Source organism: Oncorhynchus masou, chromosome 24 (genome assembly GCF_036934945.1).
Source record: "Oncorhynchus masou masou isolate Uvic2021 chromosome 24, UVic_Omas_1.1, whole genome shotgun sequence".
NCBI lineage: Eukaryota > Metazoa > Chordata > Actinopteri > Salmoniformes > Salmonidae > Oncorhynchus > Oncorhynchus masou.
The window spans coordinates 48,177,759-48,321,937 of record NC_088235.1 but is presented as its reverse complement, the minus strand read 5'-3'; the positions used below and the strand labels follow the sequence as shown (position 1 = coordinate 48,321,937).

The 144,179-nt window shown below is 41.4% G+C and overlaps 2 protein-coding genes, 1 long non-coding RNA gene and 1 pseudogene across 4 annotated transcripts; 2 read left to right on the top strand and 2 right to left on the bottom strand.

Annotated features, from left to right (window-relative positions):
- Positions 1 to 15,587: 15,587 nt before the first annotated feature.
- On the top strand, positions 15,588 to 19,379 carry LOC135512281 (cyclin-dependent kinase 1-like). Of its 2 annotated transcripts, XM_064934128.1 has the most exons (8): positions 15,596 to 15,712; positions 16,188 to 16,230; positions 17,055 to 17,211; positions 17,415 to 17,538; positions 17,740 to 17,910; positions 18,044 to 18,207; positions 18,660 to 18,801; positions 19,048 to 19,379. In XM_064934128.1, exons 1-8 carry the CDS (start codon positions 15,701 to 15,703, stop codon positions 19,159 to 19,161), a joined length of 927 nt encoding a protein of 308 aa, XP_064790200.1. In that variant the 5' UTR covers positions 15,596 to 15,700; the 3' UTR covers positions 19,162 to 19,379. The 2 variants fall into 2 exon arrangements, with proteins under 2 accessions (XP_064790201.1, XP_064790200.1); XM_064934129.1 differs by lacking the exons at positions 18,044 to 18,207; positions 18,660 to 18,801; positions 19,048 to 19,379 and having other exon boundaries at positions 15,588 to 15,712; positions 17,415 to 17,561; positions 17,740 to 17,827.
- Positions 19,380 to 20,486: 1,107 nt separating this feature from the next.
- On the bottom strand, positions 20,487 to 23,928 carry LOC135511618 (uncharacterized). Its single transcript, XR_010451279.1, has 3 exons — positions 23,198 to 23,928; positions 22,946 to 23,101; positions 20,487 to 21,013 (listed from the first exon to the last, which is right to left on the bottom strand). It is a non-coding gene; the product is annotated as an uncharacterized LOC135511618 (long non-coding RNA).
- Positions 23,929 to 26,686: 2,758 nt separating this feature from the next.
- Positions 26,687 to 34,104, bottom strand: LOC135511390 (transmembrane protein 26-like; annotated as a pseudogene).
- Positions 34,105 to 56,813: 22,709 nt separating this feature from the next.
- LOC135512280 (AT-rich interactive domain-containing protein 5B-like) lies at positions 56,814 to 136,413 on the top strand. Its single transcript, XM_064934127.1, has 10 exons — positions 56,814 to 56,868; positions 57,143 to 57,397; positions 65,801 to 66,035; positions 85,387 to 85,617; positions 110,731 to 110,861; positions 111,319 to 111,559; positions 120,841 to 120,893; positions 122,398 to 122,495; positions 130,981 to 131,194; positions 131,328 to 136,413. Exons 1-10 carry the CDS (start codon positions 56,848 to 56,850, stop codon positions 133,248 to 133,250), a joined length of 3,402 nt encoding a protein of 1,133 aa, XP_064790199.1. The 5' UTR covers positions 56,814 to 56,847; the 3' UTR covers positions 133,251 to 136,413.
- The last annotated feature ends 7,766 nt before the right edge of the window (positions 136,414 to 144,179 follow it).

The following is a 144,179-nucleotide window of genomic DNA, read 5'->3' as shown; positions in this document are numbered from 1 at the left end:
CTTTTTCAATGGATAAGCAACCAAATGTGACAATGCTAACCTTCTCTGGCTGAGTGCGAGCTCAGGTAAAGGTCATGAATTTTGTTTTTTGGACATTCTAGACGAGTTTGAGAGCCTAAAAGGAGGCCTGCAGTGACTGAAAAGCAGTCTGGAGCTCGTCAACAGCCTGAACCAGAGAAGGAACACATGAATATATTACTGTATCATCTGCATATAGATGCAACTTTGCTGGTTCATCCCATTTCCCAGATCATTAATAAAAATTTAGAACAATACAGGAGCTAAAATGGAACCCTGGGGCACACCTCTATTTATCTCAAGAAAGCTAGACTTGTGATTGTCAACTGCCACTGCCATGGCTGCCATTGTGATGCTGTGCCCCGCTCAGTATGTTCTTTTCAATTAAGACGTTTTTAACTGTGGATTCATAGATTTTGCCAGGATAGGGAGTTTTAAGATAGGATATGACAATAGTTATTAGCATCTGAGGGATCTCCACCCTTTAGTAGTGGGAGGATATAAGCTAATTTCCAAATGCTGGGTATGGAATTGGTCAAGAGACTCAAGTTGAAAATGTGAGCCACATGTTCAGTAATAATATCAGCTGCTATCTTTAAGAGGTAGGGATCCAGGTTGTCTGGACCTGCAGACTTTTTAGTGTGTATTGCCTTTAGTGCTTTATAGACCTCAGTATAAGAAACAGGCTCAATGTTAAAATGGTTCACATGAGGGCCTATATCATAATTTACTGTAACAGAGTTTACATTAAAGGTGGACCCCATCCTTATCAAAAACTGAACCAGCAGATATGAAGTACATGTTAAAGGCCCCTACAATATCAGCTTTATCCTTCACTTCATTAGAATCCATCATTAAATGGTCAGGAAGGCCAGAGGATACATTAGAACCTGACACTGATTAGCCCTTCAGAACTCGGTGGGTTGTTTAGGTTCTCTTGTGACTGTATTTAGATAGAAATCTGATTTGGACTTCCTGATCAAACCTGTACATTTGTTTCTTAGTGCTATGAAGGAGAAGCATTTGTAGGTCTAGCTTGAGCCCAATTAATTCTGCCAATAAGCCCACAAAGTGAGGAATTTTTGTATGGTCAATGAGAAAGTAAAACAAGAATTGTTAATTTCCTACATGAGGCTAATTCTGATTGAAAAGTTTTGTCATATTTAGGCACTGATATTAGTGGACACACGTGGCATATCTGTAACGGTTTTCTGTAGGCGAAGGAGAGTCGGACCAAAATGCAGCGTGTAGATTGCGATCCATGTTTAATGAAAACGTAAAACACGAATCAATACAAATACTACAAAACAAAAAGAACGCAACGCCCTCGAGCGCCCTCGAGCGCCAGGGGGAGTGAAGAGCGGGAACAGACGTGACAGTACCCCCCCCCCTCCCCACACACACACACACTCTCTTGGGGCACCGCCGGTGGGGCGTGGAAGCCCAACGACCCAGCAAGAGTGTGAGAGCCTGGCAAGTCGGCTGAGGCATGGGAGCCTGACGATCCGGCTGAGGCAAGACGCCTGTCGATCCCGCTGCAGAGAGGGAGCCCCAAGGTCCAGTGGAATGTGACGTGGGACGGGAAGCCGCCCAGCCAACCGAGGCAAGGAAACCTCTCGAGCCAGCCAGGGCGTGAGAGCCCGACGGGCTAGCTTAGGCACTCCCGGTTCCATCGGCTGCGGGATCCATCCCGACATCACCAAAAAAACAAAGACAAACAAAAAAACTCCTGGACCGGCTGGGCGAACAATAACTGACGATCCGGCTGAGGCCCGATGTGGGATGGGCACAATTCGAGCCAACCGGGGCAAGGAAACCTCTCGAGCCAGCTAGGGCTTGGAAGCCCGACGGTTCCATCGATGGCAACCCAGAGCCGATGCCACCATACCAACCGGAACGCCATTACTCCCCGATGCTTCGTATGTATGGAGGCTGCATTCTGTCGAATTAGTTGACGCTGGAGAGACGAAGCAGGTACGGGGAGTAAAACATTCAATGAATAATGGACATGGACCGAGACAGGAACAGCATCAGCAAACTAATACTAGAGACAAAAACAATACAATGCAGCCGTGGGGAACAGAGCTGGCGTGATAATAAACAGGGGGAGGGAAGAGCGGGAGCAGACGATACATATACAGTTGAAGTCGGAAGTTTACATACACTTAGGTTGGAGTCATTAAAACTCATTTTTCAACCACTCCACAAATTTCTTGTTAACAAGCTGTAGTTTTGGCAAGTCGGTTAGGACATCTACTTTGTGCATGACACAAGTCATTTTTCCAATAATTGTTTACAGACAGATTATTTCACTTATAATTCACTGTATCACAAGTCCAGTGGGTCAGAAGTTCACATACACTAAGTTGACTGTGCATTTAAACACCTTGGAAAATACCAGAAAATGATGTCATGGCTTTAGAAGCATCTTCACAAGGTCCTTTGCTGTTGTGCTGGGATTGATTTGCACTTTTTGCACCAAATGACATTCATCTCTAGGAAACAGAACTATTAACTATTAACTATTTATCTGTACTTAGAATTGTATTCAGTTTTTTTTACTCATTTAAAAAAATCTTTACTGGAAAATGCCACGGGCACAATCTGATGTGTGGAGACATTTCACTGCAGCTAATGTAGAAGGAAAAGCGGTGTACATTTGCAAATACTGTGCCAAATCATATCTGAAGAATGCAACAAAGATTCAGAATCATTTGGCCAAGTGCATAAAGTTCCCTCAGCGCTCACAACAACCAACCTCTGACAAAAGTCCCTCTACTTCTATTCGAGGTGAAAATGATGAATCAGACCCCTTATCGATAAGCAACAGCTCATGGTCCTCCTGGAATCAGACGTTTTTTTTTAATCAATGGAGGAACGTAGTCAGAGAAATGCTGATGAATGTCTTGCCCGAGCTGTGTATGCAACTGGTTCACCTCTGATGCTCACGGGCAATGTGTATTGGAAGAGATTTCTGAATGTTCTTCGCTCAGCATATACACCCCTCCAACCAGACATGCTTTATCTACTAATTTGTTTGATGCAGAGTTCAACAGAGTTCAAGTGAAGGTCAAGCAAATCATAGAGAAAGCAGACTGTATTACAATCATCTCTGATGGGAGGTCGAATGTTTCTGGGAAAGGAATAATTATCCACCCCTCATCTCCACCCCTCAACCAGTATTCTACAAGAGCACAGACACAAGAAACAACAGACACATCGGTCTCTAAACTGCAGATGAACTGAAGGCAGTCATCAATGACCTTGGACCCCAGAAGGTATTTGCACTGGTGACAGGCATTTCTGCGAACATGAAGACTGCTTGGTCTAAAGTGGAGGAGTCCTACCCTCACATCACACCCATTGGGTGTTCTGCTCATACATTGAATCTGCTCCTCAAGGACATCATGGAACTGAAAACAATGGATACACTCTACAAGAGAGCCAAGGAAATGGTTAGGTATGTGAAGGGTCATTACATTTACATTTAAGTCATTTAGCAGACGCTCTTATCCAGAGCGACTTACAAATTGGATGAAGTTGGATTCGTAACTAAATTGTCATGAAGTTATAGCAGCACCAAGCAAAGTGAGAAGAATAAGAGCACCACATTGAAGCTGCCCAGCAACACCTGTTGGGGTGGTTTTGTCATCATGTTTGAAGGAGTCTCGCCAAGAAATGGTCATATCACACTCTGCCAATATGGACAGCCCCATCAAGAGGATCCTCCTGGATGATGTATTTTGGGAGAGAGTGGTAAGCAGCCTGAAAGTCCTGAAACCTATAGCAGTAACCGTTGCACGGATTGAGGGAGACAATGACATCTTGTCTGATGTTCAGACTCTGCTTTCAGATGTAAGAGAAGAAATCTGTACTGCACTGCCCACATCCTGTTGCTCCAAGCAGAGGAAACTGCAGTTTTGAAATACATCAAAAAGTGTGAAGACTTCTGCCTGAAGCCCATACATGCTGCAGCGTACATGTTGGACCCCAAGTATGCTGGCAAGAGCAATCCTGTAGAGATAAACAAGGCCTACGGTGTCATCACTACCATGTCTCGCCAGCTTAGCCTGGATGAATGCAAGGTTCTTGGCAGTCTGGTGAAGTACACTTCCAAGCAAGGGCTTTGGGATGGAGATGCAATATGGCAGTCATTTTTGAGTCTTTTTAAACCTGACAACAAGCCATCCTCAACAAGGTTGGAAAATGAAGATGAGGCTTCAGAGTCTGAGGTTCAAGGGGTGGACATTGAGGAGGTCCAGGGAGAAGACATGGAAGCCTGAGAGGAAGATGACTGAAGCTTTAGTTTCTAGACTATCCTTTTACAGATGTTGAAAACGTTTTTGGGAGATGCGATAGATCATTGGAGATATCACGATTCAAGGTAAGACCCAGATGTAGACTGTGTCAAAGTAACAATTTTATTACAACAACAAGGGCAAAGGTAGAGGATGGCAGGCAGGCTCAGGTTCATGTCAGGCAGAGGGGTCAAAGCCAGGGAAAACTAGAAAACAGGAACTAAGACAAGCCAGGAGCAAGGGGGAAACCACTGGTAGGTTCTATGAACAAAACGAACTGGCAACAGACAAACAGAGAATACAGGTGTAAATACACCGGGGATAACGGGGAAGATGGGCGACACCTGGAGGGGGGTGGAGACAAGCACATAGACAGGTGAAACAGATCAGGGTGTGACAAGGGAGCATTCAATATTCCCTATATTTTGTTGTTTAGTGAAATCATTCAATGTGAAGAGTCAACTAATTTAATTAAAGTTCAATTCGTAACTAAATTGTATTTTTTTATTTATATTGGAAGGATTTAATCATTTGCAATTGTGTCTACTTATGATAAGGTAAAGGTTTATGTTTCTGTCTCCATATGATATGGTTGATATATCCAATGCAAAAAAATACATTTAAACGGTATTAATATTAATTTGCAAATATTTCCATTAATTCCCAAATATTCCCGTTAATTCCCATATATTCCCGTTAATTCCCACCTTTGAATATTCCCCAAAATGTGCATCCCTACTTGTCAGGAGGATGAAAATAACACATGAAGTTCTAGTAAAGAGTTTTGGGTTGTTGTTTTTAATAGGACAACTAGGACAGTAGGGTTGTAATAATTCCTTGTAATAGCCTTGGACATGTCGTGAGGTGGGTTAAACCCTCCCTCTCCCATTACAATAGGTAGACCTACAAAACTGATAGACTGTTAGGCTATTATAAATGTATGTTAAATTACACAATTTAATAAAAGGTGTGGGAACAAATGACATGCTATATTTTTTTATTTTATAGGACATTCATATCTAATGTATTCAGCTATGGTTTAGCCAAAACAATATGATACATGTCAGACACGTAACGAGACTAAGCTGATGAAACAATGGGAGCATCTTGCGTTGGAAAGCTGTACTGGAAAGCTGCTTTTCCATTTTGTCGTTTTACTTTGAAACCCACTGGAGCAATGAGCATATGGATGAGTACATTATGTAAAAAAAATATGAACATCGGCTTCCCAGTATCTTCATGTTTGACTGTGAACTTTCCTCACCATGCACCCAGCCAGCAGATTAATCACCATTATTAATATGGCTATGTGGAGTGTTTTAATCATTAGCTAATGTTTTTTCCTTGATAATTTTGCATAATGGGTGACGAGAAAGCACTTCACCATGCATGATTAATGCAACCTCAAAAGCAGCAATAATGTATGCTCTATTGAGCTCCTTTTTTCATCTTCCTTAGTAATTAACTCTAAGCCATTTTCCTAAATTCTCTAATGCATAGCATCATTTATTTGCAGATCGGTTGTTATTGCCATGTAATCATTCACATTTTTGTGTAGTTGTTTAGAAGACAAATAATTATTCACAAGGCCGACCTGGGCAAAAAAAAAGCTAGTTTAGCTTTGAAAAACATATTGTATCACAGCACCTCTCATATTTCTAAAGATCTAATTTAAATGTATTGTATCTTCACTGACATTTTCAACCTCTACCTGTCCGAGTCTGTAATACCAACATGTTTTAACTAAATAAATAAATAACAAACATGGATTATATTCAATGTCATCAGTTCACTGGAGAACAGAATATAATTTGAAAGTAAAACACAAATTGCGCTTTATTGTTCTGATCTGCAATTGTTGTTTACAGTTCTGAAATTAGTTTAGTGATGGTTGATGTCTTTTGAATTCGAGTTCATTGGACTGGTTGATCCTCTTGTGTTCCTCTGTTTTGCCATTTGGAGGAGACTCCTAGGTTTAACTAGAGTGGTGGTCTGTGCTGGTGGTGTTAATGGCAGTGCCACACACATCCATGGTGTTTGGGAAGAGACTTATACCTTGACTCAGTTCTGCTCAGTCTCAGAGCCATAGAGCAAAAGCCACATTCACATACACATTTATACACACGACACGTGAGTGTAGTTGCTTGTGTACAGAGATGGGACCAAGTCACAATTTTCAAGTCTCAAGTCTTAACTTTCGAGTCTCCTATCAAGTCCCAAGAAATAACAGGCAAGTCTCAAGTAAAGTCCACCGCTCAGGTTGAGTCAAGTCACAAGTCCCTAATTTGGTGTTTTGTGTCCTCAAGTTAATGGTTATGTGTTTTATGTCAATTTTGATCCACTTTTTAAATTATTTTCTTACACTACTAGTACTCTACATAATAAACTTGAGTCAAAGATCATGTTAGAAATGTTGTTTTTTTTAAATCCTATTACTGACAGAAAGGCCATACAAATGGTTCCAATGACAAGACTTTTAGGCTCTTAGGTTTTCAACACAGCTTACACCTACTGTAGACACAAAATGTAAACCAGGAAAATCCTAAAAGTTGTTTTATTTTTTCATAACTATACAAGAAAAAACAAGTGCAAAGCAGCCATTCAGAGCAGCCATTGTACGTCCTCAAGACGTCACTGCTCCATTATCATTGTTTATTTCCTCTCTCTCTTACAATGCATTGCATTAGCAAAAGATCAAGTTGGCAAAGGGTCTATCATTCATTTGGGTGCTATGGGACCGCAGTATGATTCTCCCTTGGCTGAACACACGATCCACAGGAGCACTTAATGCAGACACTGCCAAGAACCTCATTGCCTCTCAGGAACAGTGAAGGAATAGTGTTTCTGTTCATAGTCCAGAACAACTTCTGAGATGCTGGAGTGCCACACACTTCTCTCTTTTGTCTTTTGTGATATGCTACAAACCAGTGGTGGTCAATGCCGTTTATGATGAGGGAGGACTTTTTTTTCTTCTCGTGAACATGGTCTTATTTCTATTACAGCATGTTGGGTGACTGTCATTCATATTCCATTCACCCAGTTCAATGTAACATCAATTGGTTTAGGCTACTACATGATTCAACATTTTTCCCTATACCCATCATGAAGTTGCTACAACCTAGCCTATGAATGAATGTTTACACCTTAGGGACACACAGGTCGAGGGGAAATTTAGATGACAGTCAGTGACACATGGACAGACAGTGACACATGCAATACTGCCTTGGACACTCTTGCCTGCATATAGCTTATCTAGGGTGTAATTGTTAGTCCAACAATTCCAACAAGTGTTTCTTTTGGACAAAATCTGGTATTATTTTATCCCCGTTTTGTTTGCTTCAGTTTAAACAGACCACCATAGTGCCTGTGCCCAATAACACCAAGGTAACCTAAATGACTACCGACCCGTAGCACTCACATCTGTAGCAATGAAGTGCTTTGAAAGGCTGGTCATGGCTCACATCAATACCATTATCCCAGAAACCCTAGACCCACTCCAATTTGCATACCGCCCCAACAGATCCACAGATGATGCAATCTCTATTGCACTCCACACTACCCTTTCCCACCTGGACCAAGGGAACACCTTTTTTGAGAATGCTATTCATTGACTACAGCTGAGCATTCAACTCCATAGGGCCCTCAAAGCTCATCAATAAGCTTAGGACCCTGGGACTAACACCTCCCTCTGCAACTGGATCCTGGACCTCCTGACTGGCCGCTACCAGGTGGTAAGGGTAGGTAACAACACTTCCGCCACGCTGATCCTCAACACAGGGGTCTCTCAGGGGTGCGGGCTCAGCCCCCTCCTGTACACCCTTTTCACTCATGACTGCACGGCCAGGCACAATTCCAACACCAGGTGGCACAGATTCTCCTGAAGTCACTGCGCAAGCTCTTCGAATGCATACTGAATCCTCTGGCAGTCAACTTCGTTCAAACCCCTGCAGCAGCTTGCATGATGGACCCAAGTGTGTCTCTGGAACTTTAATCAACAGAGATGGGCTCCACTGATAAGGGAAGCAGAGTATTGTGTACTTCAGCAAAGCAGAGACAGCGGTGGAGCAGCAGGACACCAGTAAGATGCCAGCACGATGAATTCAGCAAGCATGTCGACCACAGTGCTTCAGAAATGTAGTTTCCTCAGATTGAAGATTGTGTCAGAGGTCATTGTCCAGCTGGAGGGTAAACCTAGCAGGGCATTAAGTGCCCTGTGTGAGCTGCGGAATTACCTAGGAAAGGTAAAGAGGGGGTATGTTTACAGAGTCACCTCTCCAGTCCTGACAGGCAAGGATAGCTGTTTATTCAAAGCTGTGCCCTGTGTCACTGACTCTCGTTTCTACTCCTGCATCCCAAGCGTTTGTGGAGAGAATATTCTCTGTCTATGGCCAACTGTCATCAGGCTTGAGAAACCAAATGACTATCTCTCCAGAACGCAGTCACCAGAAAACCTTGTTTGGTTGAACAGAAACACACACACTCGCATATGCACGCACACACGCACAAGCTGGCTGGCTGGATTTGTGAAAAAGTATTGTATTGCTTATGTTTTTGCTGTTGTTGCAGCTGTTTTTATTAACCCTATTTGAAGGGGTTAGTCAGTGATACAGGTTTAATATTACAAAAACATCGCATGTCAATTGTGCCATGACTCCTTTTATTGTTTTTTCCTCTTTCTGTCAGATGAAGGTAAAGGTACTTGATTCTTCTTACAACTACTACTAAAGTTTTAAAAAAGCATTGGATTGGTTTAAACATGGTGAAGATGTTCCTTCCACCATATTTATTGCACCAGTTTAGGCACTTATCCTTTAAATCCAAGTCACATTAGAATTTATTTACCTAACCAAACCAATGTCCTGGCCATGGAGTTGTAAGGACTCCTCTAGTGGCCAAAAGTCTGTGTTAGTATGTGCAGCACCTTTGAGGACTTTCGCCATTTTGAATTTGTCAACTGGGCGGGACTTCCAACTTCCTTGGCTAATCCTTCCTGATTACCCGGTTGGCATGACCTGATGACCCGGTTGGAGTCGTGACAAGCCGGGTCATCTGGCAAGAAGTGTCATCCCCCCAAAAAACTATAGGCCAACAACACATAAATGGCTCCTAGCCTCCCAACCTAGGCTACTTTCCATCCCTAACACTAAAACCAAAACTAAATAATATTACAACAAATGTTTTTTCAAACTGAAACTAAATAAAAACTAGTAAATCATGTCTGTAAAAGAAGTAATACTAAACTGAATGTCAAATAGAAATTAAAACACAAAATCATAAATCACAAAACTATAATAACCATGCAGGCCACATTTTCTCTCTCCATTTGTTGACTACTAAACTTCCTTTTTTGATTAAATTAACCTTGACCATGCATGGTGTTCGACACATACAAGTTTGACGTCTCAAAAAGGGTGTATAGTCTAAAAAGGCTCTCTCAAACCCACATAACTCAAGGGGAAATGAATTCAGATTGCAGTGGCTACCTAGTCAAAAGTTATTATAGCCAACTCAGCCAGGGATTGAAATTTGCAAATGTTAAAAAACACATGCAAAATAAACGTATTCCCAAGTAGCTCTTTGGTTGGGTCTTTTGCTCATTTATAAGCAGCAAATATAAAAATATATATAATCTGCTTGTATGGAATTTATTTTTCCAACTCCTCGAGTACCCCCAAATGCCCCAGACAAACAAACCTCATTCAACTCATTGAGGGCTTGATAATTAGTTGTCAAGCTGAATCTGGTGTGCTTGTCAGGGGCTACGTATTTTGTTGTTGTTGTTGTTTGGGGTACTCAATTACTGGAGTTGGGAAACACTGGACTAGAGCATAAAGTCCTTACCGTGATCTCTGTCTGTGCATCCCTAGTAGGCCTACATTTGGGTAACCTGTGTGCCCTATACACATGACCAGTGACCCATGACCCAAAATGCCCTCCACTGTAAAAATTACATGAAATATACCAAGGCAGACAAACTATATAGAAAACATAACAAAACAACCATATATAACAAGTTGGCAAAAATGGATATTACAGGGATATTGTATTTGTAAGGCCAGGGATGATTAGAAATTAGAAATTATGATTTTTTTTTAAATGCTATAATTAATCAATATGCTGAAATTGAAACCGAACGAAATACATGTCCTCAACAATGGAAGGCAGTACGGAGGAGGCAAGATCAGTTGGGACCATTCTAGCCAATGAGAGGCCAGATACGCGTTTGAACCTTTACTCCACACACAGAGACTCATACAAAGCTCTCCCCCGTCCTCCATTTGGCAAATCTGACCATAATTCTATCCTCCTGATTCCTGCTTACAAATAAAAACTAAAGCAGGAAGTACCAGTGACTCGCTCAATACGGAAGTGGTCAGATGATGCGGATGCTACACTACAGAACTGTTTTGCTAGCACAGACTGGAATATGTTCTGGGATTCATTCAATGGCATTGAAGAATACACCACCTCAGTCATCGGCTTCATCAATAAGTGCATCTGTGACGTCGTCCCCACAGTGACTGTACGTACAGTGCCTTGCAAAAGTATTCGGCCCCCTTGAACTTTGCGACCTTTTGCCACATTTCAGGCTTCAAACATAAAGATATAAAACTGTATTTTTTTGTGAAGAATCAACAACAAGTGGGACACAATCATGAAGTGGAACGACATTTATTGGATATTTCAAACTTTTTTAACAAATCAAAAACTGACAAATTGGGCGTGCAAAATTAATCAGCCCCTTTACTTTCAGTGCAGCAAACTCTCTCCAGAAGTTCAGTGAGGATCTCTGAATGATCCAATGTTGACCTAAATGACTAAGGATGATAAATACAATCCACCTGTGTGTAATCAAGTCTTCGTATAAATGCACCTGCACTGTGATAGTCTCAGAGGTCCGTTAAAAGCGCAGAGAGCATCATGAAGAACAAGGAACACACCAGGCAGGTCCGAGATACTGTTGTGAAGAAGTTTAAAGCCGGATTTGGAAAGATTTCCCAAGCTTTAAACATCCCAAGGAGCACTGTGCAAGCGATAATATTGAAATGGAAGGAGTATCAGACCACTGCAAATCTACCAAGACCTGGCCGTCCCGCTAAACTTTCAGCTCATAAAAGGAGAAGACTGATCAGAGATGCAGCCAAGAGGCCCATGATCCCTCTGGATGAACTGCAGAGATCTACAGCTGAGGAAGGAGACTCTGTCCATAGGACAACAATCAGTCGTATATTGCACAAATCTGGCCTTTATGGAAGAGTGGCAAGAAGAAAGCCATTTCTTAAAGATATCCATAAAAAGTGTTGTTTAAAGTTTGCCACAAGCCACCTGGGAGACACACCAAACATGTGGAAGAAGGTGCTCTGGTCAGATGAAACCAAAATTGAACTTTTTGGCAACAATGCAAAACGTTATGTTTGGCGTAAATCAAATCAAATCAAATTTATTTCTATATCCCTTCGTACATCAGCTGATATCTCGAAGTGCTGTACAGAAACCCAGCCTAAAACCCCGAACAGCAAGCAATGCAGGTGTAGAAGCACGGTGGTTAGGAAAAACTCCCTAGAAAGGCCAAAACCTAGTAAGAAACCTAGAGAGGAACCAGGCTATGTGGGGTGGCCAGTCCTCTTCTGGCTGTGCCGGGTAGAGATTATAACAGAACATGGCCAAGATGTTCAAATGTTCATAAATGACCAGCATGGTCGAATAATAATAAGGCAGAACAGTTGAAACTGGAGCAGCTGCACGGCCAGCTGGACTGGGGACAGCAAGGAGTCATCATGTCAGGTAGTCCTGGGGCATGGTCCTAGGGCTCAGGTCCTCTGAGAGAGAGAAGGAGAGAATTAGAGAACGCACACTTAGATTCACACAGAACAGCGAATTGGACAGGAGAAGTACTCCAGATATAACAAACTGACCCCAGCCCCCGACACATAAACTAATGCAGCATAAATACTGGAGGCTGAGACAGGAGGGGTCAGGAGACAGTGTGGCCCCATCCGAGGACACCCCCGGACAGGGCCAAACAGGAAGGATATAACCCCACCCACTTTGCCAAAGCACAGCCCCCACACCACTAGAGGGATATCTTCAACCACCAACTTACCATCCTGAGACAAAGCTGTAAAAGCAACACAGCTCATCACCCTGAACACATCATACCCACTGTCAAACATGGTGGTGGCAGCATCATGGTTTGGGCCTGCTTTTCTTCAGCAGGGACAGGGAAGATGGTTAAAATTGATGGGAAGATGGATGGAGCCAAATACAGGACCATTCTGGAAGAAAACCTGATGGAGTCTGCAAAAGACCTGAGACTGGGACAGAGATTTGTCTTCCAACAAGACAATGATCCAAAACATAAAGCAAAATCTACAATGGAATGGTTCAAAAATAAACATATCCAGGTGTTATAATGGCCAAGTCAAAGTCCAGACCTGAATCCAATCGAGAATCTGTGGAAAGAACTGAAAACTGCTGTTCACAAATGCTCTCCATCCAACCTCACTGAGCTCGAGCTGTTTTACAAGGAGGAATGGGAAAAATGTCAGTCTCTCGATGTGCAAAACTGATAGAGACATATCCCAAGCGACTTACAGCTGTAATCGCAGCAAAAGGTGGCGCTACAAAGTATTAACTTAAGGGGGCTGAATAATTTTGCACACCCAATTTTTCAGTTTTTGATTTGTTAAAAAAGTTTGAAATATCCAATAAATGTCGTTCCACTTCATGATTGTGTCCCACTTGTTGTTGATTCTTCACATAAAAAATCCAGTTTTATATCTTTATGTTTGAATCCTGAAATGTGGCAAAAGTTCGCAAAGTTCAAGGGGGCCGAATACTTTCGCAAGGCACTGTACATATCCCAACCAGAAGCCATGGATTACAGGCAACATCTGCATCGAGCTAAAGGCTAGAGCTGCCACTTTCAAGGAGCGGGAGACTAATCCGGACACTTATAAGAAATCCCGCTATGCCCTCAGACGAACAATCAAACAAGCAAGGCGTCAATACAATTACGATTGAATCCTACTACACCGGCTCTGACACTCGTCAGATGTGGCAGGGTTTGAAAACTATTACGGACTACAAAGGGAAGCCCAGATGCGAGCTGCCCAGTGACGTGAGCCTACCAGATGAGCTAAATGCCTTTTATGCTCGTTTCGAGGCAAACAACACTGAAGCATGCACGAGAGCACCAACGGTTCTGGATGACTGTGTGATAACGCTCTCGGTAGCCGATGCGAACAAAACACTTAAACAGGTCAACATTCACAAAACCGCTGGGCCAGGCGGATTGCCAGGACGTGTACTCAAAGCATGCGTGGACCAACTGTCAAGCGTCTTCACTGACAATTTCAATCCCTGACTGAGTCTGTAATACCTACATGTTTCAAGCAGACCAGCATAATCCCTGTGCCCAAGGAAGCAAAGTTAACCTTCCTAAATGATTACCGCCCTGTGACACTCCTGCCGGTAGACATGAAGTGCTTTGAATGGCTGGTCATGGCTCACATCAACAGCATCCTCCCGGATACCCTCGACCCACTCCAATTCGCATACCGCCCCAACAGATCCACAGATGATGTAATCTCAATCGCAATCCACACTGGCCTTTCTCACCTGGACAAAAGGAACACCTATGTGAGAATGCTGTTCATTGACTACAGCTCAGCGTTCAACACCATAGTGCCCACGGAGCTCATCACTAAGCTAAGGACTCTGGGACTAAACACCTCCCTCTGCAACTGGATCCCGGACTTCCTGACGGGCCGCCCCCAGGTGGTAAGAGTAGGCAACAACACATCTGCCACGCTGGTCCTTAACACTGGGGCCCCTCAGGGGTGTGTACTTAGTCCCCTCCTGTATTCCCTGTTCACCCATGACTGCATGGTCAAACATGACTCCAACACCATCATTAATTTTGCAGTCGACAGAACAGTGGTAGGCCTGATCACTGACAACGACGAGACGGCCTATAGGGAGGAGGTCAGAGAACTGGCAATGTGGTGCCAGTACAACAACCTCTCCCTCATTATGATCAAGACAAAGGAGCTAATCGTGGACTACATGAAAAGGCGGACCGAACAGGCCACCATTAACATTGACGGAGCTGTAGTGGAGCGGTTTGAGAGTTTCAAGTTCCTTGGTGTCCACATCACCAACGAACTATCATGGTCCAAACATACCAAGACTGTTGTGAAGAGGGTACGACAAAACCTTTTCAACCTCAGGAGACTGAAAAGATTTGACATGGGTCCCCAGATCCTCAAAAGGTTCTACAGCTGCACCATAGAGAGCATCCTGACCGGTTGCATCACCGCCTGGTATGGCAACTGCTCGGCATCTGACCGTAAGGTGCTACAGAGGGTAGTACGAACGGCCCAGTACATGACTGGGGTCAAGCTTCTTGCCATCCAGGACCTATATAATAGGCAGTGTCAGAGGAATACTCATAAAATTGTCAGAGACTATTTTTGTACACTGCTGCTACTCGCTGTTTGTTTGTTACCTATGCATAGCCACTACATGTACAGATTACGTCAACTAGCCTGTACCCCTGCACACTGACTCGGTACCGGTGCCCCTGTATATAGCCTAGTTATTCTCATTGTAACTTTTTATTATTACTTTTTATTTTAGCCTACTTGGTAAATATTTTCTTCTTCTTGAACTGCACTGTTGGTTAAGGGCTTGTAAGTAAGCATTTCACGGTAAAGTCTACACTTGTTGTATTCAGTGCATGTGGCAAATAAAGTTTGATTTGATTGAACAACAGGCACACCGGTTCTTGCTATATGGAATCCTTGGGACGTCCCAACTCTGACGTTATCAAGGGGCCAGGGGTTTATTGTTAAAGTAATGGTAGGTATTAAGGTTCGTGTTTAGGGTAGGGACGCCCCAATGATATCGTATAGCAATAACCCAGGCACAACTCGAATATAAATAGTTTTTTTCTCAAAGTTGCTGCGATGTCAGTAAAATCGTAACAACTTATATTCGATCAAATAAGACTCATGTAGCACATAAGACATTGCATTTTTGTTGACCAAATTCGACCTCCTAATTGACCTCCATACAAAAACTCTGCTTGGTGGGGGGGGGGGGGGGGGAAAGCCACCTTGCTGCAGGAGACATATTTAAGTTTCCATCTCGCTTCGCCCCTTCCTCTCTGTTTAAACTTTAAAACCATCATATCCTGCTTCGAATTGGCCTCCTCCCGATTGGCGCTTTTGAAAGACACCCAGCGACGTGATTGCTTGGTTTTGAAAGCTAGCATGCCCGCGGCCAATTCGAAAAGAGTGTACCCAGCAGTAGTACTCTAGCTAGCTGACTGTAATAGAGCCACACTAATTTTCCATTCAACAGTCGCGTTACACAACGACATGGCACAACCGGTATAAAAGTTTTACATTTTTAGCAACATGTATTCTTTGTTTGATCGATTGTATTGTAGCAGTTGTCATGAAATTGAAAATGTAACTAGCTAGCATCGAGGGAAACATTCGCTAGCTAGCTATCACATGCACAGCTTTTGAAAACGGGGATATTGGAAATTATTACTAACAAGGCGTCACATTAAATATCACAGTAATGTTATACTGTTTTGTTATCGAGTAATGATACTAATATAATGTTTATTGTTGGCTGGCTACCGAAGTTAGGTAGGTAACGTTAGTTGACTATTTTTCTTAACGCGGATGTCATGCTTTTTTTTCTCTAGCACTTGTTAGATTGCGGGAGGTTTCTTAACTAACTCTAGCTACTGTAATTACCTCCAACAAACACAAACTAAGTTGGCTATTTTGACCTATCGTTCATTTTAAGTTGCATGAATGGCTTTCGTCGTAACTTAGACTGTTTTTTTTTCAGGGAACAATGGATGATTACGTGAAAATAGAGAAAATCGGAGAAGGTATGTTATTTCCTCAACTTTGATTTGTCCCCCCCAAACTCTCTATCTAGACTAATATGTATATAATTTTGAACCTGCTATATCTAGCTTGCTAGATTTGTGTGCATGTCATTAGATTTTCTTCTTTGTATTTTCTTCCAACCAGTTAATCAAATCTAATTTAACTTGTCACATACTTCGTAAACTAACGTTGAAATGCTTATTTATTGGCCCCTCCCAACAATGCAGAGATGAAAAAAATTAAATATAGAACGATAATAACGGATAACGATAACTTGGCTATACACGGGGTACCAATACCAAGTCGATGTGCAGGGATACAAGGTAATTGAGGTAGATATGTACACATAGGTAGGGGTTAGTGATTAGGCAACAGGATAGCAAACAGCTGCATATGTGATGAGTCAAGAGTCAGTAAAAAGGGGGGGCAATGCAGATAGTCTAGAGATTTCTGTTCACTATTTTGCAATCTTATTGCTTGGGGGTAGACACTTGTGGTGCAGCGGTCTAAGGCACTGCATCTTAGTGCAAGCGGTGTCACTACACTCCCTGGTTTGAATCCAGGCTGTATCACATCCGGCCGTGATTGGGAGTCCCATAGGGCGGCGCACAATTGGCCCAGCATCGTCCGGGGTTGGCTGTCATTGTTAATACGAATTTGTTCTTAACTGACTTGCCGAGTTAAATAAAGGTATAAAAAAAAAGTTACACTTCAGGGTCCTGTTGATTCAAGACTTGGTGTAGCGTTACCATTTGCCGCTATACATTATTCATCACGGTGGCTACACAACATAGTAAAGCATGATTGTTGCTGTGATTTCCAGGTACCTATGGGGTTGTGTACAAAGGCAGACACAAGTCGACAGGCCAGGTAGTGGCCATGAAGAAGATCCGACTGGAGAGTGAGGAGGAGGGAGTGCCCAGCACAGCTGTCAGAGAGATCTCTCTGCTCAAAGAGCTAGCGCACCCTAATGTTGTACGGTATGTAGTGTGTTTGTGTCTGTGGGGTTCCTAAAGAGTTTACAGTAGCCAGGCAGCACGAAAGTTGATGTGATGTCTTAACAGTTCAAAGCTCAGACACAGCATCATTCTAAATAGGCTCTGAGCAAGTCTTGCAATTGCCATATCTTATTAGCTGTCTAGTGTCTACATAAACAAATAACATGTATTTTGTCTCCAAACAGCCTTCTAGATGTGCTGATGCAGGAGTCCAGACTGTACCTCATCTTTGAGTTCCTTTCCATGGACCTGAAGAAATACCTAGACTCTATCCCCTCGGGCCAGTACATGGACCCCATGCTTGTGAAGGTATCGACCCCATGCTTGTGAAGGTATCGACCCCACTGAGGGCGGGGCAGTCATGATGCACATAGCTTTGTTTGTATTTTTTTCACTTTCTGCTCTTAGTATACCAACTTAGTGTTTTTAGTCCAAGTTGTATTGGACTGTAAACAGTGTTTCTTGCCAGTAGGTGAATTTTAACCCTCTGCTACCATCTCCCCCATCCAGAGCTATCTGTACCAGATCTTGGAGGGCATCCTGTTCTGCCACTGTAGAAGGGTCCTCCACAGAGACCTGAAGCCCCAGAACCTGCTGATTGACAACAAGGGAGTGATCAAGCTGGCAGACTTTGGGTTGGCCAGGGCCTTCGGGGTGCCAGTCCGGGTATATACCCACGAGGTAAGCCAGAACACCACATAGTTAATTTCCAAAGAGCATTAGCAGATACACACCTTATGATAGCATTACTTTACATGTGTGTGTGTGTACACATACATTTTAATGGCATCATTAACTGTGTCTTTGTGTCCAGGTTGTGACACTGTGGTACAGGGCCCCTGAGGTTCTGCTGGGTGCCGCACGGTACTCCACCCCTGTGGATGTCTGGAGTATCGGGACCATCTTTGCGGAGTTGGCCACAAAGAAACCACTTTTCCATGGAGACTCAGAGATTGACCAGCTCTTCAGGATCTTCAGGTATACACTGAGTGTACAAAACATTTAGAACACCTTTCTAATGTTGAGTTACACCAGGTGACATAAATAAGGGATCATAGCTTTCACCTGGATTCACCTGGTCAGTATGTCATGGAAAGAGCAGGTGTTCCTAATGTTCTGTACACTCAGCATATTTGCACGTGAATATACACATCTGTAATATAACAAATCCTACTGCTACCAACATCTCGGTTGGTTAATCAATAAATTTGATTGTTAGTGTTTTTGTTGTAGACAATGTAGCTATTTGATGCTCGATTAGGACATTTGATTGAGCTGTGGTGGGCAATGAGCCATCCAGAATTGACAGGCAGACAAATTGAGTGATTAACAGTCAACACAGATAATTGCTCCATGTTGGGAATACTGTATGACATTTTATTGTCTCCTTGAATTAAGTATTTATCAAGCATGGTTTCTTTCTTTTCCAGGGCCCTTGGTACTCCCAACAATGACATCTGGCCAGAGGTAGAATCTCTGCCTGACTACAAGAACACATTCCCCAAGTGGAAGTCAGGGAATCTGTCCTCCATGGTGAAAAACCTAGATAAGAATGGCATTGATCTGCTCGCTGTAAGACAATTTCCCTGTTCTCCTAATAATTATTCAGATTGATAATGAAACATTGTTACTGTAGAAGCCCGGTGCACACCTGTCTTTTTCAAGGGGCTGGTTGTGTTTTGGATAGTATTAGTGTTATTGAAGTGACCTATTGTTCTGTCAGCACGGCAGTAGTCTTTAGGATACAAATGAAAGTGACCATGTACCACCTTCTGTAGAATGTGTCGCTTCATAATTTCCTATTGTCCTCATTTGTAGAAAACGCTGATCTATGACCCACCCAAGAGGATCTCTGCTAGACAGGCTATGAGCCATCCATACTTTGACGACCTGGACAAAACCACTCTACCTGCCAGCACGGTCACGATGTAAATGTCACATGGCTCTACTCAAAGGACCTGAAAAAGAGTACAATTATGGATGTGTATTGAATTTGTTAATTTGATTTTTTTTGTTTCTTTGTTCTTTCTTTGTTTGTCCTTTTTCTATCTAATATGAATAACTATTCTGTAAATAACTTTTATGTAAAAAAAAAAGTTTGATCTAAAGTGACAGTATATTTTCAATAAATTGCACTTTTGCAGAACTGATACTTGTAAATTGTTTGTTTTTTTATCAGGCAATAATAACTTAATCTGTCACTGTTTCTGCATTCATGCCTTCAGTTTGATGCTTTCAAGTGTATATTTCAGTTTTTAGCAAGTCATACCTTATCAGGGTTTAACACAACGATCAACTATATTCAGCTGCGGGACAGTTTCTTTTTTCTGGTTGGGGATAGCTGGGAGCTGGAACATAATTACAAATAATTGGTAGACTGCAAGGCTAATTTCAGTGACAATTTCGCTGTTTAAACAGGTATTGTTTAGCTAATAAAATTAAAACATTTCTTCAAACTACTTTTGGGTACCTTGTTAACATTACAACATGAAATCCATGTCTTAAACGTTGCCAGGTTTCAGAAATGGCAAAGAACCTGTAATGTGCTTGACGCATTAAAGTTACTTACCTTACAGATCGAAGTTAGCTAATTTCCACTCCATTCCTTGGCAAATCTGTTTGATTCATACACTGGCTTGTCTGCCTGTCATGTTTTTATTTGAACCTTATCTACACTGAAATAATATAATTTTAGTAGTCTGCTATGATTTCTTTCTATCTCATAGCTCATTAGTACACCTTGTGGTTGTATCTATATCGTAAATTCTAGGATACAATGAATAATGTGGAACAAATACCATCAAAGGATAACTTATAATGAACACATTGTGAAACCGCTGTGAAAACCAACCTAGCAATAATTAAAGATTTTAACACAAACTTGACATTTTTTTGGTACAGTTGTGTCATTTTCAGATTATTTTTTTTGTACACTCACATGGGAATAATGGACTAAAATACTGAATTCTGGTGTGTGGAATATTGAGGTGCTTGCTGTGTGGGTGGGAGGTTCTGCCTGTTCTCAACAGGCAGCCAGTCTCGGAAGGGGAACTTGAAGTAGGATCCTGCAAAGTCCAGGCACTGCTGCTTTCTTTCATCTGAGTGTTTGCAATGCTAGTGTTCTTAGTTAATCTGTGTATCTCACATTATGTGCCCAATATGATAGAGCAAGAAAGCTTTCTTAGCAGATAATGACAACATGACAATAACAGTAGCTGCAGGTGAGGTAATGAAAAGTTGGAGTGTTGGTATTTATATTTTCACCTTTATTTAACCAGGTAGGCTAGTTGAGAACAAGTTCTCATTTGCAACTGCGACCTGGCCAAGATAAAGCATAGCAGTGTGAACAGACAACACAGAGTTACACATGGAGTAAACAATTAACAAGTCAATAACACAGTAGAAAAAAAGGGGAGTCTATATACATTGTGTGCAAAAGGCATGAGGAGGTAGGCGAATAATTACAATTTTGCAGATTAACACTGGAATGATAAATGATCAGATGGTTGTGTACAGGTAGAGATATTGGTGTGCAAAAGAGCAGAAAAGTAAATAAATAAAAACAGTATGGGGATGAGGTAGGTGAAAATGGGTGGGCTATTTACCAATAGACTATGTACAGCTGCAACAATCGGTTAGCTGCTCAGATAGCAGATGTTTGAAGTTGGTGAAGGAGATAAAAGTCTCCAACTTCAGGGATTTTTGTAATTCGTTCCAGTCACATGGAGGTAATGGAGGACATCAGGTGGATCCACGTCTGGGTGTTGGGCAGAACCCCTAGGCCCTGGAGAACAGTAGCAGAGTTAAAGGGAACAGGGTAGGAGACGTAAACAAGCAAACACACAGGTTATACTTTACTGTGTGACAATTTGATGGATTAGTGCAGAGTTCTAAATGGGAGATATGTACTTTAACACTTTTGGAAGGTATAGCCTAACGCAAGCTGGTCCGACTCAGAGCACAGAGAATCAGACCGATCCAAACTCAATGGTTCTGGTGGATGGGATTATTCCTGGGGGGCTTGGACAGTCAATGGTCCTAAAGTCATGTGGAGAGGTAAATTGAAGAGATACATTTTCATGCTTTCTCAAATGTCAACCAAAGCTTAACATACTCTGTCAATTGGGCTTTGCATCAGTGCTTTCAGTGGTCGACCATTCGACTGCTTCAACTGGAAAAGATTGTTGGCCTCTGTCACATCTTCTCCTGCTCCTCCCCCGGCATACGACGTCGCCAGAATACTAACCACCGGTCCTGGGATTCATCATTATGCACACCTGGTATTCAATATTACGTACTCCTGTTAATCATTATGATTCACACCTGGACTCCGTTACCTTCATGATTTCCTCCCCTTTAAATGTCACTCCCCTATGTTTTTTCACCAGTTGGTATTGTTTTTGTTTTTGAATTGACTTGTTGCTGATTTTGTTGTTTTATTAACTGCTGCACCTGCTTCCCGACTCACAGCTCTGTTATTACAGAATACCAACTCAAACTATGGAAGCAGCAGAAAAGTCGGAACTCTCTTAGACGGTCAACGAACAAGGGTACCTTCTACATCAACACCATGACCAGCTGGCTGAACTGGGGACGGCCATGGAAGAGGTTCTCTGTAGTTTGCAGTGTCAAGCAGCCCAGTATCGGAGGATACTCTAGAGCCAGTCTACCCAACGAGCCAGCGCAATGGCCGATTCAGCGATGCCCATCCCTCCCAGATAAATACAACATTACACCATTCAAATGCGGTGGCTTCCTCCTTCAGTGCTCCCTCTATTTTTCACACCAGAAGGGAGCCCCCAACATGAGAGGTCTAAGATTGCCTCGGTTATTTCTCTAATGATCAGGGCGGGCATTGGACTGGGCTACGGCCATCTGGGAGAAAGGACAGGAGGAGCTAGAGTCTTATGCCTCCTTGCTATAACACCCAGATCCAACGCTTCCTTTTGTGGTTGAGGTAGACTCATCTGAGCTGGGCGTGGGGGCAGTTTTAAAACAAAGACAGGGTAACCCATTGTAATTGTATCCTTGTCCTTTTTCTCCATGAAATCCATGAAATTGCGACATTGGTGATCGGGAGTTCCTGGTGGTGAAATTGGCATTGGCGGAATGGAGACACTGGCTGGAAGGCGCCAAGGAACCATTCGTTATCCTCACCGACCATCGGAATCTAGAGTACATAAGGACAGCGAGGAGACTGAATCTGCGATAAGCCAGGTGGGCATTTTTCTTCGCCAGGTTCGACTTCATGCTGACCTATCGCCCAGATTCTGAGAACATCAAGGTTGATGCTCTGTCCCATATCTACGATTCGGGAGAGGTTCCTGTCCAGAGGGAACCCATAATCCCATCTGAGTTGTGGGTCCAGTGGTTTGGGATGATTGGCTGCTGACCTGGGAACACAGCTGTCGTCACTGGACATCCAGGTATTCCTCGCACCATCTACTCCATCGCTGAGAAGTACTGGTGGCCCACCTTGGTGCAGAATGTCACTCGGTATGTCAACTCCTGTTACAGATGTGCTCAAACCATAAGGCATGTGGCCTTATGGAATTGTCATTACTGGTTTTGTTTTATTAAACGTTTCACCTGACTCACAGCGCCATTATTACAACATCCACTGAGGGACGACAAAGAGAAATATCAGTGTTAGGGAAACTAAAACTAGCTTCAGGTTATATTGTATGCAAATAGTTATTTGAGATTTGTTATTCACCTTAACAGATGGTGAACCCAGATAGGAGCGACAGCAACGAGGTGTCCCAGGTCTCGCCTTCCAAACTAAGTAATTATCCCGGATGTCGTGGCACTTGGTCCCCTTCTTGATTCTGCTCTGGTAGCTCTCCTACGCCTTGTCAACGTTCAGTCTCCCCTTGATAAGAGGAATAAACACTATTATATTACAAATTAATTTCTTACATTTCTTGGCGGGCCAGGAAAGAAATTAACAGCGGACAATCATTTTTACCTATTCAAAAACCTCCATCGTTCTCAGTACCTTCCTGAAGGTGGTCCTCGAAGGTGTTCTGATCTGGTTAGACAACTTCCACCACATCGGGTGGGGTTTCAGTAGTCTGAAAGTACGTTATACAAAAATATGAAACAGTAAGTCATGTAATTCACATTATAGCAGTGCTATAGCCTAAGTTCCTTCTCTTTCCTTTCAGGACCACATTGTTAATGTCAGTACTCCCTGGACATGATTCTCAGTTATCTGAACAGTGAATGTGAACATCTTCTTCCATTAATCTTGAAACTCCCCATCCCGGATCCGGGATCGTGACTAAAGCCTCAGGCTCATTAGCATAACGCAACGTTAACGATTTTTGAAAATCGCAAATAAAATGAAAATAATGTGCCTACTCTCAAGCTTAGCATTTTCTTAACAACACTGTCATCTCAGATTTTCAAAATATGCTTTTGAACCATAGCAATTCACTAATTTGTGTAAGAGTATGCTAAGCTAGCTTAGCATTTTGAGTAGCATTTAGCACGCAACATTTTCACAAAAACCAGATAACCAAATAAATAAAATCATTTACCTTTGAAGAGCTTCGGATGTTTTCAATGAGGAGACTCTCAGTTAGCAAATGTGCAGTTTTTCCTGAAAGCGTCTTTGTGTAGGAGAAATCGCTCCGTTTTGTACATCACATTTGGCTACCGAAACGAACCGAAAATTCAGTCACCTACAACGTCAAACCTTTTCCGAATTAACTCCATAATATCGACCGAAACATGGCAAACGTTGTTTGGAATCAATCCTCAAGGTGTTTTTTCACATATCTCTTCATTGATATATCGTTCGTGGAAGCCTGCTTTCTTCTCTGAATTCCATGGAAAAATACTTGCAGCTGAGTTTTGCGCACCAATTTCGGCGCAGGACACCTGGCGGACACCTGGTAAATGTGGTCTCTTATGGTCAATCTTCCAATGATATGCCTACAAATACGTCACAATGCTGCAGACACCTTGGGGAAAACGACAGAAAGGGCAGACTCACTCCTCTCGCATTCACAGCCATATAAGGAGACAATGGAAAACGGAGCCTCAAAAATCCTGCTCATTTCCTGGATGCCGTCTCATCTTGGTTTTGCCTGTAGCTCACGTTCTAGGGCACGCACAGAGAATATCTTTGCAGTTCTGGACACGTCAGAGTGTTTTCTTTCCAAAGCTACCAATTATATGCATAGTCGAGCATCTTTTTGTGACAAAAAATATTGCGCTTAAAACGGGCACGTCTTTTTATCCAAAAATGATATAGCGCCCCCAGAGTTTCAACACTCCCCTTAACCTGACCACCCGCCTCAACCTTGTTCTGAACTGACATTTTGTAGTGGTAGCTATCAGCCTTGAGCCAGCACCTAAGAGTTCTTATTACATTCATGGTCTGTTGATTTCTCTACCACCCTACCCCTATTCTTCAATTATTGTGGAAACTTACAATTGCATCTTGTAAGTGCATTTTTGTACTATCTTTGAAATGCAAGAGAAAGGCATGATGTATTATTCCAGCCCAGGCGCAATTTAGATTTTGGCCACTAGATGGCAGCGGTGTATGTGCAAAGTTTTAGGCTGATCCAATGAACCATTGCATTTGTTAAATTTTGGCTCTAGATTGCCCAAATGTGCTTAATTGGTTTATTAGTAACTTTTCAAGTTCACAACTGTGCACTCTCAAACGATAGCAAGGTATTATTTCACTGTCATCGCTACTGTAAATTGGACAGTGCAGTTAGATTAACAAGAATTTAAGCTTTTTGCCAATATCAGATGTCTGTCCTGGGAAATGTTGTTATAACCTCATGCTAATCGTGTTAACTCAACCGTCCCGCGGTGGACCCAACAATCCTGTAGAGATTAAAGGGATCATTTGGAATTTTGGTAATGAAGCCCTTTATCTACCCAGAGTCAGATGACCTCATGGATACCATTTTTATGTGTCTGCATTTAGCTTGAAGGAAGTTGCTGCCAAGCATTAGCACAATTGCTAACTAGCTCAAGGGAAATTGCCAAAATTCCAAACTATCCCTTTTAAGATGCAATCTAGCTTTTACATTATTTCAGTCAGTAGTGAGTGTTGTTCACGAGCCAAAAGTGATCCCTGTTTTTTGTTAACATCCAATAGTATATTACCATCTCATCCATTTATGTGATATGTTACGATTTTTGCAATTTGTAGGATACGCATTTTTCAATTTACATATGTTATGAATCCAATTCGTAAAATGTTATGAATATGGATCCCTGAGTGCATCTTTAAGTGTTGCATCTTCCTATTATCTTTGAGATCCTAGTAGTTTGTGTAGGAAGTGGTGATAAGCACACAAATCAGCTCCGCTGTTTGTTTTGCAACTTGGCTACGGTAGCGCTGGTTTGTCTCGTTAGCCAAATTCTAAACATATCCCTTATTGGGTGTGTCTTTTCTGGCCACAGTCATGCTACAAAGAGAACTTGATAAAGTAGGTGGGGCTGTGGTGGAGGCTTTCTGCAGTTAAATGTCTACAACAGAAATCTTAAGGTTTACCTTCATAGATGTGACATCCATAATGCTGTCTATGATTATGGCTGTCCCACTCATATACCCTCAAACCCACCATGAAAGTCTTGGCATCTGCATGTAAAAATCATCAAATCTGTAATTCACCCTAAAGAATATGAGCCTCGACATTCGAACAGATCTCCATAGCTGGTGTCGAGGAGAGTTAAGTTCACTGCATATATGAAAAATAAAATTAAATGTAGACCCATCAGCCAGATTGAGGAAACTGTAAGATGCTACAGGTCCACCCCGCTAGGATTATATACACCAGCTGAGGGCTGTTCTCCCTGGGAGGAATACAGAACACACAGCTCAACTAGTCAATGGGCCGATTCTACGCCAGCGGGAGTGGTAAATGTTTTTGGTATCTCATTGTTCTGGTAATTCTCACATAGCAACAATTGGGAGACAGGATGTTTAAATGGGTTTTACATTAGAATCACAAACAATGTATTATGAAAGTGGCCATTTAAGGCCCTTTTTAGACCTATATAGTGCATTTGGAAAGTTTTCAGACTGGTTGACTTTTTCCAAATTTTGTTACATTACAGCCTTATTCTAAAATGTATCAAATTCCCTCATCAATCTACACACAATACCCCATAATGACAAATCAAAAACAGATTTTTAGAGATGGTTGCAAATGTATTAAAAAGTAAAAATGAAATAACATTTACATAAGTATTCAGAATCTTTACTTATTACTTTGTTGAAGCACCTTTGGCAGCGATTACAGCCTTGAGCCTTCTTGGCTAAGATGCTACAAGCTTAGCACACCTGTATTTGGGGAGTATCTCCCATTCTTTTCTGCAGATCCTCTCAAGCTGTCAGGTTGCATGGAGAGCGTCGCTGCAAGCTATTTTCAGATCTCTCCTGGAAAGGCTCTCATTGGGAGAAGGAGACCAAGGCGCAGAGGGGTAGTAAGACATTGTATTTTTATTGATGACACCAAGCAAAATAACAAAGACAAAAAAACGAAAGCACACAGTTCTGTCAGACAGAAACAAGATCCCACAAAAACACAAAAGTAAAATGACAACTTATATATGAGAGACAACGATAGACACCTGCTTCTGATTGGGAAACACACACGGCCAAAAACAAAGAAACCGAAAACATAGACTTTCCCACCTGAGTCACACCTTGACCTAACCAAACATAGAGAATAATATGGATCTCCAAGGTCAGGGCGTGACATCTCCAGAGATGTTCGATTCGGTTCAAGTCCGGGCTCTGGCTGGGACACTCAAGGACATTCAGAGACTTGTACCGAAGCCACTCCTGCGTTGTCTTGGCTGTGTGCTTCGGGTCATTGTCCTGTTGGAAGGTGAACCTTCACCCCAGTCTGAGGTCCTAAGCGTACTGGAGTAGGTTTTCATCAAGGATCTCTCTGTATATTGCTCCGTTCATCTTTTCCTAAATCCTGACTAGTCTCCCAGTCCCTGCTGCCAAACAACATCCCCAAAGCATGATGCTGACACCACCTTGCTTCACCATAGGGATGGTGCCAGGTTTCGTCCAGACGTGACGCATGGCCTTCAGGCCAAAGATTGTCTGGTCTGATGAAACAAAGATTGAAATCTTTTTTTCTCATGGTCTGAGAGTCCTGTGGGTGCCTTTTGGCAAACTCCAAGCAGGCTGTCATGTGCCTTTTACTGAGGAGTGGCTTCCATCTGGTCATTCTACCATAAAGGCCTGTTTGGTGCTGCAGAGATGGTTCTCCTTCTGAAAGGTTCTCCCCTTTCCACAGAGGAACACTGGAGCTCTGTCAGTGACCATCAGGTTTTTGGTCACCTCCCTGACCAATGCCCTTCTTCCCCAATTGCTGAGTTTGGCCAGGCAGTCAGCTCTAGGAAGAGTTGGTGGTTCCAAACTTCTTCCATTTAAGATTGATGGGAGGACACTGTGACACAGTCCTGTCTTGACGCTCTACAAACAATTCTTTTGACCTCATGGCTTGGTTTTTGCTCTGACATGCACTGTAAACTGTGGGACCTTATATAGACAGTTGTGTGCCTTTCCACATCATGTCCTTTCAATTGAATTTACCACAATTAAAGAAACATCAAGTTGTAAATTAGAAACATCTCAAGGGTGATCAATGGAAACAGGATGCACCTGAGCTCAATTTTGAGTCTCATAGCAAAGCATCTGAATACTTACGTAAATAAGGGATTTCTGTGTTTGATTTTTAATAAATTAGCAAAAATGTTTTGCTATGTCACTATGGGGTATTTATTTAGATTGATGAGGTAAAAAATGTATCTAATCCATTTTAGAATAAGGCTGTAACGTAACGTGGAAAACAAGAAGGGTCTGAATACTTTCCGAATTCACTGTACATGCCTCCTGTATGATCTGTGAACTGTACATAATACAGACAATATATTCATGTCATTATACTTCTTGTAGTATGCTCAAAAAACAATTGTGTGCACTAACAGTCGAAAACTTGATATCAGATATCGTTTCACTGGTGAACTCCAAGATGTCAGCTGCAGTGCCAACGAAGATTAGCAGGAGCTGTGTCCCACAATACCCCGCTCCCCAGTGGGATGAGCCACTTCCCTATGATGAGAGGGATAAGCAGGACCTGATGGAGGGCCAGGATCCAGTTGATGAGGCAAACCGTGGACGAGTTGGTAAAGAGCCTTGAATGTCAAGAGAGTGAACAGAGGGTCAAACCACAGATAATAAGCACTCAAAAATGTGCTAGAGTAAAAGGCTCAGGGTAGGGATAGGACAAGGAAAGAGTCCCCTAATGACCCCTGAGAGCTCCGTCACTGTGATTGAAATAACCTTATACACTGAGTATACAAAACATTAAGAACATCTGCTCTTTCCATGTGTTCGAATACCCATACTAACATACTGTATACTACATACTTAATGAGTATATACTACATACTATACGCTATTAGATTATTTTAGTATACTTTAAACGAATGGTATCCTTTCAGTTGAGCGTACTAGCGCTTCGCCTGTCTAACAGAAGTTGATGCTGTTGCTATGCAACCTCTTGCTAGCTTGTAAGCATAACAAATTACTAGCTAGACATTTTACGACTTTGGGTGTGTTCTAAAAATCAATCTGGAGAGCCAGAGTGCAATCTGATCGTTCGGAAATTCAGAGTGTTGTCAGTTTGTAAATTCTGAGCATTTCGCTCTTGGAGCATTCAGAGTGCACACTGGATGCTCTGGCCAAGAAGTAGGGTTGACCCGAGCATTCTGGCCTCACAACAATGGTCACGCACCCAAGCTAACTGGCTAATGTTGGCTAGCTTGCTAGCTGCTTCCAGACACAAATGAGAGACCATCTCACTCTGACCATTTTACTCGCCCTAGCAGAGCTGGTTAGGCAGTTTTCATGTTATCAGAGCATTGGTGACTGTAACTGTATTGCTGGCAACAATTTAATTACACTTTTTTGCCAACATTTGCTGACACCGGCCATATTCAACAGGTGTTGAGCGTTCGTAAATTCATCAGTTATTCTGCGTGTGAGACTTCGGAGTAGATAGACAGGGCGAATTTTCGAAAACACCCGAATGTCCATTGAGAATGCACAACGTCTATACCACTTAGCTAAGCTAAGAATGACAGGAATAAGCAAGTCAATAAACGTTGGGTAGTTAGTTAGATAGCATATAGTTAATATACTGGCAAGTTTGATGTATTAGTAGCCAATGAATGTTAGGTAGCTAGCTAACATACCAGTGCATACTACAGTAATGATATGCTATGTGGTTTGTAAGGTTAGCGTAGCTAACAAATTGTCAGCCAACATAATATGTAAGGTAACTTATTTGAAAAGTCATTACCTTATTACATTGCTCAACATTTTCTTAGCATTTGTCATAATTAGAAAGCAATGAATTTGTATCCACTCTTGTTGGACTTCGGCTGCATATTTTCTGCCATTTTCTTCAAATCTGAAAACGATGTGAAGCTATCCCCATTATCTGAAGAATTGCATTATGGACCCTAGTGTCCACTGCTTGTATACTTCGTATTTTGGCGAATGTAGTACGACATACAGGAACTGCTGGCATATTAACTACATCCATACTATGACCAATAAGAATACTATATACTCAATTTACGTCACAAATAGTATGGTTAGTGCGGTTAGTATGAGTTTTCGAACACAGCTATAGTTTTCACCTGGTCAGTCTATGATCCCTTATTGATGTCACTTGTTAAATTCACTTGAATCAGTGTAGATGAAGAGGAGGAGACAGGTTAAAGAAGGAATTTTAAGCCTTGAGACAATTGAAACATGGATTATGTATATGTCTCATTCAGAGGGTGAATGGGCAAGACAAATATTTAAGTGCCTTTGAATGGTGTATGGTAGTTGGTGCCAGGCACACCAGTTTGTGTCAAGAACTGCAGATCTGCTGGGTTTTTCACGCTCAACAGTTTCCCGTGTGTATCAAGAATGTTCCAACACCCAAAGGACATATAGCCAGCTTGACACAACTGTGAGAAGCATTGGAGTCAACATGGGCCAGCATCCCTGTGGAACACTTTCGACGCCTTGTAGAGTCCATGCCCCGACGAATTGAGACTGTTCTGGGGGCAAAAGGGGATGTTGTTAATGTTTGGTATACTAAGTGTATGTTAATAATGGAAAGTACTTCGATGTGACCCTGTTGTTGACTGTGAATTTGTGAATACATCAACATCTGTGTAGATAGGCCATGTGAATTTACCTTGTCTCCTGAATGTTAATTTATGGATTAAGGGTCAAGGGTCCGAGCTACAGTAGATTTAAGAAAAGTTAAAGGTAGAATAGTCTAGAAACTAAAACTAGTTCCAGTTTAGATAAGTTTGAACAGTTAAATTCCCCAGTTTTGTTCAGAGAAATCATGCTTCTCACGTTTTCCCATTAGTTAATTTTCTTACACTGAAATTAGATAAGTGAAGTTCTAAGTAAATGTTTCATAACTTTCATGCATGCACTGAACATGGAGCTGTACGACTTCTCTCCATCTCTGTTTTCTGTACCTGAGGGCCACTAGATTTGTTTTCTTGATGATGTAGTTCCAAAATCCAGATGGAAGGAATGATAATGATCAGGAAATGCAAGATGGCTGGCGAGAACCTCGGGTTGAAATAGAAAATGTACTTTCTTTATTATATATATATATATATATATATTTGTAAATCTTAAGCCCACAGAATAGCAATCAAACACAAAGGCAAGAGCAGTGGTAAAAAATACAGAATAAATATGTAATTACAAAAATAAAAGAGGATTTTCTGCCCAAAGAACGGCCAGAAAACACTGATTTAAATGGAACCAACACATATGGGGCGGCAGGGTAGCCTAGTGGTTAGAGTGTCGGACTAGTAACTGGAAGGTTACCCCCGAGCTGACAAGGTACAAATCTGTTGTTCTGCCCCTGAACAGGCAGTTAACCCACTGTTCCTAGGCCGTCATTGAAAATAAGAATTTGTTCTTAACTGACTTGCCTAGTAAAATAAAGGTGGAAAAAAATGTATATATATATATCAGGATGAATCCAATTCCAACCACTTTTTTATCTTTATGATTTTTTCAGAATGTTTGACAAAACAATCACATATTATTTTGGAAGCACTTGTCATTCTTCATTCTATGGGTACTGCCCTATCCCACCCTAGCTTTTTAATAAATAATACAAAAATAAAGAAAACAGTGGATTTTTGTCCATCCTCCTCTGATTCCGAAAATACAGTATTATTTGCATAGTCACAGCATGCTTTGTGTAAGAGCTATTGAAGATTTAAAGCCTGAGTAGACTTTTTCCACCAGAGTTTTGGGGGCTAAAGAGTTGTGAATTTTTGTCCATCCTCCCCTGATTCAGAATATATAATTGTCATAGTCATAGCAAGCTTTGTGTAAGAGCTATTGGAGATTAAAGCCGGAATAAATGTTTTTCTTGAAAATGAAAACAAAAAAAATGAAGAAAAAGTTGTGGATTTTGGTTCATCCTCCCCTGATTCAGAATATATAATTTGCATAGTCATGGCATGCCTTGTGTAAGAGCTATTGAAGATTTAAAGACCTAATACTTGTTTTTCTCCCCAAAAAATATTTTAAAAGCTTTGGATTTTAGTCCATCCTCCCGATTCACAATATATAATTTTCATGGCATGCTTTGTGTAAGAGCTATTTAAACAATTCTTTCGACTTTAAATCTTATCTTCAAAATGTCAACAAAAAATTAGCAGTGGATTTTTGTCCATCCTCTCCTGATTCAGAATGTCTCATTTTCATAATCATGACACACTTTGTGTGAGAGCTATTAAAGATTTAAAGCCTTAATATTTTGTTTATTTGTTTACTGTTACAGGTTTTGTTTTTTTCATTTATGTTTTGAGGTTGGACTTTTAGCACTTTAGCACATACAGTTGGACGCACCGATTTAGAGTTACCTTGTTAGTCAGCATGCATTACACCTGTGCTGGTTGCCATCTCATTATTGGGAAGGTGTTTCACCTGTGCTGGCCCAGGTGTTATTTAAGAGTGGCTGGTCCAGTACTCCAAGTGTCTTGGGAGATGTGGAATGTCAACACCTGTAGTTGGCGTGACCTACTTGAGTTCTAGAAAAAAATATTCCTTTGTCTGATCTTCCCTGTTGTTGTTTTACACACATTTTTGGTTCACTTTCTGTCTTTAGGTTTGGTGTGGGTTTTAATTTAGTTTGTGTCTTCTAGGACAAAATTGAGTGGGTGCTCTTGGGTGTCTTTTAGGTTCCAGTTGTTGTTGCTAGTCAACTTTCAGTGGACACCCCCATGAGTATCTGTCAGGACCCCTCCTAAACTCCCATCTGTTTAATTTTGGTTGTTGTATCAGTGATTATTGGTTAGTTCTCCCTTCTGTTTGATCAACATCATTGGTTTTCTTGTTGGGGAATGTAACAAAATGGGGGGGCTTATGTGGCACATTGTTTCCCATGAGTATGGTAGTCACGCTACTCACCTACCTATATCTGAGTGTTCAAATTACACTTTTGTAGTAGAGTTTCTGTCACTGACATCCACCTTGAGGGGTTATATGATTGGTGGAGTCATTTTGAAAGTTACATAAACACACAGGCTAATAAAATACAAATAAAGTCATGGACTTTAAGTTGGAAGCATTTGTGGAAAACCATACATGGGAGATGCTAGATGAATGCACATAGGTGACTCTGCTCATCGCAAAGCATTATGACATCAAAGTGGCATCTGGCGATCCAAAAGTAGTAGCCAGAGTTGAAAAAAGTTGGAGCAACAAAAATTAGAGCTTGAACAACAGAAATTAGAGTTGCAGCATAGGGAAGACAAGATAAATGTGCAGCCCAAAAAGAATGAGAATGTGCAGCCAGACTAAAACAAGAAGAACGCGTCCATGCCATTCGATTAATAGAAATTGATCTGCAAGCGCTCCGAATCCTGTCAGGCTATCCTGATCGGAACAGCCGGCTTGTACACCCTTTTAACAACAACGAGGAGGATGTATATTTCACTCTGTTTGAGTGGATTGCCACATCCCTAAAATGGCAGTGAGATATTTGGTCACTGCTCCTCATGTGTTCTTATGGGAAAAGCTCAAAGTGTACACCACTTTATTGCTTGACCAGAGTTCAGACTAGGACACTGTTAAAGCTGCTGTCTTTCAGGTTTACAAGTTGGTCGAAGAGACCAACAGTTCCGTAAATGATGAAAGAAAGAATCACAAAACCCCACCTGTTTCGTTTTGGTTGTTGTCAGTGACTCTGTTAGTTCCGCCTTCTGTTTGAGCGACATTAATTGGTTTTCATGTCCATCCTCCCCTGATTCAGAATATATAATTTCCATAGTCATGGCATGCTTTGTGTAAGAGCTATTGAAGATTGAAAGCCAGAAGACAACAGTATTAATCAAAATGTTAAACAAAAAGACGTGGAGATCACCGAATATCCAATGTAAAACCAATTTTACAGTTAAAATAAACGTAATCTTATTTGTTGTCTGTTATGTCTTTAGGATTAAACTATTTGGATTGCCTGCACATGACAAATTATAGACAGTATGTTAAAATAACGTAGGCTATACTAGAATAAATGAACAGAATCTTACCATTTATAATCCTTTTCCGTTCTTATTTTCAAAGTTAGGATCATTTCGAGAACGAGGGGTAGAAAGAGGATTGTAAGAAACCAGTATTGTCATCTTTAAGCAATCTCCAAACTCTGACTGAGATCAGAATAAACAGTAACCTAGTAACAATCGCACATGAACATTTGACAAATGCCATGACGCTTAATGGTAAAAAATCGACATCTTAAGTGTCCCGTTATCCCCGAAGATTCAAACTCCAGTCGACCGTCGCCAATGAATAATTTACTCTACCACACACGGTCGAAACAGGTTACCACAGCCACAAAGTTATAAACCACGCCCAATTTTCTTAAAATTGTATTTTAAACCTAACCGTAACCACACTGCTAACCTTATGCCTAACACTAACTTTAAATTAAGACTAAAAAGCTTATTTTCGTTTTAATGAATAGGGGTGTTGTGGCTGTGGCTCGGAGCCACCAAAGCTTACACTCCTCCCCAATTGAGGTCTCGTTTTTGACTGATGGGAGTTGCATGACAATAGTGATTTTTCAATGCAGCCAAGAGTAGATAAGGCTACATTTGCGCACACAACTAAAAGGTTATTTTATTAATTTTATTAACGTCAAGGGATTTAAATGTGCAACTTTGTACTGAAGAGGGCAGCACTGCAGTGCTTAACATGGTATATGCTTCTGTTCGACGTTATTCGATTATGATTGATGGATATAATCAGGCTATACACAGGCTCAAAGGCAGATGGTATTCACTGGAACTGTTCATCAGATGTTAAAAATTAGCATACAATAGCCTAGGCCTCATCAAAGTGACCATGTGTGCTTCATGAAATTCCTGTGCTGTAAACTGTCACATTTATGGACAAAGGGAAGAGAGGGAATTGAGAAAGACCTAACAAAAGACATCTATTTGAACCAAATTGAGAAGATTTGCAGTACGGGGCTCTTAAGAAATGGTTAGCATTATATTCAATATCTATTTCACTGACACAATCCACAATGAAATAGAGATATGATCTACTTATACTGTTATATAAAGGAAAAAACATAGGCCTACTAATAGTATTTTTCTCTGCTCTTTCTCTGTCTTTCTCCATTCATTAAAGAGTAATAAAGGCCTAGGGAGGAAAATATGTGTATATATATATATATATATATATATATATATATATATATATATATATATATATATATGTGTGTATATATATATATATATAAGGTAATTGTGTAGTTTAGAGTGTGTAGACTTAGAGTGATTATCTTAATTTACCGAGGTTAGCTAGCCAGCTATTTGTCGTCCTTAACGTAGGAGTCACTGCTAGCTAGCTAGCCAACAGCTAGCCAACGTCTTCCGAATTGAACTTCAACAACCCGGTCAACATTCCGCCTCGCTCCACAGGTAGTATCACATTTTCATTTCACTTCATTACAGTACAACGGTTTGATTTGTTTGATCGTAGCTAGCTAGCTACATAGCCGTCTTTGTATCTAAGACAATTGTGTAGTCTGGAGCGATTTTCTAGGTTAGCTAGCCAGCTATTGTCGTTCTTTTAACGTAACGTTACGTAATCAACACTGCTAGCTAGCCAGCTAGCCCCCGAATAGCAGCACTGTAGAAACTATTACACTCGACGGAACGACTTGATTAGTGTAGTGTCAACAACGTAGCCACTGCCAGCTAGCCTACTCCAGCAGTACTGTATCATTTCAATCATTTTAGTCAATAAGATTCTTGCTACGTAAGCTTAACGTTCTGAACATTCGATAAGTGTAGTCCACTTGTCATTCCAATCTCCTTTGCATTAGCGTAGCCTCTTCTGTAGCCTGTCAACTATGTGTCTATCTATCCCTGTTCTCTCCTCTCTGCACAGACCATACAAACGCTCCACACCGCGTGGCCGCGGCCACCCTAATCTGGTGGTCCCAGCGCGCACGACCCACGTGGAGTTCCAGGTCTCCGGTAGCCTCTGGAACTGCCGATCTGCGGCCAACAAGGCAGAGTTCATCTCAGCCTATGCCTCCCTCCAGTCCCTCAACTTCTTGGCACTGACGGAAACATGGATCACCACAGACAACACTGCTACTCCTACTGCTCTCTCTTCGTCCGCCCACGTGTTCTCGCACACCCCGAGAGCTTCTGGTCAGCGGGGTGGTGGCACCGGGATCCTCATCTCTCCCAAGTGGTCATTCTCTCTTTCTCCCCTTACCCATCTGTCTATCGCCTCCTTTGAATTCCATGCTGTCACAGTTACCAGCCCTTTCAAGCTTAACATCCTTATCATTTATCGCCCTCCAGGTTCCCTCGGAGAGTTCATCAATGAGCTTGATGCCTTGATAAGCTCCTTTCCTGAGGACGGCTCACCTCTCACAGTCCTGGGCGACTTTAACCTCCCCACGTCTACCTTTGACTCATTCCTCTCTGCCTCCTTCTTTCCACTCCTCTCCTCTTTTGACCTCACCCTCTCACCTTCCCCCCTACTCACAAGGCAGGCAATACGCTCGACCTCATCTTTACTAGATGCTGTTCTTCCACTAACCTCATTGCAACTCCCCTCCAAGTCTCTGACCACTACCTTGTATCCTTTTCCCTCTCGCTCTCATCCAACACTTCCCACACTGCCCCTACTCGGATGGTATCGCGCCGTCCCAACCTTCGCTCTCTCTCCCCCGCTACTCTCTCCTCTTCCATCCTATCATCTCTTCCCTCTGCTCATACCTTCTCCAACCTATCTCCTGATTCTGCCTCCTCAACCCTCCTCTCTTCCCTTTCTGCATCCTTTGACTCTCTATGTCCCCTATCCTCCAGGCCGGCTCGGTCCTCCCCTCCCGCTCCGTGGCTCGACGACTCACTGCGAGCTCACAGAACAGTGCTCCGGGCAGCCGAGCGGAAATGGAGGAAAACTCGCCTCCCTGCGGACCTGGCATCCTTTCACTCCCTCCTCTCTACATTTTCCTCCTCTGTCTCTGCTGCTAAAGCCACTTTCTTCCACTCTAAATTCCAAGCATCTGCCTCTAACCCTAGGAAGCTCTTTGCCACCTTCTCCTCCCTCCTGAATCCTCCTCCCCCCTCCTCCCCTCTCTGCAGATGACTTCGTCAACCATTTTGAAAAGAAGGTCGACGACATCCGATCCTCGTTTGCTAAGTCAAACGACACCGCTGGTTCTGCTCACACTGCCCTACCCTGTGCTCTGACCTCTTTCTCCCCTCTCTCTCCAGATGAAATCTCGCTTCTTGTGACGGCCGGCCGCCCAACAACCTGCCCGCTTGACCCTATCCCCTCCTCTCTTCTCCAGACCATTTCCGGAGACCTTCTCCCTTACCTCACCTCGCTCATCAACTCATCCCTGACCGCTGGCTACGTCCCTTCCGTCTTCAAGAGAGCGAGAGTTGCACCCCTTCTGAAAAAACCTACACTCGATCCCTCCGATGTCAACAACTACAGACCAGTATCCCTTCTTTCTTTTCTCTCCAAAACTCTTGAACGTGCCGTCCTTGGCCAGCTCTCCCGCTATCTCTCTCAGAATGACCTTCTTGATCCAAATCAGTCAGGTTTCAAGACTAGTCATTCAACTGAGACTGCTATTCTCTGTATCACGGAGGCGCTCCGCACTGCTAAAGCTAACTCTCTCTCCTCTGCTCTCATCCTTCTAGACCTATCGGCTGCCTTCGACACTGTGAAACATCAGATCCTCCTCTCCACCCTCTCCGAGTTGGGCATCTCCGGTGCGGCCCACGCTTGGATTGCGTCCTACCTGACAGGTCGCTCCTACCAGGTGGCGTGGCGAGAATCTGTCTCCTCGCCACGCGCTCTCACCACTGGTGTCCCCCAGGGCTCTGTTCTAGGCCCTCTCCTATTCTCGCTATACACCAAGTCACTTGGCTCTGTCATAAACTCACATGGTCTCTCCTATCATTGCTATGCAGACGACACACAATTAATCTTCTCCTTTCCCCCTTCTGATGACCAGGTGGCGAATCGCATCTCTGCATGTCTGGCAGACATATCAGTGTGGATGACGGATTACCACCTCAAGCTGAACCTCGGCAAGACGGAGCTGCTCTTCCTCCCGGGGAAGGACTGCCCGTTCCATGATCTCGCCATCACGGTTGACAACTCCATTGTTTCCTCCTCCCAGAGCGCTAAGAACCTTGGCGTGATCCTGGACAACACCCTGTCGTTCTCAACTAACATCAAGGCGGTGGCCCGTTCCTGTAGGTTCATGCTCTACAACATCCGCAGAGTACGCCCCTGCCTCACACAGGAAGCGGCGCAGGTCCTAATCCAGGCACTTGTCATCTCCCGTCTGGATTACTGCAACTCGCTGTTGGCTGGGCTCCCTGCCTGTGCCATTAAACCCCTACAACTCATCCAGAACGCCGCAGCCCGTCTGGTGTTCAACCTTCCCAAGTTCTCTCACGTCACCCCGCTCCTCCGCTCTCTCCACTGGCTTCCAGTTGAAGCTCGCATCCGCTACAAGACCATGGTGCTTGCCTACGGAGCTGTGAGGGGAACGGCACCGCAGTACCTCCAGGCTCTGATCAGGCCCTACACCCAAACAAGGGCACTGCGTTCATCCACCTCTGGCCTGCTCGCCTCCCTACCACTGAGGAAGTACAGTTCCCACTCAGCCCAGTCAAAACTGTTCGCTGCTCTGGCCCCCCAATGGTGGAACAAACTCCCTCACGACGCCAGGACAGCGGAGTCAATCACCACCTTCCGGAGACACCTGAAACCCCACCTCTTCAAGGAATACCTAGGATAGGATAAAGCAATCCTTCTCACCCCCCCCCCCCTTAAATGATTTAGATGCACTATTGTAAAGTGGCTGTTCCACTGATGTCAGAAGGTGAAATCACCAATTTGTAAGTCGCTCTGGATAAGAGCGTCTGCTAAATGACTTAAATGTAATGTAAATGTATATATGTGTGTGTATGTGTGTGTGTGTGTATATATATATAAATATGTGTATATATGTGTATATATATATACCTATATATATATATATATATATATATATATATATATATATATATACACATATATATATATATATATATATATATATATATATATATATATATACAGTGCCTTGCGAAAGTATTCGGCCCCCTTGAACTTTGCGACCTTTTGCCACATTTCAGGCTTCAAACATAAAGATATAAAACTGTATTTTTTTGTGAAGAATCAACAACAAGTGGGACACAATCATGAAGTGGAACGACATTTATTGGATATTTCAAACTTTTTTAACAAATCAAAAACTGACAAATTGGGCGTGCAAAATTAATCAGCCCCTTTACTTTCAGTGCAGCAAACTCTCTCCAGAAGTTCAGTGAGGATCTCTGAATGATCCAATGTTGACCTAAATGACTAATGATGATAAATACAATCCACCTGTGTGTAATCAAGTCTCCGTATAAATGCACCTGCACTGTGATAGTCTCAGAGGTCCGTTAAAAGCGCAGAGAGCATCATGAAGAACAAGGAACACACCAGGCAGGTCCGAGATACTGTTGTGAATAAGTTTAAAGCCAGATTTGGAAACAAAAAGATTTCCCAAGCTTTAAACATCCCAAGGAGCACTGTGCAAGCGATAATATTGAAATGGAAGGAGTATCAGACCACTGCAAATCTACCAAGACCTGGCCGTCCCTCTAAACTTTCAGCTCATACAAGGAGAAGACTGATCAGAGATGCAGCCAAGAGGCCCATGATCACTCTGGATGAACTGCAGAGATCTACAGCTGAGGTGGGAGACTCTGTCCATAGGACAACAATCAGTCGTATATTGCACAAATCTGGCCTTTATGGAAGAGTGGCAAGAAGAAAGCCATTTCTTAAAGATATCCATAAAAAGTGTTGTTTAATGTTTGCCACAAGCCACCTGGGAGACACACCAAACATGAGGAAGAAGGTGCTCTGGTCAGATGAAACCAAAATTGAACGTTTTGGCAACAATGCAAAACGTTATGTTTGGCGTAAAAGCAACACATCACATCACCCTGAACACACCATACCCACTGTCAAACATGGTGGTGGCAGCATCATGGTTTGGGCCTGCTTTTCTTCAGCAGGGACAGGGAAGATGGTTAAAATTGATGGGGAGATGGATGGAGCCAAATACAGGACCATTCTGGAAGAAAACCTGATGGAGTCTGCAAAAGACCTGAGACTGGGACGGAGATTTGTCTTCCAACAAGACAATGATCCAAAACATAAAGCAAAATCTACAATGGAATGGTTCAAAAATAAACATATCCAGGTGTTAGAATGGCCAAGTCAATGTCCAGACCTGAATCCAATCGAGAATCTGTGGAAAGAACTGAAAACTGCTGTTCACAAATGCTCTCCATCCAACCTCACTGAGCTCGAGCTGTTTTGCAAGGAGGAATGGGAAAAAAATTCAGTCTCTCGATGTGCAAAACTGATAGAGACATAACACAAGCGACTTACAGCTGTAATCGCAGCAAAAGGTGGCACGACAAAGTATTAACTTAAGGGGGCTGAATAATTTTGCACGCCCAATTTTTCCGTTTTTGATTTGTTAAAAAAGTTGAAAATATCCAATAAATGTCGTTCCACTTCATGATTGTGTCCCACTTGTTGTTGATTCTTCACAAAATAATACAGTTTTATATTTTTATGTTTGAAGCCTGAAATGTGGCAAAAGGTCGCAAAGTTCAAGGGGGCCGAATACTTTCGCAAGGCACTCTATATATATATTTATATATATATATATATATATATATATATATATATATACTTTAAAAATACGTTTTATCAGAGGTGCAGCACCCTCAGTACCCCTACTTCCCGCAGCTATCAACAGCTTGCAATAATTCTTTATGGAGTCCCTTTGGTCCTTTGCATTAATTAGATTTATTCATGCATGCATATACTGTATACAGATTACATATTAAAACCACTTATAACACAAAAAAATATGCCCTTGGTTAGATGTTTTCCTCCAATAACAAAAAATAGCTCAACTCTAAACCCACTTTGACATTTGAAGCTATATTTGAATTACATGTATAAATGGATATTTCTGACTGTGATTACAATTTGATGTGTACAAACACAAATTCAATATCAGTAGAGCGCCACAAGAAATGATTCACCACTTTCAATTCAGCCAGGGATGGTAAGGCACACAGGATTGTGCAATGTTCTCTATGCCTATTTGGCTGCCTGAGCTGATTCTATACGGATCAGAAAATATAAACGCAACGTGCAACAATTATTATTTTCTTTACTTAGTAACTGTTCATATAATGAAATCAGTCAATTTCAATAAATTCATTCGGCCATAATCTATGGATTTCACATGACTGGGCCAGCTACCCACTGGGTAGCCAGGCCCAGCCAATCCAAATGAGTTTTTCCCGACAAGGGCTTTATTACAGACAGAAATACTCCTCAGTTTCACCAGCTGTCTGGTTGTCTGGTCTCAAGACGATCCCGCAGGTGCAGAAGCCAGATGTGGAGGTCCTGGGGTGCTGTGGTTACACATGGTCTGCTGTTGTGAGGCCAGTTGGACGTACTGCCAAATTCTCTAAAACAACAATGGAGGTGGCTTATAGTAGAGAAATGAACATTCAATTATCTGGCAACAGCTCTGGTGGATATTTCTGCAGTCAGCATGCCAATTGCATGCTCCTTCAAAACTAGATACATCTGTGGCATTGTGTTGTGTGACAAAACAGCACATTTTAGTAGCATTTTATTGTCCCCAGCACAAGATGCACCTGTGTAATGATCATGCTGTTTAATCAGCTTCTTGATATGCCACAACTGTCAGGTGGATGGATTATTTTGGCAAAGAAGAAATGCTCACTAACAGGGATGTAAGCAAATGTCACACCCTGACCTTAGAGAGCCTTTTTATGTCTCTATTTTGGTTTGGTCAGGATGTGATTTGGGTGGGCATTCTATGTTCCATTTTCTATGTTTTGTATTTCTTTGTTTTGGCCGGGTATGGTTCTCAATCAGGGACAGCTGTCTATCGTTGTCTCTGATTGGGAACCATACTTAGGCAGACCTTTTTCCCACCTGTGTTTGTGTGTAGTTAACTTTGTTTGAGGCATTGTGCCATGTAAGATTCACGGTTGTTTTAATTTTTTATAGTAAAAGGAAAATGTACGCTCACAATGCTGCGCTTTGGTCTAGTTCTTTCGACGGCCGTGACAGCAAATGTGTGCACAACATTTGAGAGAAGATTTTTGTGTACATGGAACATTTCTGGGATTTTCTATTTCAGCTCATGAAACATGGGACCAACACTTTACATGTTGTGTTTATATTCAATTTCCCTGCCAGTAAAAGACAAAACAGTAGGAAGGGTAGTGACCTTGGAAATGGGACAGACTTTTCCTGTCTTTGTTACAGATTTTTTGTCTGCTTAGTCTTCTATAATATGACTTTACAATGATAATTGCAGCCCCATGCGGATCGGCACATGCAACCTGTTTGCATCTGCTAGTATTCACAAAATGGTCGAGAATAAACTTAAGTGAAATGGACCTCCCATTTGGATAAGTTTTGGATTGGGAAATTTACGGTACAGTTTGGTGAACATAATTCCCACCTAGATCTAGTCCAAAGTGACATCTCAGGTCCTGCCTGGTAGCTACTTAGCACTGGTGTCTACTTTCCATTGGAATAAATATACTGAACAAAAATATAAACGCAACAAGCAACAATTTCAAAGATTTTGCTGAGTTACAATTCATATAAGGAAATCAGTCAATTTAAATAAATTCATTAGGTCCTAATCTATGGATTTCACATGGCTAGGCCTGGGAGGGCATAGGCCCACCCACTTGAAAGCCAGGCCGACCCACTGGAGAGCCAGGCCCAGCCAATCAGAATGAGTTATTCCCTACAAAAGGGATTTACTACAAACAGAAATACTCCTCAGCAACCCACCTCCTAATCCTGTGGGATAGTCAGATGAGAAGCCAGATATGGAGGTCCTGGGCTGGCGTGGTTACACGTGGCCTGTAGTTGTGAGACAGGTTGGATGTACTGCCAAATTCTCTAAAATGTTGGAGGTGGCATAAGGTAGAGCAAATGACATGAAATTCTCTGCCAACAGCTCTGGCGGACATCCCTGCAGTCAGCATGCCAACTTTACACTCCCTCAAAACTTGAGACATCTGTGGCATAGTGTTATGACAAAACAGCACATTTTAGAGGGGTCATTTATTGTCCCAAGCACAAGGTGCACCTGTGTAATGTGTAATGACCATGATAATAAATCAGCTTCTTGACATGCCACATCTGTCAGTGGGATGGATTATCTTGACAAGGGATAAAATGCTCACTAACAGGGATGTAAAGACATTTGCGTGCAAAATTTGAGAGAAATAAGCTTTTGTGCGTATGAAACATTTCTGGGATCTTTTATTTCAGCTCATGAATTATGGGACCAACACTTTACATGTTGCGCTCAAATTATTTGTTCAGTGTACATAGTTCATTGGGAGAGATCATGAGCAGAGCAAGGAAACAAACCCCCTGATATGTAAACAGAAATAGATTTCCCAGCTGCCACATTCCCACCTGCAATAACAAGTCTTCCTCTGCGCTTCATTCAGTAATAATAATGACACCACTAATGAAGATTGTCATTTGCTGTGTCAGGGATGAACTGAATGACCTTGTCAGTCTTCTGACAGCGTGTAAAGGAACTTGAGCAACTAATTGCTAATTTCACTTGGTTGTGAGATACTTAAGTTACTTTAATCCTCTTGGCCCTTTGGCCCTGGGAGCAAAGGGCATCCACCACCATGACTCTTGACCGAACTCGTTTCTGTGCAAGGGCTTTTGCCTCAAGGAGAAAATAGCAGGAGATTCCATTTTATTGAAGTCTCGTTGGGTACTGCATGGTTGTAACACTCTGTGGTATTGGTCAGGGTAGTTCAGAAAAATATGTACTGAGGTTTGAATTACAGTACAATCTATCTGCACATATGTTTTGTATTTGTGTTATAACTGTCACTCTTCAATTCTCTTTTGGGGTATTACAGGGGTAGTACAGGGAGAGTTCTGATCATATTCTGAACAGCACATCCAAATATGGTTGTGGAATGTAACCACATTTTCATTGATATTTCACATAAATATTCAGAGAAATAATATTGTACACTTCCTTCTGAGTTGAAATTCTACTGTGATCCAACAGGTGGCAGTGATCACTTAACTTTACCGAAAGGGATCTGCCAGGTGAGTGGTTGGTAAATGGGAGGCATTCCATTTCAATTATCTTGACTGTCATGTTATAGTCAGCAAAGCTTCTCCACAACATATTTGTCAGTTGGATTGATGTGAATTAGTTGTGCCAGCAATATGCCCTCTGAGGACATTTATGAACAACATTCGTTTCTCATTACCAGGAAAGGAAATATAGAGCACACATGTTTCCAAAAGAATAACAACACGTGCTGCTGACATAATGATGATCCTTATAGTAAACCATCTACCCTTTTGTCTATCTCTATATTAACTCAATTTTTATTGTAAAGATAATAGGCTGGCTCTTTATTACCTTTCTTAAAACAGCAGGGTCAAGGTTGAACAGGTGGCATTAATGGTTTGATTGCACTGGCATTGATCTTCTGCCTAGTCAAAGGGCTGTGTTTAAACTGTAAGTCACACATGTCAAGCATTTGCATGGGAGAAATTGGACATAAATGGGCAACACATGACTCATTCGCCAAGGCCAACAGCTGCATGGGCTCCAGAGTTATTGGACAACATGATTTGCCTCAAAGCAACTCCTCAAAGCTTTTCAAATGTGGAATTTTTACGTAATCCGAAATAAAGAGACTTACAGGGGATTTGCTGTAAAGAATATTGTGTTCCATGTATTTTCCTTAACTCCTTGTTGTATCATTATTAACTTGACAACTCTTATATTGTCAGCATTAGAAATCAAAACAAGGCTGAGGGTTGCTACTTGGCTCGTATTCCCTCACAGTAAACAGCTCACAGATGTTTTACATTGATATTAACGACCTAAATCTGCCCTCTGTTGAAAAACCGAAGCAAAGAAGGGATTATGTTCTTCTCAACCATATATTAGACAGCAGTACTACCAATCTAATTTAGTTCCAGTGAAGTGAATGTTTTTTGCATAGTGTCATTGGCTGTCTCAAAATATCCTGTCACCATAGCAACTTCAAGTGAGTCCTATATTGCCATATAAAAAGAGATCAATTATTAATGCTGAGAGGTTTGCTTATGTGCTTTGTTCTGAACACAATATTTTTCTTTCCACTGCATTGAAACAATACCTAACTATTTTTCATAACTTGTTTCCTCAACACTGGGCACACACTTGTTGAATCAACATTGTTTCCACATCATTTCAATGACATGACGTTGAACCAACGTGGAATAGGCGTTCAATTGATGTCTGTACCCAGTGGGTCCCTATAAGATGTACAACCATTGCAAAAATTCAAACGACTATAAAAAAATACTCTAAAAGCTATTACAAAAACCATAATTGATTCTACAAAGACCTGCAGATGTGTGACATGCCTATTGAAGGTGAGGAGGCCCCTCTTTTTCATCAATTGTACTTTATTGACCATATAATATAGAATGAAAAAGACATTGCATCTTGCCACCAGTGCCTTAATCTACAGCCAAATGCTCATCCCAAAACCTCCCAGTTCAGCAGGAGGTTTTGGGTCCTACCACTAATGATCTATATATTATATTAGCCGCCAGAGTGTAGTAAAAATGCATAATATATACAACTAAGGCAACATTCAGAAGTCAACTTTGATGGTTTTACTCCAGCTCCTTTTAATGAGGTTTTCACAGTTGAGGTTTTTGAGTCATCAGGGTCTATTGTAAATTATCAATTTACCAGCAGCTATAAATCAAGGCAACAGAGTTATACACCAGATATTTGCACAATACATTATTCATCATTCTGCTAATTCCATTTTCAGATGGAGAGATACTGTCTATGGTTGGGGAGAATTCTGTAGGTAGTTTGCAAATTCAGATTTACCCAGTGCTTTCATTCCAGATGCAATTTGCATTTGATATCGCTGCAATATATCCGCAGTTATGTTAATACATATTCACTTCAATATGTGTTCTGTGATGCATGATTATATTCCTGTGACGCATAGTAAAATGACTCACTTGTCATTATCAAACAATTCAGCTGTTATAAGAGCTGTGAATATGAAATTGCATTTTGCAGTCAATTAATTCATTCTATTGGCAGCCGTTCAGACAACATTTTTGAATACTTTCATCCAATGTTTGTGTTATCATCATTTATAACTAACATGCATGTCGACATACAACATCATGCATGCTCAATGACTACAGCCTGTAGTGGGAATGCAATGGCCATGTTGGTGAAACGTGGCTGGAGAGTGTGCATGCTGCCTTTTCAGTTACAAGGTTGGATTTGAACAGTGAAATATAATGAGTTGAATTAATTTTATTAAGAAGATGAACTGTATGCAGAAATAGTGTATCTTATTGTTCCGGGTAAGAAATGGTAGATTAAGTTGTTTGAGTCTGTGCTCTGATCTAATGTCAACCCAGGTTAAAAGCCCCTCCGCAACGCAAAACATGCTTCACACTTGGAAAATGCGAGCTACAGTACATCAATCAAGCTCATCGTGCTGCCCCCAAAGCAAAGGATGGGGAATAACAGACTGCATAAGCATGGACAGGTCTTATATGCTTGAGTAAGAAATGCTAGAGCACCTCATAAGATAGCTCTTATGTGCTAAACTTAGCCTGCAATGCCATTCAGGTCTCCTGTTACCTGTTCTGAATGCATCTTGCTGACCCTGCCATTGTCATATAATTATGCAAGCACAAAGACAAGCATAAGGTTACAGCTGAAACGTGTGCAGAGGAACAAATTTGCCTGATGGATTTTTAATGACAGTCCTAAACTAAAGGAGGTGCCCATTGTAAATGGATATCTAATCAGCAGTGAATTTCTGAATGAGGCAGTGAGGAGAGGGAGATGCTTAACAGAAGAGCGCCGGAGGCAGTCATTTTGTCTCCAAATGAATTCCAAATTGAAATACCTTAGCAATTTTTTTTCATGGCCCCCTCCATCCTTGACATTTCCCCCAATAAGTATATTTAAAAGGAAATCAACTGTTCAGAGGAGACTGTGAATCATGCCTTTATGGTCGAATTGCTGCAAAGACACCACTACAAAAGGACACCAATAAAAAGAAGACACTTGCTTGGGCCAAGAAACACAAGCAATGGACATTAGACCGGTGGAAATTTGTCCTTTGGTCTGGAGTCCAAATGGTTGGTTCCAACAGCCATCTCTTTGTGAGATGCTGTGTGGGTGAACGGATGATCTCCACATGTGCATTTCCCACTGTGAAGCATGGAGGAGGAGGTGTGATGGTGTGGGGTGCTTTGCTGGTGATGTTGACTGTGATTTATTTAGAATTCAAGGCATACTTAACCAGGATGTCTACCACAGCATTCTGCAGTGATACGCCATCCCATCTGGATTGCGCTCAGTCCCATTATCATTTGTTTTTCTTCAGGACAATGACCCAAAACACACCTCCAGGCTGTGTAAGGGCTATTTGACCAAGGAGAGTGATGGAGTGCTGCATCAGATGACCTGGCCTTCACAATCACCCGACCTCAACCCAATTGGGATGGTTTGGGATGAGTTGGACCGCAGAGTGAAGGTGAAGGAGCCAACAAGTTCTCAGCATATTTGGGAACTCTTTCAAGGCTGTTGGAAAAGCATTCCTCATGAAGCTGGTTGAGAGAATGCCAAGTGTGTGCAAAGCTGTCATCAAGGCAAAGGGGGGCTACTTTGAAGAATCTCTAATATAAAATATATTTTTGTTTTAACACTTTTTTGGTTACTACATGATTCCATATGTGTTATAAAGAAAAACCCTGGAATGAGTAGGTGTCCAAACTTTTGACTGGTACTGTATATGAAATGTATTTATTTGACTGTCATAATGTTGCAATCAAAATGGCTTCTCATTGGCATTGTAAAGGGGGTAGACCCAGCAGTTTAAGTGTTAAATACCACACTCCAAAATGAACCTAATCTCACAGAGACCTGTCATACTGGAGTTCAAACCCAATACTTTGGCAATCATCACAATTAATTTAAACACAATATTATCACTAAGATTTGTGTAAATGTAGCCTACTGTATGTGGTCCATATGATGCTTAATATTGGTAGTGTTAGAGGTTTTTCCATTTTCTATGCGCCCCATGTGCTTAACGAGGTTGGATGTTAGCACATAGGGCGCACCGATTGGTGTCACCTTGTTATTCAGTAATTGATACACCTGTGCTGGCTTGTCCATCTCGTTAGTCGGGAGGTGTTTCACCTGTGCTGGCCCAGGTGCTATTTAAGAGTGGCTGGCCTTGTGCTCCAGTTGCCTTGAGGGATGTGGCGGATTAACATATTTTTAGTTTGTTCTCCCTATTTGATTTCTAGACAAATTATCCTTTATCTGATCTTCTTTACTGTTGTTGTGCTCCACTTTTTGCTTTGCATCCTGTCTTAGTTTGGTGTGGGTTTTTCTTTTGTTTGCCTATTCATGGGCAAATTGTGTGGGTGCTGATGGTGGGTGTCTTTTAGGTCCCGGTTGTTGTTGCTAGTCAACTTTCAGTGGACACCGCCATGTTTTATCTTTCAGAAGCTCTCCTAAAACCCCACCTGTTTCGTTTTAGTTGTTGTTAGTGACTCTTTATTTGTTCCCCCTTCTGTTTGAAAGACAATTTTTGGTTTTCTTGATGGGGAACTTAACAGTAGGGAGTCAATAATAGCAGCTACTAGCTGTCAATGACAAACAATTTAGTGTCATGGGCATGGCTTAACTACATCACACATTCATAATTAATGAATACAACTGTCAGCTTATTTCAATAACCTGCACAGATGCAGTAGCAATAGCATACTCAAGGTTATTGACATAAGAGATTTGTGAAGTTATGTTCTGATTATGTAGGGTCCTTGAATGAAAGAGTTGTTCAATCTCCAATCTATCGACACAACTAAGACCATACAATAACTTTATAAATGTGTTATAAAGCAGGCTATCAAATAATGCGTCATTATAAACTACTTATAACCCCCTTTAAACCATTTGTGTATGGTGCCATCTTATTGTGGTATTATATGCTAAAGAAGGGACTGCAGTGTGTTATGATAAACACTGCAAGATCGATCGGTACCTCCCACACTCTATTCTAGAGAATGCTGGAGATTGCTATCATATGTTCTGCCAGCATGGTAGAAATGTCCCAAAGTCAATGTCCTTAATGGTTATTCCACAATTTAATTTAGCTCTATAACCATAAGTGTTCTGTTCTAGTGCCAGTGTGATTACATTAAGGTTGGAATTGTTATAAGACAGCTTTGTTCACTCCAATGTATCTTGCCTATCAAGTCATTATTCATAACTGCTGTGAATAAAGATGTACGTTTATGACTCATTTCATTACAAAGCAAATAAAATGGGGAAAGAATTTGTCTTACACTGTGGTGATAACTGTTGAGTCTTCTCTATTGACAACAGGCACATTCAATTACTAGATTAGGGGTAAAGTCGTCTTATTGATTGACTAGGAATGCATTATGTCCTCTGTCATTAAAGTAGGTCCATTGATTTAGTCATTTAAACAGGTTAGGGATTTGGGAAATATGATGATAATAATAAGACTTATGGGCAGGATTCAATCAAACCTTCCCTACAGAGAAGTTGTAACCATTCATTAAAATCAAAAATTATTGTCTAACAGCAACACTTAAAACATGTTTTTTTTTATGGCACAGGAACAATGTAATTTATCTTATTAAGTGTGGGTTATTAACCACAGTGCGAGTAAGACTGCCTTATTATAGCCTAATTATAGGGGACCGTTTGATATCGATGGTGTCTCCCCTTTGCCTCTGGAAGCTACGAATCTATTTCGCTTGAGGGACTATGCTAGTCACTCAATGGGATATCCTTCCACCTGGCGGCAGGATGAGTCAAGATATTAATATCAGAGTAATTCCATGCCTCGGGTGTGATGCGTGTGCCTCCACCCCCTATCAATACCTGAGCATCACTTCCTCTTTTCTTCCCTTGGCTACGCAGGTGAGTGAGAGGTGGATGTAGAAGACTTCATTGGTGAGTTTTTCATTGTGTGTAGAGTATACTCCATTTTGGGCGAACCTTGCTCCTCCCAGGAGTGCTCTGCAGTGTTTTGTCATCGTAATTATTTTGTTTGTTTTACAGGTTGACGCTGTACTACAAAGTAGGATGAACAGGTTGGGCCAACCTGATCACAGCATGAGGATTCGTTGTCTTGTTTGTGTCTGTCCGCTTATTAGTTTCCCGGCTAATTGCGTTACCTGTTGCTTGTTAGCTGGATGCTAGCCTCTTCTTTCTGGAATTTGAGGATGGGTACTGTGCCTACCCAGGTTAGGGGAGAATGTGTGGGGACCTACTCTGGATGAGTTGGAGGCCCAGGCAGCCTCTGTCTTCCCAGCTCCGCTCTCTCAGCCCGACAGGCTCCATTGAAGATTTAAGACTGGATCCTGATGATATCTCCATCTTTGCTGTTAATGACCTAGACGAAGAGACCTCTGAGGCTGGTTCTGGGTCAGCGAAAACATGGCTCAGAGAGGGCTGAGAGTGAAGTACCCTGTTCATCAGCTGATATGCAGGAGCTCCTCTGTAGGGTTCTGAAAGCTCTGGATATTAATCCAGACCATAACAGCAGCCCGGGCAACTGTACATTCCTCAGTGCCCCAAATTCTCCAATGAACTGTGTTAGTCTTGGCCTAAGGTGAACTCAAGGTTCCATGTTTCAAGCCTTGGACCGTCATGGCTTCTCCCAAGGAGTTGGGACTGGACCATGGACCCTATTGTTGCGGCTATAGTCCTTCCAGACAAGGAGATCATTGATAGGTCTCCCCTCTGGCCTCCAGGACCTCATCGGGCTGCTGGCGACCACTTAAAGGATGCTCCTGACCTTGGCCATGGTGGCTCACCTCATGAATGCAACCCCTCTGCTGCAGGCATACCTGCACGTTCTGATAGCTCGCCTGTACACCGACGGTGACTCTAGAGCTGATGGCTGAAATGACTCAGGGGTACACACTCCTCTCCCTATTAAATGTTGAGATAACACGTGCTAATGGCATAGCCCTGTCTATGGTCATCTTGTCACGTAGACAAACGGCCATGCTATGGAAGGACAGAGACCCTGCAGTCTTTCATGGGGCCCCCTGCAACACATTACCATACCCAGAGACCATTTCAGTCTAGACCTCAGCCCTCCCCTGCCTTGAAAGGCCACTTGGGCCCTTGCCATAATCAGCCACCTCAACAGGTTCAGGGTCAGCAGTGGTACATGCAGCAGAGGCATAACAAGCACCATCCCTCTGCTCCAAAGAAGGATGGGCACCATCAGTCATCCTGATGGGTTTTGCCCCAGTTAGAAGCTCTCTAACTGGAAATTGCATTCTTCTCCAGCAGGGAGGCAATCAGACAACTCAAACCATCAGAACAGCACAGTGAGTTCTATGGAATATATTTCCTAGTCCCCAAGAGGAATGGTGACTTTTTCCCCATCCTGGACTTGAGGCCTCTCAACCAGTGGTTGAAAACCCTCCTTCAATATGTTATCTCTGTCCAGCATTCTACAGGCTATCAGCCCAGGCCAGTGGTTCAACACTGTTGAACTAAAATATGCTTACTTACACATACTGATCCACCTGGCTAACAGGAAGTTCCTGCACTTTGCATTCAAAGGCATAGCATACAAGTACCAAGTGTTACCTTTCGGCCTCTACCTGGCACCAAGAACATTCACAAAATGCACGGATACTACTCTAGCACCCCTAACATCACAAGGGATGATAGTACAAAATTTCCTAGACGATTGGCTAATCTGCGCTCAGTCACGAGAACAGGCAGCAGCAGACACGACATCTCTCCTGAAGCACATCTCAAAGCTAGGCCTCAGGGTGAACATGCAAAAAAGCCACCTTGTCCCCACACAAACTGTAGTGTTTGTGGGCATGCGTATCGACTCGTCTCTAATTAGGGCTCACATCACCGAAAAGCGAGTCTAGAAAATTGTAGTTCACCTGAATCCTTTTCTCCAAGACAGAAGGTGACTGTTCTTCAGTGTGAGAGATGTGTCTCCTCTCTGCAGCCTCTCTTTTGACCCTATTGGGCCTTCTACGCTTGAGGCCCCTGCAGAGGTGGTTCAATGCTCAAGGTTTATACCCCAAGGAACACAGGTATTGTCGCCTGACTGTGTCCAAGGAATGCAAGTGAGCACTGGCCAGATGGCGATCCCTGATATTCCTGTCAGGCGGGATACGCCTGGGCAGAGTCCATCAGAGGAAACGTTCAAAGATGTGCCTCCTTGACAGGCTGGAAGCAATATTGAGGGAGAGGGAGGCCAGCGGGACATGGAGTACCAGCTGGTCCAAACACCACATCAACATGCTGGAGATGAGAGCACTCCAACTAGCTCTGCTAAATTTTCTCCAACAACTGTGGGACAAACATGTGCTGGTACAGACAGACAGTACCACACTGGTAGCGTACATAAACTACAAAGGGGGTCTGGGTTCCATCCACCTCTCCCAGATGGCACATACCCTTTTGCTGTAGTCACATAAGAATCTGGCCTCACTAACAGCTGTACACCTCCCAGGGTTCCAGAACATTGCAGCGGACATTCTGTCCAGGGAAGGCCCTCCGGACCGTGGAGTGGCAAATACATCCCCAAATAATGAGTCGCATGTGGGGGAAGCGGAGGTGGATCTGTTTGCCTCAGAGAGGAACATACAGTGCCTCATCTGGTTCTCAATCTGGTCACTTGGTCTAGGAAGAGGTCTTCCCCCCGATCTCGCTAATTCCAGAGACTCTGGACAGAAGCGGGCCACCAGGTCCTTCTGATTGCCCCAAGATGGCCAAGACGCCACTGGTTCAGCACAAATACTGTCACTCCTAGCGGGGGCAGCATGGGAATGACCTCAAAGCCAGACCTATTTTCAAAGGTGGAGGGCACATTGTGGCATCTGAATCCTTTCTGCCTGCAGCTATGGGCCTGGCCACTAAACAGGGAAAATGGTCTGGTTTAGATCTTGTGCCCTCTGTTGTTAACACCTTACAGAGTGCCAGGGCCCCATCCACCATGTCAACCTATGACACGAGATGGCATGTGTTCTGCCAGTGGTGTGGGGAGCAGGGGGTTGCTCCAGAATCTTGCAGAATAAAGGTCTTTGTTAGATGCTGGCAGGGCTGCATCCACATAAGGTATACGCAGCAGCCATTTCAGCATGCCATGACGAAGAGCAGGATGGTCCACTTGGCAGCCACCCACTCATAGCAAGTTTTTTTAAGGGAGTCCGTCGATTGCGCCCCTCAAGTGCCCCCTCAGTTCCCAAATGGGATTTGGATCTGTTTCTTGGACACTATCCAGACCTCCCTTCGAAACGTTAGAAGTTATAGACTTCAAACCTCTCTCTTAAGACTGTGTTTCTGTTGGTCATATCCTCTACCAAGACAGTTGGCGAGCTCCATGCATTATCTGTTAGTGATGAGTTTTATCGTCTAGGCCTGGGTAAAGCGAGCATTACTCTGCAGCCAAATCCTGCCTTCCAAGCAAAGGTCCTGCCCCCAGGTCACGTAAACAGGGAAATGGTGCTAACAACCTTGTCCACCTCCATGCCCCCTGGGGCTCATCATGTTGATGTGTGCGCTCTGTGTCCTATTAGGCGATCCGTCACCCTAATCACCTGTTTCTGTAATTTGGAGATAGAATACAGGTTAAGCCTCTCTCAAAACAACGGTTGTCACATAGGACTGTAGACACTATCCTGCAAGCATATAGTCTAGCTGGCCGGCCCAGTGCCATCCTCTGTGGTAGCACACTCCACCAGGGGAGTTGCCACCTCTTGGGCACTGCTTAAGGGAGTCCCCCTCTCTGACATATGTGTGGCTGCCAGCTGGTCATCCCCCAGTACCTTTGCAAGGTTTTACTGGGTGAATGTGTCGGACCCTCACGGTATGAGCTCAGCTGTACTTGGTGCTGCCCTTTCCTCCCAGCAGTATCCTTTAGTTCGGCCGGGTACTGTCTCGAACACCTATGGTGATGTGTTACTCTAGGCTGTGCCCTACAATAACAGACTTATTCTGGTATTGTCATCCCATTGAGTGACTAGCATAGTCCCTCAAGCTCAATCACGGTTCTATGCTAGGGACTATGCTAGTCCAGATGTCGCTTCCCTTGTAGCTTCGGGAAGAGTCTTGAGGGAGTGATGCTACGTGCCCAGGTATTTATAGGGGGTGGGGTCACACGCATCACACCCGTCGGACGGAATTACTCTGATATTAATAACCTGCTTGTCAAACATCTCACATACTTGTGTGTATATCAAATAAAATACAATTGTATTTGTCACATGCTCTGAATACAACAGGTGTTGACCTTACAGTGAAATGCTACCTTACAAGCCCTTAACCAACAATGCAATCTTAAGATAAATAAGTGTTAAAGTATTTACAAAAATAAACTGAATAAAAAAATTACTAAAATAAAAATGTATAAAAAGAACAAATAATTAAAGAGCAACAATAAAATAACAGTAGTGAGGCTATATACAGGGGGTACCGGTACAGAGTCAATATGCAGGGGCACAGGGTAGTCGAGGTAATTGAGGTAATATGTACATGTAGATAGAGGTAAAGTGACTATGCATGGAACATAAACAGAGAGTAGCAGCAGAGTAAAAATGGGAGTGGTGGGGACAATGCATATCGTCCGGGTAGCCACTTGATTAGCTGTTCAGGAGTCTTATGGCTTGTGGATAGAAGCTGTTAAGAAGCCTTTTGGACCTAGACTTTGCGCTCCAGTACCGCTTGCTGTGCGGTAGCAGAGAGAACCGTCTATGACTAGGGTGGCTGGAGTCTTTTGGACATTTTTAGGGCCTTCTACTGACACCACCTTGTATAGAGGGTCTGGATGGCAGGGAGCTTGGCCCGGTGATGTACCATGCAGTCATGGGTGAACAGGGAGTACAGGTGGGGACTGAGCACGCACCCCTGAAGGGCCCCCATGTTGAGGATCAGCGTGGCAGGTTTCTTGTTACCTACCCTTACCACCTGGGGACGGCCCGTCAGGAAGTCCAGGATCCAGTTGCAGAGGGAGGTGCTTAGTTCCAGATATAATGTAATATATATAATCTCATTGAGTGACCAGCATAGTCCCTAGCTCATAGATCCGTGGTTATGTGAATAGCCTTAATTCAAACTCCCATTAGACAGCTCTGCAAGCTTTATAATGTAAAAATATGTTCGTAACTCACCAAATATGGAGTTTCACTAAGCAACTATCTTAATTTAATCCCATTACGGACAGTACGTACTTCCCCTAAAAATGTACAAGCAACGGAAAAAAAAATACTCTGACGGGTCATTCTCATTGTCAACATCTATAATGACACAGATACTGAAGCAGGCCATACCCCATTTCCAGCACATATTGTCCAAAAATGTTAGGGGATCAAACTTATAGGTTCATCTTGCATAGGCCTATTGTATAATGTCAGTCCTTTTATCTGTTAGTGTATTTTTATCCACTGAATAATTATTTGTCATTTCCCCAATACATTTTTTTTTAAATAAAGTAATGCTGATAACTGGAATGGGATCAATATGCCCTGCCTCCATAATTTGAAAAAGTTTAGTGCATAAGACTACATTTAAAAATAGCCGGTGTCAGTCATGTTGTTGCTTCTCAGGTAAAGGGAGGGCAATGGTGGATAACGAATGAAAAAAAACAATTGGCGACTGGAAAAGGCTCTATCGGTGAATGACCCCTTCAATAAGCACTTTTCATTAACATACTCTAAATCACTGTCACTATTGACAATTGACAATCGTGTTAATTAGAATTTGTCTTTTTAAGTAGTTCAGAGTGTAACATTGTTTCTCGAACTTGCACAAATCGTAAGAAATATCTACCTCAAACTGTGCAAAAGACAATACTATCAAAACTGTTGCCCCCCCCTCCTACACAGTTTAAAGGTTTAACTAATTTTAAAACCATTGAAAAATATCTTACGTTTTACAAGGCTCACATATCAGACATCTGTCTCAGGCACTGACATTAATAGTCCTCCAAATCGATTATTGCATATCGGTCATCAGCACAGTTAAGAGTAGGCGAGCCTATGCACAACCTATGACCGAGAGAGTTGATTGTTATTTCAGCATAATCGCATGCTTCATACATTTCAATAGGCTCTCGTGACGCTTGGCCAAATTTGCGTTTGAACATTTGTCACTTATTATTTAAAGACTATGTCGTTCGAGAGCACAACCGAACGTCTTTGTACCCACATTAGAAAACATTTGAGGAAACATTTGATAGCCTTTTTAAGTAGTTCAGAGTGTAACATTGTTTCTCGAAGGCATCCAGAGCGAGCGCCCTTATATCATTACTGTGAGAAATGTTCTTTCATACAAACGATCTTTACACAGGTCCTGGAATAAATATTTTTTCATATTTAAAAAAACAAACAATTTATTCGGTAACACACATTTTTCAATTGCGCATAACTTAAATACACTATTGAGGAATTATTGGACTGATGCACAGTGTTAATTCCATAGTTATATTTGTCGAATTCCACGAATTCCATGATAGTAATAGGCATATGTCGTTTTCCTGATTGAATACGGACGATTGTATTGGTACACGATTATCTACTGTGGATTTGTATTAGTTTAACTGATGCACAGCAACAAAAACCATCAATTTTTTGTAATTTTGGAGGAACTCAATATTTTTACAAGTGTTCTATATTGACAACAAACTGTTTTTGAACTTAGAAAATATAGGGTCCTTACAGGACCTTCGGCAATCCATTCAATCCAACAAGTTTGGAGAGCGTGTTGAGTTTAATCAATTCAGAACGTCGAGATGGAGCCCAACTCACCGAAGGTAACGTACTAACAAAATCATACACCATCATCTTCTACTTTCGCATAATATTAACAATTTGGAGACAGCTAATTTACAATACTTGTATGTTTTGTTGTTTTTACATATCAATCTATAGTTACATGGTTCTAAATCAGTCAGGTGTTATTAGTGCGTTATTTAAGGATTTGTCAAGCCATAGTCATTGCGCATGTCGTCCGATTTAATGGGTTTCCTCATTTATTGAATATGAATAAGTCATTAATTAAGTTGTTTATTGTTATTTTCTCCACAGTGGGTAGGCTCTTCTTGCGGTTTACACGGACCATATATATTCTACAAGGCGTTTAAATTTCACCGGGACGGTAAACCAAGAATTCTGTCCCTCGGAGACTTTTTCTTCGTGAGATGTAAGCCTGGGGATCCGATTTGCATTGCGGAGCTACAGCTGTTGTGGGAGGAAAGGACTACTAAGCAACTTTTATCAAGCTCAAAACTTTATTTCTTACCCGAAGATACTCCCTCGGGAAGGACAGTTAGCCATGGAGAGGTAATAACCTTCTTTTGCTCTCATGACGTGCCTTATGCTGCCAAATGAATAACAGCGTATAGACTAACAAATATTCTGTGTTGATAAATCAATGTGGCATTTTCTGCATTCTTTCGTCATTAATTGTATAATATGCGCATGCATTATGTGATTCCCACATTGATCCACCACAAACGGCATGTGTCTATTACTGTGTTATTGTCTACTTAGCCTATTTGTTCATTGTGTCGACTGCTGAATGTGCAGTTCAATCTTATCCAGCTGTGCGTAATAACGCTGGTGCGGGGATAATTGTATTAGGGGAAGAAAACCCCCTATAGCCTACGAATCCAGTGTTTGTCATTTTATTTCATAATGGTGACATATAGGAGGAAATTGCGAAATGCATGAGATCAAAACTCCTAGATTCAACAACAGAGTCTTTCATCATAGCATATGAATGGTTGCTGAATACGTGCACACGACCTATTGAAAACGAGTGCTAACATGTCTAACTAACGTTACTTAATAATTTAAAAAATGTCTATGAAATCATTCGCATTCCTAACGATATGATATTGTTGTCAGATCAAATGTACTGCCCTCTTACCCGAGGATCAGGACAGGTCGAAATGCAAAAGCATTACAAAAGGACACTTACTGTAGTCCGATATGTTGGCATTAGCAATATGATTAACTGAGGCATTTTGCTAAGTGGCCAAATATGACGCCTGTATCACATTTCATAAGCGCGTGGCAGAGAGCGAAAAAGCTTGGGTTAGTTTTGTATATGCTTTTCTTGTGCGGTATACGAAAGAATCACATATTTTCTATATGCCACTGTAACCTACCCAAATACTCTATTCGACACAACATCAAATTGAAATATTTTTTTGATCACTTGATTTTATGGTTACATGAAATATGCCTGCAGTTGCCATTAGGGAGGACAAAGCCTGGTTTGTATTTGATTAGCAATGCAAACATAACGTCTTTTCCTTTGCTGATGGTGAGCATTCTTTCCTCTTGAGTAATACAGTAGCTATCACATTTCCTTTTCATGAGAAAGGTATTTATAGTGGATGTTGCTATGAATAAATGTAACTTAATCCTTTTTTCTTCTTTACTCAACCAGGATCATCCAAATCCTTCATTTGCATTATCCTTTACACAATGTAATGACTTTGTAATTACATTGAGTGCATGCACAGTCCATCATTTAGAAACACACTTCTGCAATAAGGACAAGTCAGCCCCACCCTCTGAGAAGCCTGATTTACATTGTAAAGCGGTAACATCCACATGATTGGATATCTGGACAATATTATTTGACTCCTTCCAGGATCAAACGACAGAGAGACTCCAGTGTGTTGGTAGTGGTAAATTGATAGTTATAGCCTACAGCACAGCTGAAGTAGAGTATGACATAACAGATGATGATATCTAAAACTGTGATGTTGATGCCAAAATCATGACCCCATTAAATGTGATTTTAAACTTGATTACATTGGACATTTACTCAAACAGGTAAACTGGCTGCAGTTATTACTCGTCAGTTAATTATATTTATGCAAATCTGCATAGCCTGAGACAGCTTTCAATTTCTAAGATTTACTTCGTAGTTATAGCCTCTGACTAATGGGTATGTCTAAGACTACATATTTACAGCACAAATGTGCACATGTCATGAGTACAATAAGTGTTTTCCTCAGTGTGATAAAAGGAGGTTATAAATCTCTCTGGATATCCCTTCTTGAGTTCAATGCTCAATGCATTATGTCATTTCCCCTCTGGCTCGGGTATTTGTATGCTCTTCGCCCCTCCCAGTGTAGGCAGGGACAAGAGAAACCCATGTCCTACTGTGCTCATTTTGCATTCGCTGACAAACCCTCTACTCCACTAGCTAAAAAATGCCTGCATGCTAATGTGAAAAGGCATTGTGTTGTGTGGCACACCCATTGTGAATATCATACAACCTCTATTTGTCTCTCTGCATTCTGTGGTCTGAGAACCGCCTATTGCAAAACAGTCACATGCGTTAAACTACTTATTGAGTGACACAGTATTAGGTATTGCCCTCAACGCCCCCCTCCGGTACATGTTGGCTCAATACACTGTCTTTATTTGGCTCATGTTTCAAGAGAGCTGTTTTAGATAACACTTAAAGCTACAACCGCCAAAGTGCTGCTACAGCTAATTGCTTAGGCCTTATCTTTGCAGTACTCCAGGTACCCTTCGTGGAAATGGAAAATTGGCAAGTAGTGTGGTATTTTTGCATCATAAGCTAATAATTTGTTATTATCTTGGATGTCACTGCTTCTCCACTCTATTACTATAAATGACAAAGCAGTGAGGTCGGAAAGCAGTGACTGCAGCAGTTTTATTGATTGCAGTAGAAATAAATGGTGGAATCTGTCCAGAATCAGCTTTGGTTCAAGGCAAAAATCCATACTGGTTGTGTTTGAGTGCTTGGGACATGTTTGTAGGGAAATCAGATGATATATTGTTTATCTGCTTTTTCTCAGATTTTGCTGGAGGGAGTATGTTTGCAAAATTCATTTTCCAGTTATGTTATCTGGTGGTCCAGATATTCAAACAATAACTCAATAGAAGGTGTTATAACGACTTACACTACATGACCAAAAGTATGTGTACATCAGCACGTCGTACATCTCATTCCAATATCAATGTGTATTAATATGGATTTGGTCCCCCCTTTGCTGCTATAACAGCCTCCACTCTTCTGGGAAGGCTTTCCACCTGATGTTGGAACATTGCAGCGGGAACTTGCTTCCATTAAGCCACAAGAGCATTAGTGAGGTTGGGCGCTGATGTTGGGCGATTAGGCCTGCCTCGTAGTCTGCGTTCCAATTCATCCCAAAGGTGATTGATAGTGTCGAGCTCAGGTCTCTGTGCAGGCCAGTCAAGTTCTACCACACCGATCTCAGCAAACCATTTCTGAATGCAACTCGCTTTGTATTGTCATGATGAAACAGGAAAGGGCCTACCCCAAATTGTTGCCACAAAGTTGGAAGCACAGAATCGTCTAAAATGTAATTGTATGCTGTAGCGTTAAGATTTCCCTTCACTGGAACAAAGGGGCCTAGCCCGAACCATGAAAAACAGCCCCAAACTATTATTCCTCATCCACCAAACTTTACAGTTGGCAGTATGCATTGGGGCGGGTAGCGTACTCCTGGCATCCATAAAACCCAGATTCGTCCGTCGGACTGCCAGATGGTGCAGCGTGATTCATCACTCCAGAGAACGCGTTTCCACTGCTCCAGAGTTCAATGGCGGTGAGCTTTACACTACTCCAGACAACGCTTGGCATTGTGCATGTGATCTTAGACTTGTGTGCGGCTACTCAGCCATGGAAACCCATTTCATGAAGCTCCCGACGAATAGTTATTGTGCTGACGTTGCTTCCCGAGGCAGTTTGGAACTCAGTAGTGAGTGTTTACAACCTAGGACTGACCATTTTTACACACTACTCGCTTCAGCACTCAGCGGTCCCGTTCTGGGAGCTTGTGTGGCCTACCACTTTGTTGCTGAGCCGTTTTTGCCCGTAGACGTTTCCACTTCACAATAACAGCACTTAAGGTTGACCGGGGAAGTTCTAGCAGGGCAGGCATTTGACGAACTGACTTGTTGGAATAGTGGCATCCTATGACAGTGCTACATTGAAGGTCAATGAGATATTCAGTAAGGCCATTCTACTGCAAATGTTGGTCTATGGAGATTGCATGGCTGTGTGCTCGATTGTATACACCTATCAGCAACGTGTGTGGCTGAAATAGCCTAATCCACTAATTTGAAGGGGTTTCCACATGTTTTTGTATATATAGTGTATGTGTGATGCTTACTGTTTAATGAGCATGACACCAAATCACCCTATTCATTCAACAATGGCAGGAATTTGAGGGAGAGGGGGAGGGAGAAGCCATTAAGACTGAACGTTGCCCTCAAGTGAATTCCTTTTGCGTTTCTAAAATACATGTAAATTATTATCTTGTTTTATGGCATTACTGGTGGTAATTTAAAATGTAATTTAAACTGGATGTCATGTACTTCAAAGAGAAACATAATTTTGGTTTATGTTATTTCCATACACATACATGAGTTTTTTATATTCTGCTATTCTTTGATATACTGTATGTAATGATGTGTTATAACAGTGACTTTTCCTTCCACACATGAGAAATTGGTGGTATTTGGATTGGTTTACACCTTGTCATTGACAAACCACTAACATCAAACATTTCCCATAATGCATGACTCTAAGCCCCAAGCTATTGTGGATCATTATAACCTTAGAGGACTGAAACCACAGATGAGATGTTTGAATGTACTTAGCATATTTTCATTCTTTAGTGAATGCTCATAGCACTGCTTCAGCCTGATATGATTTAGTCTTTGATTACACACCCCACAGTCAAACTAAGTCAGATAGTATTCAGTACTGTGTGTTTTAAGTATGTTTGAAATGACACACTGTACAAAACAACATGGTAGCTGCTTATAGTTTATAGCATATCTGATCGCCAATATCTTGCAGGCATATACATTGCAGGCATAAAACAACTATTTAACCCAGTTCCATTTTTAAACAGTCTCAGTAGAATATATTAGCCCCCTAGCATCTCCTGGCCTCTTTTTTTTTAGATAGTTGAGTTTGTTTTGAGACACTGTAGCCAAGGTCAGTGCTGAGGAGGAAAGATAATGAACTCATATTGCATTTCACTCCCTCAGCCGAGCGCACCATGGAGCATTGTTCATGTCACCATGCCCATTACTCAATTACTAATCTCCTTTTGGCCCAAGGAATTCCTGGGTTGACCCCCTGAGCCACCAGACTGAAACCTTCTCAGCATGACAGGGGCTGTCTGTGGGACTCTTGACTCTTAACTGAAGGACCTGTCCAACCAATGTACCACTTTGCCCTACAATGGTGACATTAAGGAATATCCCTTACAGTTCAAAAACTGTGGTGTTCCTTTTACAGAATGATATGTAATAATATGGATTTTATGGAACTTTACAGATCATGCAATTATTGTGTAGTAGCATTAATTGTTGAATTTTAACAGTCATAAAAGCACACTGTTTCTTTGTAGTCAATAGGGCCTTCAACTCTACTTTAGATTGCTTTGACGCTAAGATTGCTCTTTAGATCTAGTCTTCCTAACATTACATATAGACTTCCCTTGTGACCTCTGCTTCATGTCAATGCATCTGGAGCTTCAAGCACATCTGAAACTAGCTAATGACTCATTATCACCTTGATTGATATACTGTATCATTTATTAGTAGTCCTGGGAACGTTAATTGCTCTTACACAGTTGACATTCCATACATGTTATATAAGCTCTCATATATTATTTGTTTTAAAGTTTTAAAAAAAGGGGTCAAATCCAGTAAGTAGATTACGTTTCTTACAGGTATGGAACACCCAAGTGCACGCACGCATTTAAAAAAAAATATTCAACTACAAAAATTACAGGGTAGCCTACTCTGCTGACACTGACAAACAGAACTGATGTTGTCTGATCCGTATAATCGCCCTATGAAAAGAGGAGACACAAATACAAAGATATCCATCTATCCTGGAGGAGGAAATTATTGTCCAAAAACAAACAAAAGTGGCACTGACCCAATGATAAAGACATTGAATATGCACACTCATCGGGGATATGGCCGATGTTCTCCACCGGTGCCAATAAGATAGGCTACTGTTCGCTCAATGAAGTTATGAATTTTGATAACTAATAGACAGTCTTTTCATTGTCATCTCTTTACAGCAATAGCCATATGCTTTTCATATTTTTTTTTATGTGATTCTGTTTGTAAATATTGTTATATGCCTGGCTGGGTCTCTCTGCTCTCCACTGACAGTCGCAACTCAACAAGGATCTATTTAGTATTTGCAGCGCGCGGTCTATAGAATTTTGGCACTTACATTTACTTTAGAGAAAGTTTAGCTTCCACTAGCCTTATGGACATGCTGCCTATACCATTTAATGTGGCATAAACACAACCAGTCATTATATTTTCAACTGATTATCAAACTATCACTTAAGAAAGGTGCTCCGGTAGGCTACCTGTGCACATTCGTTCACTCAGAAAATAATTTCAACATCCAAACCCCAACAGTGCACCCGCAATTTGATGAATGGAAATAAACATCAGTTACAAAACACCATGTGTATTGTAATGCCATTCTGCGATTAACATTAGGCCTACATTAGGCCTGAATTGATGCATCGACTGTTGTCCATGCATGCCTCGGTCTCGGCCACTCATCTCCGCCTTGACAAAATGTGTTCTTCTCAAACCACCGCAATTTGGAGGGTATACCACCCAGTTCCCAGTCAATTCGCACATGTTTCATGTGGCTGACATGCAGTAATGTTAAATTAAGGTGTCCTATCGCTTTCCTATCGTTTTTTGGGCATGTTTTATTCATTTTGATAGGCTCACGTTTACCGGTACAGCGTACCTCCACTATTTATTTTGCTGTGACTCTGTAACAGACCGTATTGCCTTTCTTTCACTCCTGATGCCCTATATTATTAATCATGAACCTTTTGTAATAAATCACATTGTAATATTATTGCTCCATAAATATCTAAGGTTGTTGTAAACCTATTGTATCGTATGATAAAGAGCATGAAATGATATAGCAGCAACCTCTTGTGAATTGTTTTATTTGAAGTGTCACTTCTTTCCATTGGTAGCCTCATGAGACCTCTGACCTATATATGCAGCTTGGTGGTTTTATCTTCCAGTTCCTTCCACTATCAGTACCTTAACTCTTTATGGTAACTCATTGTGGATTTTTTACTGCATTTGAATGTGTGGTCTGTTCATTAACTAACTCATGTCACTCAAGTAAATCAAGTTACTAAACAGGATAGTTGGTTACATGCTGGCACCCACACCTGTCACATAAAATGTAATGATGCCAGAGAATACTTTCTGTGAGGAAAACTATAAAGTATGTTATGAATACACTCACTCAAAATACATAATCCATTGTGAAATCTTCTGAGTGACGTAGTATCAAATATAATATATCCCCTATGATTTGCCAGTTTAGTATCTTTACGTAGGCAATTGCTTCAAATCACAGTAAGAATTCCAGAGGATTTTTGGCTGCTGGCATCACTGCTTAACAATTTCAGCTATCTGCTGTTGATTGTTACTAAAATGGAGGTCTATGTTATGGAAATGTGTACCTAAAAAAAAGAGGCTTCCTTGCATCACGCCAGCATGCAAACAGTTTCAACCACTAACCAACCACCACTTGACAGCTCATTATAGGAGTGAAAAAAGCGAATGTCTTATGTTTCCGTTTACTGAGAAGACACTGCTATAGGAAGCTAACCATTACAGCTTTTCTTATTTACAGATTTGTTTTTGATTAACTCAGTTTTCTTAGCAGTGGACGAGGATTGTGAAAATTTACTCTGTATGAAGAGTAGTAAAGGCACTGTACAGATGTAGGATCTTAATTTGACACCCTGTTGCAGGAAATGCAAACTGGTAGTGTGTTTGAGGTTTAAAAAGGCTTCTTAAGTTTGTAATTTCCGCTTTCAAATTTTAGACTTGATTTGCCCTAACAAATAATGTGTCGACCCCTACATAAATTAGAATCCACACAATATTTCTAATTTCCTGTTGCTACAGGATTATGTTCCTGCTGTGAGAAAGTGGTCAAATTAAAAGTGTGTGTGTGTGTGTGTGTGTGTGTGTGTGTGTGTGTGTGTGTGTGTGTGTGTGTGTGTGTGTGTGTGTGTGTGTGTGTGTGTGTGTGTGTGTGTGTATGTGTGTGTGTGTGTGAATGCTTAAAGATAGCTTCAAGGGAAAGGTGTACAGACAGATGTAAGGTAAGCGTTAAAAAGTGTGTTTCTCCAGATGGACACATCTGTCCTCCAGATTCCGCAGCTTAATAACAATCTCATACCACTCCGGCCCGATAACAAGCACAACAGCGCCCATTGCTCCTCAAAATGAAACCACATTTCAACATTTCTATGTTACAATTTTTTCATTGCAATTGCTCAAAAGGGAAAGATTGAAAAGCTATTTTAGTTTGCCTCAAACAACTTGTTCAAGGGTGGTAGACTCTCTCTAATAGAATATTACATTTGAACAAAAGGTTGCTTAGAAAAGTTTACCCTAGTTACCATTGCAAGTTATGACCCCATCTCTAATAGTAACTATTGTATCAGTCTTAAGGTGGTGTTAGGAGTTGACATATCCATGTTAGTTCTTTTCCTCCTGACCTCACACTCCCTGCCCTCGCACCTCTGATTCATAAGGGTTGGGTTAAATGCGGAAGACACATTTCGGTTGAATGCATTCAGTTGTGCAACTGACTAGGTATCCCCTTTCCCTTTCCTTCTCTTGTCTCTCTTATAGCATGAGGTCATTGCTGTGTCAGAGAAGGTGATTGTTCGGTTGGAGGACCTGGTGAAGTGGACAGTCCCAGAGTTTTCGGAATGGTCCCACGGGCTGCGGGCAGCGCCTCTGAAGCCCTCTGTCCTGAGGGAGCTGGGCACCAACGGACACAGAGAGGCCCTCCACAGATACAGGGAGAGCACCTTCACCAGCAGCCTCAACTTCAGAGACATCCAAAGGGAGAGGTCTCAACTGGGTGAGTGCAGCAGCTTTCCTGTCTTTCAAGCTGTTTTGTTTGGTTGTTGATCTGTAGTTTGAACAAGCACTAGAGTTATGATTGACATAATTTATACATGGAATTATAACTGTAATTATAAACCTCTTATAGGCTTTGTATAAATAGTTACCAGTTTGGATTACACATTACTGTAAGAGCCACACATGCACAATAATACATGTATGACCAATTCAAAATGGTTTCATTATGCATTTATTTTTGCTCATGTTACATAATTGTACAGTTATAATTGCATGTACATTCTGTATAATTGCCTCAGACCTCTGACATCCTTAATTTGTATCATTGATGTCATTGAGGTATTTGATAGCTGCATTGTAGCAGTGGCGAACCGTGGCTATTGGACCTAGGTCTTCAGTGGGGGAAAATAATATTCCAACACGTTGTACCAATATAGCAACAGTTTATGCGCCCAACTGAATCAAACAGGCCTAAGGCTGAGCCATGCTTCGGGATGCCACTCACACAGAGGCAGCACCCGCATGGACAATGCTACTAGCAACAACAACCAAACTGGTAGCCTAATGCCATCACTGTCACACTATCATCAAAAGAGAAAACAGTGACACGTAAAAGGATGTGAGAATAAACAGGTTTGTGATGCTGAAAGGACAGTGACTGTAATATGCAGCACGCACCATGGAGTGTTTCCCAGTCGATATGTACAACTATTACTTCCCATTGTAAACACCTTTTTCACGTTCAGCACACAAAATCTAAAGTTTAAATGCAACAATGTTTCACACACAAGTTGTTTTCATAGGGAGCTAACAACAGCAAGCGAGCTTGAACATTTATTTAACTCGGCAAGTCAGTTATGAACAAATTCTTATTTACAATGACGGTCTACACCGGCCAAACCTGCACAATGCTGGGCCAATTGTGCACCGCCCTATGGGACTCCCAATCACGGCCGGTTGTAATACAGCCTGGAATCATACCAGGGTATCTGTAGTGACGCCTCTAGCACTGAGATGCAGTGCCTTAGACCGCTGTGCCACTCAGGAGCCCTCCACTTACCAGATGACAATAATTTGAAACTTAACATCTTGTTGAAAGTTCATTTTGAAAAGGGCAAAGCTAACAAATTAGCAACAACATCCTCTTCGATAACACCTGCCACAGCCGCTGCACACTAGCCTACAACCTAAGTGAGCTAGTTAGACCGTGCTTGCTATTGTGCAATAACCTGTCGGCAAAGGGTTCTTCAAAGGGTTCTCCTGCGGTTACAGCCGAAGAACCCTTTTAGGTTCTAGATAGCACATTTTTTACTAAGAGTGTAGCTTCTGAGGTCCCAGCCAATGGCTGACTTAGATAGCTAAATTTATCTCCCCAGAGACTGCCGAAGAAAAACTCCTGATTGGGTATTTTTTTTATTTTCAGTGTTAACCCTTTTCTTTTCCAACACAAAATGAAGATATGAAAATGATTGTTTAATTTCAGCCAGTGTTTTGAAAGTTGTACTCACGAGCCAAAACAGGTCCCCGTTTTTTGTACACACTCATCCAATTGTGTACTACGTCAAATATATATTTTTAGCAATTTGTATGATATATTACGAATCCAATTTGTACAATATCTTACAAATTTGTTGTGTGTAGCCTTTTCTACTCAATACCTCTGTCATCCAGTAAACATGTTAAAAATTACAGATTTTGTGATTGATAAGCGCCTGAATTGGAACGCAATGGCTGTAGAGTAACATGCTACACCTGTCAGAGCGCAGGTTCTCAGTTTCACAGCGCTGTATTCGTGTTGACAGCTGTTATAAACTTGAACGCCACGCGACTTGAATATTCCCCATTCCTGCCTCTAATTGGCTACTTTTGCACATTTGTTGTTGTGTGAGTAATGGAAATGCTGTAAATAGAGACGAGTCTTTGTTCTGAAAGATCAGACGTTGAAGATTATAATAAATACCGCTTTGATGTCATACAAGCAAGCCAAACACATGTGCACTTCACATTTCCATATTTGAAAACTCATGTCATTTACAGTATCAACTATATACAGTTGAAGTCGGAAGTATACATGCACTTAGGTTGGAGTCATTAAAACTCGTTTTTCAACCACTCCACAAATGTCTTGTCAACAATCTACAGTTTTGGCAAGTCGGTTAGGACATCTACTTTGTGCATGACACAAGTAATATTTCCAACAATTGTTTACAGGCAGATTATTTAACTTATCATTCACTGTATCACAATTCCAGTTGGTCAGAAGTTCACATACACTAAGTGCCTTTAAACAGCTTGGAAAATTCCAGAAAATGATGTCATGGCTTTAGAAGCTTCTGATAGTCTAATTGACATCATTTGAGTCAATTCGAGGTGTACCTGTGGATGTATTTCAAGGCCTCCCTTCAAACTCAGTGCCTCTTTGCTTGACATCATGGGAAAATCAAAAGAAATCTCAGATCTCAGAGAAAAATAGTAGACCTCCACAAGTCTGGTTCATCCTTGGGAGCAATTTCCAAATGCCTAAAGATACCACGTTCATCTATACAAACAATAGTACGCAAGTATAAACACCATGGGACCATGCAGCCGTCATACCGCTCAGGAAGGAGACGTGTTCTGTCTCCTAGAGATGATTGTACTTTGGTGCAAAATGTGCAAATCAATCCTAGAACAACAGCAAAGGACCTTATGAAGATGAAACAGGTACAAAAGTATCCATATCCACAATAAAATGAGTCCTATATGGACATAACCTGAAAGACCTGGAGGATATATGCATCATAGGCCGCTCAGCAAGGAAGAAGCTACTGCTCCAAAACCGACATAAAAAAAGCCAGATATGGCTTGCAACTGCACATGGGGACAAAGATCGGACTTTTTGGAGAAATGTCCTCTGATCTGATGAAACAAAAATTGTTTGTCCATATTGACCATCGTTATGTTTGGAGGAAAAAGGGGGGGCTTGAAAGCCAAAGAATACCATCCCAACCGTGAAGCATGGGGGTGGCACCATCATGTTGTGGGCTGCAGGAGGGACTGGTGCACTTCACAAAATAGATGGCATCATGAGGCAGGAAAATTATGTGGATATATTGAAGCAACATCTCAAGACATCCATCAGGAAGTTAAAGCTTGGTCGCAAATGGGTTTTCCAAATGGACATTGACCCCAAGCATACATCCAAAGTTGTGGCAAAATGGCTTACGGAAATCAAAGTCAAGGTATTGTAGTGGCCATTAATCTTCTACAAAATTTGTGGACAGAACTGAAAAGGCGTGTGCGAGCAAGGAGGCTTACAAACCTGACTCAGTTACACCAGCTCTGTCAGGAGGAATGGGCCAAAATTCACCCAACTTATTGTGGGAAGCTTGTGGAAGTCTAACCAAAACATTTGACCCAAGTTCAACCATTTTAAGGCAATGCTACCAAATATTAATTGAGTGTATGTAAACTTCTGACCCACTGGGAATGTGATGAAAGAAATAAAAGCTGAAATAAAAAAAGTTATTATTCTGACATTTCACATTCTTAAAATAAAGTGGTGATCCTAACTGACCAGGGCATTTTTATTAGGATAAAATGTCAGGAATTGTGAGAAACTGAGTTTAAATGTATTTGGCTAAGGTATATGTAAACTTCTGACTTCAACTGTATACCCTGAGTTGTCTTGAACAGAAGGAGCCTATGTTTTTATTATTTTTTAAATGTTTTAATTTATTTCACCTTTATTTACCTTTATTTAACCAGGTAGGCTAGTTGAGAACAAGTTCTCATTTGCAACTGCGACCTGGCCAAGATAAAGCATATCAATTCGACACATACAACAACACAGAGTTACACATGGAATAAAGAAAACATACAGTCAATAATACAGTAAAACAAAAGAAAACAAAAACGTCTATGTACAGTGAGTGCAAATGAGGTAAGTTAAGGAAATAAATAGGCCATGGTGGCAAATTAATGACAATATAGCAATTACACTGGAATGGTAGATCGGCAGAAGATGAAGGTAGAGATACTGGGGTGCAAAGGAGCAAAATAAAAAAATACCAGTATGGGGATGAGGTAGATAGATAGATGGGCTGTTTACAGATGGGCTATGTACAGGTGCAGTGATCTATAAGCTGCTCTGACAGCTGGTGCTTAAAGCTAATGAGGGAGATGTGAGTCTCCAGCTTCAGAGATTTTTGCAATTCATTCCAGTCATGGGCAGCAGAGAACTGGAAGGAAAGACGACCAAAGGAGGAATTGGCTTTGGGGGTGACCAGTGAGATATACCTGCTGGAGCGTATGCTACGAGTGGGTGATGCTATGGTGACCAGTGAGCTGAGATAAGGCGGGGCTTTACCTAGCAGAGATTTGTAGATAACCTGTAGCCAGTGGGTTTGGCGACGAGTATGAAGCGAGGGCCAGCCAACGAGAGCATACAGGTCGCAATGTTTGTCATATTGTGAAGAAATTTTGCTGCGGAACACATTGTTAAATGTCCATTTTATGCGCAACCAAATTAGTCTTGTTTGTCTGAAGTTCCTTGTGAATGCCTCACACTGTAAAATCATATTTTATGATTTAGTTAGCAATAGAATAAGCTTTGGAATGATGACCACCTTGCCCAGAATGTGATTTATAATATTTTTTTATTGTGTAAACAACAACAGTAATTGTATGATGTTGGGGGCTGTGTTCCAAACAAAAAACTACAAGTGTGCTTTGCTTCAGTTCCTCAACGGAAAAGTTAGGAGAGCTCGAAAAAGCACCTTATAGTTGAAGGCTCTTTCCTTGAGTCATAAAAGTGCATTGAAATGACTTTGGAACTGTGCACAGTTTGGAGAGGTGCGTGGCTAGTTTGGAGAGGTGCGTGGTCTAACTAAGACTTCAGTTAGACCTTTCATTCAGACCATATTCTTATTATGTTACTGAATGTATCCAGACTATTTTCAGATTTGATTGTTGACAAATGCTGTGAAAGGTAGAGTAAATGTCAAATGCACATAAAATCAACAGTGTAATGTTTGGATTCAGTCGTGTGTCAGTTGAACTGTTGTGTCCTCACTTTTTGGTCTGATAAAGTGTTCTCTTTCAATTGCTACCATGATGATGCATATGCTTTTTATAGTTATTTTAGAAACATTTCAAACTATCCATATAGGCCATTTTCTATGAGTGTAAGGTTTTGAATTTTTTTATTTTATTTTGTATTTTACCCCCTTTTTTCTCCCAAATTGGGATCAAACCCAGGTCTGTAGTGACACCTCAAGCACTGCGATGCAGTGCCATATTTCGCTGCATCACTTGGGGGGCCAGTATTTATATATGTTATTTATTTATTTATTTTTACCTTTACCTAGGCAAGTCAGTTAAGAACAAATTCTTATTTTCAATGACAGCCTAGGAACAGTGGGTTAACTGCCTGTTCAGGGGCAGAATGACAGATTTGTACCTTGTCAGCTCAGGGATTTGAACTTGCAACCTTTCGGTTACTTGTCCAACGCTCTAACCACTAGGCTACCCTGCCGCCCCAGTATAGGGGTTTTAATTAAGATCCCAGACTGCATCTTTAAATCAGAACATCATTAAAATATTATTGAAAAGATTAATACAAAAGGACAATTATTTCATAAATCCTTAGGCCTTCTCTTATGGCATAGATGACCCTCACGGTTCAACACTGCTCATTGTGGTATTTTACTGCTGCATTGAACAGAATCATGAATCACAAGATATAAAGGAGGCTGATGAGTCATGCTAATCCTTGCAGATATTACATATTTGCTGGTTTATTTAAACAGAAGAAATGTGAAGGACTTTGAGTATATTTTAGTTTTTACCCCTTCAGATGAAGTAGCATAATTGTCATACAATGTTAATGACACATTCCGCATTCTCTAACTCCAATTTCATGTTTTTCTATTTAGTTTTTTCTTTTAATTCGTAGTTACAGAGTCCTTCCTGTCTTCATATAAAAATCTCCTATTGACGTCAATACAAGTAGGTCTTGTCACACATTTTTATTTATTTTTTATTTCACCTTTATTTAACCAGGTAGGCAGGCTAGTTGAGAACAAGTTCTCATTTACAACTGCGACCTGGCCAAGATAAAGCATAGCAGTGTGAACAGACAACAACACAGAGTTACACATGAAATAAACAATAAACAAGTCAATAACACAGTAGAAAAAAAGAAAAAAAGAGTTTATATACATTGTGTGCAAAAGGCATGAGGAGGTAATACATAGTTGTATCAATTTGGGATTTCTAGAGATACTGCTGTAATGTTTTGCAAAGAAATAGTTTTTTCCACAACCAAAAACATTTGACTAGAGAATAACTGAAAGAAGGTACAACATAGACAAAGCAAATTGAGAAAAAGCCCTTCAGAATGGGCTATTGATGGTTGTTATTGTTTTGGGTGATGTGTATGATGCATATATCCTCCAGTAGCTGGAGAGCTTGCTTGTTTTTTCATTTGAGTGTTACATTGTCCTTGAATACACTCTATATCATTACATTTTCATGCAGAAAGTGGATTGGAGAATCAATAATGGCCGCCTTGTCATTCTACTACATGAGGAATCAATAGTGTGTGTGTGTGTGTGTGTGTGTGTGTGTGTGTGTGTGTGTGTGTGTGTGTGTGTGTGTGTGTGTGTGTGTGTGTGTGTGTTTGCGTGTGTGTGTTTGCGTGTGTGTGTGTGTTTGCGTGTGTGTGTGTGTGTGTTCTCAATATATGCATTTGTGGTGATTGTGTAATAGGAATAGCAGAAAATATCAGAGGGACAAAAAAAGCTGTATCGATTTTTCTGATGTCAGTCTCGTCACCTTCTAATATTGTCTGTGTCTGTGTGATGCTAATGAGCGATGTAGCCATTAATGACTCCATCAGGCTGTGTAAATGCACTTGTCCCTCCAGTGGAGTCTCTCACTGGCTGCCAGCTGAATGTGCCGGGTCAGCAGAACTCCCCTGGCAGGGCACCAGCAGCCCTAGCCCTGTGGCATGTGTTCCCTCGCTTGCCTGCCGTTGGCTCTCTAACAATAAGAGAGGAATCATTCAACAAAGGCACGCTATTCCAGTGAGCTGCAGTTTGGATGGCTATATGGCTGTGATGAGCTGATGATTGAAATGAAATATGAATCAACAAGAGATATTGCACGCTTTCCTCGAGTGTCCTGCCGCTAGCAATGTAGGTTTTGTTAAAGCTTCTGAATCATTATTTTGATTTTAGATATTTTTGGGGAAATTATTATTTATAAGCCATTGAGTTTCTTATTGTTGGATAGAGCTTTCATGCTTGATCAGTTCTATTCATAACATGGATGATCTACAGTATATATCAGAGTCATTTATTCATTGAAAGAACAGGATACTGACAGAGATTGCATGGAAATCAATTGTGCGCTAAATAGTAATACACTGTTCTATTGTTCGAGGGAAACATTTTGTATCCTAGTGCATCCAAATATTTCCTGGCAGACAGTCAATGAGAAGTGCAGTGCATGGAAAGCTTAAATAATGCTCTCTACAAATGTGTCATGAATAGCAGAATCACAGTGCTATTGCTTATGTGAATTATATTATAATTATTATTATATATTATAGCAACTAAGCTATGTGCTCTGATCACAAAGGATAGGAAAACCGAGATCTCCACTGTAATTAATTTGAAAAACAGTGCCCTTGCCTTGCCTACTAGCTAGAGCGCCGCATCAGCCACAGTGATTCTTTTTACAGCGTGAAGTGAGAGTGGAGATGGCTATTATAATTCAAGTGCCATCTTGAGGAAGAATTAACTTTCAAGGCTCTCCACATACTAAATGATCAGGGTTAAGAGCAAAATTACACTTATCTGGACTTGCAGGTGTAAAGAGACCAATTCCACCATGCAGCCTTAGCAGGGAAAGTTTACATCGATCCCCATGAGAACTGTCCCAATTTTGGGCCTGTCAAAATTGGTTCTATTCCAGTGGACTGGACTGGACAGGAGACTTAAGATGGCTTAAGGTGTTTATTTTAATATATATTTTTAACTTCAAGCTTTTTACATGCAGTATATTACTGTGACATCAGTATCTGCATCTAGCCATCTACTGTATGTTCCAACAATTAAGAAAAGCCCCGATGTTGAGGAAGGAAATGAGCATTGAGAGAGAGAGAGAGAGAGAGAGAGAGAGAGAGAGAGAGAGAGAGAGAGAGAGAGAGAGAGAGAGAGAGAAGAAAGAGAGAACATGTGTGGATCATTTGGGTCATGATTCATTCTTCACAACTGCAGCTCTTTCACCCAGAAAGACTTGTGCTGTGACATGATGACATGAATTGTGCAAGGTCACATTTTTTACTCTTTCTCTACCCCCCTCTCTTCTCACCTAGCTGGAGGTCGATGATTAAATTATTTACAGGAAGAACAGTCAACCATGCTGTTTTCTAGTTAACAACATTTACATTCCTACTTGAATGAAAATGGTATGTTTCACAGGTGCTCCATATAAATATCATTAATCCAGTGCATAAAGCATTATACATTATTTATAACTGTCGAGATGCTGCCACTGGCAATCTTCAGAAAATGTTTCCGTTTAAATATTTTGAATTGATACAGTCTATAGATTATAACCTTCGCATTATCTTTCAGAGAGAGAGCTCAGTGGAATGATAAGAGAATAGAAACCAGATTTCTTTCTATAGCTTAAAATATCCAAGTAATAAACATATGATTGTAGTTTATGTAGCTTTTCTATTATACTGTGGGAGGAAACAGACTATGACACATATATTGTGATCCTATAGACAAAGGAATGGATTTGAAATCAAAGGATGTCTTGTTGTAAAGCATATTCTTCATTCAACTGTGTATTAATCAGATAGATGCCATACGCTCCCTTTGTCATTTTCTCTCCCTATGCAATTTCCTCAAACAAATTCTTGAACTATCCTAAGCTTTGAAGTAATTCAATGGAGTGTTCTATTGATTGTGTGACTCTGATAGCAGTGGGTTTTGGTTTATGGGCATGTATTTTATTATTTTCAAACCTGTTGGAGAGAGAATCACAAGCTGTTTTTCGCTCACTGATCTGCTCATATCATTAATTCCCTTATGACTGAAGTTTGGCCGGAAGCCAAATAATTCTAAATCTGTAAGCAGTAAATTGTGTGGCGGGGTGGAAAAATCTATTAGATGTGGGGAGCGTTTGAGCATGCCTCGAATTTGAATGGGCCAGAAAAACACGTTCTAGCAGGCATGTGCTTTGTAATCAAATTTGGATTCCGATGGCAAAACCAGTTTATTCATTTCATTTTCTTTTAAAATGTCAGATAATGTTTGTAATTTCAAGCTGTTTTTCACCTGTGTGCTTCAGGGGGTGAGAGGCTTTTCTGGTGGACTGTTAAACAATGGAAACTCAGGGGTGATCTCACAGAGGAAATGAAGGGTTTTGTCTGTCCATTAACCAGCGCTGAAACAACATACCTGTTATTGATGTGACCTCTCCTATAACATGAAAGCCATCCCAAACAGCTAGACACATAGAGGGAGCATTACTCCACTCAAAGATTCCCTAATCAAGTTATCTTTATTGGATTTGTTTCATTAAAGTTGAGCAGAAAAAGACAGGATACATAGACATCAACATGCACACATGCACACATGCATGCACAGACACGATACACAGACACACGCGTACACAGAACCAAACGCACACGCACACACCCTTTTCTTAAAGCCATCATAGTGACATTATTAATTTCAACTTGAGGGCATTCACTTTGTTTGCGAATATACAATGTGGCTTTTATTATATAGGTTGCCAAGGCTCGTAGAGTCAGTATGCCTTGCCCTTTAGTTTTTATTGCCAGCCCATCATCCCACCATAATATCATTGAATATTTCATGAGAACATATATTAGTCCATCTGTGTTATGAATGCATTTCATGCTGCTCCAGTTGCATTCTTTTTGTGCAGATTACAGTTACACGCTGGAATTCAATCAGAACAGCACTGCGGAAACCCACCCTGCAAAAACAGCTTTGCCATTCATATTCACTGCACAGGAACAAAGTTATTTTTGTCAGTGGGGGGTTGTTAGTGATGTTAAACTCAGGGTAAATGATTTCCTTCCCACTGACATTGTTTAAGAAAAGTTTCAGTATTTGTAAATCATATTGAATATTGTGGATATTTAAAGGTGGACTCAGTGAAATGACATTGCCACAAGCAGCACCACAGATATTGCGATGAGCGAGATGCAAGATTCCGCTCTCACACAGTCACACACAGTATCTGAGTATGTGCATGGGTTCCCTTCACGTTGTTTGAGAGTAGTAGGTACTGTAATTTTCATCATATGTACACTTCAACTATGATATACAAAATGAGAAAAAAACATCCATAAAATCACATTGTAGGATTTTTTATGAATTTATTTGCAAATTATGGTGGAAAATAAGTATTTGGTCACCTACAAACAAGCAAGATTTCTGGCTCTCACAGACCTGTAACTTCTTCTTTAAGAGGCTCCTCTGTCCTCCACTCATTACCTGTATTAATGGCACCTGTTTGAACTTGTTATCAGTATAAAAGACACCTGTCCACAACATCAAACAGTCACACTCCAAACTCCACTATGGCCAAGACCAAAGAGCTGTCAAAGGACACCAGATACAAAATTGTAGACCTGCACCAGGCTGGGAAGACTGAATCTGCAATAGGTAAGCAGCTTGTTTTGAAGAAATCAACTTTGGGAGCCATTATTAGGAAATGAAAGACATACAAGACCACTGATAATCTCCCTCGATCTGGGGCTCCATGCAAGATCTCACCCTGTGGGGTCAAAATGATCACAAGAACGGTGAGCAAAAATCCCAGAACCACACGGGGGGACCTAGTGAATGACCTGCAGAGAGCTGGGACCAAAGTAACAAAGCCTACCATCAGTAACACACTACGCCGCCAGGGACTCAAATCCTGCAGTGCCTGACGTGTCCCGCTCCTTAAGCCAGTACATGTCTAGGCAAGTCTGAAGTTTGCTAGAGAGCATTTGGATGATCCAGAAGAAGATTGTGAGAATGTCATATGGTCAGATGAAACCAAAATATAACTTTTTGGTAAAAACTCAACTTGTCGTGTTTGGAGGACAAAGAATGCTGAGTTGCATCCAAAGAACACCATACCTACTGTGAAGCACTGGCCTAGCCAGTCTCCAGATCTCAACCCCATAGAAAATCTTTGGAGGGAGTTGAAAGTCCGTGTTGCCCAGCAACAGCCCCAAAACATCACTGCTCTAGAGGAGATCTGCATAGAGGAATGGGCCAAAATACCAGCGACAGTGTGTGAAAACCTTGTGAAAACTTACAGAAAACGTTTGACCTCTGTCATTCCCAACAAAGGGTATATAACAAAGTATTGAGATAAACTTTTGTTATTGACCAAATAGTTATTTTCCACCTTAATTTGCAAATAAATTAATTAAAAATCCTACAATGTGAATTTCTGGATTTTGTTTTCTCATTTTGTCTGTCATAGTTGAAGTGTACCTATGATGAAAATTACAGGCCTCTCTCATTTTTTTAAGTGGGAGAACTTGCACAATTGGTGGCTGACTAAATACTTTTTTGCCCCACTGTAGGCCTAGTAGATAGACTTAATAATTCATGGACTCTTTTTTTAGCATTGTGTTGTCCTGGCAGTTATTTAATTTCTGTTTTCTATGTGTCGGCCACTTGTTAAAATCAGTTTTATTCATTAGCCCTGTTACTCTCCACCATTTATCCCAGTCATTGTTGTGAAAACGAATTCAAAAGGAGAGTGAACAGTTTATTTTCGCCATACATCATGTATTTTTGGAGGCACTTTATGCCAATCTTTTTTTGACAAAACAATATATTATTTTTTGCACGACAATATGAATATTTGTATATCTAACTGTTCCAGGTTTTACATTTTGGGGACAAAAAACAACATTGTTTCATCAATATGGCACTAATATCATTATTCCGTTATTAGAAATAAATGTTCCAGTAGTTGTTCTTACATTCATCCATGTAAATTGTTCATTGTACTGGATGTAATTATTTAATTAGTTCCAGTTGGCTTATCCTATCTACTGTTTATTTTAAGCTTCCCTGTACAGATCTGCTAATATGAGAGTTTCTTACATAATGACAGGAATTCACAATGGGCTCTGTTGAGTGACTGCCCCCACCCCCTCTTCTCTCATTATAGTCCTTAGAATAGGAAACATGCATGTCCTCAATAGTCTGTAGTTTACTCCCATTTCATTCTGTCTTTAACTGAAATATTAAGTCATGTTCTTTTTTATACTCTGTATGCCCTCAGTGACCTGCCATCATTTTACAATTGGGGGGGTCTTTGAGGAAATATACACAGCAAGTTTAATCAGGAATGACATATAAGGCTGGCCCATCAGATTGTATATCACTACCCCTTTGGACTTACAGTACCAGTCAAAAGTTTGGACACGCTAGCATCCCACCTGGCCAACATCCAGTGAGATTGCAGAGCGCCAAATTCAAATACAGAAATACTCATTATAAAAATTCAGAAACGATACAACTATTTTACTTACGTTTAAGGACTAACTTCTTGTGAATCCAACCACGGTGTCAGATTAAAAAAATGCTTTACTGCGAAAGCATACCTTACAATTATTTGAGAATATAGCCCAGCAGACAAATCATTACAAACAGTAACCAGCCCAGTAGAAGAGTTACACCAGTCAGAAATAGGGATAAAATGAATCACTTACCTATGATGATCTTCATATGTTTGCACTCAGAAGACATTCATTTATTCAATAAATGTTCCTTTTGTTCGATAAAGTCTCTCTTTATATCCGAAAACCTCCGCTTTGTTCGCACGTTTTCTTCAGTAATCCACAGGCTCAAACGTATTCACAACAGGCAGACAAAATATCCAAACTGTATCCATAAATTTCATAGAAACATGTCAAACTATGTTTATATTCAATCCTGAGGTTGTTTTTAGCCTAAATAATAGTTAATATTTCAAGCAGACAATAACATTGTCAAAATAAAAGGTAAACATAAAAGGCACTCTCGGTCGCGCGCATGAAAAAGCTCTGTGTCACTGCAGGGTCCACTCATTCAGACTGCTCTTACACCCTCATTTTTCAGAATACAAGCCTGAAACAATTTCTAAAGACTGGTGACATCTAGTGGAAGGCATAGGAATGGATACTGTAATGGCATTGAAAACTACAACAACAAAAATCCTACTTCCTGAATGGATTTTTCTCAGGTTTTCGCCTGCCAAATCAGTTCTGTTATACTCACAGACATTATTTAACTTTAGAAACTTTAGAGTGTTTTCTATCCAAAACGACTAATTATATGCATATCCTATCTTCTGGGCCTGAGTAGAAAGCAGTTTAATTTGAGCATGCTTTTCATCCAAAATTCCAAATGCTGCCCCCTACCCTAGAGAAGTTAAACAATTCAAAATATATTTTATATTTGAGATTCTTCAAAGTAGCCACCCTTTGCCTTGATGACAGCATTGCACATTCTTGGCAATCTCTCAACCAGCTTCATGAGGTAGTCATTTCAGTTAACAGACGTGCTTTGTTAAAAGTTCATTTGTGGAATTTCTTTCCTTCTTAATGCATTTGTGCCAATCAGTTGTGTTGTGACAAGGTAGGGGTGGTATACAGAACATAGCCCTATTTGGTAAAAGACCAGGTCTATATCATGCTAAGAACAGCTCAAATAAGCAAAAAGAAATGACAATCCATCAATACTTTAAGACATGAAGGTCAGTCAATCCGGAAAATTTTGAGAACTTTTAGAGTTTCTTCAAGTGCAGTCGCAAAAACCATCAAGCGCTATGATGAAACTGGCTTTCATGAGGACCGCCAAAGGAAAGGAAGACCCAGAGTTACCTCTGTTGCAGAGGATAAGTTAATTTAGAGTTATCAGCTTTAGAAATTGCAGCCCAAATAAATGCTTCACAGAGTTCAAGTAACAGACACATCTCAACATCAACTGTTCAGAGGAGACTGCGTGAATCAGGCCTTCATGGACGAATTGCTGTAAAGAAACCACTATTAAAGGACACCAATAAGAAGAAGAGACTTGCTTGGTCCAAGAAACACGAGCAATGGACATTAGACCGGTGCAAATCTTTCCTTTGGTCTGATGAGTCCAAATTTGAGATTTTTGGTTCCAACCTTTATGTCTTTGTGAGACGCAGAGTAGGTGAACTAATGATCTCTGCATGTTTTATTTTATATTTTTATTTGACCTTTATTTAATTTGGAAAATCAGTTAAGAACAAATTCTTATTTTACAATGACGGCCTACCCCGGCCAAAGCCTCCCCTAACCCGGACAACACTGGGTCAGTTGTACGCCGCACTATGGGACTCCCAATCACTGCTGGTTGTGATACAGCCCAGGATTGAACCAGGGTCTGTAGTGGCGCCTCTATCACTGAGATGTAGTGCCTTAGTCCGCTGCACCACTCGGGAGCCCGTTTGGAGTATGTGTGGTTCCCACCGTGAAGCATGGAGGAGGAGGTGTGGCGTTGATGGTGTGGGGGTGCTTTGCTGGTGACACTATCAGTGATTTATTTAGAATTCAAGGCACACTTAACCAGCATGGCTACCACAGAATTCTGCAGCGATATGCCATCCCATCTGGTTTGCGCTTAGTGGGACTATCGTTTGTTTTTCAACTGGACAATGACCCAACACACCTCCAGGCTCCAGGGCTATTTGATCAAGAAGGAGATTGATGGAGTGCTGCATCAGATGACCTGGCCTCCACAATCACCTGACCTCAACCCAATTGAGATGGTTTGGGATGAGTTGGAGAGTGAAGGAAAAGCAGCCAACAAGTGCTCAGCATATGTGGGAACTCTGTAGGAAAAGCATTCCAGGTGAAGCTGATTGAGACAATGCCAAGAGTGTGCAAAGCTGTCAAAGGCAAAGGGTGGCTACTTTGAAGAATATAAAATATATTTGTATTTGTTTTAACACTTTTTTGGTTACTACATGATTCCATATGTGTTACTTCATAGTTTTGGTGTCTTCACTATTATTCTACAATATAGAAAATAGTAAAATAAAGAAAAACCCTTGAATGAGTGGGTGTGTCCAAACTTTTGGTTGGTACTGTAAAATTAGTGGAATTAAATGCCTCCGATTTTCCCTGGCCTTCTTTTCATCCTTAGATTCAATCATTTACACTGATAATCTCCTTTGGGTAAGGTTTTCTACATAACAGCCTGGCCACTGTTAATAATGTGTGAATGAGGAGTAGTGCTATACTGCAATATCTGGATTGGGATGGGCAAACAGAGCTATTAATCTCACTGGATGAATAAAACAAAGACCAAGGTACGCTGTTGGGGCCTGTTTACCATGGACAAAAGATATTGACTGTCAGTTCGGTAAAATCTCTGTTTCTGCTTGTCTAAGTCAACTTTCTTGTTCCTAACAATAATACCTTTCTGGTATAGGCAATTATGGGTCTTATGTTTGGAGTATGGTTGTGGTGATGCAGGGTTGAAGCTATAATTTGGTTCAGGCATAAAACCTCTGGAACATTGGGATGCTGCCTTGTTTGTAATAGCCATGGTCTTTGATAGTCAAAGGAACCAATTTGGCACAAGGAGCTCTGAATAATTTCATCATGTATTACAGAGCCTATTAAATGCAAACTTTTCAATCTAGCAATCAATAACGCAGACAGCTTACACTGGCCCCATGCCAACGACATTAGAACTGCTAGTGCTTGTTGCTAGGGAGCAGAGCCCGCTTAGGGGAAGGAATGTTTAATGTAATAGAATCACATAAATCAACAAAGGGAAAGTGCTGCGTTCTTTTTCTAAACCATTTTGAAATAGGAGTATGTTTTTTTAAATGTCGTTTATTGCTAAAAAAAATTATGTGAACTGTGAGAACATCTGGAACCAAATTAAGAACAGTGTGTAGAGTAATTGTGCATTTCTTTTCTTCAGTATGCATGTAGCTGGCCTGAATTCTTGCGCAGCACACTTGAATAAATGGAGGTGAAAATTATATAAATGTTTATTTTTGTCTCAGGAGGACACCCTCCCCCTCTCCACTCCTTAAAAAATCTAGAACAGAAAGAGGCACTTTAGTGCTGTTAGATAATTAAGAACAGGAACCAACTTGCAGAGAGAGCAGCCCTCTGCTGCCCTTCATACCATTTCAATAGAACATTTCCTCTGGGTGTTTGTGGCCTTTTGTGAGAATACCATTCGCTTTGAAGGCTTTACGGACATGCCTTGTGAATATAACAGGGACTAATAGTTCTCTTAGGGCTGATCTAAACCGGGCCATTTTTTGATGCAGCTGATATTATTGGTTGTTGTGAAGATGCGAGTCAATACTTGAGTGTAATGTAGCAGAGGTGATTGGAGCCCATTGAATCATGGTGGATACATTATGCGTCATGAATATGAAGGAGTTTTGATTTATTTTTTTTCTTAGGGAGGACCAGCTAGTTACTGAAATATGATTGTCTTTTTGCATTCTGTCCAGTATTTATTACTGGCAGATGCTGTGCTTTTTTGGTTCAATAAAAACAAACAGCCTGAGAGCCAGCATGCATATAGCTCTCTGTGTCGTCCTTTATATGAAAAGTGTATATGCTGCAGGAAAGAGAGGAGGATGAATCCTTTATGTGTTATACATTATGAAAGAAGTCTTTGGTAAATGGAAACAAGGCAAACCTCTGAAATCAATACAGAGCTCAACAGCAAAAAGGTAGTGGATGGAGAGAGAATACAAAATAGTCTCCTTCTCCAGTTTCCCTCGTTTATTCCCTCTACTTTGAAAAGCTTTACATGTTGTTTTGATATCTGCGTGGTACCTACTGTAAGAACAGATATCAAAGTGACGTTATTGGCTCATACATGTATTACCTCTCTCAAATCCTATCACATTAAGCTTCAGTAAATTCCTTGGCTGGTTAGATAATGTGGAAATTTTGACAACAGCAAATTTCAGCTGAGCGAGTGATTGTGTGAGAATGATGTATGTCCGCATTTTTGCCTCAGTGAACAGAACTTCAGTCACAGTCTTTTGAAAGATCTTGTCAGTTCTTTTGTCTGGTGCAATGATTGTAAGCTTGTTTGAAATGTAAGCCATACAGTTTACAAAAGCAATTTGGTTAATGCATTGGGTTTTCCTAGCATAAAATAGTTTTTTGGAGTCTGTGTTTGAAAATACAATTTCCTTTACTCTTCACCAGGCAATCTCAATGGAAGGAAACCCACAAGTAGGTTTGAAAGGGTTGTTATCAATGACCGGAGAAGTGAAAAGCAAAAATGTGCTCATTGCCTATGGTTGTTCAGAGTAATGGTGATGCAGGAAGCAGCGGTATTATAAATAGTAGGCCTATATCCCAGATTCATCGACCTTGTCCGTGAGTTGCCTTGTAATTGAGTTCTGCACTTAGATTTTCTTATGGAGGCACTATAATCCGTCTACTGTATAGTTACAGTTGAATTGCATATTGTGTAATACACTCTTATATGTCCTCGGTTATGAATAGTAATCACCTGTCTTGAATTGTTTTGATTACATCCTGTCACATTGTGTTTATGCTGATGATACAGACACTGTGTTGTGTTTATTAGTTTTGAGATTGCTTGACGATGCATAAAAATAAATACAAATCTGTTACATGGTAGTTTAATCATCATAGAAGTGCCTCTAGGTCCTACACAAAAGCTTCTTGTCAAAAAACAGCTGTTTTAGTCGAAAGTAGTAAAAACAGAGAGAGATCAATTACATAATGTCCTTTCTCTCCGGATTTTATCTCTCTAGTGACAGAGCTAAGGCCCCAGCCAATTTAAATTATTATGTAAAGATAACAATGTCCTTTATTTGGAAAGGTCAGACTTTACGAACAAAGGGACATAAGGTGTGTATACCATTATGCACACACAGTTTCTCTCTCACACACACACACACGCACTCGCATTCACACACAGGTACTTAGTCCTACTATACAGTAAATGCCCCATGGCTTCTTCCCCAGCAAGTTGAATCTAATCAAGAGAATGCTGGGAGGGCCCTCAGGAGATTGCCAGGGACCAGGGTTGGCTAGTTCAAATAAAATCCTTGACATTTGGATAAAAACCAAGTGCCACCAAGCAGTAATTGCATGCGACCACAGACACACATCTGTGGTGTGTGTGTTTGAGGGGGGGGGCTTTCATTCCCTCCCTTTTGAAGTATTAGTCATGTGTAGTTAACTAACTGGCTCGGTTGTCTGTGAAGGGTGGCTCTATTGGACTATGGTACCAAGTAGGGCTGGGCTGCAAATTAATGGTGTCAAATAGAGGTGTGCCACCTGACCCTGTCCAATAGAAATACTCATTTTTGTTGGACTATTCAGATCATATTTCATATCAATGATTATCATCGACAATTATGATTTTAATTATTATCCGTATCACCCAAAACCTAGTACATGTACAGTACCTCATACAAAAGCCCCATTGTTATGTTGTGGAATGTTTGAGTAGGTGCTACTACAGAATGCCTGCATTCAACACCTCATTATGCATAACACCTCCGGCTGGATATATGCCAAGTAATGCTACCCAGGGATTGTTCAACAAATTCTAATAGCTAGATATTCAGTCTATACTGTATGCAGTGAAAGAGAGAGAACAAGAGAAATAGGGAGAGGGAAGAAAGGGTGAATGAGGGAGTGTTCCATTTCTTTATGATTTATTTTTCCCTTGCCCTGGTCTAGCAGTTTTGCCAACTCAACCTTACATTTCTGTAGATGTGTTGCAATGCATACATGGTGGATTTTTATGCTTATATGGGCCAAGGGGTATATTTTATTATTTCATGTCTAACAGTACACGGTTTGGGCTCAATACTAGTATATTTCCCCATCATAAAGTATATGTTTTTTCCTGTCATATATTGCATGATATACATAGCCATATCAGCTGGTAGATTTTGATGGATTGTCTAGGGTTTTCTCTAAGAAGGTTACATTTTCTATATAAACTGCCTGTTTCTGAATGACAAGACTGCCTTAAGGGGCATTTCTTATATGCTTGTTTTCCTAAAATGAACAATCCTGGGAAAACTGCTGCTTGAATTTACCTATATGTTGCTTGTTAAAACCTGTCAATCTAGATGTGAAAATCTATGTTGCCTTGACATTTGCTTTCCCTTTGCCTCTGTTATTATCAGTTTACGTCATACATAAAGTATTATTAATTCCCCTATCCATGTGAAATGTGTCATTATCAGCGTGTGTGTGGGTTTAAACTATATTTGTTTGAAACTAGGGCTAACTGTTTGTTTCTACATTTGTTTTGTTCCAGGTCAGGAAGATGACGGCAAGAAAGTGCTGGTGATGAGCTACCCCCAGTACTGTCGTTACCGCTCGGTCCTGGCCCGGCTCAGAGAGCAGCCATCTGCCCTGCTGACGGACCACACCGTGCTGGCTTTGGGCGGCATCGCCTCCCAACACGACACCACACGCATCCTCTACTGCAGAGACACCTTCGAACACCCCACCCTGCTGCAGAATGAGAGTGTCTGCGAAGAGTTCGGTAAATCCCAAAGCGCTAGGGTGCAGGTAGTAACTGTTCAGTTTCTGCTCAGTAACTGCTCAGTTTCAAAAGGTTTTCTCCAATTTTGCGCCAACTAAACACCACCCAGGGTGGGGTCACTTCTACTTTGATTCAAGTCACTTCAGGGGATGAATTGAAATTCAATTCATGATTTCAAAATGCCCTATGGACCTGAGATGATTCAATTCACTTCCTAAATTGACTGTATTGAAATTGAACTGACCCCAACCCTTCAAAACACACCAGACTGAGTATCATCGGCCCTTAAGATAGTCTTTCTTCAACTTTGTGCGTTTCCACAAAGAGCACTGTTGTATAGCTTAACTCTTAGTAATTGTGGAACAGGTCAAAAAATGCTCACATCCTGCTGCTGCTCGTACTATTGGCGCATAGTGCCAGTGCTCATACTACTGGCTCATAGTGCCAGCGCTCGTACTACTGGCTCATAGTGCCAGTGCTTATACTACTGGCTCATAGTGCCAGTGATCGTACTACTGGCTCATAGTGCCAGTGCTCGTACTACTGGCTCATAGTGTCAGCCCTCATACTACTGGCTCATTGTGAGCCCTCATACTACTGGCTCATAGTGTCAGCCCTCATACAACTGGCTCATAGTGTCAGCCCTCATACTACTGGCTCATAGTGTCAGCCCTCATACTACTGGCTAATAGTGTCAGCCCTCATACTACTGGCTCATAGTGAGCCCTCATACTACTGGCTCATAGTGTCAGCCCTCATACTACTGGCTCATAGTGAGCCCTCATACTACTGGCTCATAGTGTCAGCCCTCATACAACTGGCTCATAGTGTCAGCCCTCATACTACTGGCTCATAGTGTCAGCCCTCATAATACTGGCTCATAGTGAGCCCTCATACTACTGGCTCATAGTGTCAGCCCTCATACTACTGGCTCATTGTGAGCCCTCATACTACTGGCTCATTGTGAGCCCTCATACTACTGGCTCATAGTGTCAGCCCTCATACTACTGGCTCATAGTGAGCCCTCATACTACTGGCTCATAGTGTCAGCCCTCATACAACTGGCTCATAGTGTCAGCCCTCATACTACTGGCTCATAGTGTCAGCCCTCATAATACTGGCTCATAGTGAGCCCTCATACTACTGGCTCATAGTGTCAGCCCTCATACTACTGGCTCATTGTGAGCCCTCATACTACTGGCTCATTGTGAGCCCTCATACTACTGGCTCATAGTGTCAGCCCTCATACAACTGGCTCATAGTGTCAGCCCTCATACTACTGGCTCATAGTGTCAGCCCTCATACTACTGGCTCATAGTGTCAGCCCTCATACTACTGGCTCATAGTGAGCCCTCATACTACTGGCTCATAGTGTCAGCCCTCATACAACTGGCTCATAGTGTCAGCCCTCATACTACTGGCTCATAGTGTCAGCCCTCATACTACTGGCTCATAGTGTCAGCCCTCATACAACTGGCTCATAGTGTCAGCCCTCATACTACTGGCTCATAGTGTCAGCCCTCATAATACTGGCTCATAGTGAGTCCTCATACAACTGGCTCATAGTGTCAGCCCTCATACTACTGGCTCATAGTGTCAGCCCTCATAATACTGGCTCATAGTGCCAGCGCTCGTACTACTGGCTCATAGTGCCAGCGCTCATACTACTGGCTCATAGTGCCAGCGCTCGTACTACTGGCTCATAGTGCCAGCGCTCGTACTACTGGCTCATAGTGCCAGTGCTTATACTACTGGCTCATAGTGCCAGTGATCGTACTACTGGCTCATAGTGCCAGTGCTCGTACTACTGGCTCATAGTGCCAGTGCTCGTATTACTGGCTCATAGTGCCAGCGCCTGTTAGTGTTACACCGTATTCAGGCACAAGCATTTTTCACACTCTGACTGATATTCCTTTATGTAAACACCAGTTCTCTCAATCCGCCACATTAATGTGTGTTTTATTCATGTTAGGAAACATTAAATTCACCCATGTTTAATCCAGATTTTTATTAGGTCAAGTGCCAGGGGCAGTGAATAATGGTCCGTTGTTAAAGCTAGAAGTGACCATAAACGATTGTATTTATGCTTTTCCAATGCTAATCCTGACCTTTATCATTGGCCAAATCTTTTTCTAGGGTTGCCCCTTTAACAGACGTTCTGTTGACAAACAGCCACCTCAGGGTGTGTGGACATAATGTCATTTGTTTCACTGCAGAATTACTGGAACACTGCTGATAATTACAATTCTGCTATCTAGAGAAGTGACACTGTTATTTATATAAACTTGAGGGTTTATTATGGTTTGGTTACTCAAGGCCCTAGTAATAGCAAGGCAACTTGATATGATGTCAGACAACTTTCTTCCTATTTCCATATTCATTCTACCAAACTGCGGAGACTGTATTGACAATGTGACTATCACATATTACTCTCACATTTTCTGTGAGATAGAACACAAATGATGAATTACATAACATAATCTAGGTAGAAAAGTTTGAAGTAATATTAGTGTTCCAAGGCAGTTCCACTGAGAGATAGAGGTAGTATGATGACCTTTGCTCTTTGGCAATCATACTAGAATTGCAATTATGTGGTTGGAATATGCTGTGAGAGAACATGTTATCCTGAACATTGGTATAATTACCTGCCTGGCAACATGCTTTCAGAATATTTTGAGACATGTCATTCTTCTTTTCCTGCAACAAAGTAATAATGTTGCTTACACTCCCTGCCCCCATCTCTGAGAAACATAATACCCGTTGCTTAAACAAACAGTGTTTTGAAAGCTGATGAGGCACTCATGTTTGAGGTGAAACTACAGGCGCGTTCCTTCATTTAGTATTTTATTCTAGCTGCTGGAAAGGAAATAGAATCGATATCTATTTATGCAAAAATGGTTGTTATTGTTTGCCTGTTTGAGATGTTTCCACTCATATTTGTTTTAATGTTCATTAAAGAGGAGCATTTTCTGGAATCCATCTGAATTATTTTAGTAATCCCCAAGGAGGGGGGGGGGATTTATTGCTGGATATGAATGCTTACCAGATGCATAGACCCTAAAGAGATTCTATTTTTAACGTATTGTGAAATGAAGGACACTTGCTCTGGAGTGTAAACTGTGTTAATGTTCCTGTAAAAGCACTGTAGCATGGCCAGTATGAGGCCAGAATGTAAACACACTGATAAAGGAATGATTTCCTTTGTGTGCCTGTGTCACTCCCCTCCACTGAATCACAGTAAAGCTGGAGATTGCCTAAGACAGGCCCATTTTTATCCTGCTAAACTGTTAACATGTGCTCTCCCATATAGATTGGAATAATTTCTGCTCTGAAATCTTTTTTCAAAGCTAAGATCAAGTTATAAAGCTGGCACTGTTTTAATGTATTTGGGTAATCTTATAGCTTTTATTTTCTCATATACACTGAGTTTTTCCACAAGATGTTAGCAAGAACCTCACATTGGTATTGAACTAAAAGCATTTTCAGTCTACTGAATTAGCATGACTGTGTGGTGAAGCATAATATCCCTTATTTTTCATCCTAATTAGAAACATACAGGACAAGCTGCCCAGATGCACATTATTATAGTCCTTTTAGTCTGTACAGAAAAAAGCCTGGAGAGGTATCATTTATATGGACAGAGCGAGGAGGGAGAAGACTTTCACAGGCTCTTGATGTGGCTTAATTCCTACACAACACAACTTATAGAGGTTGAGGAGTAGAATGCTGAAGCTTGGAGTCAGATCCATGAATCATGAGGGATGATATTATACACCCTTGAAGTTTAAGTATGTTGTGAGGGGGCTCTTTTGCTCCTCATATTTGCAGGTAGGGGCATGTTGGTCTTTTTGAACATAGTTTATGAGTATCGTAAATAGCATCATTCTTACTTACACTAATCTCTCACATCCTCATTACAGTACAATGGAGGAAGGCCTCTGTGTTAGTCATAGAGGGAAATATCTCACTATTTCTCAGAAGAATAAATTGCCCTACAACCAGACAATAGGTATAGTGAAAAGCATGCCCTGACCTATTTGAAATGAATATGATTATTTATAATCACCATGCTGGAAGATTTTACATGACAAAGTCGTAACGATAGTTCTTTGGTTAACTCAATCCCATCAAATGTAACCAGAGCGTAATCTATGAGAATAAATATGGTTTATTGATGTATGGGTGCGTTTATCCGTGCATTCATTTATTTATAGGTTGCTGTGATTTCTCCCTTCCGGTAATGAATAGCATAAGTCTTGAGCTCCTTCACTGCTCGGTAGTTATATATGAAACAGATTGTTTGGTTATTTAAAACCCCAGACCCATTTAGTTTTTGTTTCACTCTGTCAATAGCAATAATCTGGAAACGTTTGAAGGTTAGCCCATTTTTAGCAAATCCCACATTACGTAATTTTGTCTGTTTTACATTCGCGCTCATGGAAAGACATGCCATATTTGGGACAGCCCCTCTGTGTGTTGTTATGCTTGACTTTCATCATTAAAAGGTTTTTTTTCTCTTTAAACAAAAGCCATTAAGCGACACTGCCAACTCAAAGGCACTAGGCAAATCTGAAACTGGACATGGTAAACTCTCCAACATGTAAACTCTACATATATGTATTTTTAGATCATGACACTATTAATGTATCTGTTTTCATATTTTTAAGTACATATATTTGCTAATGGGATAGGGCAGATAAGATGTATGATGGTGGTGTGGGGGCAAAACCTATGTATGTTAAAATCACACACTGTAACTGGATCTAAATGGAGTAGGGTGATGTTATCAAGATTGAGGTCAGAGTTCAGTGCATTCCTTACTCTGCTTGTCAGCCTTGTTTTGGTTTAAGCTGGCAGAGTTCAGAGAATGATCTGCGTTAATGAGTCCCAATGACACACTGCAAAGTGCATGAGTGTGTCACATGAAGAGGAAAGTGGACAAAAAGAATGGAAGACAGAGAGGGAGAGATTTAGGTGTGCTTAAGTTACATTTTGATTTGATTCTGAAAGAGTAAAGAAAACATGTTATTCTCTAGGTTTAAGTTAAATGTATTGTACTGTACATGTGGAAATGATATAGGGGGAATTCAATGCTTGAGTGTACCTTTATATTAGTGTACATTAGTGTACACTCAAGCACTACAACTTTGAGTTTGCACAGCACAAAGCATACACATTCACACCCTCAAACGCACTCCATCCAATGAGAATGATTTCATAATAAACGTGTTTGAACAGTTTAATTGGCTCTTCCTGGAATAACTCCGTTTCACTTCATTTGATATGATGAAAGAGTAATGTTCCCTCCCAAGGGGGGCATACACAACACTGCATAAATAAAGCTGCAGTGGAAAATGACAGCAATAATAAACAAGGCAAATTCATCCGCACTCCTGCCAATTTTAGCTCAAATTGCTTTTGGTTTATTTGCTAATCATGTTAATTAGCAGATCTTGTTTTAAGTAAATTGAATATTAATTCCAGAAGGATGAAAGAGCATGGTTATTCAGTATAAGTAAAGTATCAGATGGTTGTTGGGTAAGATGTGACAAAAATATTCTCTTCACACAACCCTTTTAAAATTACATACAGTAGACACTTTTCAATCTAAGCTATGACATGGAATGTAGTTCTGCACTAAGGCATTTAGTATATGTACAACTACAAAATGAGGAACAGAGACATGAACAACAAAAAAGAGCCTTGAACTTTGCTTGGGAACTTAAACCTCCGTCTCCTTATTAAACAACATCGAGATATTACGGACTTGTGTCTTCAGCTGCATCATTAGCTTGCAGGGCTGTTAACGTTTGGCTCTGTGGTTAAGCCAACCAGATGGAATAGTAGTGGACATAATGGAAGTGTGTATGCCCACTTAAGGGCAATGTAGTTAAATGCTGGCAGTTAAATGCTGTTTTCACCTGTGAGGTAGGGAAGCGAGAGGCTGAACTGAAAAAGGACTGTTCAATTTCCTGTAAACATACATGCTGCGATGTGGGCCTGTTGCCATGGGTACTGCGGTCCAGACAGGATCTTGATGATGATTGATAATTACTACCTGGCGTTTGGTCTTCATCTTCACAAATATATGGCTAGATTTGCCCTCCATGATATATCTGGCAAATTGTTCCCTTTGATAATAGGTTTTTAATGTTCAACAGTCAACATTTGTTGGGTATAGCAATCATTTTCTCATGTAATTATATTTCCCAGAAATGAATGCAATGTAATATCAATTGTGACTTATCCAGGATGGTGGCAGAATTTAATTTACAAATTCTTGCAACAAAAAAAAAGGATAGAGGGTGTCGTGTCGGTAGTCGCATATTGAAATTTGAGCATTTGAAAATGGCTATTGCATTTACTTTTATTGTTATTCAAATGAGATTAGTTGAATTTGTCATTTCCATGATAAGAGCATGGCATTGTGCTACTCGTTAGCTCACATAAACACAGGCATTTTGAAGCCATCTCATTACAGTATTCAGCTCTGAAAGGATAACAAGCCATCACATTATTTCACCACCACTGTCACTTACTAGCATACTACAGTCGGCTACTTGTCACACTATATTTCACATTTCTGAACACCTGCAGTAATAGCAAACCACTTAGATGAGAGGAAATAGTCATTTTCTCACATCAGATGGCGTCACTCCTACATGATGCTCGTTCCTGAAACGATCTGTCTTGTAGGACGTTGAACTCATTTCTAAAAATCAAGATTTTGCCCATCCGCCTAACACTAGTTTGCCAGCTTGTTGATGAAGTTGTACAGCACCAAAGTTATGGGACTGTTCTCAGAAATCAGCATGTATCTGACTCTGACAGCTGGCACCGTGCCTCGCTACTTTGTAACAATTGGCCAACGCGATAACGTCGCAGAGAGCAGTCCGCTGTGCTGTAGAACTCTGTGCAGTAATCACGGCAGAGAAGATATCATGAAAACTATTTTGTGCGTTAGCTAGAGTTTCACTACACTAGCTAGCTAGAGGGAGTATTCGGCATTGAGTGTGTCAACTGGCGTTGTTAGCATCCCTGCCTTTCGTTTCATATGGATTGATTTGAGACTGGTTCAGCCAGCAAGCAGACACACTAGCTAGCTAACCCATTAGGTAGCAAATGTTCATTTCAAATTTCACACAGTAATGGAAAAGTACTAAGTGTTCAATCTTACGTAAAAAAATACCCTAATAGAAAATGACTCAAGTAAAAGTCACCCAGTAAAATACTATTAAAAGTCTAAAAGTATTCAGTATCAAAAGTAAAAGGAATGGTACAGATAATTTCATTTATTTTATTTTTATTTTTTAGATAGCCAGGGGCACAATCCACCACTTAGACATAATTTACAAACAAATAGTTTGTGTTTAGTTAGTCCGTCAGCTCAGAGGCAGTAGGGATGACCGGGAATGTTCTCTTGATAAGTGCTTGAATTGGAACATTTTCATGTCTTGCAAAACATTCAAAATGTAACAAGTAATTTTGGGTGTCAGGGAAAATGTATGGAGTAAAAAGTACATTATTTTCTTTTGGAATGTAGTGAAATCAAATAAAGTTGTCAAGAAAAGTACAGATACCCCCAAAAAACTACTTAAGTAGTACTATAAAGTATGTTTACTTAAGTACTTAACACCACTGATTTCATAAATACTGATTCTACCACCACAAAACACCTTAGCTAGATGTAGAATTAGGTAGTGAATACTTGCTCATAAAAAAAGTCAATATTAGCTACAGAATTTGTCAAATGAACTCTGACTCTGACTTTTGAGGATGAAATGTGGTTCAGTGGACAATGTCACCTTGGTAACATTTTAAAATGTTAGGACAGCATATTGTAGACAAAATTATTTTAAGCTATCCCGAATTATCAGACAAATCAGTGCAGGTGGACGTCAAGCTAGCTGAGGTGAGACAATGAGGAAATAGTCCCAACTCAAAACTCTATATGAGTTACGAAGACTGTAGGAATGCAAAGATGCCCAGGTTCTGTTAAAGAGATAATGATTACTCAACATCCCATGTGAGCAGGTTTGGGGAGTAATTACGTTCCATTAAACTGATTACAAAAAAACTGTAACTGTAATCTGTTACGTTACCAACAAAAATATTTTAATAAAATTACAGAGACAATTGAAAAACCACATTACTTCTAGAATTTACTTTTAACTTCAGAAAGGATGTTTGTGAAAAAATGATTTGATACCTTTCCGTTGTCTCAATGATATTCAAATCAGCATTGAAAAAAGCCTCAAGTTTAAGTTTGTTCTGCCTGATCGAGACTGACCACGTCAGAGACCAATGATGACACGCCAAATGGGTTTGATGGATCGTGGGAAAGAGCAGCAATAGGATTTTTTTGTAGGCTACAGTCCAAGCTATGTCTTCCAATGGTAATGACTGCTGGTGTAGCCTACGGGTGATACAAATATAACTTGTTATTGATATCTACATAGAGCATTGATGTTAATCACACTGCTACTATTTCATTTAGCTATTTGCACCTTACGGATTGTGGTTGTTGTGGATAGCTGTTCACAAATGTTTGTGTATTTTAACCCAATAATGATTTAATTGAAATGTAAGCTGCTTATCAATCATTGTTTTTTGATACCAGTGGACAGCCAGTAAAAGATGCGCTTTTGCAACAGCTGCATATTGTGGGAGTTCCTAAGAAGACCACGAGTGGGGCTTTTATTGTTCAATATAATTCATACTGATTCAAAAACAAATGTCCATAGGCCAAATGGTACACATGCTCAAACTCGCATACTTTTTGATAGACTTAACAGCTGCAAATGATCGAGATATCAAAGTGTCACCAAAAAAACGTAAACAGCATATGGCATACATTTTTCACATGCAAATAGCACTTTTCGGCAGTGCTCAGATCTTACCATTCCATGAGAGGATCATTTATTTTTCAACTCAAAGCAATAAGCCCAATAAGTCCTCCATTACAACAACATAAACAGAGTAGGAAAACAATTCCTTACCTTTTGGGTTATGCACAGGTAAAACAATTTGGCTAATCTACTGTATATTTCCAAGTCCTACTCTTGAAGATCAAGGAGTTTTTCATTCATTGGAATGACTGGAAATCTGACAGAGTTTGGTTTTTAATGTAAAGATGAAGCCTAATTGTATTATTTGAAGTGGCAGCAAGAGGTTAGAAGAAGCCTACATAACCAACACATTTAGTAAAATGCACCATCCATTTATGGCGATCTATGTAAACTCTGTCATTAATTTATCCTGCAATAGATATCGTTCAATTGGTAATATTTGTTTTTGTCTTCCTCTAATGCATCCTAAGGGGAAAGTAATCTAAAAGTAACTGAAAGTAATCAGATTGCGTACTGAGTTTGGGAAATCCAAAAGTTATGTTAACGATTACAATTTTGAACAGGTAACTAGTAATTGTAATGGATTACATTTAGAAAGTAGTCTTAAATAAATCTACTTTGAAACATACAGTATACAGTATGGTTATGGGCTTAAAAAAGTACACCTGTACCATGTCTGATATAGAGTTGGAATGTATTACATTTTGAGTTTGCATCCCAATATTACACTTTATGTACATCACATAAGACTGAAATATAACAACCGTTTGACATAGAAACACCATATTGTTGGCGGGGGAATAGCATAATGCCAGAGGATGAGTGAAGATCACAATGCTACCCCCATATCACCCCCACACTGTGTTACCCTCACTGTGTGACATTTCTAAATTAAGATAAAAAGCATCCTACATATGGGAGAGAGAGAAAGACTTGTATAAACATTAGGTTATAGACCTTTAGGTTGGGTGGGTCACACCTTAGGCTGTTGTTCACGGGGGATTTAGCTCATTTGTAGAAGTCTGTTTAATCCTACAGTACATGTAATATCATGGCCTGACATGTGTCAGGAGTACTGAGCTGCCCTCTGTTAGAGCCCCCTTTCAAACACATCAGGCTCAGTGACTGTGAAAATGTCACAACAGTGGAGCTACCCAGCATGAAAAACATACACAATCAGAGAGATTGCTGCCAGTAGGGATTTTGTTATGTGTTGTTATTTGTTAAGTATTTTTGTTTGTTAGAAGCTTATTGGCTGTAAAGTTGTACATGTGCTTGGTTCACTTCATAATCTGTCATATTTAGTTGGGTTACAGAAATCATGAATAATGGGTGTTCACTAAAAGATCATGGAAATGAGGAGGAAAATAGTATGCCAGTCATCTTTCTTCAAACCACCTCCCAGGGCCGGTGTGAGAACAAATCAATTGGATGGGCATCCGATATCCATAAGGAGCACGTTTTTTTCAAGGGAACTCTTGTGTGTGCACGTGCTTGTTATAGTAAAGACCATAGGTGGCGCACAAGTGTCAAGTTTTGGGAAGCTTACAATTTATCCTACCATTTCTACCGATCTACGTGGCAGTTAGGATTCTAATTTGCATAACAAAGTTTTAGATTCTGAAAATTGTCAAATGGTTTATCATAAAGAATCTGAATTAAAATTATACAAATCTAAAAGTTAAAATTCAACTAATGCGAGAGCACCAGCCTCTGTCATATAGACACATTGATACCCCGGGATCCATTGTTGACTAAAGAAATTAGCACATGGAGCTCAAACATAGCTTATAGGCTAACACAGCAGTAGGCCTATAACTAAGATCGTCAACTACACTGAACAAAAATGTAAAGTGTTGGTCCCATATTTCATGGCCTGAAATAAAAGATCCCATAAATTGTCCACAAAAACCTTATTGCTCTCAAATTCTGGGCACAAATTTGATTACATCCCTGTTAGCGAGCATTTACACAGGTACACCTTGTGCTGAGGACAATAAAAGGCCACTCTAAAACGTGCAGTTCTGTCACACAACACAATGCCACAGGTGTTTCAAGTTTTGAGGGAGTGTGCAATTGGCATTCTGTCTGCAGGAATGTCCACCAGAGCTGTTTCCAGTGAATTGAATGTTAATTTCTCTTCCATAAGTCGCCTCCAACTTCATTTTAGCGAATTTGACAATACATCCACCCGGCCTCACAACCACACACCACGTATAACCACGCCAGCCGAGGACTTCCAGATCCGGCTTTTTCACCTACGGGATCGTCTGAGGCCAGCCTCCCGGACAGCTGATGAAACTGTGGGTTTGCACAACCAAAGAATTTCTGCACAAACTGCTAGATACTGTCTCAGGGAAGCTCATCTGCGTGCTCGTCGTCCTCACCAAGGTCTTGACCTGACTGCAGTTTGGTGTCGTAACTGTCACATGAGTTGACGCTGGAGAGACGAAGCAGGTACGGGGAGTAAAACGTTTAATAAATAAAGGACATGGAGTGAGACAGGAACAGCGTCAGCAAACAGAAAACAAAGACAAAAAACAATCAATGCAGAAGCGGGGAACAGGGCTGGTGAACTGACAAATATACGTAGGGGAGGTAATAACAGGTGATAAGTGAGTCCAGGTGAGTCCAATAACGCTGATATGCGTGACAGAAGGCAGGTGTGCGTAATGGATGGCAGGAGTGCGTGATGCAGGGCAAGCTGGCGCCCTGAAGTGTCAGGGAAGAGCTGGAGCAGATGTGACAGTAACCGACTTCAGTGGGCAAATGCTTCCCTTAGATGGCCGCTGGAGAAGGTGTGCTCTTCATGGATGACTCCTGGTTTGTACCGGGAGTCATCAACTGTACCAGGCAGATAGCCAACAGTGTGTATGGTGTCATGTGGGCAAGTGGTTTCCTGATGTCAACGTTGTGAACAGATTGCCCCATGGTGGTGGTGGGGTTATGTTATGGGTAGGCATAAGCTACGGTCAACATTTTAGCGATGGCAATTTGATTGCACAGAGATGCCATGATGAGATCCTGAGGCCCATTTTTGTGCCATTCATCCGCCAACATCACCTCAAGTTTCAGCATGATAATGCACAACCCCATGTTGCAAAGCTCTGCACACAATTTCTGAAAGCTTAAACTGTCCCAGTCCCAGGCCTGCATACTCACCAGACATGTCACCCATTGAGCATATTTGGAATGCTCTGGCGTGTACCAGTTCCCTACAATATCCAGCAACTTTGCACACCCATTGAAGAGGAGTGGGGCAACATTCCTTAAGCCACAATCAACAGCCGTATCAACTCTATGCGAAGGAGATCTGTCGCGCTGCATGAGGCAAATGGTGGTCACACTAGATACTGACTGGTTTTCTGATCCATACCCTACCTTTTTAAAGTATCAGTGACCAACAATAGCATATCTGTACTCCCAGTCATTTGAAATCCATAGATTAGGGCCTAATGAATTCATTTAAATTGACTGATTTCCTTACATGAAGTGTAACTCAGTAAAATCTTTGAAATTGTTGAATGTATCGATTTATATTTTTGTTCAGTGTAAGTAAAATACAAAGGTCTAAAGCAACAAATAAAAACAGTATGGGACACTTTTAAATGCCTTTACTTGAGCTCTTCTTGCCATAATGTGGGCTTAGTCAAATAGGGCTATCTTCTGTATACCACCCCTACCTTGTCACAACACAACTGATTGGCTTAAACACATTAAGAAGGAAAGAAATTCCACAAATTAACTTTTAACGAAGAACACCTGTTAATTGAAATGCATTTCAGGTGACTACCTCATGAAGCTCTGTGTCAAATCGGAGGGCATGCTGTCCGGTCCTCTGGCAGTCTCTATGGGGGTGCCACAGGGTTCAATTCTCGGGCCGACTCTTTTCTCTGTATATATCAATGATGTTGCTCTTGCTGCGGGTGATTCCCTGATCCACCTCTACGCAGACGACACCATTCTGTATACTTCCGGCCCGTCCTTGGACACTGTGCTATCTAACCTCCAAACGAGCCTCAATGCCATACAACACTCCTTCCGTGGCCTCCAACTGCTCTTAAACGCTAGTAAAACCAAATGCATGCTTTTCAACCGTTCGCTGCCTGCACCCGCACGCCCGACTAGCATAACCACCCTGGATGGTTCCGACATTGAATATGTGGACATCTATAAGTATCTAGGTGTCTGGCTAGACTGTAAACTCTCCTTCCAGACTCATATCAAACATCTCCAATCGAAAATCAAATCTAGAGTCGGCTTTCTATTCTGCAACAAAGCCTCCTTCACTCACGCCGCCAAACTTACCCTAGTAAAACTGACTATCCTACCGATCCTCGACTTTGGCGATGTTATCTACAAAATAGCTTCCAACACTCTTCTCAACTGGATGCAGTTTATCACAGAGCCATCCGTTTTGTCACTAAAGCACCTTATACCACCCACCACTGCGACCTGTATGCTCTAGTCGGCTGGCCCTCGCTACATATTTGTCGCCAGACCCACTGGCTCCAGGTCATCTACAAGTCCATGCTAGGTAAAGCTCCGCCTTATCTCAGTTCACTGGTCACGATGGCAACATGCACCCGTAGCACACGCTCCAGCAGGTGTATCTCACTGATCATCCCTAAAGCCAACACCTCATTTGGCCGCCTTTCCTTCCAGTTCTCTGCTGCCTGTGACTGGAACGAATTGCAAAAATCGCTGAAGTTGGAGACTTTTATTTTCCTCACCATCTTCAAACATCTGCTATCTGAGCAGCTAACCGATCGCTGCAGCTGTACATAGTCTATTGGTAAACAGCCCACCCATGTTTACCTACCTCATCCCCGTACTGTTTTTATTTATTTACTTTTCTGCTCTTTTGCACACCTGTATATCTACCTGTACATGACCATCTGATCATTTATCACTCCAGTGTTAATCTGTAAAATTGTAATTATTCGCCTACCTCCTCATGCCTTTTGCACACAATGTATATAGACTCTTTTCTTTTTCCTACTGTGTTATTGACTTGTTAATTGTTTACTCCATGTGTAACTCTGTGTTGTCTGTTCACACTGCTATGCTTTATCTTGGCCAGGTCGCAGTTGCAAATGAGAACTTGTTCTCAACTAGCCTACCTGGTTAAATAAAGGTGAAAAAAAAAAGCTGGTTGAAAGAATGCCAAGAGTGTACAAAGCAGTCATCAAGGCAAAGGGTGGCTACTTTGAAGAATCTCAAATATATTTTGATTTGTTTAACACTTTTTTGACTACTTGACTACTTGATTCCATATGTGTTATTTCTTCGTTTTAATGTTTTTACTATTATTCTACAATGTAGAAAATAGTAAAAATAAAGAAAAACCATGGAATGAGTAGGTGTGTCCAAACTGGATGGTACTGTATGTATTTGCACAGTTGCATTAAAATAAATCAATTAAACCAAATGACAGCCATTAAAGACCTACTGGTGACATAAGTATGTAATGGGAAATTTATCAAAATAAACAATCAAATGCACACAATGAAACAATAAATGCACATGAATTGGCGGGAGACTGCTGAACGCATTCTGGAGAGCTGAGTGCATGCATTCTGGAGAGAGACAAGCCTTACACTTAGAATTAAGTACTTTGTAACACCAATACTAGTGGCAGTTGAGTTGCCACCAACCTGAAGGACACAACCTTAACTTAGCTAGAGTATTTAATCACATCATCCTGAGATGTTTTGAAACATGACACGGTGTGTTGTATACCACTTTATCAAGTGTTGTGCAACACCTTGCCAGGGACTGGGAGCACAAACAGACATTTTTAAAACACTATTTTGGTGTTTAGAATCCTGTCTTTATGTTTAACTTTGTTTTATGTATTTGATCATTTGCCATTTTATACCATTTTGGCAGGCATTGTCAAGCATTGTGCTCAAACAACCAGCACTAACTGGAGATTGAACTGCAAGAATTAACAATCATGAAATTGGGAATGGGTTCTGTCCTCATTAAATGATGGTTTGGTTAGCCGTTCATCATGATCCATTACACCTCATGGCACAACAAGCTTAATACTAACATAGAAATACACACTATATTTACAAAAGTATGTGGACACCCCTTTAAATTTGTGGATTTGGCTATTTCAACCACACCCGTTGCTGACAGGTGTATACTATTTAACACACAGCCATGCAATCTCCATAGACAAACATTGGCAGTAGAATACCTTACTGAAGAGCTCAGTGACTTTCAATGTGGCACCGTCATAGCATGGCACCTTTCCAACAAGTCAGTTCGTCAAATTTCGGCCACACAAGCTCACAGAATGGGACCACCGAGTGTTGAAGTGCGTAGCAAGTAAAAATTGTCTGTCCTCAGTTGCAACACTCACTAATTTCTTACAGTCTGGCTGTGTGTTTGAGTGGGTAAAATTAATTGAATGTCAATTTGCCTGACGGTTTGGATATCCATTCATCATGATCCATTACAGCTCACGCAACAAGCTTAATACTAATATAGAAATATAATTATATTTCTTCAAACTAGGGATGCATGATATATCAGTGAACATATCTAGTTTAACGCCAAATGTGCAAAACCGATGTCAAAGCTGACGTGCATACCTACAGTTGAAGTCGGATGTTTACATACACTTAGGTTGGAGTCATTAAAACCTACCTTCAAACTCAGTGCCTCTTTGCTTGACATCATGGGAAAATCAAAACAAAATTGTAGACCTCCACAAGTCTGGTTCATCCTTGGGAGCAATTTCCAAACACCTGAAGGTACCACGTTCATCTGTACAAACAATAGTACGCAAGCATAAACACCATGGGACCATGCAGCCGTCATACCGCTCAGGAAGGAGACCTAGAGATGAACATACTCTGTCTCCTAGAGATGAACATACTTTGGTGTGAAAAGTGCAAATCAATCCCAGAACAGCAGCAAAGGACCTTGTGAAGATGCCGGAGGAAACAGGTACAAAAGTATCTATATCCACAGTAAAACAAGTCCTATATCGACATAACCTGAAAGGCCGCTCAGCGAGGAAGAAGCCACTGCTCCAAAACCGCCGTAAAAAAGCCAGACTACGGTTTGCAACTGCACATGGGGACAAAGATTGTACTTTTTGGAGAAATGTCCTCTGATCTGATTAAACAAAAATTGTTTGTCCACAATGACCATCGTTATGTTTGGAGGAAAAAGGGGGAGGCTTGCAAGCCAAAGAACACCATCCCAACCGTGAAGCACGGGGGTGGCAGCATCATGTTGTGGGGGTGCTTTGCTGCAGGAGGACTGGTGCACTTCACAAAATAGATGGCATCATGAGGGAGGAAAATTATGTTGATATATTGAAGCAACATTTCAAGACATCAGTCAGGAAGTTAAAGCTTGCTCACAAATGGGTCTTCCAAATGGACAATGACCCTAAGCATACTTCCAAGAAGAACACTGTTTGCATCCATTAATTATTGTTATGACCAGCACTGTAGGTGTGCGAGACAACTTTACCAACATCATAGCATATGTATCAATGAATCATTGTGACATATGAGATACAGGTGATAGTGTAGTCAATGTGTAATAACTATGTAAAACATTTATGAAAGCGTTAAATTATTATGTGACGTGCAGTCATATTCAGATCCTGATTGGTTAACAAGCATATTTGACATGTCAAATATGTTATTTGACGTATATCTTTTTTGACATGCAAAGACCCAAACGGCGTTCCATAGAAATCCTGGTTGAGAATGAAATGACTGAAGAAATGAACAATGATACAGCACAGCAAGTTATTGAAAGAAATAGGTTATGATTATGTTTTACTGCTACTGGGGACACGTAAATGCCAACAAAATACTTTTTGGGTCAGTGTGGTGTGTGTGTGTGTGTTTGTGTGTGTGTGTAACCTTTATTTAACTAGGCAAGTCAGTTAAGAACAAATTCTTATTTACAATGACGGCCTACCCCGACCAAACCCGGACGACGCTGGGCCAATTTTGCGCCGACCCAAGGGGACTCGAAATCAAGTCCGGATGTGATAGAGCCTGTATTCGAACCAGGGACTGTAGTGACGCCTTTTGCACTGAGATGCAGTGCCGTGGACCGTTGCGTCCATGTGTGTGTGTTAACTTCTTAACTGTACTAGAATGCTTAAAAGGCCGCAAAAAATTGTAATATCGGTTATAATTTGTTTTTGGCAAGGAAAATATCGGATATCAGTATTGGCCAAAAATGTAATATCGGTGCTTCACTACTTCAAACACTACTTCAAACATGCATACACCATTGTGTGACAGATTCAAAGTATAAACATTTTGAATTAATATTAAGTAGATGTTTTTTGTACATTTCTATTCACCCCAGAATAATTTCTTGCTGTGTGGTTGAGTGGAAAAAAGTCCAACTATCTGCTCCTCCTGTTTCTAATCTGTCTAAATAAAGCATTGAGAAAATAAAGGTGGAATTCCGCATTTTTTTTATCCATAGGCCCTAATCATCAATAAATATTTAGATTATGAACCTTTTGCATTTTTAAACCATTGATTGTATGATGCCTATTACATGCACTGAAACCCTAAAATTGTTTTCACAACACTCTCTTAAAAACACCAATATTCAGGTTGAAGAACCACTTTAGGTATTTGAGTACATTCTGTCTATTAAAACACTTACATTGGGTTGACATTCAAACACCCTCCAAACACCAGATCTCAGTTTAGGTGCATTACTTTTCATGATTTCGTTACACAATCATGGTGTTTTGAGACTTTCTATTTTTACAGTGTATCTTAGCCAGACACCTCTCCCCTTCTTCTTGTCTCAACATTTTAAATTATACTCAAAAAACATTATCTTCACACTTAATTTGGATGCTTTTCACGGACACCCGCAACTCAATAATCAGCTAGGCCTATTGCCACGTGCGCTGCCCAAATTCCACACTTCTTAATTAAATAGGCATAGGCCTACGTACTTGCGATTTGAAACAATCAACAGCTATTAAAAAAAAATAAGCTCATGATCCTTTGTGGCTAAGTCATGCTCTCTGGTAAAGTATTTTATTTAGAGAGGAGTAACTATATAATTTGGGTGAAATATCAATTTACTTTAGGGGAAGCCAGCACCTGCCAACAGTCCTTTCCAATTCGCAAGTGGTTGACACCAGAGATCGGGATATAATGACGAAGTGCTCATGTCTCCGCCCTAACAATCGGAGTGGTTGTCCCAAAGGCGGGAAAGCAGACGACAAGTTTACGTCTGCATATTCTGTCTCACTATATGTAACCCATGTATCTGACACTGTCTGGACAAAAATAGTGACATGCCATACTCTTTTTGTCCAGACAACATCAGATACATGCTGTACACATAGTGAGACAGAGAGGCGCTGTTCCACTTGCTCACATGCTTTATCTGAGATTGATGCGTCTTTCTGTCGGAGCACGTCTCAGTCAAATATATGATCAATATTTCAATATTTTATTTGGATGGGCAAGGAAGTATGGTAGGGCAGGCCAGGCCCTTTAAAGCCTGCCCATAATGCCTCCATTTTACTGTCTTTCTGTCTCTGTTTCACTGGTTAGTGAGAAGGAAGAACAGTAAGTACTAACGCGTGTTTGCATGCTTGGCATTATGTGCATGTGTTGTGTGTCAACATACACAGTGTTTACTGAGAATAAGCAAACCACGTTCTTCACTAAATGTAGAATAGCTCTCAGCAATGAAATGATGTCTTGTGCTGTGGTTGCATTATATTCTTCATGGACTGTTCACTAACAAATCCTTTTTTCTGAAATACCTTACCAATATTCGAGTGTACACGACTATCCTGCAAAGTTTATGTATAGAAGTGAAATACATTTGAAAAACCTTAAATTCATAATAAGTTTGTAATAATAAATCTTTCCTTTTATAGTTCTGATTTTAAAACTTTGTCATCTGTTACAATTGCTATTATTTTGTAAATATATTATTTGATTTCAATTTAGAGGCAATCTGAAATTGTGGTTTTCTGAACATTTTGTGTTAGCCTGTTTTTTTTAGCCTTGTGTTAGCCTTGTTATTTGCCCCCTTTTTCTCCCCAATTTCGATCTTGTCTCAATCGCTGCAACTCCCCAACGGGCGCGGGCGGCAAAGGTCGAGTTATGCAGTCCTCCGAAATATGACCCGCCAAACCACACTTCTTAACATCCGCCTGCTTAACCTGGAAGCCAGCCACACCAATGTGTCGGAGGAATCACCGTTCAACTGACGACCAACATCAGCCTGCAGGCGCCCGGCCCACCACAAGGAGTTGCTAGAACGATGAGCCAAGTAAAGCCCCCACGGCCAAACCCTCCCCTAACCCGGACGACGCTGGACCATGTGACGCATCTAGCACCTGGGTCTATAGTGTTGCCTCTAGCACAGCGATGCAGTGCCTTAGACCACTGCCACACTCGGAAGGCTCCTTTGTATTGTTCTAATAATACCCAACACTTCATACACAACTGGCAGTCAGAGGGGATTTTTAGCCTGATGGATTTTTCACTGTGCTTCCCTCCTCTGTATATGAACTTTGGCCTTATTTGGGTCACAGGGTTGTAGTGAAATCATTTCTCCCTTTTGCTGGGAAGATGTCGGACTCTCAAAAGCATATTTGGACGTCAATGAAATATAGGCCCTATAATTAGTTTCAAAGTCATGTGGGAATAAAAACAAAGAAGTTGCTATTTTGGACCAAGAGTCAAAGTGGCACTTGCATCAGTAGTGATTCAGTAAAGAGTGCAGCTCATTTATATGTGTTTGTGGATTTTTATTTCACTGAGTACAGTAGCATTTCATAAGACATTGTTGCAGCAGCAGTGTATTTTAGCAAGGAAGCATTTGAGTGTTATTGCACCATCGCTCTACAGTGCATATAGTTCAAAACAGGATCATACAGTGTGTGAATGGAAGCTATAATTTCAAGCTATAAAGACATCATTATGGTAGTATTTAGGTTGAATGTTATTCTTCATTTTAATACAGTGTTCTTTATATTCATTGCTGCATAATCCTAGGGAATCTGTCAATGTGGAATGTCAGAACCCATTCTGAGGTGTCTAATGGCTTTTTCAAACAAGGCGTCCACGGAATGATAATGAAGTGCTAGTTCTTAATTGAATTGGAGAAATTAGACAAAGTACTGTCAGACATTAAGAGGAGCATTGGACTGCATCAAAAGATCAAGTTGTCAGCTTGCATCACTGCTGAATTTATTGAGAATTTCATGCCTCCGGGGTGCTGCTCAATGACAGAAATTATGGATTTTCCCCAGGGTGTGATTTTATGTCTGCCTTTGCCAAGAGAGCAAGCTTTTATTCAAGGTAACTTATGCATTTGACCTGCGCTCTAAATTTCTGCCACTTTTTACAGCTGGCCATTTAAACAGCTGTGTATTCCTCAAGGGGTTTGAACCAGCAACCTTCAAATTCAACCTTAAGTCAGGTCAGTGACCCATAAAAAGCCAGAGCAGACCTTATGCATGTGTGTTATTGTGAGGAGGGTTCCTTATGTAACTGCCATCAGGGAACATGATCAGTGGCATACAGGCTCAGAATAATAAAATGATTCCTCACATTCCTCCACTTGACCTTGAGGCTCATTTGAAGTCGATATGCTGAAAGTCTGAGGGGGGCTTTCTGATGTTTTTAAACTAGCACAGATGTCGACAGATCCATGTCAAACCCGTGGCATCAGCTCAAAGACAAACCTCTGATGTAGTCAGAGGAGTTAACACACACGATTAGTTTTGCCCCAGAATGTATTTTTCTCACTATAACCAAATAACACGTTATAACTTGAGAGTGAATTGCATTATCAGGTTCTAAATCAAGTGTCAACTCCCTCCATCCAGGATGCACTGCTGTGAAAATCAAACAAACTTCTTAAACCACTATCTGGAAATCAGTGAATCTCAGCCATAGTGATCATAAACAGCATGTAACATTTATCTCCCAGTCTTCACATCTGCAGCATTTGATGTGTGAAATGTGCACTGCACACAGTGTTATTACACAATACGCTCTCATCTGAGTTACATGCTCAATGTCATGAGCTTACGGATTGGGTTTCTAAAAAAGACCCACATTGAGGGCTCTATTTTAACAAACCCAACACAATGGTAACTCTAAGCGCAGGCGGTAGCTCTATAGGTTCAGGGGTGTGTCAGAAATATTTTAGCTATTTTCACTATTACAATTATCAACGTACTTGCTGGCGTGGGTGCGAAAGGGCTGGGTTTTGATGACTAAACAAGTTGTGCGTGTGTCGAGGCACTGGCCAATCAGAACATGCTTCATGATGAAATATGTGGTTGCTTCAAGTTGTGTATTTACAGTCTTTTATATGTTGCCTTGGAATCGACTCCAATTCCAATGTTAGTCTGTTATAGTTTGTTAGATATCTTACAGAAACGAAATTACAAAATGTTTATCTTGGATAAATAGAATCCAGTCCACATTGTTCCAAGTAGTTGCATGGCTTCTATAGCATTCACACTGATATAGGGTCTGCTCCCAAATAGGCCTATGTTTTATGAACATAGTCGGAACCATCTTACAGATCTGATCACATTCACACATCAGAAGTTGATTGCATGCACGCCACGGACGTGGTAAGCATAAAACCATGAACGTGAATCATTCTAATAATATTGGTTGTAATAAAATTAAACGAAAACAACAACAATAAATACATTTAAAATATAATGATATCATAAAATCATCACGCATTGCTGTTGAACCAGCCGTCATCATAGTAGACCTAAGGGAGGGCTTGGGAAAACAAGCTATTTTTACAGGTTACAGATAACTTCTAAATACAATGTTCATCGGTATTCACCGGAGGTTCTCATCTCTTATTTCAGGATGGGTGTGGACACGTAGCCTACATCACGGAAGGGGTTTTATGCAGGTCCAAAACGCTAACATAATGTGGGCCTGCCTGCAATTAATAAATAAAAAGGGAATGTCAGCTCACTGCTTTATATTTCAATTTATAATTAAGATGTATTTCCAAGCGGTCTCAGGAGCCAAACTTTTTATCAACAGTTTTTACTACAACGCGATTGCAATGGGCAGACAAAAAAAATAAAACTTAATTGAGAGGGGGGAGGATATGTTTGGTTTTTAATGGAAAAAAACATGCTTTTTTGTGTTACCAAATACGAAGTATACAGGCACCAAAAGCACGTTAGGCTACTCTCATTCCATGTGCATATGGGCAGTGTGCATCACGGCTCGATAGGCTCCGTTTCCGCTGTCAAGATTCATACTATTAAGTGCATTTGTGAAAGTATTTAAACCCCTTGACTTTTTTCACAATTTGTTACGTTACAGCCTTATTCTAAAATTGATTAAATCGTTTTTTCCCCGCTCATCAATCTATACACAATACCCCGTAATAACAAACCAAAAACAGTTTTTTAGAAATGTTTGCAAATGTATTGAAAATAAAAAACTATCACATTTTCATAAGTATTCAGGCCCTTTACTCAGTACTTTGTTGAAGCACCTTTGGGAGTGATTACAGCCTCGAGTCTTCTTGAGTATGACACTACAAGCTTGGCACACCAGTATTTGGGTAGTTTCTCCCATTCTTCAAGCTCTGTCAGGTTGGATGGAGAGCATTGCTGCACCGCTATTTTCAGGTCTCTCCAGAGATGTTCAAGTCCAGGATCTGGCTGGCCCACTCACGGACATTGAGACTTATCCCAAAGCCACTCCTGCATTGTCTTGGCTGTGTGCTTAGGGTTGATGTCCTGTTGGAAGGTGATCCTTCGCCCCAGTCTGAGGTCCTGAGCGCTCTGGAGCAGGTTTTCATCAACGATCTCTGTATTTTGCTCCATTCATCTTTCCCTCGATCCTGACTAGTCTCACAGTCCCTGCTGCTGAAAAACATCCCCACAGCATGATGCTGCCACCATGCTTCACCGTAGGGATAGTGCCAGGTTTCCTCCAGACGTGATGCTTGACATTCAGGCCAAAGAGTTCAATCTTGGTTTCATCAGACCAGAGAATCTTGTTTCTCATTGTCTGAGAGTTTTTAGGTGCCTTTTGATAAACCAAGCTGGCAGCCATGTGCCTTTTACTGAGGAGTGGTTTCTGTCTGGCCACTCTACCATAAATGCCTTATTGGTGGAGTGCTGCAGAGATGGTTGTCCTTCTGGAATGTTCTCCCATTTCGACAGAGGAACTCTGGAGCTCTGTCAGAGTGACCATCTGGTTCTTGGTCACTTCCCTGACCATCACTCTTCTCCCCCTATTATTCAGTTTAGCCAGACGGTCCCCTTGCCCAGAACTGTGCCTCGATACAATCCTGTCTCGGAGCTCTACGGACAATTCCTTCGACCTCATGGCTTGTTTTTTGCTCTGATATGCACTGTCAGCTGTGGGACCTTATATAGACAGGTGTGTGCCTTTCCAAATCATGGCCAATCAATTGAATTTACCACAGGTAGACTGCAATCAACTTGTAGAAACATCTCAAGGATGATCAATGAAAACAGGATGCACTTGGGCTCAATTTTGAGTCTCATAGCAAAGGGTCTGAATACTTATGTAAATAAGGTATTTCTGTTTTGTTTTTTTATAAATGTGCAAACATGTCTAAAAATCTGTTTTGCTTATTCATTATGGGCTATTTTGTGTAGACATTAGGACATTTTTTTATTTACTCAATTTTAGAATAAGGCTGTAATGTAACAAAATGTGGAAAAGTCAAGGAGGTCTGAATATTTTCCGATTGCACTGTAACCAACTGCATTACCGCTAAAACCAGCTATTGGTTGGTCTGAAATATCCCTAACAACACTGCCAGAAAATAGCACTTTGGATCATGTTTTTAAGGACACACCTCAAATATTCCCACCCTGCCTATCTGAGCACAAGCGAGCTGATATAAGACATATAAATGGCCGAACCTGGTTTTAGGGCTGGAAAATGCCAATTTTTACATGACGAAATTGCAAACTAACGTGTGTTTGACACTAGCATCTCTTTAACCCCAGCTGAAAAATAGAGACCTGAGAGTATTATTTATGCACTGTTTCCTACGTAGGCCTGTTTTAGATATGGAATCTCTTGTTTAAACTGATGTCACATGGTGAAAAACAAATCTCAATGAGGTAGAGCTCAGGTCAGCTCGTTTGTATTAACATTCATGAGTCATCCATTACGCAAAGGATTGGACTTCAGGGTATTGTAATACTTCAACTTTATAGAGGGAGAAAGAAAGAAAGAAAGAAAGAAAGAAAGAAAGAAAGAAAGAAAGAAAGAAAGAAAGAAAGAAAGAAAGAAAGAAAGAAAGAAAGAAAGAAAGAAAGAAAGAAAGAAAGAAAGAAAGAAAGAAAGGGAAAATAAAAATAAAATACAGTGCACTGTCCTGTATTACAATCAGGCCAAGTATTGTGAAAACTTGCAGTTGCCAAGCTGATTACAGAACATGGTGTAATTTTCCTTGCCTTTTTCCCTGCCTGTTTTCGAAAGAATGTGAAGTGAAAGGTCATTGAGTCACAATAGCGTTCACCAACTGTAATTACTTCCTCCTTGATTTCATTGGGGTTTGTTTTTTTAACATTTTTTTTCTTCAAACCATGATGAGAATTTGATTCTGCAAAAAAAATATTCCCCTGGCTGCCTCTAACCTTGGACGTAATTTAATTGTCATTGCACACGGAATGTCGCTCTTTGAACGACTTGACTTAACCTGGCTCAAATCGAGTGCCTCCTCTCTCCTTTTAGTTTATCATTGTTATTGTTACAGTGGAAGGCAGTCTGCCAAGATGTTACAATACAGTTGGTGGTTGACATAAAATGTGACCGTAGAAAGACTCTGGAGGTTTGAAAATACTTTGTGTACTGTGGAATTATCTGCATGCCTCTAACAAAGGACTCCAATCAGACAGGTTTATGTGTTTTAAAGGTCTCAAATCAGTGAGTTACAAGGGAACTAAGAATGGAAATAATGATTAGATCAGTGTATGTGTTGTGCAACAACATCACCTAATGTTCTCATGGATTTAACTTTAGAGGATTGGAATTGTTATTCGGATGTTTACATAGTTTTTATGCTACACTCCTGAAACCTAGAATGGAAATGTTTATTTGCTAAATGCTTATTATACAAATAATTCAGAATTAGCTTGCTTATCTTCCTTCCCTAGGCCCTGTGTGTGGTTGTGTCTTTCTTTCCCCAGAAACATTGTCACTAGGAATACTAACCAGCACATGGTTTGTCCCCATACTCTCAGCCCCAAACCTGAAGGGTCGGCCACGGAAGAAGAAACTGTCAGTGTTCCAGCGAAGGGACTCCCAGGGCCACAGTCAGGGGCCTCAGGGATCCCAAGAACCCAGCACCCCAGAGAACAAGTCTCACACCAAGGTACACTACTCACGTAACATTTGATTTAATAGTAGACATGCATAAAGATGATGGCCCCCATGTCCTTACCACAAATACCTATTTTGCTAAGTTCGTTGTATTATACACTGCTCCCCATTACTCATTTTTTTGTATCTGCATTAGCACAGTAAACTTGATCCCAATTCTAGTTCCCAAACTGCAAAAAATAAAAATAAAGATTATGCTGGTTTATTTGCACATTGAACCATGTCACTAGCCGCAGTTTAAAACAATGACATCATATCTGAATTCCTCCATCTTTGTGTGCCTTCGCCATTCACTTAACTATTTCAGTTTGGTTGAATAAAAAATGTAAAGGTTGCGATTTATATGGAGTGATATGATAATACTTTTGACAGAATCATGCATTTGTTAAATAGCCCCCACTTCCTGTTGAATGTTAACCCTTCAACTCCCACTCTTATATTTCCTACAGGTAAAACCTAACTGCAAGTTGACAGTTCCCACCAGAGGCACAATGGCCAAACCCAGGATCTGTAAACAGACATCTGTGGAGGAGAAGGTGGAGAGGGAGAAGAAGGAGGAGAAAGAAGAGGACGAGGAATCATCAAAGGAGAGTCGTGCAGACGAGCAGGCCTTCCTAGTAGCCCTATACAAGTACATGAAAGACAGGGACACACCTATCGATAGGATCCCCTTCCTGGGATTTAAGCAGAGTGAGTGAAATGTCTTCCTTTTATATTCATATAAGCTTTGAATATAGGATATATAATCTTCACACACCAGGTCCTGTAAAAAGCATCATATGTGAGTCCATAACGTCAGAGTGTCGCATGCATGGGAAACACATCTCGCTCAGATCAAACGCTTCTTATGTAGGTCGAATGTTTCACTTCACAACAATGAGGTTTCACATGCTAGGGAAGATTATGTCTTATATAGAGAACCATAGAAGAACCGTCATTCAATATTATTTCTCGGAACAGCCATGCGTCATTGTGGTGCAATTCACTCTATACAAAAAGAGGTGAGCTGTTTTACATGTTAGTCTCTCTATACAAATGTAAGCTGTGGTTCACGATTAAACTCCATATAGATATTTGGAAAGAGACGTCATCTTCACACCAAAGAGGCTGTTCTTAAGTTGGCCAATGTGGTTGAGATGATATGATAGTGACTCAGTATGCATGCATATTGTAGTTACTGAGTTTACAGCATAGCATCGTTTGAATCGAGGCATAACACCAACTGTTTTACATACAGTACATGTTCTGAATTACAAACCAAGCAAGACTCTTCTCATTAAATCTTCCAATAATGCAATTTAAACTTGTCCTTGGCAACTTGACTGTTTAAAAAACTATAACTACTACAAAATATGCTCAGACGCAATCAGCTTTCATGATTCCTTTCAGTCACTGCAATAGCCTTAAGTATCAAAGCAAAACTTTCCTGTTATGGAAATTGTGTTTTTGGATTTGCTTTTATGAGTGGTCTATAATTAAGAAAACAACTGTTTTAAAGCACTGGATTGTCGAACGGTAAAACACATGTATTCTTGTCCTTGTGCCTCCTACATGCTTTGCGTGATTGTTAACAGAAGCCATTTAATGACATATTCTTCTCTAAACCATTGGCTCTGAAATGCACACAGAGCTACCAATTCCACTTCCTCTAAAGCACAATGTAGGGCAGACAGAGCAGTGCAGATACAGGTGAAATACTGTAAGTGAATCAGTCAATCTATCCACTTTATTTTAATGGCATATTCTACACAGGGCAATGCTATAGCTCCAGCACAAAGTTTGTTATCTGTTACACTAGAAAGGAAGCTTCTTTGGGTCTTCTTTGCCTTCTATTTAGCTTTAGCAGTGTGCCTGCTCGCTGCACAGGACGTAAGATAAATGAACTTCAAAAGAAGAAAAGCCACATCACAAAAAGAGGTTTCATTATATTCCATTCACTTGAACAAACAGCTATTCCCAGTGTTGGTACCACATTCTGAATGTACAAGGAGGGGGCTGGGAGTGTGTGTCAGTGTTGGTACAGTTTGACATCACATTGCACATTTTAAATTGCATTAGTCGCAAATAGGAGAATGAGGAGTTGGGGAATTGGTTTTCATGTGTTGGGCGGGGGAGGTGATGCACATTATTTCAGGTTGCCTTCAGAGAGGTTATTTTTGCCTTGTTTATTATTTAACTGTTTGAACTTGTCTGTTTTAGTCTACATTGTGTTTAGTCTGTTTTGCCATCTTTATCTCTGTGATAATTGCCCTGTTGAATAGAGTGAATTAGAGAAAAAACAGGCTGGAAGTAATCTAAGAAAGAAGTATTCTCTTATTTGCTTTCTCCTTTCTGTGCTTCCTAATTCTGCTTGCTATTGTGGTAATTACAGTCTATGCATAACAACCCCATTAACAGGCCTTAGCTGCTATCCAGTTGAAAACACAATGCCATTCTGCAGTTCAAATAGAACTCACCCAGCTTCCTTTGTTATTCTGCCTGTTCATTGACAACAGCCACGGAAGAGGAGAAAGGAAAAATCAATGCTGTCAAATGCAGAGATAGGAAAATGTCATTTTGAAAAATGCAAGCCTTTGTGTACGCAAAGATTGAATTTTGATGGATTTCTCCCTAGGCGAACCTTCCTTATTTATAGGTCTTCATATAAAAATGATGTTACAATGATGTTACAGAAAGCAGATACAAATGTCATTGTTTGGAAAATCGCACAATAAAGTGGGTTCATTGTTTGTGGGGAAATATACTGTCAGAGATGGAATGATTTCAAGTTTCATCTGAAAGGGTCTTTGTTGGATTTTGATCACCTGCCTAATCACTATACTACACAACCGCTCTAATCCATGTGATATCATCTGTCATTGGATATGTGCATGTAAAATTCTATGCAAAATTGCATTGGCATTTGAGCCAACATTGGTAACGAGTGCTAACATGTCAAGTGATACTTGATGCTCATAATGGTGTTTATTCAAATCCCCTTCAGCTGAAGTGTTACAGAGCTAGCTAGGTGTCAGGCTGTATCTACAGTAGTTTATGTAGCTACAGTACATTTGAAAAGTATTCAGACCCCTTCACTTTTTCCAAATTATTTTACATTACAGCCTTATTCTAAAAATGTTTTTTTTTATCCTCATCAATCTCATAACAATACTCCATAATGACAAAGTCAAAACAGGTTTAGATTTTTTTCAAGTGTATTATAAATAAAAAACAGATACCTTATTTACATTTACATTTAAGTCATTTAGCAGACGCTCTTATCCAGAGCGACTTACAAATTGGTGAATTCACCTTCTGACATCCAGTGGAACAGCCACTTTACAATAGTGCATCTAAATCATTAAGGGGGGGGTGGTGAGAAGGATTACTTATCCTATCCTAGGTATTCCTTGAAGAGGTGGGGTTTCAGGTGTCTCCGGAAGGTGGTGATTGACTCCGCTGTCCTGGCGTCGTGAGGGAGTTTGTTCCACCATTGGGGGCCAGAGCAGCGAACAGTTTTGACTGGGCTGAGCGGGAACTGTACTTCCTCAATGGTAGGGAGGCGAGCAGGCCAGAGGTGGATGAACGCAGTGCCCTTGCTTGGGTGTAGGGCCTGATCAGAGCCTGGAGGTACTGCGGTGCCGTTCCCCTCACAGCTCCGTAGGCAAGCACCATGGTCTTGTAGCGGATGCGAGCTTCAACTGGAAGCCAGTGGAGAGAGCGGAGGAGCGGGGTGACGTGAGAGAACTTGGGAAGGTTGAACACCAGACGGGCTGCGGCGTTCTGGATGAGTTGTAGGGGTTTAATGGCACAGGCAGGGAGCCCAGCCAACAGCGAGTTGCAGTAATCCAGACGGGAGATGACAAGTGCCTGGATTAGGACCTGCGCCGCTTCCTGTGTGAGGCAGGGTCGTACTCTGCGGATGTTGTAGAGCATGAACCTACAGGAACGGGCCACCGCCATGATGTTGGTTGAGAACGACAGGGTGTTGTCCAGGATCACGCCAAGGTTCTTAGCGCTCTGGGAGGAGGACACAATGGAGTTGTCAACCGTGATGGCGAGATCATGGAACGGGCAGTCCTTCCCCGGGAGGAAGAGCAGCTCCGTCTTGCCGAGGTTCAGCTTGAGGTGGTGATCCGTCATCCACACTGATATGTCTGCCAGACATGCAGAGATGCGATTCGCCACCTGGTCATCAGAAGGGGGAAAGGAGAAGATTAATTGTGTGTCGTCTGCATAGCGATGATAGGAGAGACCATGTGAGGTTATGACAGAGCCAAGTGACTTGGTGTATAGCGAGAATAGGAGAGGGCCTAGAACAGAGCCCTGGGGGACACCAGTGGTGAGAGCGCGTGGCGAGGAGACAGATTCTCGCCACGCCACCTGGTAGGAGCGACCTGTCAGGTAGGACGCAATCCAAGCGTGGGCCGCGCCGGAGATGCCCAACTCGGAGAGGGTGGAGAGGAGGATCTGATGGTTCACAGTATCGAAGGCAGCCGATAGGTCTAGAAGGATGAGAGCAGAGGAGAGAGAGTTAGCTTTAGCAGTGCGGAGCGCCTCCGTGATGCAGAGAAGAGCAGTCTCAGTTGAATGACTAGTCTTGAAACCTGACTGATTTGGATCAAGAAGGTCATTCTGAGAGAGATAGCGGGAGAGCTGGCCAAGGACGGCACGTTCAAGAGTTTTGGAGAGAAAAGAAAGAAGGGATACTGGTCTGTAGTTGTTGACATCGGAGGGATCGAGTGTAGGTTTCTTCAGAAGGGGTGCAACTCTCGCTCTCTTGAAGACGGAAGGGACGTAGCCAGCGGTCAGAGCTAAGTATACATAAGTAGCCAGCGGTCAGAGCTAAGTATACATAAGTATTTCTTGCTATGAGACTCAAAATGGAGCTCAGGTGCATCCTGTTTCCATTGATCATCCTTTAGATGTTTCTACAACCTGATTGTAGTCCACCTGTGGTAAATGCAATTAAGCAAAAATCAAGCCATGAGGTTGAAGGAATTGTCCGTAGAGCTCCGAGACAGGATTGTGTTGAGGCACATATCTGGGGACGGATACCAACATATTTCTGCAGTATTGAAGGTCCCCAAGAACACAGCGGCCTCCATCATTCTTAAATGGAAGAAGTTTGGAACCACCAAGACTCTTCCTTGAGCTGGCCGGCCGGCCAAACCAAGCAATAGGTGGAGAAGGGACTTGGTCAGAGAGGTGACCAAGAACCCGATGGTCACTTGACAGAGCTCCAGAGTCCCTTTGTGGCGATGGTAGAACACCAACAATCAGGCATTTATGGTAGAGTGGCCAAACTGAAGCCACTCCTCAGTAAAAGGCACATGACAGCCCACTTGGAGTTTGCCAAAAGACACCTATAGGACTCTCAGACCATGATAAACAAGATTCTCTGGTCTGATGAAACCAAGATTGAACACTTTGGCCTGAATGCCAAGTGTCACATCTGGAGGAAACCAGGCACCGCTAATCATCTGGCCAATACCATCCCTACGGTGAAGCATGGTGGTGGCAGCATCATGCTGTGGGGATGTTTTTCAGCGACAGGGACTGGGAGATTAGTCAGGATCGAGGGAAAGATTAATGGAGCAAAGAACAGAGAAACCCTTAATGAAAACCTGCTCCAGAGCGCTTAGGACCTCAGACAGGTGCGAAGATTAACCTTCCAACAGGACAACAACCCGAATCACACAGCCAAGACAATGCAGACAAGTCTCTGAATGTCCTTGAGTGGCCCAGCCAGAGCCCGGACTTGAACTCAATCAAACATCTCTGGAGAGAAATGAAAATAGCTGTGCAGCGACGCTCCCCATCCAACCTGACAGAGCTTGAGAGGATCTGCAGGGAATGGGAGAAACTCCCCAAATACAGGCGTGCCAAGCTAGTAGCGTCATACCCAAGAAGACTTGAGGCTGTAATCACTGCCAAAGGTGCTTCCACAAAGTACTGAATACATATGTAAATGTAATATATAAGTTTGTTATATATACAGTTGTCAGGCTGTGGGTAACTGGTGCATGGAATCAGGCGCAGGAGAGGAGAGATAAGTGTACAAGGTAGTTTATTCCACGAACTGCACCAGTATAAAACAAATACTAAAGGTGTGTGAAAATACCGGTCACTCGTAAGTAACGGGCATAATAACAAACCCGGCAAACAATACCAGCCATAAAGGGGGTGCCACAATTCTCGGACCGACTCTTTTCTCTGTATATATCAATGATGTTGCTCTTGCTGTGGACGATTCCCTGATCCACCTCTACGCAGACGACACCATTCTGTATACTTCTGGCTCTTCCTTGGACACTGTGCTATCTAACCTCCAAACGAGCCTCAATGCCATACAACACTCCTCCAACTGCTCTTAAACGCTAGTAAAACCAAATGCATGCTTTTCAACCAACTGTAACATACCTCGTTCAGTCTCCTCAGGACTTTAAATGGCCCCACAAACCGCGGGCCCAGCTTCCGGCAGGGCAGGCGGAAGTGCAGGTTTTGTGTCCAGAGCCAGACCCGGTCCTCCCTGCGGTGGCGATCTGCCTTGGCTTTCTGGCGCCTCACGGCCCGCTGAAGGTGCACATGAGCGGCGTTCCATGTCTCCTCAGCGAGCCTAAACCAGTCGTCCACCACATGAGCCTCGATCTGGCTCTGATGCCAAGGCTCCAGGACTGGCTGGTATCCGAGGATGCACTGGAGGGGGGAGAGGTTAGTGGAGGAGTGGCGGAGCGAGTTCTGGGCCATCTTTGCCCAGGGCATGAGCGCCGCCCTCCCCTGGCCAGGACTGCAGAAACCTACCCACATCCTGGTTCACTCTCTCCACCTGCCCTTTACTCTCAGGGTGAAAACCCGAGGTAAGAATGACCGAGACCCCCAGACGTTCCATGAACGCCCTCCAGACCCTTGACATGAACTGGGGACCTCGATGAGATACTATGTCCTCAGGCACCCCGTAGTGCCGGAAGATGTGTGTAAACAGGGCCTCCGCAGTCTGTAGGTCCGGGCAAAGGGAGGAGACGACAGGACTTAGAAAACCGATCCACAATGACCAGGATCGTGTTGTTACCCTGTGATGGAGGAAGATCCGTTAGGCAATCCACCGACAAGTGCGACCACGGCCGTTGTGAAACGGGTAGGGTTGTAACTTCCCTCTGGGCAAATGCCTAGGGGCCTTGCACTGGGCGCACACCGAGCAGTAGGAGACATAAACCCTCACGTCCATAGCTAAAGTGGAACACTAGTCCTTCCCACTAAGACAGCGCACTGTCCGACCGATGCCCGGATGACCAGAGGAGGATGACGTATGGGCACAATAGATCAAACAGTCGCGGACAGCAGACGAAACGTTCAGACGCCCAGCTGGACATTGAGGGGGAGTGGGCTCTCTACGTAACGCCCGCTCGATGTCAGCGTCCAGCTCCAACACCACCGGTGCCACCAGGCAAGAGGCCCGGAAGTATGGGAGTGGGATCCATGGGCCGCTCTTCTGTGTCATACATCCGTGACAGTGCCTCTGCCTTAGCGTTCTGGGAACCTGGCCCACCTTGCCTGGTGAGGGTTCAGTCTCCTCGCCGCCTAGATGTACTCCAGATTGCGGTGGTCAGTCCAGATGAGAAAAGGGTGTTTAGCCCCGTCAAGCTAATGTCTCCACGCCTTCAAGGTCTTGACAACAGCCAACAGCTCCCGGTCCCCCACGTCATAGTTTCGCTCCGCCGGGCTGAGCTTCTTCAAAAAGAAGGCACAGGGGCGGAGCTTTGGTGGCGTACCCGAGCGCTGAGAGAGCACGGCTCCTATCCCAGCCTCGGACGCGTACACCTCCACTATGATTGCCAAAGAGGGATCCGGATGAGCCAGCACCGGAGCCGAGGTAAACAGAGCCTTCAGGTGACCAAAAGCCCTGTTCGCCCCAGCCCACAACTGCAAACGGTCCCCCCTTTAGCAGTGACATAATGGGAGCCGCTACCTTACCAAAACCCCGGATAAACCTCCGGTAGTAGTTGTCAAACCCTAAAAAGCTCTGCACCTCCTTTACCGTGGTGGGAGTCGGCCAATTACGCACGGCTGAAATGCGGTCACTCTCCATCTCCACCCCTGAAGTGGAAATGCGGTACCCTAGGAAAGAGACGGACTGTTGAAAAAACAGGCATTTCTCAGCCTTGACGTACAGGTCATGCTCCAACCGTCGACCAAGCACCTTGCGCACCAGGGACACATACTTGGCGCATGTAGTGGAGTATATCAGAATGTCGTCGATATACACCACTACACCCTGCCCATGCAGGTCCCGGAAAATCTTGTCAACAAAGGCCTGGAAGACTGATGGAGCATTCATCAACCCGTACGGCATGACGAGGTACTCATAGTGCCCTGATGTGGTACTAAATGCCGTCTTCCACTCGTCCCCCTCCCGGATACGCACCAGGTTGTAAGCGCTCCTGAGGTCCAATTTTGTGAAGAAGCACGCCCCGTGCATTGACTCGATCGCACTGGTGATGAGAGGCAGCAGGTAACTGTATCTTACAGTGAGTTGGTTGATGCCTCGATAGTCAATACACAGGCACAGACCACCATCCTTCTTCTTCACAAAAAATAAACTTGAGCAGTGTGCCCTCTGCAGCCACAGATGGTGCATGGATCGGCCCCTCCTCGCCCCAAGTGCAGCACCTCCCAGCTCCATACGCGTTGGAGCGGTGGTGCTGGGGGATGGAATCGACAGACCCCGATCTGGACGTCCGCGAGTAGCCAGCAGGTTATTCGACCTTAAGGACATGTCCACCAGCTGGTCGAAGGTCAGAGTTGTGTCCCTACAGGCCAACTCCCAACGGACGTCCTCAGGTAAACTACAATGGTAGTGATCGATCAGGGCCCTGTCGTTCCACTCCCCAATGGCGGCCAGGGTCCAGAAGTCCAATGCGAACTCCTGTGCGCTCCTCGTCTCCTTTCTCAGGTGTACGAGGCATTCAAAAAATGCCCTGAAGCGGCGGGTGAAATCCTCGAATTGGTCCAGCATCGCTCCTCCTTCCTCCCATACAGCGTTGGCCCAATCCAGGGCCTTCTCTGAGAGACAGGAGACGAGGGCGGACACGCTTAACTCTAACTGAACTGATCCTCTGCAGCAGAGGTAACTCTGGGTCTTCCTTTACTGTGGCGGTCCTCATGAGAGCCAGTTTCATCATAGCGCTTCATGTTTTTTGCGACTGCACTTAAAATGTTGTGTATTGACTGACCTTCATGTCAAGTAATGATGGACTGTCATTTCTCTTTGCTTATTTGAGCTGTTTTTGCCATAGTATGGACATGATCTTTTACCAAATAGGGCTATCTTCTGTATCCCACCTCTACCTTGTCACAACACAATGGATTGGTTCAAACGCATTTAGAAGGAAAGGAATTCCACAAATTAACTTTTAACAAGCCACACCTGTTAATTGAAATGTATTCCAGGTGAGCACAGGGGTCTAAGGCACTGCATCTCAGAGGTGTCACTCCAGACCCAGGTTCGATCCCGGGCTGTATTACAACCGGCCATGATCGTGAGTCCCACAATTGACCCAGTGTCTTCCGGGTTAGCAGAGGGTTTGGCCGGGGGGGGGGGGGGCTTTACAAATGGGCTGTCATTGTAAATAAGAATTTGTTCTTAACTGACTTGACTAGTTAAATAATATACTACCTCATGAAGCTGGTTGAGAGCATGCCAAGAGTGTTCAAAGCTGTCATCAAAGCAAAGGGTGGATACTTGAAGAATCACTTTTTTGGTTACTACATGATTTTATATGTTTGATTTCATAGTTTTGATTTCATAGTTTTAGAAAATAGTAAAATAAAGAAAAACCCTTGAATGAGTATATGTGTCCAAACTTTTGACTGGTACTGTACATTTGTAATAATGTCTAAAACTTTCCGAATGCAGTGTATGTGACAGTATATTTGCATTTGTTGATCTGACTGAATACCATTGATCTCCCTGTTTGTTGTCCCTCTAACAGTTAACCTTTGGACTATGTTTCAAGCTGCTCAGAAACTCGGAGGATATGAGTTGGTAAGTGTTTACATATGTCCTGCGCCATACTTCACAATCTTGGTCAGGCCCACATTTTGCAAAATGATACCTTTGTTTTAAACCCCCTCTAAGTGGAAAACACGTTACCCTTCCATTTCAGGGACATTTGTGAAGTCTGTCATTTTTTCACCATGTTGAGGCTTTAAAATCAAGCTGTCTATTATATACAGTGAGCCAGCAGAACGGGGCCTTTCCCTTGGCAGCCTACCTCACATTTGTTCAGTACTAATTTGGGAAGTGTTTCCAAAATTCTTATATCTTTTGATGTGAAGAGTAAATGCATTGTGAATATTGGTTAGTTCGTTAGTCACATATAGTCATACAGAGAGACGAGCCACCAAACAGGAAAGTTGTCATGTAATCGGGATGTGTTTCCTTTGAAGGCTTTTTATCTACAGCTGATTATCACTTTCATGCTTGCTTTGTGAGCAGGAAGCCATGTGGTTGGTTTGTGTAGTCACAGTATGTATGTAATGGTATAATAGGTCTTCTGCATGCTTCGGTTTGAACAAATGAGTGTGCTCACATACTCCTTTAAAAGTTTGCCCTGAAAATGTGAAAATAGCAGCAATAGATATTTGTCCATCTTGAGACACCTTAGTCAGAATTAAAATAGTCAGAATTAATCTAAGATTACTCAGAAAATCTGTTGTTAATTTTAATGTTTTTGCTGAGGTGATCTTAGTAGAGCAATTTTACATCTAACCAATGTGTTTTTGTTTTGGTATTTCTCAAGTGAAAAAATGGACATAAACAATTTTGTCTCCTGTTGAATTACAACAAACACTTCATTTAAGAATCCCTACTGTTGACCAATCACCAACAATGGGGTGTAAACTTTGGCTACCGACTTCAGCTTGCCTCGAGAAAGTTTTCTGTGTGCATTAACAGCCTAAAAAACATTACTGAAGACCAAAACAAATAAAAATGTCAGCGTGCCCTGTGCGCCATAGGAGTCGCTAGTGCGCGATGGGACAAGGACATCCCTGCCAGCCAAAGCCTCCCCTAACCCGGACGACGCTGGGCCAATTGTGTGCCACCCCATGGATCTCCCTCGATCGCAGCCAGTTGCGATAGAGCCTGGGCTCGAACCCAGAATCTCTAGTGGCACAGCTAGCCCTGCGATGCAGTACCTTAGACCACTGCGCCACTCGGGAGGCATTTTATGCATCTCTACCACTGTACTGTACTTTTCCCTGTTTTGCCCCTGCTGAGGTAGAGACTGCAGTAGCCAGCTACAGCTGGTGGCATGTTATGGAGATGGTTTTGCATCAAATAATGGTGATTTGATGTATTTTATTTCAGTGTCATACACCAATTGGTGCCCAGCCAATCTGGGCTTAAAAGACACAGTTCTTTATGGTCTCTGTGGCACACTTAATAACTTTGTTCGTCATTTTCCTAGTGTGAGTGTTTAATACTATCTATAAAGATGCTATCACATAGTTATATACAGGATAATTAAAATAATTTTCTCTCTCAGATCACAGTTCACAGACAGTGGAAAAATGTATATGATGAGCTGGGTGGAAACCCAGGGAGCACAAGTGCCGCCACGTGCACACGAAGACACTACGAGAGGTGAGTTATTAACAAAGCCCTGTCCCATTTTCCTAATGCAGTGGAGGAAGAGGAGCGCTACTCTCAGCCCCAGTATCAGGTGTATGTAAACCCTTCTTAGGGAAGTAAGGCTTCCTTGCTATTCCTGACATGATGTCTTTTGCCATGTCCACAGACTCTCTCACACACTGCTGCTCCATGCATACTAACACAGAGCACAGCTATATTTACCAAACCATTCACACTTCTCTCTCTCCAACCAGCCTTTTTTATTGAGAGGGTCCGAACCACAGCAAACAGCAAACGGTTATGATCCTGGTGGAGCCTGAGGATGTTATGCATACACACACAGATTACGTGTCAAAAGAGGGCATGCAGAGCAATATTGTGAATGCATATAGTGAGTATGTGTATGGATCTAGGCAAATGACAAACAGTCAGCCTGAATTGCTCAGTCAATATGTGTAGGTTTATCTATGCTCTATGAACAAGTTCATACAAAATTGGATACTTGAATATGGTTGAGCAGTTAGATTATACCAAATAGCACTGCAGCTTAATTAAACTTCCTGTGCAGCCAGAAGGGACTGTATTTGCTCTGCCATTTGAAAGCCATTTCCTAGCCCTGCATGAGTAGGAGGACTGGTATAGACAGTGTCAGCATAGGGGGTTGGGGGGGACCAGTGAGGTGTGACTGCTGCGCTGGCCTTTCTCAATACCGCCACAGAAAGCTGAGAAATTGTGCTGAATCAATACATCCCCAAAATATCCCCACTGCAGTGAATATCACCCTGTCAGAAAGAGAGCGGGAAATCTCAGCTGAACCCTAACAGGCCAGGGGAGGAGAATTTTAGCTGAGGCTCACTATTCCAGCAGCTAGGATGGCAATTAACTTCATGGTATTAGCTCAGGAAACAAAGCTATTCTCTTTCCCTTGGAAGTATATGATAAATGACCCTGTTTGTCGGTTTGGTGAAGGATGTGTTTGGTCTCTGGTGGCGTCGTTGTTTTCACTTAATGATTACTCAGCATTGAGAACACAATAAGTAATTTAAACTAGAGCATGCAACATTTATCCTAACGTCTTTTGATTTATCCCCCCTAAGTCAGGAGTAGTGGAAACATTTGGTTGTAATTGCACTATATTAACTGAACGTGCTGATCTTGGTCTTTTGTTTGGGACTTTGAATGTCCCCAAGCCCTGACTGCAATTTGAAATGATCCACATTATCCATTTACCTCTTTAATGGAAGTCATCTGAAACGGTTGCCTTGGAGAAATTATTTTCAATGATAGAGATCAAAATAATGACTGTATTTATGGTGTTGAGCAGCAGGCAGTAGAGAACATAGGTTATCTTTTGTTCTGTTCATTCTGAGGTACTTGTCATTTGGAAAGTTGCTCATTGCAGCCATTCTACTGTGCATTAGCTTAAAGGGAACAATCTATATTTAACGTCCAACCCAAGGTCTAAAGCTCCAGCTGGGAAAGCTTTAATGATATTTATTTAAACCGTTTCCCAAGATTAGCTGTCAGAGCTCTGCTCCCTGAATTAAAAATGAGGTCATGAAAAGATGGCATCAATAACCTTGAAATAGACTGCTGCATTCTCTCCCTGCATGCCGCTTCATGCTGATTTTTTGATTATACAGGTCAGTGGCTTTTTGCTGCCGTTAGTTATTTAAGCTCTCACTTTCTGTGTGAGCTGCTAGTGCTACAGAAACATTACATTTATACTGTACATGTTGTCACTCTGATAGTTCCTGTGTTAATGCAGATTTAATGCCTGCCATGAATAGGATTTTTTATGTAATTGCAGGGGGGAATATCCATGGCAACAGTGGAGGCAATTATTTTCTCAGAGGTTGTACAGAGTATAACAAATAACAATAAATTCCACTCATATTAGTTAATATACCAGGTAATGGCCGTTTTTTATCTGATGAATAACCACATGTACACACTAGAGTGTGAATATTTATTTGGGTTGGATACAGGGTTGGATTCTTTTGCATACATTGCAGACGATACCATTGATTCTTTTATGCATTCCTCCTGGTATTGGTGTGCCTCTGCTCTCACTCAAGCTGCACCTCAAATTGAAAATGCATCCCACAGTGTATAGGCTCATGACAAATTGGAACAACTTGGCAAGTCGCCACCCCATGGATCATGTTAGAGTAGACTAAATCCTAAACACAGCCCTTACTCTGTGTTGCTTCTTGTTCCTCTATGCAACACTCAAGTCTCTTTATTACAAATCTTACAACATGAGTTTAAAAAAAACACATTGCTGTAAGAACCTAAAATGACAAGCTATAGGAAAAAACTACTGGACAGATTACAGCTGTGATAGCACTTAGATGAATGAAGTTTGATTGCTCTCCCTCCTCATTCACCTGGCACAACAAAGAAATAACTAACCCACATGAAATATACTAGGCTTTTAAACCTAGTGTTTGCATTTAGGGGCTTGCAAATTGTGCCATACTTGCAGAGTTAGACATTCGGAAATACTGATAACAATTCACAGTATTATTTTAAACATTCTTGCCTTTGGCTTAGGAACAGTTCATGTGATTTTTGTTGATGTGTAATGATGAACAGACTCTTTTAACTCTATTATAAATCTGTTCCTAATGTTGAGATTGGATTGAAGAACATAATGTTCTACGCAGTGAACCACAGACATAATATCTAGCAGTTAATACAAACACTTACCATCCATTGCCCAACACCTGTCATGATTAAGGTTAGCTGTGTGCAGTTGAATGTAGTTTAGCCTTGGGGGAATGGTAAAGGTCATTTTTAGATCTGGTATTTCCAGACTCGACAAAAGGCCTTTCACTGCCCTGTTTAACTGCGTGAATCAGGATCACTTGAAGTGGTTGACTTTCTACAAAAGAGAGGCTTTGAAGCCAAATCTTTCCAAAGCTGAGGGAACAATGTCTGTTTATCCCGCTCTGACTCGGCTCTGAAGATTGGTATTTGCTTTTGTACAGACAGGAGTTATTGTTTTGCCAGTTCTTTGAAGCAGCCTAAACATAACAGTTGGTGATGAATATGTATTTTATGTTATGCTTCTTCTCTTCAAGAGGTTGTTTTAAAACTACCCCAAAATAGGGTTCCGTTAACGCATTAAGAAAACCTATGAACTAAACAGAACGCCAGCTCAAATTAATTTCAGCACCAGGAAAAGTACTGAATGAAATAGCCTATAGGGGTTTCCGGCGCTTTGGTGATTTAGGCATTTCTTGGATTCCACAGGTAAATCCCCTTTAACTCAGATGACAGATCAGCTAATTGTTGATAAAAAAAAACATTATTTTAATGGGACAGACATGACTGTCACTGAATTACAATTGTATTGATTTCCAAACAATCTTACAACAATACATTGTACTAAGAAATGTCTTTAGCCTAATTACATTCCAATATGCTAGAGAAATCACTGTCTGTCTCTTTTGCCTATTGAACTTTTTAATTTTTTATTAGTGGATAGGTTACGTACTCAAATCTACCATGAACATCATAGAAAATGGCTGCTCATGTAAAGGCTCAATGATGAATAGCCATGAGCGGAAGTTAAGTATTTATTGACCTCACAGAAATGTAAGCTCTCCTTCCTTCATTGAGTAATTCCCTCATTGACTTTTCCATGTCATGTTGTGCTCATTCTGCCCTCTGGTGTGCAGGAAAGTATGTTGCATTTGATTTTGATATTGCCTGTGATATTCATTACGAGAAGTGTTCCTGAGAGGCATTTCCTGCTTTGAACTCAACCAAGGATTTATATAAGAGAAAGCCCTATATTTACATAAATGTAACCTATCACTGTGCAAAGAGCCTCCCTGCTGCCTTCACATGTGGACTGAATTCCTTTCATGGCCTCTCGATTGCACACCCTACCCGGCCCCCTGCTTTCAGGAAATTACTACTTACATAAGTCATATTGTATTATCATTGCTGTATTATGTGATCAGGAGAATGTTATATGCTCTCCCTGTACTTATTATCGGTCTTTTACAGAGTCACTGGGTGCTATTTATAATGTGAGTTTTCATAGTTAACTGTTCAGCAGCAGAGAAGCAGAAAATAATCCTGCCGTGCTAAAAGAACAGTGTTACTTTTTTTTTTTCATTTCCAAAAATAAAAGACTATCTGGAATATTGAGTTTAACAATTGTGATGTGACATGGATTTAAAGGAGAATGTTCCACTGAGATGTGACAAGCACACCAGTATGGACGGTACCCTCACCTCTCAGTGGCATTCTGGAGAATGAATGTAGGGCAGGGCAACTTTGATGGGGTTGGGGGCCACAAAAAAATGCGGGTTTCGTCATGAGAGACCGCATTCGCTCGTGCGTTTGCATACCCACATCCATATCCACACTTGCAGTCAGAGCCATCCCTAGCCTTTTGGGGGCCGTAAGCGAAAAAAATTAGCTGACTTGGGCTAATTGACTGACTGTCAGTGACTGACATGACAATAGAAAAACTGCAGATGCAGATATTATTCTAACTCTGAACAGTAAGATGAGCCCCGACTGAGCCCCCCCCCCCCCCAGGTGTGAATTGATCCAATAGAACTTTGTATCTTCGTCTGTAGCCTAGCTCCTAAAACTCAATGCAGGATTATTTCATTGTCATCCCACGTCTGCTGATAGATACTGATTTGTAATTGGTATTGCTAGACGCCAAACACAGAAGGGCATGGTGTTCATTCTTACGGCAGATGGTACAGTATCTTTGCAGACTTGAAATGTGAGTGTATATGAAATTGCTCCCTATTTTCCTTACTCTATTTATACAGTAAGTCACGTCGAGTTCATCACATTATTTCTCAATGGTGCAGTGGTTTATGGTGAATAATTTTTTCACTCCATTAACATCTGTCTTTCTTCTCTCTCTCGCCGTCTCTATTTTCTCCTTCTCCCTCTTTCAAATAAGTCACATTTAATCGTACATTTCCTTTCTTGGCCTGGGGCCCGGTGCCAGCTGTATGAAATTTAGTTTTACTGCTTCTGCTGCCAGCAGTTTGGTTCTGAGAAATCCCACTGAGCCGCTTGAACCAATGCAGCCATTTTTATCTCAGTATCAAATTTCTCTGTAAAAATTAAGTACCTTATTGTGATTGTTTTCAAATAAAAGAGCAATTTCTAAAGCAAGAATTTTGCTAGAAGTGTCAGGGAGTGGTCTGAGTGGGAGGGGAAAACTGAAAACTAGATGTTATTGGCAGAGAGGTTTGGAACTCTCTTTCTTAGGCTCTATTCCCATTACAAGATACTGTGTAAAGGAGAGTCTGAGGAGCAGTGTGGTGAAAGATAATTCTACTTTTCAATTCACATTACATCCTTGCCTTACATTGTGGCTGGCAACGCAACATGTTTGGTCCACAGCTCAAATTGACCGTAAATATCACAGTAAGCACAAAATATTCAACAATGACAGAAAATGTTCTTCTAAAATATATCACACTATTGAATAATGCAACCAAACCATATTACACTCTTGAATACACACCTACTCATTCCATTTTTTTTTTTTTTTACTATTTTCTACATTTTCTAGAATAATAGTGAAGACATCAAAATTCTGAAATAACACATATGGAATCATGTAGTAACCAAAAAAGTGTTAAACAAATCAAAATATTTTGCCTTGATGACAACTTTGCATACTCTTGGCATTATTTCATAGTTTATGTCTTCACTATTATTCTACAATGTAGAAAATAGTAAAAAAATAGAGAAAATCCTTTGATGAATAAGTGTCCAAACTTTTGACTGGTGCTGTATGTGCAGACAAAGGGTTTATTTTCTCATCTGTAGGCTACACTCATTACATTTTAGCTTCAATACAAAAGCACAGAGTTGCTAACAGCATGTCTTCATCAATTAACGTTAGCCTATCAAAAATGTACGATTGACCCCCAAACTAGGCTTCATTTTTTTCAATATCATGCAAAACATCATGTGGTAAAAGCAAATTGCGACTGAAACCGTGGGTATAAGTGAATTCACCACAACAAGCTGTTTTATATGGAAGGCCATACCCGCTACCAAAAAATAAAATGCCTCATGATTTGTCAACGTGCACAATTAGTCTGTGCTTCAGTCTGATCAACTGTAGCCTCCTGATAACAACCACATCTGTATGTAGCCTAGTGAAGCCTATGCATTCTGATCCCATCTGGGCCTGGCCAGGGGAAACGTAACGTCATGTTTTTATAGCCTAAGCTCTGTTTTTATAGCTTAAAATGGGCCCATTTATTTGTGTACTGAGAAAATGTGAGTGTGATCAAATGTGGTTTATATTCGCCTTTTTAATCCAAAATGATTGGAATTAAGTCAATCAACAGTGGTGACATACTCACACAGTATCTTTTTAATTACAGATGCAGAAGGCCTGCACGATGCCACCCTGCATACAGCGACCTCAGCCCAGTTAGTTTTTGTCCAATTGCAGTTGTTGTCTCTGTCTGTGTAAAGATTTTTAATATTTTCATTCTCCCTAGGGCCCGTTTTTTTTACCTGATTATAAAAATTATCTGGTCCCATCATAGCCCATATAAAATGTTTGTTTTTTACAGCTGATTTGTTACTATGTTGTATGCTACACCTAGGGTCCGGAGTTGTTTAGGTTACTACGCGATCGGGTAAAACTCGGGGCCCCAGAAAAACAATTTTCCCCCCCACCACTCAGGGACCTTTGGTGCCACCTCTGAAATGTGACATGTGTTTGGTGATGGGATGGGCTTCCATAGTTTTATATGGCTCAGTGCAGCCAGCAGCTAATGTAACAATTTCAGAATGTAACAGGCTGTTACTGCAATTTCAGGTAAAAACTCAATACAACATGTCTCAGATATTAGGAAAATGTGTATACATGTCAGCCTTTTAAATAACATTGCTCTGTTATTACTATTTATACTGTATGAGTGTTAGCTCATACAGTATGGGCTGCCGAGTGGCACAGTGGTCTAAGGCACTGCATCTTAGTACTAGAGGTGTCATGACAGACCCGGGTTCGACTCCTGGCTGTACCACAACCGGCCATGATTGGGCAACGTCGTCTAGGTTAGGGTTTGACTGGGGTAGGCCATCATTATAAATAAGAATTTGTTCTTAATAACAACAAAAAAATAGCTCAATGAGACAATTCTGCTTACACTGCCCTGGTGCAAGTGTCGTGCGCTACCTCTGGCGAGTGTCGTGATGTCACCTGGCAGACCAAAACACCATCCCACCAAAACAGACTGAAATTTCATGTGGTCTTTTCAAACACATTATCATAATTTTCAACATTTCACAGTATTATTCCAACCTCATAGTGTGGAAATACAGTGTATATTTAAAACACAGGAATATTACATTTTTGACTGCACTGGTACATTAAAGGCATTTCTGTTTGTGAACAAGCAAACCACTAATGATTCCTTGTTTGTTCTACCACAAAGCCCTTAAAAAGGGAATTGAGCAACTACTTAATGTGCACACATGAGAACGTGTTCATGCCTAAGTTGTTTCCTAATAGCATTTGGATTGCTATCATGGAAGGAATGGGTGAGGCAAGAATTTCCAAAATAATATTGAACATTTCATCACTGGCTGGTACCTCTTTTCGATATTTGATACTGTAATGTTTTGTGGTGTTTAACCTAGAGTATGCCATATGTTTTTCCTCAACATTTTCATCCGTCCTTATATTGTTTCACACATTTGATAAGACCTTGGTGATAATAACCCCCATGGTGTCAGAACCCACACTGTAGTCTCATCAACAGCACAGCTCAGTCAGAATGGATGTTGTTTTAGTCACTCTAGCAGCTGTAGTGTGTTAACTGTTTCCCTGGTAATGTGATGTAAAGATTAACACACCCTAACTGGGGGCCTCAGCCTTGCCTCATCTCCTGGCCCTATGCCAGGTGTTAGTTGGCTCCCTAGCTCTCTCAGCACATACCAGCTCTGTGTTGAAGCATGCCATATAGTCTATACTAACTGACTCAAGCCCACCACCAGTGTACTCTGGTCAGTCAAGTGTCAAAATTAAGGTTGAAAGTTATTTTCTGAATTTCAGATGTAATTCAAGTTATGTGTCTTTGTCTATGCCACAGTTGTAGGCCTAGCGTCTCTGGTTTATCTAGATATTACTTCCTAGAGTGAATGTCCTCTTACAATATAAGTTGGACCTTTTCATTATTGACTGTCATGTCTTGAAAAAGATCACAAACCTGAAATGTCGACACCCAATAAACACATGCAGAGGTAATCATTTGTGAGGAAATTCTTATAAATTGATTAAACTTTGCAGTTTTATTCCTAGCACCACTTATGAGAGACCGCGTAGTTGTTAATCTTTAAAAATGTGTTGATTTTTTGACATGTATCATTGCAGCTACATGGGCAGGGTTTGTAACAGCATTCCTAAGAGGTGATACATTTATAGCCTTAACTTTGTTTCAGGTTAAGGTTAACTCAGTCTCTTCCCCTCTGACCTTTCCAGGCTCCTCCTACCCTATGAGAGGTACACCAAAGGAGAGAAGGACAAACCCCTCCCCTCAGCCAAACCCAAAAAACAGGAGCATGGGGCCCAAGAGGGGGGTGCCAAACCCAAAGGGGTCACAGCGAAACGACCTAAAGGTGGACTAAACCAGAGACAGGTGGCCAGGAAGGAGAGAGAGAGCGACGACGCAGCAAAAAGCCAGGAGCTCTCACAGGTCAGTCCTACTCATTTTCTGTCCGTCTGTCTCACTCTCTTGTTCACACACACTCTTTCCTAGAAAGATAACAATGTCACACATGCATCATGTATATGTATTGAATAACAGTATGGCATGTTTTCCCACTAAGGTATCTGAGGAGAAAGAGGAGAACCAGGAGCCTGCAGTGATGAAGCAGGATCCTCTTTCCAGAAATGAGCCTGAAGAAGAGTTACAACACACCCTGAAGAAAGAGGAGACATTGAGCCAGGAGGAAGTGTCCTGCCTGAATCCCCCCAACACAGACTGCCACCGAGCCACACCTGTGCTCCACAGTGATCTGTGTCCACAGCCCGAGCGGAGACATCCCAGCCAACCACAATCAGACACATTCAACCCTGAGCAAAGGGACCAAGCCGATGGAACCCTCTCTAAGACCCCATATCCACACAACTGGGACAACAACAATAGTAAGCCTAGGTATAGCAGTCTAGCTGACCCAAGCACACCTGACACGCCGGTAGCTAAAGACACAGACAGTCACAGTTATGGACATGGTGGGAGGGTGGGTAAGGTGCTGCCCATGTGTAAGCAGAGCCCACCCCCACTGCAGCTATACTCTACAGAGCCACTCACAGACAAACAGGACTCCCCCAGTAAAAACAAAGAGATAAATCAGTGTCACGTGCACACGCCAACAGCATACTCCAAGGACAACCTGGGGGTCATGTCCCCACTAGCCAAGAAGAAGCTCCTCTCCCAAGTCTGTGAGACAAGTCATTACTCATTCAGTTCCCCTCATCTTCCTACTCCCACTCCATCAGTCAGTGGGGGTGATGTAAGCGACAGCTGCGTAGAGGAGGTAGTGAAACTGAGGCAGGACTCCATCCCGGACAGCCCAGAGATGGCTCCTGTCTTCAGGCCTTCTGTCATCCAGCATGCCCAAAGCGTCAAACCCCAGCAAGAGAGGAGTCCTCTGGGGGATCTGTCTGAGCCTTTCACTTGCAGAGTGAGCCACTTCCAGCCCCGGCTCAACCCCCCCTGGCACCCCTACCTCCACAGGACTGAGCATCAGGATGGAGTGGAGAATGCAGGAGAGACACGGATGCAGCAGCACCCCAGTCAGGCACCACCAGGCTTTGCAGGTGACTGCTACTCCTCCCCTCACCTACACAACCTCTACCGGCAGACAGAGAACTGTCTGAGCCAAGAGCGAATGGCCAATTATCCCAACAGAGACAAACAGGGACATTTTATCGTGGAGTGTCAGAGCAGCGAGGGCTTCAGCTTAAACAATCCTGACAGAGAAGGGTTGGCTTACAGAGCTCCCCACTTCTCTGAGAGGACACAAACACATGGGGATAGACCATTGGACGAGGAACCCCGAGATTTCAGTATTTCCAAGCCTGTCACTCAAAGAATGTCTTTCACAAAGCCCTCTTTCTGTGGCCTCCCATATCCCATGATGCATCAGAGTTTAGACTATCACCCCAAAGCATGCAGAGTCCTCCCCATGACTATATCTACCCCCAAACAAAGCCCAGACCCCCCTCAGCCCTTCTTCAACCCTAAAAGCCACGCTGAAACTGTCAGTGCCTCCAGACCCAGTAAGAGAAGCCTGGGGGAACTAGAGAACGAGGGGGTGCCAGACCGCAAGGTGCGAGTGGTGACCCCCATGCACCCCGCCGGCTCTGTCCGCAGGGGCGACCCACAGGGGGAGGAGCTCAAACCAGCTGAACCGGCGCACGCCATCCACCTCCACATTCCTGAGGGCCACACCTACCCTCCCCACACACCCTTCTACCCAGGGATGTACCCCGGGATGCAGGATGCCCTCCATCACAACCTCCAGTACCTGAAGAGCCAGACAGCTGTGTCCCCCCTGGTCCCTCCACTAGCCTTCCACTCCATGATGCTACAGAGGCAGCTGATGGCCTCACAGCCCAGCCCTCATCACTTCTACAGGCACCCTGGGGGGGCGGCCCTGTATGGGGACCTCCTGCACCACCTGTACCCCCTGTCCACCCTTACCCACCCACAGCTGTCCTCCATGCACCCCAGCACCAGACTCTAACAGACAAACCCACATGGAGCTTAATTGTCTACCTGGGACAGTGGATCTAGTGTTCTATTATTCAGTAAGCATGACAACACTGGTTAACTGTAGCTGGTGGATTTAGTCAGGCACACAGTTACATTTTTTTGTATTTTTTGTTTGTTTTTGCACTGTGCTGTATCACCACTTAAGTTACCTTGTCTCAATTTGCACTCTGTAGTGTTTGTGTTCACCAACCAGGTCCTTTCTCTCGCTCAACAGTCAGGTTCTTACTATCTTTAAGTGTGGAGGGACGGGAGACAGAGAAAAGCCATTGGCATGCATGTCGGGGATAATCAGATTTGCTGGGTCTCCAAAGGGATGGACTACGTCACTGCAATGCAACAACCTCATCCTCCAAATGTGTTCTGGGGATTTTATCAGGTTGAAACACTAAAAAAACATGAGGGGCCTATCTAAAATAGACTCTTTACGCAAAGTTTGCCATTGGAAAAGTTAATGCAGCTGTTAAGCATTAGGCTACTCCACCTTCAATCAAGTTTTTAATATCTTTTTAGAGCTCTCTAGTGTGGTGCTTTGGCCTGTCTCTGTTCATGTATAAGTCAACTACACCTGTATTCTTAGGAATTACTGTGTTAAACCACGGTGCTGTACAAAACCACAAGGCCCTGAGGTTTTGTATGTACAGTACCAGTCCAAAATTTGGATACAACTATTCATTCCAGGGTTTTTCTTTATTTGTAGAATAATAGTGAAGATATCAAAACTGAAATAACGCATATGGAATCATGTAGTAACCAAAAAAAGTGTTAAACAAATCAAAATATGTTTTTTTTTAGATTCTTCAAAGTAGCCACCCTTTGCCTTGATGACAGCTTTGCACACTCTTGGCATTCTCTCAACCAGCTTCAAGAGGTAGTCACATGGAATGCATTTCAAATAACAGGTGTGCCTTGTTAAAAGTTAATTAGTGGAGTTTGAGCCAGTTGTGTTGTGACAACGTACAGGAGGTATAAGACCAAGTCCATATTATGGCAGGAACAGCTCAAATAAACAAAGAGACTCATTACTAAGTAGTCTATCTGGAAAATGTCCAGAACTTTCTTTAAATTTCAAGAAATTTTCTTCAAGTGCAGTCGCAAAAACCATCAAGCACTATGATGAAACTGGCTCTCATGAGGACCGCCTCAGGAAAGGATGACCAAGAGTTCATTAGAGTTAACTGCACCTCAAATTAATGCTTCACAGAGTTTAAGTAACAGACACATCTCAACATCAGCTGTTCAGAGGAGACTGTGTGAATCAGGCCTTCATGGTCGAATTGCTGCAAGAAACCACTACTAAAGGACACCAATAAGAAAATAGACTTATTTGGGCCAAAAAACACAAGCAATGGAGATTAAGAACAGTGGAAATCTGTCCTTTGGTCTGATGAGTCCAAATTTGACATTTTTGGTTCCAACCAATGTATCTTTGTGAGACGCAGAGTAGGTGAACGGATGATCTCTGCATATGTAGTTCCCACCGCAAAGCATTTTGTTTTTCAACAGGACAATGACCCAACACACCTCCAGGCTGTGTAAGAGCTGTTTGACCAAGGAGAGTGATAGAATGCTGCGTCAGATGACCTGGTCTCCACAATCCCCTAACCTCAACCCAATTGAGATGGTTTGGGATGAGTTGGACCGCATAGCGAAGGAAAAGCAGCCAACAAGTGCTCAGCACTTGACTGTTGAAAGACTGTTGAAAAATAATTCCAGGTGAAGCTGGTTGAGAGAATGCCAGGAGTGTGCAAAGCTGTCATCAAGGCAAAGGGTGGCTACTTTGAAGAATCAAAAAAATATATATATTTGTTTAACACTTTTTTGGTTACTACATGATTATATATGTGTTATTTCATAGTTATGATGTCTTCACTATTATTCTACAATGTAGAAAATAGTAAAAAATAAAGAAAAACCCTTGAATGATTAGATGAGTCCAATCTTTTGACTGGTACTGTAGATAAAAGCTCATTTTCATCAGAACACCCAAGCTGTGAAGAAACCACATTTGACGTTTTTCATCCGTTTTTTAAGGCGAGTTGTATCGCTTGTCAGGAACATTCTCTCAAAATGTTTTGTTGACCCCTGAGAGATGGGAAGGTGACCCAGATACATTAATATATTGAACAGAACGTATTTGTACTACACTTAACATTTGAGTCACTGATGCTGCCTACTGTGACATCTGACAGCACTTATCTTGACACATTGTAGCTCTGAAAAATCACTTATTCTTTCATGTATGGCTGTTTACTCAGCCTCCTTCGTTCAACAGCATACTGTATGATAAATAAAAATGTGTTTTGTAGATTATTGCTTTGTGAATATGTGCCTTTCTTAATCTTTGATTGCTGGTTGCAGCACTACAGTTATAAGGTTCCATTCCATCATCACATTGCAGTGCAAACTCATTGGACTGTAAATGTATAGTATCATAGTTAATGTTTAGCAAAGGCATAGTTAAGCACTGGTGTAGAGAATGGCTACTAGAATAGATTTATGTGCCACAGCCAGGCTCAGTGATCAAAAGGAACCCTGTCGTGCCTCAGGACTAATAGCACCTGGTCTGGGTTTACAACCATCAGAACTGTTTTAATGGGTATTTGGGACATATGAAATATAGGTAACACATAGCCGTTTAATTTTGTCTTGAAGCCAATCAGAGGAGGTTTAGCAGACACTTAAGATAAACATTAATTTACAATTACATGTTCTGAATGTCATGTTTGCTTCAGCAGCTTTAGTAACTGCTGTTTAGGCTCCTTAACATTCAAAACTATTCTCTGGCATCTTTCTCTGTCTGACATCTTCTGTAAATAATAATGTAAATACTGTTGACTTCTGATAGTCTTATCATGTGTTATATGTTGTTATAATCTGTAAATAGTATAAATGCATAAAGCTGCTTACACAATCTAGATGTGTCAAAGGTCACCTTACTATATTAGATCTGAACACTATTTGTAGGACACTTTTTATTTGCTTGTTTTCCCACATTGTTTCCATACTGTTCATCTTTAACGTGTTTTTGATACAATGTGCCATCTGTTTACCAATCATTTAGCTGGCAAACAAGAAGAAAAACATTTTGTATTATATGATCCTCTGTATATTTAATTAAAATATTTTACTATCAATGAATGTCTTTCTCCCCTTAATTGTGGTGGTACTTTACTACAGATGGGTGAGGTTGGAAAATATAACTCCTTTTATATCCATGAAATATTGAAATGTCATGTAGACCCAACGACAAAGGTACAGGTAACTGCCAAAAGAAAGGAGACACCAACATAAAGTATCTTAATAGGGCATTGTCACATCACGAGCAGCCAGAAAGTGTCTGGAACTCTATTGGAGGGATGCGACACCATTCTTTCATGAGAAATTCCATAACTTGGTGTTTTGTTGATGGTGGTGAAAAATGCTATCTCAGGTGCTACTCCAGGATCTCCCATACATGTTCAATTGGGTTGAGATCTGGTGATAGACACACACACAGATATTAAATCCCCTATGCTTCTTTGAGACCACTCTTTCAAAGTCACAGCAATCTCTTCAAGCCATGGTAGCCAAAATAATGGGCAACTGGGCGTTTTTATACATAAAAGTAAGCATGATGGGATGTTCATTGCTTAATAAACTCAGGAACCACACCTGTGTGTAAGCACCTCCTTTCAATATACTTTGTATTGCTCATTTACTCAAGTGTTTCCTTTATATTGACAGCTACCAGGATATTGCAGGCATTTCGCCAGTGTTGAGTCTTAACTCAAAGTCTTAAGTCTTAATCACTGTGCAATTTGCTGACAGTATGTCTGGAACGGAAGGTTGCTAATAATTCAAAGGTTTGTGTTCCCATTTATAGTAGTTGTATAATGACTTGTAACATGTTTTCAGTTGAGAGATATTCTAGATCTCTTACCACCACTAAAGGTAGGTCTCTACAAGGTGTCAAAAGGCACTTAAATATTTTGTCTTGTTCATTCAACCTCTGAAAGGCACACATACACAATCCATGTTTCAATTGTCTTAAGGATTAAAAATCCTTCTTTAACCTGTCTCCTCCCCTTCATCTACACTGATTGAAGTGGATTTACAGTTGACATCAATAAGGGATCATAGCTTTCACCTGGATTTTCAATGTTTTGCTCGCCTGAGGTAGAGTATCTCATGATAAGCTGAAAACCACACTATCTACCTAGAGAGTTTTCATCTGTATTTTTCGTAGATGTCTACATACCACCACAGACCGATGCCGGCACTAAGACCGCACTCAATGAGCTGTATTCTGCCATAAGCAAACAGGAAAACGCTTATCCAGAGGAAGCGCTCCTACTGGCCAGGGACTTTAATGCAGGGAAACTTAAATCCGTTTTACCAAATTTCTATCAGCGTGTTAAATGTTGAGGGAAAAAAAACTCTAGATCACCTTTACTCCACACACAGAGATGCGTACAAAGCTCTCCCTCAGCCTCCATTTGGCAATTCTGACCATAAATATATCCTCCTGATTCCTGAATACAAGCAACAATTAAAGCAGGAAGGACCAGTGACTCGGTCAATAAAAAAGTGGTCAGACGAAGCAGAGGTTAGGCTACAGGACTGTTTAGCTAGCACAGACTGGAATATGTTCTGGGATTCTTCTGATGGCATTGAGGAGTACACCACACAATCATTGGCTACTTCAATAAGTGCATTGATGATGTCGCCCCCACAGTGACCGTACAAGTAAGATATTGTAGCAAACAAGTCTTTGTTTGCCAAGGCAACACACCATCCCTGTATCAGCAGCACACCTTTTTCCCTACTCCCATCCTGCTTCTCCTGTCTGTGGAACAGCTTGTTGTGTTGTGGTCATAGACATATAATCCATCAAAGGGTTTTGGAACCTCTAAACCTGGCAATTTGACTCTTGAACTCATGGTTACACTAGCAATGGCTGCTAGTCTTGACTTGAATGGGAACTGCCATCTATGGATTATATGCCTATGGTTGGTTACAGCTGTCATTTGCCTTTTCCATATCTCAAAATTCAATCGTGCAAAAAACATACAGTTTGGAAAGCAAATGCTGTCATTACTAAATGTGTCAGGAGATAGGTATTTTAACATTTAGTGCTGTCCAAATGGAGAAAAAAAATATTGGTTGACCAAGAGGCATCTGTTCTTTCAACCAATCAATTCGTCCCCCCAAAAATTCTGTGTATTTTTCCATATATTCACAAATCCTTTGCATCAAAACAACGATATTCACTGAGCTTTTCTGATGATTTAAGCACACTGTTTGATTAAATAATTAAGACAAACAAATGACTAGAGGAAGTCCGCCTTGATTTGATTATGCCAGGCCGGGCTCAGACTTGCTCAGACTGTTAAAAAAAACAGTGAGTGACTAGCATCCATTGTGTCTATCTCCTCCCTGGTCCAGAGACCACCACAGAACATCAAAATGTTTATCGTGCTATGTTGCTGAACATAATTACAGCCATTTCTAACTGAAAAGTTCTGTTATCGAAATCCCTCATTTGTTTAGGAAAAATATTCCCTATTCCCTCAACACTTGCTCTCTTTACGTGCCACATGTATGTATCACATGCACATGACCAATATGGCCTGACCTACAGCATATCATATTCACATCAATAAATTGGTTATAACAAACTCTGAACATCGTAACACATGACAGCAAAAAGGATGCAGAGGAAGTGACAATTAAACTCGAAACAGGGGAATGTTTACTGGTTGCTCAGGAAGTAAAGGGAAAGTCAGATCTGTGGAAGACATTTGACCTATGGAAACTACTGGAGATCAAGAAGGAGGGTAAGGAGCAAGCGCTGCGTGCATAGTATGTGTGCCAAACAGATGCTGTATAGATTACAATATACATTTTTTGACTGTTTGGAACTATGTAAAAGACACTAAATAAATTCTAAGCGTACCAGAGAGTCTGTTGTAGCATTTTCATTTGGTCAAGCCTTTATTATACAGCAAAGACTAAAAACAATCACTTTCATTCGTGAATGCAATTTCCACTTTATTATCCAAGGCTCACATTATTTTATTTTAAAACTAAAATGCTTGAATCACTTGCATGCTGTGTGATGACATTAACGAATGAATAACTGATATAGTAGCCTATATAAGTATTGAAATATAGGCAGAAGTAAGTTACGGTATTAAGACTAAACAGGATGCCCTCTTAAGCCTACAGCTCAATGGTGGTTATACAAGGCTGCTATACTAAGCCTACTAATGATAATGACATTACCTACAGTATGATAATAATAATAATAATAATAATAATAATAATAATAATAATAACAATAAGAAGGAGATCAAGAAAATTGAGCATTATTATAAATATAATTTTGGAGGCAATTTGGAACAGTGTCAACAAGACTAAATAAATTATAAATAATATCAGAGGAGGTGTTCTTTATATATATATATACCACTGTTCCAAATTGTCCCCAAAATTATATTTATATATAGTAATTTGAAGAATAAATATTTTTCTCAGGTTTTCGCCTGCCAATTATATTTATATATATATATATATATATATATATATATATATATATATATATATATATATATATATATATATATATTACCTAATTTTTCTAAAAGATTTTTGTGATATCCAATTGTTAGAGTACTGTCCCATCGCTGCAACTCCCGTACGGACTCAGGAGATGCGAAGGTCGAGAGCTATGCGTCATCTGAAACATGACCCTGTCAAGCTGCACTGCTAGAGAAGCTGTTCTAATGATAAAAAGCCTTTATTACAGCAAATCAAAGAATTTAAACAGCCAAATTTGTGAAATTGTTTACTTGACATAACGTTGTGTGAGGCTTGATGCTCATGGAATCAGCAGGCTATTAAACAAACACTCAAACGGGATCTATCTTATATATATATATTGATGATTTATATTGCCAGTCACATTTGTAACCCGATTCAGGAAACTGGGCGTATGTCGCACGTCACGACTTCACAGGAGAGCCGTTTGAAAGTAAAACATGTTTTTTTTATCAAAATGCATTTTTTTGGCAAACATTCCTTCTCAAACATGTGAACTTTCATGTGCCTTAATAAAAAACTTGCATGCCATCTGTAAACATGAATAAAATTGTTAAATTATGAGCATGGTTGGTTAAGCTACAAAAAAGACAGCAACCTTCCCACTAGCCATGATTGGCTGAGGTAATAAGTGGGTTGGACATGCCGAGAGATGAGTTTTGATAGTCTGCCATATAGAGGGCTTCTGTCCATTTGAGCTCGTTAGTCTGTGTTGGTAATCCTGTCGAACATGGCTTTTTTAAATGTATTGTGTAGTGGAGCTGCATAAGTGTTGCTCTCCACTTTCTTGAGGATCAAGTTTTGAAATCAGCTTGCAGGGGTTGCATGCATTTAAAGGGAAGGTATTGACTGCTATTTAAATTGACGTGGCAAAGTACCCCGCACTGTGTACTCCCCACTCTATTTCCTCTAGGGGGTGCATGCTAAGAGTGAAAATCTTACAGTTGATATACTAATCGAATGTCTTTGAAGAGTTGAGAGAGTACTCCTTTCTAATTTTCTTTACCCAACCAGTACACTCAATAAAATGGCAATGCTTCTTTAAACCTTTTTCGTCCAATTGCCCCTTAGCCTCCAGACCTGCCTCTTTATTTTCTGCTACACTCTTTCAATGTGTTGTGTGTGATATCCTGTGTGAGGATCAATAAAGTTGTTTTTGTGGTTGACTGTCTGGTAATTGTAACCCAGTATGATGGAAAATGTTATCTTGTGAAGAGACAGCCTTGAAAATGTTCATCTTGTCTTAGTGTCATAATGTAATCCTTGGTTCCTTCCTGTGCTTGGTAAAGATATGAAGGGGTGACATGACCCCCTCAGGACCATCTGGCAGAATGCCTAGAATATGTTCTATAAGTTAAGATATAGGAGATGGTGCCAGACACATGCCGGAACCAATCCTATGAACTATGCCTATGTAATGTGTCTGTAACCAGTATATAAGAGATCTAACGGGACTGCCCCGAGAGAGCTCCTCACTGACGTTCACTATGGTGCATCAAGTTTGTTGGAACTGTTAATAAACAATGATTAATTTAAGATCAACTTCAAGTGTCCCTGTGTAGATTTTCCACAACACAGCTTCATGAACTTGATTAGTTATTCTGCCTTCGTTGTTTTCCAGTGAGGGTCTGCGAGAAAAACCGTTGGAGCATTTTATGAAGCATGATGGAAAATCCCGTCTGACCAAAAGACAACGAAACCCGCCCAGACCAGATCCTTTCTGCGAGGTGCCCAGGAGGAAACACATCATCCATGAACAATTAAGGGACATGTCTTCTGAATTTCGGTACGTCAATTTAAATTAATCTGCATAAAAACAAAATAAATGATAAAACCAATAAAATGAAGGTGAGTAATGCACAAAAGGTACCCATAGTCTTATCTCTATAAGGCTATTCACTAGTCTTATGAGAAGACTAGCATGAGGGCGTAACGGTACCATGGAAAGCCCCCACTGACAGCTGTCTGTAGGCATTTACAAGACAAGTGTCTACATGGTCTGCGGCCACTACTAATAGCAAGTGGTGTTATTATATATGTATGTGAAAGATACACATGGTGCATAGATGTGCATGCGTAATAAGGGAGATTACAGAGTGTGTTTGGGAATAGCATTAAGTGAATGTGGATGTGAATGTTGCGTGAGTGTGGAAAGGACGTGTTAATCTAATTTGAAATTTGGATAACAATTAGATTTAAATTTGGATAATAAGATGATTGAAATTTAGCTGTTAATTACAGAGTGAATGAGAGCTATCAGGGGACAAGCTCACGTGTGAAAGGGGTGAATTAATACCCCAACCAGTTCTGTGTGAGCTGAGAACTGAGATTTTTCGATCTATAATGTTATCTAAGGTTACCAAGAGATTCCGTCCACCGTAGTCTGGGACTACAAGCACGAGTGTTATTGAGCACGGGGTGTTTTATATGTATAGAAAGTAGCAGCAAGAGAACCGTTTAAGATACATATGGTCCATAGGATGTAACAAAATAATAATTGAAGATGCACATGGGGGGGGTGTGGATGTAAATACCTAGGTCCACCACCGCCAGTCGGATCTACAGCTAGAGGATAACATGTCTCAGGATCTCAATCAAGGATAACATGTCAAAGAGGATAAAATGGCTCATTAGTAATAAGGATAACATGTCTCAGAAGGTAACATGACTCATTAGAGATAACAAGGATAACATGACTCATTAGAGATAACAAGGATAACATCACTCATCAGTGGTGCTTGACAGTATAACGTTATGTATGTGGAGATATAAAAGAAGAAAGTACTATTCCTGAATATGCTGTTACTAGATAACACTAGTGTAAAGGAAGTGTAATGGGTTACTAGAGATAAAGTAACATGTGAAGAGCACAATTGGTTACTAGAGATTTGAAAAAGTAACAATATAAATAATAATAATATACAACTTGCACACCCACACCACGTAAGTGGTGTAAAAAGTATTAAGATAAATTAATAGTATAATGGATTACTAGATTTGATAAAGTAACAATGTATGAATGCATAATGGATTACGAGAGTTTAACTTGCTTGGTAGAGACTTAGTTAGGACAGAGCACGCCATCTAGACAGCGCCAGCCCAGGTATTGTGAAAGTTGATCCCAGAAACAGACTCTAGTCTCGAGAGCTACCTTAACCTCTCTTCGATATGTGGGACGGTAGCGTCCCACCTCGCCAACAGCCAGTGAAAGTTCAGGGCGCCAAATTCAAAACAACAAAAAATCTTATAATTAAAATTCCTCAAGCATACAAGTATTTTACACCATTTTAAAGATAAAATTCTCATTAATCCAGCCAAAGTGTCTGATTTCAAAAAGGCTTTACAGCGAAAGCACCACAAACAATTATGTTAGGTCACCACCAAGTCACAGAAAAACACAGCCATTTTTCCAGCCAAAGAGAGGAGTCACAAAAAGCACAAATAGAGTTAAAATGAATCACTAATCTTTGATGATCTTCATCAGATAACACTCATAGGAATTCTTGTTACACAATACATATATGTTTTGTTCGCTGAAGTGCATACTTATATAAAAAAATCGCACTTTACATTGGCGCCTTACGTTCAGTAGTTCTAAAACGTGATGATTGTGCAGAGAGCCACATCAATTTACAGAAATACTCATCATAAATGTTGATGAAAATACAAGTGTTAAACATGGAATTACAAATATACTTCTCCTTAATGCAACCGCTGTGTCAGATTCTTTTTTTTACGTTACGGACAAAGCAAACCATGCAATAATCTGAGTACAGTGTTCAGACAACAAAGCAGTCAAAAAGATATCCGCCATATTGTGTAGTCAACATTAGTCAGAAATATCATTATAAATATTCACGTACCTTTGATGACCTTCATCAGACTGCACTCCCAGGAATCCCAGTTCCACAATAAATGTTTGATTTGTTCGATAAAGTTCATAATTTATGTTAGGGCGTTTGGTAAACAAATTCAAACGCGCGTTCAGGTCCAGCCGAACGTCGGACAAAAAGTTCAACAAGTTATATTACAGGTCGTAGAAACTTGTCAAACTAAGTATAGAATCAACCTTTAGGATATTTTTATCATAAATGTTCAACAATGTTCCAACTGGAGAATTCCATTGTCTGTAGAAAAGCAATGGAACGAGAGTAAACTCTCTCGTGACCGCACCTCACGAGCATGTGGCACTCTGCCAGACACCTGACACCTGAAACAAAGTTATAAAGACTGTTGACATCTAGTGGAAGCCTTAGGAAGTGCAATATGACCCCATTTACACTGTATTTTGGAATGTCAAAGAGTTGAAAAACTACAAACC

Excerpts from the sequence above, each read along its gene's own strand:
- LOC135512280 (XM_064934127.1), top strand. The coding sequence starts at position 56,848 with ATGGAGCCCAACTCACCGAAG. Across the intron at positions 56,869-57,142 it reads TGGAGCCCAACTCACCGAAG|TGGGTAGGCTCTTCTTGCGG; the intron begins GTAACGTACTAA and ends TTTTCTCCACAG. Across the intron at positions 122,496-130,980 it reads ACACGAAGACACTACGAGAG|GCTCCTCCTACCCTATGAGA; the intron begins GTGAGTTATTAA and ends TGACCTTTCCAG.
- LOC135512281 (XM_064934128.1), top strand. Across the intron at positions 17,911-18,043 it reads TCCGGGTATATACCCACGAG|GTTGTGACACTGTGGTACAG; the intron begins GTAAGCCAGAAC and ends CTTTGTGTCCAG. Across the intron at positions 18,802-19,047 it reads ATGGCATTGATCTGCTCGCT|AAAACGCTGATCTATGACCC; the intron begins GTAAGACAATTT and ends CCTCATTTGTAG.